This window comes from Wolffia australiana, chromosome 14 (genome assembly GCF_029677425.1).
Source record: "Wolffia australiana isolate 7733 chromosome 14, ASM2967742v1".
NCBI classification, from domain to species: domain Eukaryota; kingdom Viridiplantae; phylum Streptophyta; class Magnoliopsida; order Alismatales; family Araceae; genus Wolffia; species Wolffia australiana.
In genome coordinates this window covers 5,404,597-5,548,775 of record NC_135848.1, presented here as the reverse complement: position 1 = coordinate 5,548,775, position 144,179 = coordinate 5,404,597, and the positions used below count along the sequence as shown (strand labels likewise).

At 43.6% G+C, this 144,179-nt stretch overlaps 4 protein-coding genes, 1 long non-coding RNA gene and 2 pseudogenes across 10 annotated transcripts; 1 reads left to right on the top strand and 6 right to left on the bottom strand.

The window, feature by feature from the left end:
- Nucleotides 1-42,664: 42,664 nt before the first annotated feature.
- Nucleotides 42,665-44,332, bottom strand: LOC144712401 (uncharacterized; annotated as a pseudogene).
- Nucleotides 44,333-51,224: 6,892 nt separating this feature from the next.
- On the bottom strand, nucleotides 51,225-54,069 carry LOC144712076 (NADH-ubiquinone oxidoreductase chain 2-like; annotated as a pseudogene).
- A 15,538-nt stretch (nucleotides 54,070-69,607) lies between these two features.
- NUP1 (nuclear pore complex protein) lies at nucleotides 69,608-83,829 on the bottom strand. The gene is made up of 9 exons (XM_078586578.1): nucleotides 83,438-83,829; nucleotides 81,616-81,662; nucleotides 80,271-80,374; nucleotides 79,969-80,170; nucleotides 78,827-79,141; nucleotides 78,656-78,730; nucleotides 72,191-72,853; nucleotides 71,693-72,108; nucleotides 69,608-71,597 (listed from the first exon to the last, which is right to left on the bottom strand). The coding sequence occupies exons 1-9, from the start codon at nucleotides 83,727-83,729 to the stop codon at nucleotides 69,860-69,862; spliced, it is 3,852 nt and encodes a 1,283-aa protein (XP_078442704.1). The 5' UTR covers nucleotides 83,730-83,829; the 3' UTR covers nucleotides 69,608-69,859.
- Nucleotides 83,830-88,272: 4,443 nt separating this feature from the next.
- On the bottom strand, nucleotides 88,273-94,019 carry LOC144712249 (putative serine/threonine-protein kinase PBL23). Of its 2 annotated transcripts, XM_078586474.1 has the most exons (6): nucleotides 93,750-94,019; nucleotides 93,429-93,598; nucleotides 92,330-92,511; nucleotides 91,526-91,715; nucleotides 91,009-91,400; nucleotides 88,273-88,959 (listed from the first exon to the last, which is right to left on the bottom strand). In XM_078586474.1, exons 1-6 carry the CDS (start codon nucleotides 93,773-93,775, stop codon nucleotides 88,591-88,593), a joined length of 1,329 nt encoding a protein of 442 aa, XP_078442600.1. In that variant the 5' UTR covers nucleotides 93,776-94,019; the 3' UTR covers nucleotides 88,273-88,590. The 2 variants fall into 2 exon arrangements, with proteins under 2 accessions (XP_078442600.1, XP_078442599.1); XM_078586473.1 differs by lacking the exon at nucleotides 93,750-94,019 and having other exon boundaries at nucleotides 93,429-93,700.
- On the top strand, nucleotides 91,004-92,547 carry LOC144712250 (uncharacterized). The gene is made up of 3 exons (XR_013583753.1): nucleotides 91,004-91,117; nucleotides 92,118-92,198; nucleotides 92,348-92,547. It is a non-coding gene; the product is annotated as an uncharacterized LOC144712250 (long non-coding RNA).
- A 15,898-nt stretch (nucleotides 94,020-109,917) lies between the features above and the next one.
- Nucleotides 109,918-114,273, bottom strand: LOC144711739 (protein FAR1-RELATED SEQUENCE 9-like). 5 transcript variants are annotated; one of them, XR_013583647.1, is made up of 5 exons: nucleotides 114,086-114,273; nucleotides 113,240-113,693; nucleotides 111,168-112,799; nucleotides 110,765-111,107; nucleotides 109,918-110,473 (listed from the first exon to the last, which is right to left on the bottom strand). XR_013583647.1 is itself a non-coding variant. In XM_078585759.1 (4 exons), exons 2-4 carry the CDS (start codon nucleotides 113,672-113,674, stop codon nucleotides 111,057-111,059), a joined length of 2,118 nt encoding a protein of 705 aa, XP_078441885.1. In that variant the 5' UTR covers nucleotides 113,675-113,693; nucleotides 114,086-114,273; the 3' UTR covers nucleotides 110,533-111,056. The 5 variants fall into 5 exon arrangements, 1 of the variants encoding a protein (XP_078441885.1); XR_013583648.1 differs by having other exon boundaries at nucleotides 109,918-110,363; XR_013583649.1 differs by having other exon boundaries at nucleotides 110,780-111,107.
- An 8,188-nt stretch (nucleotides 114,274-122,461) lies between these two features.
- LOC144711656 (Ribosomal protein S5/Elongation factor G/III/V family protein) lies at nucleotides 122,462-126,818 on the bottom strand. Its single transcript, XM_078585655.1, has 3 exons — nucleotides 126,694-126,818; nucleotides 123,088-125,996; nucleotides 122,462-123,006 (listed from the first exon to the last, which is right to left on the bottom strand). The coding sequence occupies exon 2, from the start codon at nucleotides 125,981-125,983 to the stop codon at nucleotides 123,140-123,142; it is 2,844 nt and encodes a 947-aa protein (XP_078441781.1). The 5' UTR covers nucleotides 125,984-125,996; nucleotides 126,694-126,818; the 3' UTR covers nucleotides 122,462-123,006; nucleotides 123,088-123,139.
- Between the last annotated feature and the right edge of the window lie 17,361 nt (nucleotides 126,819-144,179).

The window sequence follows — 144,179 nt, the reverse complement described above, 5'->3', positions numbered from 1 at the left end:
CTCCCCTCTATAAACTCCAGTATTATTATCTTCGACAGTCTCATCTTCCCCTATCGCGTCCGCTACCGTGATATTCTCGAACATCATCGGATAGGACTAGCCACCTTGTCGAGCATAGGGATTCTTGTGGTAGACGGACTGTCATCCGACTTGGACGCCGAACGCTCCAGGGCTGTTAGATGCCCCTCACTTAGTAGACGTCTAGTAGGTCCAGCGGGTCATTGGGAGTTTGATCTTAGGTTCACTCGTCTCTCATTGATCGGTACGGCCGACGTCGCTATCCGTCAAGTCCTTATCTGCTCATTCGTATTTTCTCATCATTCGGCTTACATCCCATACATTCGCATCATAACCCTGTGACGTGAAACGCGCCGATCGATCCCGGCCGTCGTTGTTTCACATCACACCGAGATGGCTAGACACCGATGGAGGGGAGCCAGAGGCGTAGTAGATGACCACGGGTGCGCAGGTGCAGGTGCTTGGGTGCGGGGCGCGCGGATGCAGAGGCACGGGGCTTGGGCGCACTAGCGCGCGCAGGTGCAGGGTGCAGGGCCCCGCGTGCGTGGGACTTGGACGGTGGGTCTGCGGGTGCTCGGGGAGCTGGCGCGCTGGCACAGGGCCAAGGCGCTGGCGCAGACGTGCGGCGCGCATGCCGGTTTAGACACGTGGGGCCGCGGGTGCTCGTGCACAAGCGCGATGGCACAGGGCTTGCGCGCGCGGGCGCATGGGACGCGGGGCACGGAGCTGGGGCACGCCGGGGTGCAGGCCGCGAGGGGTGCGGGTGTGCGGGGCCGCGGGTGCGTTGGGGGAGTGGCGCGAGTGCAGGCGTACTGGTTGCCGGAGTGCAAGGGCGTAAGTGTGGGCATCGGCGTTGGCAGTGCGACGGTGGCGACGGTGTAGGCATCGACAAGAAACAGGGCTTCTTGGACAATAACCGCTCAAGAACTCCAAGAAGGATGGCGGTTTCTTGATTCTTGGGTGATCTTGTTGGTACGAATTGCTGGCTTCTAGTGATGGTATAGCAGAGGGCAGCGATGAACATCAACAAGTCCTCAGAGTGGTCTCGATGAGGAAATAGTGGTAACAGCAGTACCTAAGGATTGTAAATCTTGATTCTTCAAGAAACGTCCCAGAATGATCTGGACGAGGACGCTTGGTGAAGACTCACGAAGTGATCTCGATGTGAGGACGTGTGGCGGCGGCTCACGGAGTGATCTCAATGTGAGGATGGGAGCAACCACGTTCCCACTACTCTCTCTAACTTCTATCTAAATCACTCTAACGCTAAGGTAGAAAGAAAATAACACAGATTTCAATTCATCTAAAAGCCTTCTTTCACTTGGGCATGCTATCACCTTATATAGGTAGGATAGGTGCCAAGTGACGCCGTTAGAGGAGGAATCGGTGCGAGACATGGTTCGCCCTCTATTCAACGATTACAAGAGAAAATGAAAAACAACATGGACAAGGCCCAAACAGCGGCCTAGTCCGTAAGGTCCACAAACAAAAATACAACCAAACAAATAAAACACGAAATGAGATAGTACTTATGCGGGGTACTTGAAACCCGGATGGTGAGCGTCGGCGCGAACAGCCCGGTGTGGTTGGACTCGTCCCATCCTGGCATTGTCTGGATGGTCTCCCATCACTCCCGCTCCTAAGTGCGTCACGCATAAGCTGATGATTATTATCACGTTTCTTTACTTGACCTTCGGATAACCAAAGGTTCCTGATGGCGCGTCACCACCGGACGTCATCGAGCCAGCAGCAGAGGAGCAGCAGGACTTCCCCGACCCAGCACCCGAGGAGCCGGCACTACCCAGCTCGCCACCGAGACGAGTCCAGCCACCACGGCGAGCCGCCGCAGCAACACGGGATTCCGCATTCCGTTACTCGGCATGACGCGGGCGCCACCACCGAGCACACCGACACCTTCGGTTACCTTATTCTATAGCTTTTCGGTTTTATCGTGTTGTTGTCGTAGCGGGAAGGCTCCATATGAGGAACTCTTTCACCCCCTCTTTATCTTGGGCCTGACCAGCCCGTTTTCATTATTTCCTTTCCTTGTTTGTTTTGTTGTTTTTGGACTTAAGGAAGGGCCTATCTTCACCCATATATAAGGGGAAGAGGTGGGCGCTTCCCCTTACTTGACCTAAATTTTGAAGAATGGTATTTTGAGAAGAAGGGTCAGGTCGTGGAGAAGAATAGAAGAAAGAAGAAGAGGAGGAGAAGGAAGAAGAAGAAGAGGGGAGGAAGAGGAGAAGGAGAGGAAAGAGGAGGGCAGCGCGCCGCCGCCGCGCGCCGCCAGCGCCGCCCGCCACGGCCGCCACGCGCCAGCGCCATGCCGACCGCGCCGGCGCCGACCGCGCCGCCGCTGGCGCCGCGCCGCGGCCGCCGCCCGCCGCCGCGCCGCCGCGCCGCCGCGCCCGTCGCCCAGCCGCTGCTGCGCGCGCGTCCACGCGCGCCGCGCGCCCGCCGCGCGCGCCCGCGCGCCGCGCCAGCGGCGCCGCCGCGCGCGCCGCGCGCCGCCGCGCGCGCCGCGCGCCGCCGCCAGCGCGCCGCGCCCGCATGCGCCTGCGCGCCGCGCCGCGCCGCCCGCCGCTGCGCCGCGCGCGCCGCTGCGCCGCGCTGCCGCCGCGCCACGCCGCGCCTGCCGCCAGCGCTGCGCCCGCCGCCCGCGCGCCCGCGCGCGCCCGCCAAGCGCTGCCGCGCCGCGCGCGCCGCCGCTTGCCGCCCGCGCGCGCGCCGCTTGCGCCGCCGCCGCCGCTGCCCAGCGCCGGCGGGCGCCGCGCGCTGGCGCCGCGCCAGCGCCACGCCCGCGCCGCCGACAGCCAACCGCCCGCGCGCCGCCGCCGCGCGTCGACCACGCCTCCGTATCGCTCCGCGCTGGCGCACAACCGCCCCTCCGCACCAGTCAACTTCCGCACCCGACAACTCCCTCCTCCGGAACCAGTTGGTGCAAAATCCCGTCGCCAGCGCGGCGAAGGTACTCTGCTTTCCCTAGCCTCTTTACGTCATTTATTTCCGTCAGTATTCTTTCGTATTGCCTCCACCGCGCTCGGGTTAGATAGGTGAGTGGGACAGATTGAGAGAACGCAGCGAAACAAAGACGGCGTCTTACCTGTCGATGCAGTCGGGGCGTCGGCAGCGTGTGAGCATTCGGTGGGAGTTACCCCATTCGGCGGCGTGCGCGCCCTCGACCCACCTCGGGCGACTTGGAGGCTGGACCGACCCAGCTTGGCGACCCGTCCCGCTCGGGTTGGCTCGTAGCTTGTCGGCGCATTACACGTACCGTTGTAGAACCATCGTCCTCGTCATCGTCATACATATATTTCTGTTCTCCGCATCCATCGGTTGGCGCCGTGGGCGTAACCCGATTAGTTAGCGATACGACACGAGTTCCTTCGCCGGTGGCGGTCGACGCCGTTGAGACGGCGTCCGGCATCAAATTGGTATCAGAGCCCGGCTGTGGTCGCCACAGCACGTCTCCGACCGCATCGCATCGCATCGCATCGCATCTAGTGCATCGCATCCATCGATTTTACGTGCATCCATATCGGTACCCAGGAATGGCCGTGAGGCGCGATCCGCCGCGGATGGCGCAACGCGGAGGTTCTACCTCCCGCGACGAGTCGAACCGTCGCGAGGCGAGAGGCAACGAGATTGACCTCTCGGGACCTCAACCGGCCTCGCGGTTGCGGAACCTACCTTACCCCATATCGAGGACACGCCGGTCCCACCCGGCGTCACGGGTGCTCAGGCGCATCGAAATCACCGGCATCGCCGGTGGTTCACGCCGATCCCAGCACTCCCCACGCGGCACACCGCGTCCTCGGCGACTCGATCGGTGACTACGAGGCCGGGATACCACGAGGCGGCGACCACGGGAAATCTCCGTCGTCGAGTACTCCCCTAGAGCGACCCCTGCGGGGTAGAGGGCGAGGACGACGGCGCCCTCGCCAGTACCCGCCAAGAAGAACTTCCGGAAGACCAAGGAGCTCAACGTCGCGCATCGGCAGCTAGGACGGAGCGCTTGGAGCGGATGCTCGCCGACACCCGAGTGTCCGAGCACGGAGTTGAGGCGGGACCGGTTGCACGAGGCCCCCCTCGCCCCCCTTACGGGGCTGGTAGACCCGAATACCGTGGTCACCCGACCCGGACCTTGCTGATGATTACGAGGTCCCTGATCGCCCGTTTTACGGCGTACCGCCACCGGTACGCCTAGCCAGGGAGCCCGTACGCGACCCACAGGATGTCCGCGCTTGGGACATGCATCGCCCGCGGGATGACTACACCCGTGGCTACGACGGGGTCCCTTATGCTCGACCTGATCTCCCTATACGTCAGTACGAGCGCGACCCGAGCCGTGACTATCCGGCCCGTCGGTTCGACCCCGTTCCTCCCCGTGGTTCGCGGTTCGGGGGGCCACCGCACGACGCGAGACTACCCGACGCCGCCCCGCCATATTACGGGGCTGGCGGTGCATGCCCACCACCACATCACCCGGTGCCTTGGGACCGAGCACGCTGGATGGTCGTCCCTACCACGGGACGACCGCGGACCGCGACCCATTCCGCCCGTCGCCCCATGGACCCGCGGCGAGAAACTACCCGTGCCCGGCGGCACTATGATGGCAGCGGCGTCGGCGAGGAGCATCGTGCACGCACCCAGAGGAGCGTGCGGCGCCCGGCGTACCGTCTCGAGGGCTCGAGGAAGCCCAAGGAGTTCATTGACTGGGAATCAAAAATAAACTCGTATTTCAGGTGGTACAGGATGGATGACGACCTTTGCGTCGAGTGCGCAGAACACGGCAGCGGACAAGCCAAGATCTTCTGGGAGAATGAGCAATTCTCGGCGAGCAGCGAGGACAGCCCATCATGTCGTGGGCAGAAATGGCGCGGAAGCTAAGGAACAAGTACGTTCCTCGTCAGTACCAGATGACACTCTTCCTCTCGTGGCTCGACCTTAAGCAAGGTCGACTCCCGGTGTCGGAGTACATCGAGGCTTTCGAGGAATGTCGGATGCGTTGCCGTTTCGTGGAGGACCCCCGCGTCATCATCGGCCTCTTTGCCCACGGCCTTCGGCCCGCCTTGCGCAGCAAGGTCCTTGACTGCCAACCGGCAGAGGTCGACGAGGCATACCACCTAGTGGAGCACATGGATCCGCCTGTCGAAGACACCCCGGCGCCCAACGCGCACACCACGCCGCGAGTTCCTACGGTTCGGCTTGCACCGCTCGTTCCACCCTACCGCGACCACTCGGGTCGCACGGTCACCGAGGGCCAGGCGACCCCAACCACCTCAGTGGGGTCTACCCGCAAGCCGGGCCTCGACGGCGATGCCCCGGGCCGTAGTGCTGCACCAAGTCAAGCACACATCACGTGCTACAAATGCCAAGGACGAGGGCACCGGGCACACCAATGCCCATCTACACTTTTGATTGATGTCGGGGAAACCGAACAGGATTATTGCGATGGAGCCGACGTACCCCAGGAGGACCACTATCACGGGAACGAGGAATGCGCCCTTGAGTACGAGGCCGATGGACAGATAGGATTCATCCAGATCATCGGCGCGAGGAGCCCCACCGTGACAGGCCGTGCGTCCGTCCGGCCGTTAGCCAACATCGCTGTCGACACCCCCGGCAGCAGTAGAGATAGGATATCACCGCGGGTTGACAACTCCGCTAGACTGCCACGGGCCGCTCAACAGCCGACACCGTTCGATGATGCGGCCATCCGTACGTCGATCTTCTACACGTACATCAAGATCAACGGCAAGGCATGTAAGGTGATCGTGGATAGCGGTAGTTGCATCAACGCGATCTCAGATACTATGGTCAGCGGCTTAGGGTTGACTTCGATAGAGCACCCCACGCGCGTCTGACGTTTCATGGATCGACGCTTCATCACTATCTGTGAAGCGTCGGTGCGCGTCCCCACGAAGGTGAACACATACGCCGAGGGCGTGCTCTGTGATGTACTACCCATGAAGGTGGGTAGCATCATCCTCGGTCGGCGTGGTTATATGATCACGACGCGTCACCTTAGCAGGCGCGTGAACACCTGCTCCTTTATGCACCAGGGCGAGTTACGTGGCACCGTACACCTGGCCGGCCAGCAAGCGGCGCGACCCGACCAGTAGGGTTAGTGATAGTCCGAGGACCCTTATTCACTCGCGATCTTGGCGCGAGGTGACGATACACCTATGTGTCTGGCGTCACCCTTGACGTCCTGCTGACAGTGCAGTGACCCCTCGCACCCAGAGGTTGAGGCTCTCATATCGGAGTTCGGAGATGTCTTCCGGAAGAGCTACTGCGGATTACCCCGATGAGGAACATACAGCATGCCATCGACTTGGTGCCCGCGCGTCGCTTCGAACCTACGCATTACCGCATGGAGCCGCGAGCACGAGGAGTTGCTACGGCAAGTGAGGAGCTTTTGGGAAGGGCCTCATCCAGGAGAGCATGAGCCCCTGCGCGCACTCCGCTCTCCTAGCGCGAAGAAGGATGGCACGTGGCGCATGTGTTGCGATAGCCGTGCCATCAACAAGATAACGGTCAAGTACCGTTTTCCCATTCGCGTGTGCAGGATCTATTCGACATGATGGCGGGATCCACTATCTTCTCCAAGATAGACTTGAGGAGTGGGTACCATCAAATGCGGATCCGTCCGGCGGCGAATGGAAGACCGCCTTTAAGATAAAGGGCGGTTTATATGAGTGGAGGTTATGCCTTCGGCCTCTCCAATGCGCCAAGTACCTTCCAACGTCTCATGAACGAGGTACTGCGGCGCCTTCATAGGAAGTTCGTGGTCGTCTACGCCCGGCGACATCCTCGTCTACAGCAGATCCAGAGCGAGCATGCAGACCACCTTCGGCAGGTCTGCACCATCCTCTGGCAGGAGCAGCTCTCGCCCACCCCAAGAAGTGTAGCTTCCTGGCGTCGAGGTTGCCTTCTTAGGGTTCATCGTGTCCGCCCGGGCGTAGCCGCCGACCGGAGAAGGTCCGGGCCATCACGTCGTGGCCGACCCGGCAAACATGCACGCGGCGTTAGGAGTTTCATAGGACTGAGACTTTCTATAGGCGATTCATACGGAACTTCAGTTCCGTTCGGCCCCATCACCGACTGCCTCAAGGAGGAGTCGTCGCTGGACACCGGCAGCGAGAGAGCTTTCCAGCATATAAAGCTCCACGATGACTCAGGCGCGGTACTCTGGCTTCCGACTTTGGGAAAGTGTTCGAGGTTACATGCGATGCCTCGGTATCGGCATCGGGCGTCCTCGGCCAGGAGGGCCACCGTGGAGTTCTTCAGCGAAGCTGAACGATGCCAGGCCGATACTCCACGTCGACAAGGAGTTCTATGCGGTCATCCAAGCCTTACGGCATTGGAGACACTACCTCCTATCATCGGAGTTCGTGCTCTTCTCGGATCACGAGGCGCTCAAGTACCTGCACTCGCAGCAGAAACTGGCGATCGGCACGCCAGGTGGGTCGAGTACCTGCAGGACTACACCTTCGTCATCAAGCACAAGAAGGGCAAGGACAACGTCGTGGCCGGCGCCCTCACCGGAGAACTCACGTGCTCAACGTCATGAAGGTGACAGTCTTGGGGTTCGAGACCATCCGAGATGGGTACGATAACTGCCCTGATTTCGGCCCCATCAACGCGAAGTCCGGCGAGGACCATCCCACGATTACAAGGACTATGTCCTGCTGACGGGTACCTGTTCTTTAAGAACAGATTGTGCGTACCTCGCACATCACTACGTGACTTCCTCACTTGGGAATGTCACGGAGGCCTTAGCGGTCATTTTGGCGCGACAAGGCGATCGCCGCCATGGAAGGCCAATTCTACTGGCCTTCCCTAAAGCGCGATGTTGGCAACATAGTTGCCCGATGCGTGTATGTGCCTTGGCCAAGCAGGTCAAGAAGAGCGCGGACTTTATACCCCATTGCCGACGCCGAGGCGCCCACAGGACGACGTGAGCATGGACTTCGTCTTGGGACTGCCCGCACCGCGAGGCACCACGACTCCGTCATGGTAGTCGTGGATAGGTTTTCGAAGATGGCCCGCCGTGCCCTGCGCGAAGGCGTCGACGCCGTGAAGGTCGCCAGATCTTCTTCCGAGAGATCGTGCGCCTCCATGGCCTGCCATCCTCGATCGTGTCCGATCGTGACGTGCGCTTCACGAGTTACTTGGAGGACCCTGTGGAGCCTCTTGGGCACAGCTCAAGTTCTCGATTGCCTACCATCCATGAACCGGCGGTGGTCAGGCGGAGGTGGTCAATCGTAGCTTGGGCAACCTACTACGTTCCTCGTAGGCGAGCACCTCGCATCTTGGGATCTTGTCATACCACGCGCTGAGTTCGCATACAACTCCTCGGTGAACAGAACCACCGGGTTGAGCCTCTTTGAGATCGCCTACGGCCAGGCACCCCGTCGACCCCTAGACCTAGCTCCCATAGATCCTCATGTTAGGGTTTCCGAGGGCGCACTTGCATTTGCCCAGCATGTCTCTGCATTACATCATCGCATTCATGATAGGATCACGCGGCAAAATGCATTGTACAAGCAAGCCGCCGACTTGCATCGCCGACCGAGCATTTGGCGTGGGAGACCTAGTGATGGTCAGACTCAGGCGGAGAGATACTCTCGGGGCGGCAACGGCTGCATGCTCGCAGCGCCGGCCCGTCCGGATCCTCCGTGAGTGGGCAACAACGCGTCGTCGTCGAAATTCCTCCTACGTGGGAATAGGCTCTACATTCAATGTGGCGGACCTAGCTCGATCGGGCCCCTTCTTCCTCCCCACCCCAACCTCTCTAGACCCCTTCAGCGTGAGTGAGTTTGCGACACCACTCCCCAATTGTTTCACCCGATAGGCACGAGGCAATCGATTGTGTACTGCAGGAGGTAATTGACCATGCAGGTGGGGAAGCATCGAGAGATTCCTAGTGCGTTGGGCGGGCCACACCTGCGCGGACGACACGTGGGTTACAGAACAGGAGCTCCGGCGCCTCCGTCCCGACCTCCTTCCACCGTCGCGATCCTCCACCTGACTCGCCGGTCGAGTCCTTCCCACCGGGAGGGTTGATGGCGCGTCACCACGGGCGTCATCGAGCCAGCAGCAGAGAGCAGCAGGACTTCCCGACCCAGCACCGAGGAGCGGCACTACCCAGCTCGCCACCGAGCGAGTCCAGCCACCACGGCGAGCCGCAGCAACACGGGATTCCGCATTCCGTTACTCGGCATGACGCGGACGCCGACCACCGGAGCACACCGACACCTTCGGTTACCTTATTCTATAGCTTTTCGGTTTTATCGTGTTGTCGTGTAGCGGGGAAGGCTCCATATGAGGAACTCTTTCACCCCCCCCCTCTTTATGTTGGGCCTGACAAGCCCGTTTTCATTATTTCCTTTCCTTTCCTTGTTTGTTTTGTTGTTTTTGGACTTAAGGAAGGGCCTATCTTCACCCATATATAAGGGGAAGAGGTGGGCGCTTCCCCTTACTTGACCTAAATTTTGAAGAATGGTATTTTGAGAAGAAGGGTCAGGTCGTGGAGAAGAATAGAAGAAAGAAGAAGAAGAGGAGAAGGAAGAAGAAGAGGGGAGGAAGAGGAGAAGGGGAGAGGAAAGAGGGAGGGCAGCCGCCGCCACCGCCGCCGCCGCGCACCCGCCGCCGCACGCCCGCCGCAGCACGCCGCCGCGCCATCTGCGGCCGGTCCCGCGCCCGCCGCGCGCCGTCGCGCGCCGTCCTCGCGAGCCCGCCGCTGCGCCACCGCCCGCGCGTCCGCCGCGCGCCGCGCCACGCCCGGTCGCGTGCCAGCTCGCGTGCCGCCGCGCGCTGCCACCGCCCGCGCGCCCGCCGCCCGCGCCGCTGCCGCGCCGCGCGCCCGCCGCCCGCCCGCCGCCGCTGCCAAGGCTGCCGCGCGCCGCCGCCAAGGCGCCGCCGCCGCGCCGCCGCCCAGCGCCGCCGCGCCGCGCCGCCGCGCCAAGCGCCGCCGCGCCGCCCGCGCGCCGCTGCGCCACGCCCGCGCGCCCGCGCGCCGCGCCGCCGCGCGCGCCGCCGCCGCGCCACCGCTGGCGCGCCGCGCGCTGCCCGCCGCGCCGCCGCGCGCTGCCGCAGCGCCGCGCCGCGCCGCGCTGCCGCCGCGCGCCGCCAGCGCCCGCCGCGCGCCGCGCCCGCGCTGCCGCCACCGCTGACGCGCACCGCGCGCCGCCGCAAACTTCCGGCGCACCCGACAACTCCCTCCTCGGAACCAGTTGGTGCAAAAATCCCGTCGCCAGCCGGCGAAGGTACTCTGCTTTCCCTAGCCTCTTTACGTCATTTATTTCCGTCAGTATTCTTTCGTATTGCCTCCACGCTCGGGTTAGATAGGTGAGTGGGACAGATTGAAGGCAGCGAAACAAAGACGGCGTCTTACCTGTCGGTGCAGTCGGGGCGTCGGCAGCGTGTGAGCATTCCAGTGGAGTTACCCCATTCGGCGGCGTGCGCGCCCTCGACCCACCTCGGGCGACTTGGAGGCTGGACCGACCCAGCTTGGCGACCGTCCCGCTCGGGTTGGCTCGTAGCTTGTCGGCGCATTACACGTACCGTTGTAGAACCATCGTCCTCGTCATCGTCATACATATATTTCTGTTCTCCGCACATCCATCGGTTGACGTCGTGGACGTAACCCGATTAGTTAGCGATACGACACCGAGTTCCTTCCTTCGGTGACGGTCGGACGCCGTTGAGACGACGTCCGGCATCAGTTCCGCTCGTAAACTCGCCCCTCAGAATGTTATTAAATAAATAAATAAAGTCAAGTAAAAAGAAAGAAGATAAAGAACAAGAAAAACCAAAGTAAATCATTTGAATAGTGGTAGCTTCCGCGCCATAAAAAAGGCCTCCTTACCGGCCCAGAAGATCGCTTCTAGGGACTAGCTTCTACCGCTTCAATCAATAAATAGCTAAAGCTACCCTGTTAATGAATGAATGATTTGGAACCTCCATGCGAGGACAGGTTGGTTCGAGGCGCAAGTGAGCGGGTGCAAAACGGGGAGCGAGGAGGTCCAGATTCCAGGGCGGAGCCGCATGACATGAGAGTGTCACATACGGTTCCTTTGAGAAGGGTCTGATACCACCACCTATCAGGCCCGACGAGCAGTCCCCTGAGCTGCATCCCTACGCACCTGGTCCATGCACATCGCTCTCTCTAGGAGGTTGGCCGCCTATCCTAGATCTTCCCATTTCCAAGAAGATCCCGAGCTCGATCCGGTTTAGTATCAAGGTGATTCACTTTATGTTCCTATATATATGGGTCCATGCAGCATTTCCACGATATCGTTATGATCAATTAATGGGACCTAGCCGAAAAGTGTTCTTGCCTCTATCATTAGCTCCAGTACTCCCTGTTTCTGGTGTTTCAATCACCTTTCAATGGCTCCCTTAATGTATGTGCCAGAAAGTTTCTGAAGAAGCGGGCTACTCCCTGAAAATGCCCCACCTGTAGGTTTGTTTGTCATTGGGGTGGATTCATTTCTCATTCTGTGGTTATCAGTAACATGGCCAACCTAATTTATCGAAGTTGTCTGCGTGCAGGAGGTGCGAGTTTACGAGCAGGCAACACCCTCTCTTCTGGTGAACCTGCGATCGCCGTCTCTAATTGAATGCTCAACTGAGGTGGTGCACAACAACCTTCACCACACAAGCCTGAGCTGGGCCTACCTCCATCCCTAGAGGAACTGTATGAGGTGGAAGCTCCACGTACAATTTTGAAGCTGAGCCTTTCTAGCAATGTGGCTTAGGGACCGATATGATGATTGGTTTAGGTAGAGCGGCCGACTTACTATGGGCACTTGTAGGGATTAGTGCATAAGACCGCGATCCACAAAAGCATGGGACTCACCCTGGAACGGAGAAGGGAAACATGGCATGTCACAAGAGCAAGGGGGAAGGAGATTCCGTATTGCGAGAGGGACGCCTCGCGAGCCAGGCTTTGCGAGATGAGGCCTTTTGGCGAAGCCAACTAAATTTCAGGCCATCAAACCCTGTGATGAGAATAGGCGAGTGGGGGGGAGAAGTCACACTCCCTGCCTTCCAAAGGTGCCTAGAGGATGGGCCAGACGCTGTAGAGCGACGACCCAGGAGCGGATTCCCCACAAGGGGACAGGAGACGGCCATCTCGAGGTTCTGAAAGAACGACCTACAGGTAACACCAGCGAGACCCAAGAAGGCAACTTGATTGGGAGTCAGAGGATCCATAGTACCTACAGCCTCCCAGATTTAATATTCATAATTTTTGAAAGCGGGGTTAAGGGATCTCTTTTCTGCAGCAGAAAAAACACGGAGCAGATTTGACTCGGCACAACCTAACGATACATCCAATACCAATGATCTATGCCTATAATGCGTTGCTAGATTTCTGCTCTAACATTCTTCATTCGCATATTGTTCATTGACTTCGTAACCTGAGGGGCGAGTGAGCGGACTACGAAGTCAATTCATCTTCATCTTCATGTTACGAAGTCATTCCAGATTAAGGCGTGAGGAGCGTGAAGATGAAGATGAAGACGAGCGTGAAGATTTAGGCACTGAAGGAGTTCGTATATTAAGATCAAGGCGCGATAGAGCGTGAAGATGAAGGCGCTTAGGAGCATTCATGATGGCGAGGATGCCAACACATCACTGTCGAACGCGTCGCCACGGTCAACCAGAGTCAACACGCCTGCTATGGACCCAATGGTGAAGTCAACCGAAGTCAACCCGCCACGGTCAACTGAAGTCAACACCAAAGTCAACACGTCGCAACCGTCGACAAGCACGTCTCCACCCATGCACGTCCCTACGCGCGTCATGACATGACGCCAGAGGTAGATCCACAACTGCCCTTTGGCATGACACGGCGCACGTCTTTACTTTCTCGTCTCTAATTTCTCGTCATTTTCTCTTTCCTCCAAGGCCTATATATAGGCCATTGTTTTCAAGAAACATTAGGCAGTCATAATTTCAAGAATTGAGTTTCAGTTAAACTCTTCTTGGAGGACTGCCCAGCCTCCCTCTACCTTCAAACCCTAGCCGTTGCTGCCGCCACCGCCGCCGCCGTCATGTCGCCGGCCACCACTTCTTCCCATCCATCTTCTTCTCTTCCGCCTCTCCCCATCCATCTTCTTCTCTTCCACCATTCTCCCATCCTCTCTCTCTTTCTCTCTCTCGTCTGCCTCAGGCGCCCTTCCAAGGCCGCTCGAGGCAGCCTCCTAGGACGCCCAGGGCTACCGCCCAAGGCTGCCGCCTCAGGTCGCCCCGGGCTGCCCAGGCCGCCATAGTCAGGCCGCCCAGGCTCCGCCCAAGGCTGCACCTGCCAGGGCCGCCCAAGGCTGCCCCGGCCGCCCCAGTCAGACCGCCCAAGCCACGCCTAAGGCCGCCCCTTGCCAAGGCCGCCCAAGGCTGCCCAGGCCGCCCCAACCAGGCCACCCAGGCCATGCCCAAGGCCGCCCCAGCCAGGACCGCCCAAGGCTGCCCAGGCCACCCCAGTCAGGCTGCCCAGGCCACGCCTAAGGCCGCCCCTTGCCAGGGCCGCCCAAGGCTGCCCAGACCGCCCCAGCCAGGCCGCCCAGGCCCGCCTAGGGCCGCCCCTGCCAGGGACGCCCAAGGCCGCCCAGGCTGCCCAGGCCACCCCAGCCAGGCCACCCAAGCCACGTCCTAGGCCGCCGCCCAAAGCGCCCCAGGCCGCCGGTCATCGTCGACGCCGTTTGACACTTCGAGCAATGCGCGCTTCGCGCGCATGGGTAGTCGCCTACACCTGACTCTACGACAACGACATCTACTCACTACCAGGGCCGTCCAATGCCCGGAACGCCCAGAATCTTCCTCGTCAAGTGGGCCACTCAACGCCTGGAATCACCCAGCCTCATCACGATCTGAATTCCACGCAACCTCATCACGCACTACGGTGTCAAGGTACACCTGAACTCTTTGGTGTTGAAAGTGTTCTCCGTTCAGTAATTTCTCGAGAACTTTCCACCGCCATCAGAATTAGATTTGGTTTGGATTTCCCACTTCCTCTCTCTCTTTCGAGTGTTTCTTCGTGACGCGAATTCGGATATTGATTTCGGTGCTTAGGCATCGTCACGGTGGGTGAAGATAGTACTCCCACCCTCGACGAGGGTCAGAGCTGCACCACCAGTTTTTCATCGGTTTTAAGTCTGAATCTGACCGCATGTATTTCTGTGGCTGTTTTATCCCTCCTTACAAACCCGTCTATTACCCTTTACCCATCATCATCCATCTGTCCATCCCCTTAGTCACCTTTTCCTTAGTCGTCCTACGTCAGTTCAGATTCAGATGAGCGTGAATATATTAAGATGAAGGCGCGAGTGAGCATTTAGGAGTGGGAGCAGATAAAGAAGGCGTGAAAGCAGTGAATATTAAGATGAAGACGCGATGGAGCGGAGTAAAGATGAAGGCGCGACGAGCAAAACGCGTGGAAGCAGTAAAGATGAAGAAGCGATGGAGCGATGAAGATTAAGATGAAGGTTATATAACGGATAAAGAAGATGCATCTGAATGTTACAAAGTCATTGAAGATGCATCTGAATTAACTTCGTAACATGAATCTTAATCTGAATAGACTTCTTTTGCTCGTCGCGCCGTCGAACGAACCTTTCTTCATTCATGAACTTATCTTTCAGTTCTTGAAGAAAGAACCAAAGGCGCGAGTTTACGAGCGGTCATGACTGCATTGATATTAAACACCTGCGAAAGACTAAATACAATAATCATATATTCAAATATAAATAAATATTGACTTGACTTCGTAACCTTTAGCTATTCTTAGCTAAGGTTCCGAAGGAAGGGCGGATGTAGCCAAGTGGATCAAGGCACTACATTGTGAATCCACCATGCGTGGGTTCAATTCCTGTCGTTCGCCCATTACATTATTTCACATTTTAAAAATGCTATTTTCAATATGCTTTGGGCGACAAAAAATAAAACTATCACTATATATTTAATTGTTTCAGAACCTACTTCCTCTTCCAAGCGTATTGAAAATACGGTTGCGATTGTGGGTTTTTTTCTACCAATTGATGCTTTCCCTTCACCGTCCCCCCCATGGGGATAGTCTACAGGTAGTAAAAGTACTTTGAATACTACAGGACGCTTACCAAGTTTAGATCCGCCCAAAATTTTTTTGTCCCCCCCCCCGTTCCGTCGCACCTCACTACTTGATTTAGATGCTGAACCTTTAACACTTAACTTTATCCGCCGTGCGCTCACTCACGCCTGAAGTCGCTTGTTCTCTTCTATGAGTTCCTAGCTGAGATGTGAGATGAGCAGGTTATGTTTACATAAGTTCTTCAAGGCGCGAGTGAGCGGGCACGAGGAGCGAAGAAATGAAGATGAAGAAGAAAACAGATTTCGTGCAAAGGTTCCGAAGGTGCTTAGGAGCAGAAGGGGCACATCGTGCTTGGGTTGCAATCTCCTTGGTAGTTACGTTAGGCGCGAGTTTACAAGCGGGGATTTTTTCTTCATTCTGATATGGGCTCTACCACAAGCTCCATATCCAGTAGTTACTCCATTGGCTGACGGGCTAGGCCACCCTAAAGATCAATGCAGAACCCTCAAGCCCCACCTAAGTTAGCCAAGACCTTATCAAAGGACGGAAAAAAACCCACCCAAGCAGACTAAAGATGTTTTAGCCATCCCTGGTTATTATCTAAAGATAACGTTGATTCATCCTTATTTACTTCGTAATGTCACATCAAAAAAACCTTTCATTCTTGGCGCTCCATTGTGTCTTCATCTCAATATTCACCGCTTCCACGCCTCAGAACTTCTGATTAGAATAAGAACTGTTCTGATAAATCAGGTTCTGATTTATTGCTCCTAAAGTCGCACCATCGCTTCTTCACTCCGCGCCTGCTCACTCGCGCCTTGCTAAGTTATTAGTCGATTTATTATTAATTGACTACCTTAGGCGAGGATAAGGGACGAGTCCTTCCTGACATCTTAATTGGGCAGGAGTTGCTACCTGCTCGTTCCGGCGGCCACTCTAACTGTTTCGCTTCGCCCCTTCTGCTCTCGCTCACTCGTCTTCATGTTAATATTCAGCACTTCTGTGCCTTCTAACACTTTACTTATTATATTATTAAAATAAATCAGAAAGAAGTAAAGTACACTCTACGGGATGGTCTTGAAGATTTGGCTACTTTATAGACCTTTCGGTGATAACTATAAAGAAAAGGGGTCTTGGAAAGCAGAAAGATATTATGAGTATGGGTCATTATTCCAGTAATAAAGTTGAACAACGCGGGAGAAAGCCAGGTACAGGGGCCTTGGAGCGGTGAGCAAGTAACACATTCGGGATGACTTAATATGGTGTTTACAGAGAGCAAGGTTCTGAAGGCGCGAGTGAGGGGACGCGCTACTTTAGGAGCGAAGAAGCGACGGTGCTTAGCGCTTAGGAGCAAAGTAACGAAAAGAAATGTTCTGCAAGAAACGATGAATGATGCTAATCAGTAAGGAAGTTAATAAGGTTGTCATGGGCTTCTTGTTCTGAGAGCAACTGACATCAATCAGCAAGAAGCAGACACCAGAAACACACAAATATAGTGATTGATGACTTAGATGGTCAGGCTCATCTATTACTATCTTAGGTCCTCGAAACCTATGGTCCCTTACACTAGTAGCTCGAAAGGGTTGTCCTATGGATGTCATTTTCCTAGGTGGATAAATGTTTCAGATTGCCAGCCTACTCTTGTCCTGTAACTGATGTATTGTAACCAAGAAGGAATTCTGAGTTCTGGAACGGGCCTAAGAAAAATAAGACAAACCCATTACGAAATACTAGAACATCAGCACAATAGAAAAAGGGTAATTGATGGGAGTCAGTTAGATGGCGCGCCTACTTCCTTCCAAGTAGGTAGGTCTGAGACTGCTTTGGTCGCCACTTACTACGAAACCTCCTGCGGTGGGGCGTGGCATCCTATAGCTTTCTGGAGCATAAGCCCTTTTGACTAGCAGATATAGATAGATATATGCTATACTGAGGCGACGGTTGCTCCATATGGGGGAAATTGTCGGGTACTTAGGCAACAACTATCAAAGGAAGTGGGTGGGACGGAGCATTTAGGAGTGTCAAAGAACGTTACGAAGTCAAAGAATGTTCTGCAAGAACAAGGCGCGAATTTATGAGCGGCGCGACGAAGCGGAGTAAAGATTCAGATGAAGAAGGAATGACTCGACTCTTTTTGCTTTTGTTCTTCATGGAATGAAGACCGAGACAGTATCAGAGCAAGAGATCCTTAGCTCTGAGAAACCCTAGCATTGGCATGTGGATCATGGAGCATATGCATCACACGTAAGATCCACCTTCTCCCGCTCACTCACCCCTCAACGATTTTCGCTATGACCATTGCCCCACCTAGCTGAATAGGCCAAAGCTACCTGAAAATGGTTCTGAAGGTGAGAGGAGCGTGAAGATGAAGATGAAGATGCGACGGAGCGAAGAAGCGACGAGCAAAATAATTCAATCACGTTACGAAGTAAATGCAAGGCACGGAAGCGGTTCATATATGAGGCACGAGGAGCGTTCAGATTAAAATGAAGATGAGTGTCGATGAATCACGTTCTGAAAGAAACGAAGTCAAAGGCACTCAAGAGGAGAAGTGACAAAGGCGTGAGTGAGCGGGAGCAGGAACGAATGAGCGGGAGCGATTCAGATGAAGATGAATGTTACAAAAGTTAGATAGATTCTTTAGAAAGATTCTCTGGATAAACTAATCTAATATTTAGAATAAAAGTAAAGGCGCGAGTGAGCGGGAGCATGAAGATGAAGATGAGCGTGAAGATGAAGATGAGCGAGTGGCGGGAAAGGGGCCCCACTAATTCATTTAGGGGGGGACTAGCCTCATGACTTCACACTGGGCGAGAGGTGCACCTAACCCACCTACCCACTCATCAATCACGGTGTTCAGCTGACTTGCAATGATAGACCCCTATTGTATAGGAATTCGGCGCCCATCTGTTGACTGTTGTCAACTAATCTCTTCAATTTTTGGTTCTACTCTATGTTAGAACATTTCTGTGAATGCTATTCCGATCTAAGTTGTCCTACTCCGTGTCCCGTGCTAGGAAGCATTACTCCTCTTTTCATTCAAAATTCAAGAATACGACCGATACGATTGATTGGTCTTTGCGCCTCTCTTATTACTTTTTTCTATCCCCTTGTTCCACGGATACAATTCAATCCTTCTACGGCCAAATCTCAATTTGTGGAAAGCCTTCGATGGCTTCCTTATGAAAACATCCATTTGTTCCTTATGAAAATACACTTAATAGAGATCAAATAGATAAGGAATATTTATGAGACAGATATTAAGTGTGTTCTATACCCAGGTACCCCCACCTATCATAGGAAGCTCAGTGCAGTTCTGTAAGAACAAAACACCCCATAGAATCAGGATTTTAGACATAGTGATAACGACTGTCTAAAATCATCAATTTTAGTATAAAATGGAGTATAGGAGTTAGAGTAGCAGGCAATAAGTTTAAATATATTATACTGTATAATTTTAAATTATAAATGAGAGAGGAAGGATTGGCAGTGAGGCTTCGCCGAATGAGAAATCCTGAGCTCAGTACTTGGAGGCTTCGCCTATTGAGAACTCCTCAGCTCAGTCCTAGGAGGCTTCGTCGATTGAGAACACCTCAGCCAAAAGGCAATGGAGGCTTCATCGATTGAGAACACCTCCGGCTTTAGAGGCTTCACCGATTGAGAACACCTCGTGGTTAAGCAATAAGAAACTAAGAAGCATGCAATAATGGATCTATGAATTCAACAAGATCTGTTCGGATCAGACCAGGATGAATGGGATTGGTCTGACATCTCGCTCAGATGGTTGACTCCTGCCGCAGACAGATTATACATGCCACGTTTTGTGAACAACTCCGAGAATGAATTGTGATATAGCGCCGCACTGAATAAGTAACTTACAGTCGGAGAGGAAATGGGGGCCCTACACCATATATCCATTCCTTTGGAACTTCAGGGTACGAAGTAAACGTTACATCAACGCAGCATTTAGGAAACCTAGTAGCATGGGTTTGGCGCCAGTACAAAAAGAGCGGTTTGATTGGTATGCCGGAATCACTTCGTGCTATTGCTATTAGAGTGGGGAGAGAGATGGAAAAGGTGCGTTAGCATTCTCTTTACTTAAAAAAATAAAGCATAAAGAACTTTAGCTTCTTTATTTCATAACTGCCGGCTATTCTTGTGTTCCGTCACTTCGCTCCTGCTTTTGCTTGGAACCTTGCCCGAAAGCTACAAGCGGAAAGCAAAAGCTAAAGAAAGAAGACAACAAGGTGCAAAAGCGGTGAAGATGAAGATTCAAACGCGACTGACGGAGTGGAGCACTGAGGGATGAAACGAAGATGATTTTCATCACTCATAAACTCACGCCTTCATCTTCACGCTCGTCGCGCCTGAATCTTAATATATTCATACTCGTCTTCATCTGAACGCTCCTAAGGGCCTTCATCTTCATGCTCGTTTGAATCTTCATGCTCCTCGCGCCTTCATCTGTGACTTTGTAACCTTCGGATAACCTTAGTGATTAGCATCACCTAGTGGATTTTGGTATGTTGGTCTCGCTCGTATTATCATAAATAGAAGGCGCTTGTGGCTTTCTTTGATTTCTGATTCTGATTTTATTCTGATTAATTTTATTTACTTCTGGTGAATTTACTTGACTTCGTAACCTTTGGTTTACAAAAGTAAATGAAAGAACCGCTCCATCAGTCGCGTCTGAATCTTAATCTTCACGCTCGTCACACCTTTTGCTCGTCGCTTCACTCCCACCCCCCCCTCACTAGCGCCTTTACTTCGCTCTTGCTCCATCGCTTCTTCACTCCATCGCGTCTTCATCTTAATCTGAACGCTCATCTTCATCCTCATATATTCATCGCGTCCGCGCCTTTTCCAAAAACTTAATTTATTATTTCATTTCAAGTTTTAACTTAATTTAACACTTCATATAGGCGGTTTTTTTTAAGTAAAGCAAAATTATTTCAGAACCTTAACCCTATCCCCTTTTTTAGGGCTTTCTTAAGACTATAAACATATGGAATTGTCTCCCACGGAACTTACTACTCTATTAGAAAGAAGAAAAACTAACTTTTACACTCATTTTCAAGTGGATGAGATCGGTCGAGTGGTCTCAGTTGGAGAAGGGATTGCACGTGTTTATGGATTGAACGAGATTCAAGATGGGAAAATGGTGGAATTAGCCAGTGAAAGGAATAGTGTTAAATCTTGAGAATGAGAATGTAGGTATTGTTATCTTTGGTAGTGATACCGCTATTTAAGAAGGAGATCTTGTCAAGCGCACTGGATCTATTGTGGATGTCCCTGCGGGAAAGGCCATGTTAGGCCATGTGGTCGACACGTTGGGAGTACTTATTGATGGAAGAGGGGCTCTAAGCGATCACAAACGAAGACGTGTCAAAGTGAAAGCCCCAAGGATTATTGAACATAAATCTGTGCACAAACCTATGCAAAGAGGTGTAAAAGCAGTAGATAGGCTGCTTCCTATAGGCCATGGTCAACAAGAACTTATAATAGGGGACATACAAACTGGAAAAACAGCTATTTCTATCTATACTATATTAAACCAAAAGCAAATGAACTTCAGCTCTGAGAGTGACACATTGTATTGTGTTTATGTAGCGATTGGACAGAAACGCTCGACTGTGGCACAATTAGTGCAAATTCTGTCTGAAGCAAATGGTTTAAAATATTCCATTCTTGTAGCAGCCACCACTTTGGATCCAGCTCCTTTGCAATTTCTGGCCCCATATTCTGGGTGAGCCATGGGGAAATATTTCCGCGATAATGGAATGCACGCATTAATAATATATGATGATCTTAGTAAATAGGCGGTAGCATATCGACAAATGTCATTATTGTTATGTCGACCACCAGGCTGTGAGGCTTTCCCAAGGGATGTTTTCTATTTACATTCCAGTCTCTTAGAAAGGGCCTCTAAACGCTCGGACCAGACAGGTGCAGGTAGCTTGACCGCTTTACCCGTCATTGAAACACAAGCTGGAGACGTATCGGCTTATATCCCCACCAATGTGATCTCCATAATAGATGGACAAATCTGTTTGGAAATAGAGCTCTTTTATAGTGGAATTAGACCAGCTATTAACGTTGGTTATCTGTCAATTGCGTCGGGTCTGCCGCTCAGTTGAAAGCCATGAAACAAGCCTACGAAAGTTCAAAACTGGAATTGGCACAATATCGCGAAGTAACCGCCTTCGCTCAATTTGGGTCAGACCTTGATGCTGTTACTCAGGCATTACTAAATAGAGGTGCAAGGCTTACAAAAGTGCCCAAACAACCACATTATTCACCACTTCCAATTGAAAAACAAATTATAGTTATTTATGCTGCTGTCAAAAGCTTCTATGATCGAATGCCACTAGAAAGAATTTCTCAATATGAGAGAGCCACTACAAGTAGTATAGATCCCGAATTACTTAAATCCTTTTTAGAAAAAGGGGGGTTAACTAACGAAAGAAAGATGGAACCAGATGCTTCTTTAATAGAAAGCGCTTTGCCTTACCTATAATACAATACCCCAGGGGTTCTTTTCACTCTTCTCGCGGGTCAATTCTTGAAGAACTTTCCTTTTTTATGTTAAAACATAAAACCTCTTTATTATTGCAGAGGATAGTAGAGGTCTCACGTTCAGCAGCATGTTGGTTTACCGACCAAGGGGAAACGATATCACATCTACTCTTTGCCAATGATAAAATAGTATTTTAAATAGGCAACTTGGAGTCTGTTCACTCATGGATTTCCAGGAAGTTCTTGTAGAACCTGGTCAAAGAATCAATAAAAGCAAGAGTGGCTTCCTTCTTAGTCGTGGAGCTTCTCAAGGGATAATATCATGCTAATGCACTAGGTCTAAACAGCATGAAAGAAGGCACTTTTTATGGACTCTTGCTATTTCAAAATTAATATTTGGTTCGAGGATTGATAGTTGGAGTGCCAAGCTCTTAAGTAAGGTTACGAAGTAATCTTATATAGAGTGTTCTCCTCTCCGCGATCGCTCGCTCATCTTCATCTTCATGCTCGTCCTCATCTTAATCTGAATGCTCGTCTTCATCCTCATATATGAACCGCTTTCGCGCCTCTATACTCTTCAGAACCACCTAATTTAAACATAGTTCTTTCTTGCAGGTTTTGATTTATCAGAATCGGAATTTTGAACCACCAAGGTGATGTTAATCAACGGTCGCTCCTCCGGAGGAACTGGTATTACAGATTCCCGACCCAAATGAGGACCTTTTTCCTTGGTCTGTATCAAATTCCGGATGTGGATGTGGACGCCCTTATCGAAGCTGCCCATGATAACATACATTTTGAAATTGAACAAATACATTTATTTGTTCTTGCAGAACCTTTGGAACGTTTATTTCATAAGTTATCTTGGAGATAACTTATTCAGCAGCTCTTACCTAAACTTAAATATCTCAATGAGGTATTCTATGATCTATTATTTGGTTAACACTTAGAGTTCTTCAATTTCTGGACAGTAAACTAAATGGATTTTTGAAAAACTAAATAGGTCACGAAGAAATTGGTTTAGCGGCTGTTGGTCTCTTTTGTTCTTCTGAGTCTTTTTTTACCATGAGCTGATCCCATTGCGTAGTTGAACCTTCGATGGGAGGAGGCTCTGAATTCAGACTGGAGGGGCCCCCAGTTTGGAATGTAGGTGTCGAAGAATGGAACCGAGGTTATGGGAGTAAGTGGAGTTGGGCAGGCTACTCTCTAGAGCTTCATCGATAGATAGATAGATAGAATGGCAAAAGACACAAAGAAAGTGTCTTCTTCATAACCGAATTCATTCTGAACTTCATTGCCTCCGTTTAAAATTGGAAAGGATTTGAATCCTGTGGCTTGAGCGTGTGGTGGCGACGATGTCAACACATTGACACCGGACGCGCCACCAACATCATCGGACACGTCAGGCATGCAGACTCATCATCGACATCAACCAAATAACCACCAGACTTCAGACGTGCCACCACCACCTCCCGAGACGTCCAACATCATGACACGTCGTCAACGACAGATCCAGAACTGCCCTTTGACGTGACATGATTACACTTCTCCCACATTTTATTTTTTACGCAATTCCCATATTTTCTCTTTCCTCCAAGGCCTATATGAATGCCAATGTTGTAAGAAACACGTGGCAAAGATTATTTCAAGAATTCAGTTTTCTTCTTGGAAAAGCTTGCCCTAACCCTAGCCTTGCTGGACATTCACCACCGATACCACTATCGCCGCCGCCGTCGACGAAGAAGTCCTCACCCTTCTCCAGAATCACCCCCACTCCTGGCCGCCCGTGCTCTCTAGTCACCCTGCCTCCGGAACCGCCGCATGCACAGACGCCCCCACACGCAGTGCGTCGACCACCAGTGCCCACCAGCCTCGCCCACTAGCCCTGCGTGTGCGCAGCCTGGCCGCCCCCGCACGCCTCACGCCTGGCCACCCGCTCACGCCACGCGCCCAGCTGCTCGCGCACGCCGCGCACCCAGTCTCTTGGGCTTCCAGACGCCCTCAAAGCTACTTGCCGCGGCCCTCAGTTGGATCTGCGACATCCTGTCGAAGAGCACATCAATCGTCCTACCAACGATGCGTCGTGAATTTCCCGCATCCTCGTCACGCACCCCTGGTGCAGAGACACCCCACCGCCAGGGCCACGCAATGTCCAAATTGTTGAGCCTCATTACGACCAGAATTCCCCGCAGCCTCAACACGCACTCCGGTGCCGAGGTACGCCTGAACTCTTTGGTGTCGTGTGTTCTTCATCCATTATTCTTTGAGAATTCGTCCACCGTCGTTGGATTTTCTTTAAGCTTCTTTGAATTTCCACGAATAGTGGATTAGGCCTTTCGTGAGTTTCCCGGCGAACGCAAATTTGAAGTATTAGATTTGGTGCTTAGGCATCGTCACGGTGGTTGAAGACAGTACTCCCGCCCTCGACAAGGAAAGGGGCTGCACCACCATTATTTCATCGGATTTAAGTTTACGAAACCGATCGTGTGGATTTGTGGTCTGGTTTATCCCTCCGATCCTACACCCTATTAGCATCCAAAACCTGTCGTCCTCACTTCCCATCTCCTCGGTCATTTTGCATCCATCATCTAGCTATCCTACATCAGCGTGCCCTAGACAAATTGGGTGAGCGACGAGGTTACGAAGTTATTAGCATCACCTTCCCTTCTGTTACAAGCATTTTGACAGGCGGATGAAGATGTGAACCTGGCTCTAATACCAAGACGTTGTAAAGGATCAAAGACCAGCATTTTTGGTTATAAGCCATGGTCCGTGAAGTTCCTTTCAGAAGACCCTCTCTGTTCATGATCCTAGAAAGGATCGATTTCGCATTGAACTCTATAAACCCTTCTCCCGAGAACAACTTTTGTTCATTTCTTTACTTCTGATAAATGATTTACTTTACTTTTCATCGTTGATTTCTTTTTTGTTTCTTTTCTTTGACTTCTTTGTTGGATAACGTTGATTAACACTACACGCCTTATCCGTGTTCTTGCAGAACCTTTCTTTTATTTCTTTAATCCTATCGTCTTCTGAATCTTCATCTTCATTATCCGCTACGCGCTGCGCGCCTTCATTTACTTTGCTCCGCCGCTTCTGCTCCCTCGCGCCTTCTGCATTTTAATCTAGCTTCGTAACATGAATCTGAATTGACTTTGTAACATGAAGATGAAGATGAATTGACTCCGTAACCCGCTCGTAAGCCCCTTCGGATAACCTCAGAATTTGAAAAGTGCAAAAAGATTCAAGGTTTCAAAAGTTCCGACGGAGGAATGCGATCTCAGGTAAGAATGGAGGAGGGCTTTAGGCATTGACATGGCCTCGAGAGGGCCAATGCGCCTTTGTCCCCCCATAGGGACACGATCTCACAACTGGCACGGTAGCGGGGTTTGGACTTTTCCTTGTCTAGAATGCGGGCCACTAGTCCCTACAGGGGACACGCTTTTACCCCATCTAAAAGAAGGGTTTTTCCAGTACCGACTTGGGATAGCAATCTTTTTTTGCCCCGGCCTCCTGACCCGAAGGTTATCTGAAAGATAAGTATTCCCAAGGTGCTGAACTATGCTTCCAGAAAGGTTTAAGTCTCCTAATCGATGGTTTGAAAGGCTCCTTCATTTATGTGAAAAATAACATAACCTTACTAACAACTTACACTTTTGTTCTTCAAGAATCACTATTCTTTCTATGCAAAGATTGGTTCATTCTGTGACTGTTCTTGACCAACCATGGTAACTAATGGATTATCATGCGGGTTTCAAAAGTCAATTCGGGATTTTGGTTCCGAAGTTCTTGGAAAACCTGCAAGAACAAAAGCAAAGTGGTCAATCAAATTTCAAATGTAGATGAAAACGGGCTAAGCATAGCCAAAGCTCGGGTTGGAACTTCTTCAGGAATGGGTGCAGCAGTTTTTAGCTCGAAGTACCAAGCATCAGGATGCATCCGGACGACTTGATGATGGAAGCTTGTCGTGGTGTTCTATCATGCTCTAAAGTGCAGGTTCTGCAAGAACCGGGCTATGCCCACTTTCCCACTATCCGAACCTCCTAGAGTATGTCTCAAATTAGAGGTTTTGTTAATAAGGTCACTCTTCACTTATGTAAACATAACCTCCAAGGGCGCATGGCACATATGGAATAAGGCGTTTTTTACGAATGATCGTCGGACTTCGATGATTGCATTTTTTGAGCGTTGATGGAAGCGAATGCTGTCTAGGAGAAGACTCTAAATCCTGGAGGGAACAGGAAACCCCACGGGTGGATGGTCTATGGCCAGATACTGACTGAGACTGATTCGGCCACGATCTACAAGGAGATGGTTCTGAAAGAACTTCGATCCGCCGGGTTTCTTCTCCAGTGGAATGGCAAGATGGGAGTCATTGTTTGGGGATTAAATACAAGGAAGAAGCTTTCTATTACCGTACAAATAAAACAATAGTCACCCAAGCAGCCGAAGCTATAGGTGACTGGAAGTTAATCCAGCGTGATCCGGCTGCCCTTTTCCTTCACCCATTTTTATCTTTCATCCGTTCAGAGCTTTTCATTTATCTCTTTTTATTGACTTCTTTTCTTCTTTTGCTCTGTCGCTTCTTTGCTCCTAAAGTCCGCTTGCTCGTCTTCATCGTCACTCTCCTCGCACCTAAGTCGCTTCTTCGCTCTGCTCCCGCGCATAAACTTCGTGCCTTCGGAACCTTTTTTTTAATGATCAAAGTGCTTTCCCCCAACCGACAACTCGGTTGTTCAGTACTGTTAACTATTATAGGAGCATGCCGTCCCCCTGGTATGGGACTACCAGTAGCTTTGTTCGGTTGTTGAATATCTTGCAAGTTTGGTTGTGGTTGTATTGTCTGCAAGCGGAACTATGGTGATGTAGGTGTGTGTTTGTTGACCATGCACTTGTCGTGTAATTAAGTAATACTGATAGAGGTGATGATTGATCTCAATGCTGATGGAACAAGGCTTTGGGACTTCACTAATAGCTGAACTAACCATATGGGCCGCCCAAAACCTGGAGCTTTCAATCGGAAATCAACGTCGGATCCCTGTTATCTGAGCGTATTGAAGGATAGGATCACGAAACAAGGTATTGAAAATACGCTTGCATGAAGGCTCGATGGAGCGATTAAGATGAAGATGAAGGAAGGTACGCAGCGAATCAATCCGAATGGAGACAAGGCGTGGAAGCGGTTCATATATTAGTCACGAGGAGTGTGAAGATGAATATGAAGACGAGCGGAGATGAAACGAATAATGAAAGAACATTTCATTTTATTAATTTAATCAGAAGATGGCGCGAGGAGCGTGAAGATTAAGATGAAGACGCGACGGAGTGAAGAAGCGACGGAGCGGCAAGAAACGCAGAAAAGAAGAATAACCGAACCGAAAGATTCGAGCGCGTTGCACTGCCGCATAAACAATTAATCCACGGATTTACCTTTTATTGAAAGGAATAGTGAAAAGCCATGTAACTTGGAACAGAATAGAAAGCTTACCCTTTTTAGTAAGACCACTTTACTTTGGTAATAAAAATTATATTATAATATAGGCATGGTTCCGAAATAGAAGGTTTCTTTTGTTCTGCAAGAAAAAAGCCAACTTTTCATCGTTTCTTTGACTTTGCAAGATTCATCTTCACTCCTAAGCGCTAAGCACAGTCGCGCATTTCTTTGACTTTGTAACGTTTCTTGCATAACTTGAATCGTTGATGAATCTTCTTCTTCATCTTCATCGCTCCTGCTCGTAAACGCTCCTAACTAAGCGCCTAAAGGCACCCCCGCTTGTAAACTCATGCCTTTGGTTATCATAATGCGCGAGGAGCGTGAAGATTAAGATGAAGACGAGCGAGCAGAAAAGTTACGAAAAAGGGAAGCGAGTTTACGAGCGGGAGCATAAGGGAGCATTTATGAGCAGAAGCGACAGAGTGATAAATTAAATAAATGTTATGTTTACATAAAGTCAAAGTAAAGTATATCATTATGAAGAATGACGAACGTTGTCCCCCCCTCTCTGCTCTGGGAACCCGCCGCCAGTCATATAGAGCTCTTTGCCCGCCACCGCATATGTAGACAAAGAGGGAGTGGGTAAGGATGCCATTTGACTTTGGCACATGAGTGATTGGTTTGGCTAGGTAACATAATGGAAATGTATGGGACTGCAAATCCTGGAATGACGGTTCGACCCAGTCCTTGGCCTCGGGGAGTGGCGAGCAGCACTCCACTTTGCTCTTCTAAAGAAATAAAAAGATCTTCAAAGGAGCTGAAAAACTCCCCTATCTCTTAGGTAGTGTACTTTACTAGTGACCCGGCCCCGGGTTGTAGATTCTGGACTGGAACAACAAACCATGTTAAATGGAGTTCTTGCAGAACCTTCCTCGCATGGTACTTAAACGGAGACGGTTCGAGCTTACCCAGGTCAGCGCTTCTCTATGGAAGCCATTATGTAAACATAATCTAACATTCTAACAAATGCCTCTTATTTGTTTCTCGCCGTTTGATTACATAATTAAGCTTTTCATTCTTAGCAGTTTCGCTGTTCAGGTTACGAAGTAACTGCAAGAACTTGCGGAGTGGGGGACTTTATACACTGAAAGATTCATTCATTCTGAACTGGTCATTTCTGCTTTTCAACTTTGTTTGATTTTAAACTAGTTCACTCGACTTAGCAGCCATCTTACTAACAGTTAGTTGTTTAAAATGAACAACAAATTCAGCGGCGTTACTTATGGCTCCGTTTACTGCAGGATGGCATTTTGTAAAGTTTAATCTTCTTCTGAATCTTCATTGACTTCGTAACATGAAGATGAATTAACTTCCTAACATTAAGATGAATCTTGACTCTGCTCTCGCTCACTCGTGCCTTTATTTACTACGTAACCCACTCGTTCGCCCCTTCTGCTCGTCGCGCCTTCATTGACTTCGTAAAATGAAGATGAATTGACTTCGTAACATGAAGATGAATTTCTTGCTCCCGCTCATAAATTCACGCCTTCGTTATCAACTGGATAACGTTGATTAGTGCTATGCGCCTTTGCTCCGTCGCTTCTTCTCCCTCGCGCCTTATCTTCAAGATAAGTTTCTTTCATTTGTCTGCTCTCACTCGTCTTCATCTGAACGCTCATCTTCATCTTAATTTGAATGCTCGTCTTCATCCTCGGCTTCCGCACCTTTACTTCGTTCTTCAAGAATTGGATAACCTCAAAACCTGTGCAAAAACTCAATTATTTTCGCTCATTCAGCTTAAGCTGATTGCTTATGTAGCTTAATCATGACTCTGGAACCAACTAGCAGTTGATTTATTGGAAGTGGCTAAATCGGACCAGTGGCATGGCAACAGGGAGGCTTCACCCGATCTAGTGGATCACTATAAAGGACTCTAGAAGCAAGCTACCTTCTGGTTGTGCAATCTTATCCCGATTCCTTCACGCTTAGTAAGCTAGCTTGGTAAGCTAAACAAGCCTGGTTCTTTGGGCATTATGGTAGGACGTGGATCGATCATGACGAGAATGAACTTCTCTATAATGTAATGGTTTAGTCTGGGTCTCGACCAACCAGACGAAGGAGATATTCATTCCATGAAGGTTCCGAAGGCGCGACTCTAGGAGCAAAGTCACGGCTTTCTTTCAGAACGTGTGTTCTCTCTCTTGGTTGGGTCGGAGGCGAAGGCTGGCAAAGTGAATCATTCAGCGTTAGTTCGTAGAAAGGAAGGCATCGCCCAATGGCGTTGATGGACTTGGATGCTGGGGAGATCCATAGATTTGGATAGAGTCTCACTCATAGAAGAAGACTACGTGCGCTAGCTTCAATACAGGTTACAAAGTAACTGCCAGAACTCCAGCTTTTCTGTACGCACGGAGGCTTTTCAGCGCACGCGGAGGCTTCTGCAGTGAATCGGATCAGTTCGGGTCCCTGTCCCTACCAAGGCCGATCAACAACTTGGAGGTATGGCTGAGTGGCTTAAGGCATTGGTTTGCTAAATCGGTATACGAGAAGATTGTATCATGGGTTCAAATCCCATTTCCTTTGGCATACAAAACGGGTGGGCAAAACAAAATGACGTGAGATAAAACTTGGAACCCGAAGGATTACTTGACTTAGTGATTGAGCGTCTATTTTTTTCCAATAGACCATCTTTTTATTGTAGAACGTCTACTTTTTTTCCAATTACGAAGTGACTTTACTCGCTATGCACCTTTGTTGATTACCTTCTGAGAAACCAGAACCTGGCCTGGCAGGCTCTCGGTTCTTGAGCAAGCTCCTCGCGGGTAGGGCGCTATTTTTTGTATGAAGAAAATATACTTTAGGAAAGTGGTTCAGGTAGCTCAGCTGGTTAGAGCAAAGGACTGAAAATTTGTGTGTTGGTGGTTCGAATCCACTTCTAAGCAGGAAACATAGCCCAGAGCGAGCCTAGTTGTTTTTAAATGAAAGTGAATGGAGGGGCGACGGAGAGGAGAGGAGCAGGTCACGAAGAAGAAAACATAAGGATCACTTCTCACGTCCCAGCTTCATATTGAGCGCCTCGTGCGCTCTAACATTTCAGCCTCCGTAGTGTGAGAGGAGGTGTAGCGTAGTCTGGTCAGCGCATCTGTTTTGGGTACAGAGGGCCATAGGTTTGAATCATGTCACCTTGATGTTCAGTCAGCTATTCAAAAACAAATTACGACTAAGTAAACTTACTAGCCAGAAAACTCTTTTATCATTATTGTTATTAATCTTATTCTAAAATTCTTAACCAGGGTAACGCGAAGTGTTAGGTAAAGAACGATAAATCATGTTTAGCTAATGAAACTCTTTCAAGAAATGAAATACTTTTAGGGATGAGGAGCGAGGAGCGTGAAGATTAAGATGAAGACAAGCATTCAGATTAAGATGAAGATGCGAGTGAGCGAGTGCGGAGTTGTCTTAATCCAGCTAGGAGTTTACTATTTACAATACCTTGCCTTTGGGACTGCTGCCTGCCCTGCTTCCCAGGCATCTACTTATCATGCACTAAGGAGAGAAAACCAGAAATTTGATAATGTTATATCAATGAATGATAAGCATCAGCAAATTAAATTAAAATGAGGTGCGAGAGAGCAGGTTCGACGGTGCGACTTTAGGAGCCGCATATCTCTATAAAATTTCTGCATGAAAAAGATCATGAGTTAACAAGACACAGTTCTTGCAGTTCTTTCAGAATCAAAAATCTTGTTCTTCAATCATTCTAGGCAGCTTAGTTAATCTGTAAATATCTTAGAAATTCTCTTACAAACAAAGAGACGTGATGCTAATCACTGAGGTTATCAAGTGGATAAACGAAGGTGATGCTAATCACTGATTTATCAGAAGAACAGTTCTTAATTTTAATTAGAAGAATAGATCCAGAAAACCATGGAGAAAGAAAGAGAGTATCGCATCTATATTAGATATAGAGACAGTCTCCAAACAGAGAACAAGATGCAAGTAAATCCATCTGGTCCCGGGACGCTATCCGCCGACAAGGTCACAAAGTGAATTCATCAGATAGAGTGGAAAGCAACATGTTGTTATCCTCCTCAGTCATCCGTGATAGAATATAAGCCATTCAGTTATTTCTTCATTCGCATATTGTGAATTGACTCTGTTTCTTATCCCTTTAACTCGCCCCTCAGAATCTGCTAGAAAAGAGTTGAATTGTAAGAAGAGCATGTCTAGATCAGTCACTTTGCTGTGCGCCTTGCTCATCATTAATCTTTACTTTGTAGCCTTCGTAACCTTTGGAACCTCTTTCTATTATGCACGTTGTCGCCAGAAATTTTCTTTCTTTAAGATGTCTATGTGTTTTCTTGCCAAGGGAAGGGTACAGTTCATGATTGTTCTGGCACTTGCACTTGAGGACTTCATCCTCACCTCAGCTTCATATATCTTTTTTTTTAACTCCATTATTTAATTTCTTCACTCGTAAACTCACCCTCGCTTGCTCGTCTTCATCTTAATCTTCACGCTCGTCAGAATCTTAATCTTCACGCACGTCTGAATCTTCATCTTCCCGCTTGTCGCACCTTTATTTCTTTTTATTTCTTTTTTTTATTTGTTTCATTCCCGCTCCTTCGTGTCTTCATCTTCAAGCTCGTCTTCATCTTAATATATGAACCGCTTCCACGCCTTCGGTTATGAAATAAGGAACAGAAGAAGAAATTGAATCAGAAGAAGAAAGAAGATTAAAATGAATGAAAGAAAATAATAAAACATAAAAGAGAGGCTAAGCACCGGCCGAGCATGGACCGGAATAGATCAGCTATTATCAATCAGGATGTTGAGTCCACATCTCCTGAAACGGGAAAGGTCGAGGTTCTGAGGTTATCCAGCTGATAAAGAGCAGCTGAGAGGCGAGTGAGCGGGTTACGAAGTGAAGATTCATCTTAATGTTACGAAGTCAATTCAGATGAATGTTACAAAGTCATCTTCAGATTCAGAAGGCGTGCAGTGACTCAAGTGCTCAACTTTGGTAATAGGGAAGAAATGAAGCCCATTAGTGGGGTAGAGGACGCGATCCAGTCTTGCCCATTTACATGATCCTCCTTTGCTCCGTCGTGTCTTCATCTTAATCTTCACGCTCCTCGTGCCTGGTATATTCGCTACGCAACCTTGATATCCCGCATCAAAGCAATTAATTGTTTATTAAAAAAAGAAATGTGAGGTATCAAGTCTTTCTCATAGAAGAGCACTAAGTTGAAGTCTCCACCGCAGGTTAAGAATGAATGATGTACAAAAAGAATATAAACCACAGAGAGCGTCAAAGCAAGTAATCGCACTTGACCTATAAAAATGTAAGGTATACATCTGGAAAACCTTTGGTTACCTAGTGAACATGTAAGAAACGCTTCGCCCCTTTTGCTCGTCGCTTCGCCTCCCACTCCATCGCGCCGTCATGCAAAATGCAACTTCTGAACCATTAGTGATGTCATTTTGTATCCCCATATTTCAGAGGAGTCAATCATCGGCTCTTGAATAGCAACAATAGAAATGGAATGGGATTGGATAAGCTACCTCCACTAGAGACCTTTGGTCCCCTTTTGTTCCAGATCAGGTTCTGCAATCACGAAGTTAAGTAAGTTTGGCAGTGGAAGTTTCACTTCGGGCATTTACTTTACCTAACACTTCTCGTTACCCTAGGACGGCTGTTTTGTTGATGCTTTCCTTGAATGAAGAAGAACAGAGATAGCAGGAGGTCACGTAGATCTTCTATTTCGCCGCTTTGATTACTCGTGACTTCATGGTCTTGGAGAGTTTGCTTCTACACAGAAACCAAGATCTTCGAAAACATTAGACAGGGAAGAAAGGGGAGAAAGTCAAGTCTAAGAGCCATATGGCACGAAAAGGAAATCCTATTTCGGTAAGACTTGATCTGAATCGTAGTTCAGATCCAAGTCGGTTTAGTGAGGGCGACCGGGAAAGTCACCGAATGGGTCCGTCTTTTCCTGTCCTTACTAAATAAAGTGGGAATCCAGGACGAACACGACTTCTTCTAATGCTAGAAGACCACAGGAAGACACCCAGGACAAGAGCATGTCGTGAAAGAAGCACACTGGTTTGCTTTGACCGTGTCTCCAGGGCACAGTTGAATGTAGATATCATGAACGAATAGGATACGAGGCCGAGAAACCCAGGCAACCACTCCCCTAATGTGCCGATCACTAGCGCCACTGGAGAGGCCATCACTGATCTGGGTTTTTTCTTCTATGGTAGACTGACTTATTTTGCGAACGCCTAGCCCCAGGTTACGAAGTCAAGAATTAATCAGGAGCGAGTGAGCAGGCACAAGTTTACGAGCGGACTTTAGGCACGAGTGAGCGGGAGCAAAAAAAGGATAAGAATAACATAAAAAAAGTGCTAAGTTCAGATCAGTGAATAAACCGAAAGAAGAGATATTTCTCGCTCGACGCCGCACTATGCTCTGGTTATAAAAATGATTCGGTGGAACCGGTGAACAGATTTCCTAGCAGCGAGGGAATCTGGTACAGAGGGCTCGTAGTACCCGCTAGGGCAGCTATTTAGTGGAAGGGAAGAAGCCTAAACCCTTATTTTTTTTAAGAAACAAAAGCAGTACAACTCGGATGAGACTAAGCAGCTACCGTTCCAACTCGCCCTTGATGATTAAGACCGAACTCTAAAATGGAGCCTAGTTGAATTGAAGTTGTCATTGAAATCATAGAATGGAAAAAAAGAAAATGGGTGGGATATGGATGCAAATATGGATGGGGAGTCTCGCTCAATAAAGAGACTTTAAGGTTTTGATTTCTCATAATGCATTTACTCTATTTTTCTCTAAAGATAACAACCCACTCACGCGCCCCTCAGCTGTCCATTTCTTATTCATTCAGGGCACCCGGACTTGGCAGTGCTCCTTTCTCAAACCAGAAAAACTCTGAACGTTAGGCACTTAAGAGCGGGAGCGGGAGCGAAGCAATGTGAAACTCTAGGTGCATAGGAGCAGAAGCGAGTGAGTGGGAGCGGATAAAAACGTGATAGGCTTAAGCTAAGCCTATCACAAGCAGCGTCGCCGCTTGATCAGTGGGGAGGAGCATCTCTATGGGGCAAGGTTGTTTTCAAGCGCTTTTACTTTGTAACCATAGGGTTTGCGAGCCGTGTGATAGGTAATTATCCTGCACGGTTCGGAGAGCACTTGTATGTAGTTTGCGCAGGTGAATGGAAGCCCCCACAAGAAAGAAGTGGCTCTTCCCACGTTCCATTGACTCTATTTATTATTATGGTAAAATGATGTATCAAGATGTCAATCTAAGATCTTATTTCGGTTCAATACGTCCACCTACGATAAGTTCCTTTGGCTTTCATCTCGGCAGGTGTATTATTCTACATTTTCTCAAAAGGACATTCATTCATTTCTTTCTTCCCCGTCGACGACTACGACTAAAATGACGCAACAAATCAAGACCCAGAAAGGATAAGGGCCAGTGGTGGGCATTTGGGAAAGTCGAGCCAATCGGGTATCTTCAAAAAAGCGGGGTTCTGAGGTACGACTTTAGGAACAGGAGCGAAGTGAGAGGTTCCGAAGGAACTGTAATAAAGTCAATCAGGCTCAACGACCGGGAGAAGTAAAAAAAAATCCGGATTTGGCCGAAAAAGATGCAATGCTATGGATACCATGACCGAACACCGTCGATAAAGAAGAATCTTTCTAAATCATTTCGGGTCAACGGGGTCAATTAAGTCAAAAATGTTGGAATCTCATGGGTAAGGATAAGGCGCTTGCAGAATTGATAGAAAAATTCATAGACCTAGGTGGGATAGGAGAATTGAACAAGGGAATAGAGATGATGATAGACATCATACTTAGAAATAGAAGAATTCTGTACGGGTACAATTCTTATTTGAACGAAGTGCGAAAAATGCGATCTTTTTGTCTAATAGAACACAGACCGCAAACGCCTTAATTGAGTCGGTAAAGATAAAATCTGTTTATCAAAGTGCTTCTCTGATTGCTCAAGACACCTCTTTTCAACTGAGGAACAATTCATTTCGTTCCATTTTTAGTAACATAGTGAAGGATATTCCATTAATAATGCCAAGAGGGGTGGAGGGGATATGTATTTTTTGTTTAGGTGCAAAAATAGCTAGAACGGAATGCGAAAAGTATGGAAAAACATATTGTTATGTATTTGACCCAAAAATTGATTATGCTCCTGCGGAAGTATCTACTCGTTACGGAATCTCAGGTGTCAAAGTGCGGATCTCATATAGTCAAAAAAAGAAGGGGCGTGCTATATCTGAAACGTACGAAATTTTGTAAATATCATAAAGGCAGATGTAGTAGGCGTGTTTTTACGGATGGTACACAACTTGGTTTTGGAAGATATCACACCAAAAGTTGTAGAGCTGGTCGTCTTTCATATCGCGCCATTGAAGCAGAGCGTCAGGCTATAATCTGACAATTCCATCGTGCTATGAGCAGAAAATCACAAAGAAATGGTAAGATATGGGTAAGATTTCTCGCAGATCTTCCTATTACGGGGAAACCTACATAAGTGAGAATGGGAAGAGGAAAAGGAAATCCTACGGGTTGGATTGCTCATGTGTCCATGGGACAAATCCCATTTGAAATGGATGGTGTGAGTTTATCAAATGCTCGACACCGCTACATTAGCAGTGCATAAACCAAGTATGTTTGATGGTCGTAATTGGTTAGTGGGAAAAAAGTGGGCCGGGACTTCAAATTATTTTGCGAATTCTTCATTCGCATATTATGAATTGACTTCATGACGTGACCTCAGAACCTGAACAATGGAAGTGGAAAGAAAGGTTCTGTAATAAAAAGATTTTTAATCGCCGAAATTGTACGAAATCTTGTTCCAGCCGTATGACTCAGAGACGTCACGGTTTACATCTTCTACCCCAGTAAAGTAACAGTAGAAGAATAATAAAGAGAAGAGCTAAGATTTAGGAAAGGAAGTTTGTTCCATTTAAAAAATTGAAGATTCTTTTTTTGTTTTCTAATTCTTCATTCATCTTCATTTGAATTGACTTCGTAACCAGAACATTTGGTTCTAAAATCATTGCTCTTTGTGAACATACCAATAGAGTGAATGTACATAACGATGACTTTTGTAAGTAGTGGAAACCAGGACTATAAACAGGCCCCTGCTGTGTAAGCCGAGAGTACTACACCCTCTGCAAGGATAGAGGTTGTTCCTCTCGGACCTTGCTTGACCAATCCAAAAGACAAAAGCATTTGCGTACTAGGGAGAGTTTCATTCTTTCTTTTACTTCTAAACTTTTCTTTTTTTTTACTTTATAATCATTGACTTATTTGACTTCGTAACGTTTCATCGTTTCATTTATGTGAAAAATAACATAACCTTCACTTTGTCGCTTCTTCGCTCTGCTCCCGCCGCTCGCTCGTCTTCATCTTAACGCTCATCGCGCCTCAATTTTTCATTCGCTTCGCCCCTTCGGAACCTTCAAACTTTGTATCAGGCATCACCTTCGGTGATTAGCATCACCTTCGTTCTTCTTTGCCAAACCAAACTGTTCAGCATTCATTGAGTTATAAGTTCAGATTGAGCTGGGAAATAAGAAAGACCAAAGCATATCCATTAGCAGATCGAGATCGGGAAACGGAACCAAGCTCAGATAAAGGTGCCAGCTGCTAAGGTAAGGAAAGCCTCTTCTTACAGAAAGAATACGAGTGTTTATTAATAGCTATATACAGATGCAACAAGAGCAGGCCAACATCGGAATAGATAGTAACAGAGGCAGGGGCGGTCCGGCTTATTCGGCGCAATCAGTTTAGCATCACCAGCATTCATGTCAGATCAATACCGACAAAAGCAAGACGTGTTATAGATAAGGCACAAGTGAGCGGGAGCGAACAAAAAAATGATTTAAGAACCAAATGGATTCGCATGGATTTTGCGGAACTAGATAAAGATGCAGCCTCTAGAGATGAGATTCCATTCAATCTGAAGCTCTATCTATCGATGGCATAGAAGATCAGATCAACGAGTTATGTTATGGTGTAAGCCCTGACTTCGTCACTTAATCCAAGCAATACAAGGCACTTGCGTACCGCCATTCCCTCCTGGCTTCGGACGCCAGTTCAATTTGAGATAAGGTTTCCCGGTTGCATTGGTTAGTACCGCATCATCGTTTATGAGGAACCTTCATATTTCACTTTTTTTTAATCACACACTTAGAAGATTCAGGCGCGATGAGCGTGAATATTAATCTGAAGGTGCGACGAGCGTGAAGATGAAGGCGCGACGAAGCATTCAGATTCAGACAGAGCTTAAATATATTAAGATTCAGGCGCGAAAGCGGTTCATATTAAGATGAAGGCGCAAGTGAGCGAGCGCGACATTAGGAGCATTTACGAGTGGGCGCTTAGGAGCGTGCGATAAGCAGAAGCGATGGAGTGAAGTAAAGAATATGTTCTTGAAGAACGTTCTGAAAGAAAGAAAAGTCAAAATAAAAGTAAAGATTAAAAAAAAGAATTAACCATTTTTTCTCGATTATTATATGATTCTTTCTTAACTTTAATATATATTCTTTCTTAACTTTCATATATAGACCATAAATTACTTGTCAATGAAACCAAAGATTATGTTTACATAATGGAATTGGGATATAGATTTCATATAATGAAATAGAGCCGTTCACGTGGAACCTTATAAGCATGGAACAGAGCCACTACGAAGAAGTTTGGGAGTTACAAAGGTTACGAAGTCAATGAATTCGGACTCTGTTCTTGGGTTGAGAACGGGAGTTGTACTTTATGAGATCAAATCACCCGTAGTTCCTCAGTAGCTCAGTGGTAGAGCGGTTGGCTTTTAACTGACTGTAGGTTTGGGGAGATTTTATGTTTTCTGAATGAAAGTTGCGAAGTCAATTATTTCAGAACCTAGCGACCCCTGTCCTTCTTTTGACTTACTTTCTAAACTAGCAGAATCGTCGGGACATAAAAAGTCAGTGGGAAGTTGATTGTTGGAAATGTCTTCTTCACTCTCGTATAGGTTACTTGGTTCCCTTAATTCTTAGGGATAAGAGCTAGGAATGAATGGGAAGACTTAAGCAGTATCTCTTGACTTCGTAACCTAAAGTCGAACCACTAGCGTAATTCAAAGAACGAACAAGAAAAGGGTAACTGTTTAGTTAGCATGTGGTCCAATGGCTAAAGCTCTGCCAGCTTCTTGTAGACTGGCATTCTTTCAGAACCTAATTTGACCTTTTTGGCCCTGCGTCGTCATAGACTTTTTCTTCGCCACTCCATTAGTCATGTCTGAATCTGAAGATTCCCCGCTTTCGTGCCTAAAGTCGCTAGTAGTAAATAAGCAAGGTTATTATATTTCTTTTTTTAATAAATGCATCTCCACTCATTCTGTGTCTGCGGTGAGGCGCGAGTTTACGAGCGGGAAATTTTACCTGGGTGGGGAGAAAGATATTTGTATTGAATGCTAAGCTTCTAGTGGAGACCAAATGGGTTGGGCGGGAAAAATGGGGTTCAAACCCGTGACTTCTGGCGTGATAGACCAGCACTCTAAGCAACTGAGCTGTTTCCCCCTTTCGTAACTACTGTCGATTCAAAAGTAACCCACCCTAACTAGAAGAAAGTTTTTGTTCTGAGAAATCAGAACCTTTGGTACTATGAGTACAAGAGTAGAAACTAATGGCTTTGCTCGCTTAGACTCGGGGCTCTATCAGCTATCAATTGGCACTACGCGACTTCAGTTGAAAAAAGCTAACAACATAGCGCGAGTACTCGCTGAGTTCTTTCTAGTGTTCGCTTAAACTAATGACCTGCCGGTGTAGGTTACTAAATCATAACTAGTGGTGAAAAAGTACCAAAACCACTGAAGCCTACATCCCACTACAGAAGGGTTCTAAGTTTCCGAACTTGAGTCAGACAAGCCTTGAGTCAATCAATAGGTAGGGTCAACTACACCAAAGAGTAAGGGTCACTATCTAAGTTATTAGTGGGCTTGTTTTTTCTATTGAAATACTGAATCGAGGCTGTCTTGCATAACAATACTTTAGGTCGCCAACGCTTCTGGTAAATCAGAACCTGTCGATCACTCTAAAACTCACTACTTGTGTAACTTAGCTTCTTTAGTAGATTATGTTTACATAAGGGGCTTGCCAAATAACCCCGGAGGGGGCTCTGGGTAACATTCTGTTGTACTACTATACCAGTACTAAATCAATCAGTAGTGCATTCATTTTATGTGAAAATATAACATAACGTTATCCAGCGGATAATTATCTAAAGATAACGTTTTATGTTTAAAAAAAACCTTATTTTATTGACTTTAACTTTATAACATTTAATAAGGCGTGGGAGTGGTTCATATATGAGGATGAAGACAAACGTGAAGATTAAGATGAAGGCGCGAGTGAGCGGGAGCGATGAAGATTCAGATTCATGTTACGAAAGTTATTCAGATGAATCTGAATGTTACGAAAAAGTCAATGAAGATTCATGTTACGAAGTCAATGAAGATGCATCTTAATGTTACGAAGTCAATGAAGATTCATGTTACGAAGTCAATGAAACTGAAGTCATACAAAGTCAGAAAGGTTTTATGTTTTAACAAAGTTATCAAAGAAAGAAAATAAATCGCTCGTAAACTCGCACCTAAGTAGCGCGTGGCGCCTCAGAACCTAACGACATTGCAATTTAGAGAGCCCCGCCCTGAGTCTAAGCGAGTCGGAAATAAAGCGTAAAAGAATGCGTACCGGCTGTTTTAGTCACGAAAGGGCCAGGTCGCTTCGCTTGTCAGGTTCTTTTCGTCACTTCTTTCATAACCTTGCCCCGGTTGAGGAAGAAGCAGATAGAGCAAAGCTTTGGCCAGTCCGCTCTTCTTGAAATGAATGAATCGCATGTAGAGATAAGTAGGGCCTTATAGTTTAATTGGTTGAAACGTACCACTCATAACGGTGATATTGTAGGTTCGAGCCCTACTAAGCCTACCATACCTACTATGACAGTCGAAGTCCCACCAACCAAACAAAGAGAAGATAAGGGTGGCTGGGCTTACTTGCTATATCCCTATGTCCTTGCACCGCTCGTTGCTACTATCGATTACCGACGGTTCCCCATTTCAGTTTCCGCAACCAAAACCGACAATGATTTAATCCATAAACCCGTTCTTTCTTATTTATTTCATGATACACTAAAAAACGGAGGAGAAGGGGCGAGTGAGCATCAAACAAAAACAAACAAAATCGTCAAATTTTGTATAGAAACAAAGTGAACCACTTCTATTCGCGTCTCGGAGCTGAGGCGCGAGTGAGCAAGAGCAAGAATGTTTTTTTGTCCCCTTCGTCCAGTGGTTAGGACATCGTCTTTTCATGTCGAAGACATGGGTTCGATTCCCGTAAGGGATAGATACTTCTTCCCGGCCGGTGGTATCATTGCTGAGTGATCGCTCACTATCTGGCTGAGAAAAAGGTGGTCCAAAAGCTTCCTCTCTCCCAGCAAGCAAGACGAGATGAGATCACCACTTCTCATTGACTTTTTTCTTTGACTTCTACATTTTTCTTGACTTTGACTTTCTTTAAAATGTTCCATCGCATCTTCATCTTAATCTTCATGCTCCTCGCGCCTCATTTACTTCTCTCCATCGCTTTTGCTCATAAATCGCTCCTAAAGTCGCTTGGAACCTTTAATAGATTATCAAACCTCCGACAAATCAATGCATGTGTTCTTTTATGTTAAAATATAGCATAACTTCAGCCACACATCTCTTTTGCCCCCCCCTTTTTCTCTATGTCACTGTTTTCTCAATGAGCGTAGATTGATGAAGAAGGCTTTTGTGCCGGTCTCTATTCTTCTGGCATAGTTTTGTTGGATCAAAGATCGGTAGGTGATCTGTCCTTTCTCCTCTGACGTGGTTCATTACTTCGTACCTTCCATAGAATTGACGTTCCAAAGATATGTTTACATTACCTCGTAACCCGTTCACTCACCCCTTCGGAGAATTTCTCTTCAAGATAAGTTATCTTGAAGATAACCTTCGCTCCTGAGCGCCTTCAGATAACGTTACCTTCTTGGTCGAAGCACCACTACACCAACCTGATGTTAATAAAGAAAGTGTATCATTCGCAGCGACAAGCGCCTGCCTACCTCTTCGCTTCCACACACGCCTTGCATTCTATTCTGAAAAGTTGCCCTTCCATCTCCCCCCCTCTTTAAGGAGGGTGAACTCTGCTCTCGCTTAGATAGAACAAGAGCTACTTTAGGTGCGGAAGCAGGGAATCTTCAGATTCAGACGCGATGGAGCACAGGTATTTTATCTTCAAGATTAAAAAAAAAGTCGAGGGGGGCTTTGATCACTTATACAAGACAGACCTTGACTGCCGCAAAATAAAGTGTTATATGCCAAGCCTTATAGAGAGCACCTTGGTCGTCTATAGGAAGGAAGAGAGGTTCTGAAAGAAGGTCTTCATCGGCGCTTGTGGTCCATTGTTATTTAGCGTGGGGCGCCTGCATTACAAGAGCAGGTAATGAAGTGGGACCAACACTTATTTTTATCGCTAGCCACTTCATTCAATCAATCATACGTTCTATTCGCATTCATTACTTTTTTTATTTTGGGATGCTTCTTTCAACCGGTTGCTTGGTGCCAAGCAACCCATTGGCAAAGAATAATAAGCAAAATGCAAATAAGCCTTAGATTTGCTTTAGCTACTGCTTTTTTTTTTCAACACAGAGCCGGGAGGCCAGGCCGGAAGTCTCTTGCACGCAAGGAGATGCTGCTTAGGATGTCATGGTTTCGGGGCGCCATGATCCTTCTCTCTGGAACAATCGAGGGCACTGACTTACTTCATAAATCATCGCTCAGTGAGCTCTTAACACCAATAGTGCTTCGCTTGTATGCAAGGGGCGAGTTTACGAGCGGAGGCAAGGAGATGCATTTTTAGTACTGGTTGGTGGTACTGGACAAGCTCCAGGAGAATAATCTCTTTCTTAACAGAACCTTTCCTTTCCATGATGACTAGGAACAGGCAAATAAAAATTTTCACTTCGAATTCCAGACCTCAACATCCTGCTGCTCATGGTGTTTCACGATCAGTATTGGAAATGAACGGAGAAGTGGTGGAACGTGTGAAATCACATATTGGATTACTCCAGTGTGGCACGAAGCCGCTGACATCGAGTAGGCTCCTATGCCGCTAGCTATGCCCAGCTCGGTCCCCCGGCACAGTGGAGGTTCCATAGCGCGTCATGAGCACAGGGCAAGAAAGAGGCGGGGCGATTGAGCAACTCAAGTGAACCGAACTTACTTTTTGCGATAGAAGGGAGAAGGTTGTGAAGGTGGACTCGTTATCCACACATCCGGTCGGCAGGGGTGATTATATCACCACCCGGATTTTCACGAGCGTTTGCGGGTGCTGGAGTGCCCGTCAAGGGCACTAGCACATACCCCAGGGTGATCATCACCACATGCACCTCATATCTCGGCACAGTGGAACGTGTAACCCGCCTGCTGTCCAAGTCAACCACTCAATTTCTTGTCACCATAACGCCTAACATAATGTGGCAGCAAGGGACAACCCACCCATACGACAGTCAGTGGGGAGGATGGCACTACAAGCAAAGACTGTTTGGCGAAAACATCGTACGCGCGAATCGTGGTAGGCCTGCGCCGGGGGAGCAACGCATAGGTTCCGAAGGAAAGGGAGCCCGGAAGGTGGAAGAGTCACGGGAGGCCGGGTCATCTGATGAAAATGGAAGGCTCAGCATGAACGGCTCATTCATTCTTGAAGATGTTCCGAAGAGTTTACGAACGGGTTCGACGGTGCTTAGTTCGGAGCATTTACGCGCAGGAGCGGCGAAGTCGAGTAGTCTCAATTTTACTATAGGTACGAATTAAGGGCTAGGCCACCTCGAAGGGTGTGAGCCGCATGCGGGGAGAACCGCACGTACAATTTTCAGGGGGATATGGCCGAAAGACTGGTCGGCGCCCACCCGACTAGAGGAACTGAGAAATTAATAGGAGTACAAAACTTATTTTCAAGCTTTACCTTATTCTGATCGTTTAGAGGGCGATCGCGGAGTCAATGAATGGAGTCCTCCTTTTATTTCGGAGGTTCAGCATCTGAACGAGGCAGATATGACTAAGTGACATATGGAATATGGCGACGACAACAGCATGTCATAGAAGGAGATAACTGGTGGAGCCAACGACCCACTTAGACTCATGTATCTACAACTACATCCCCGAGCGGCAGTAAAATGGGGGCGTGAATGCGAGATGCCAGCGGAATGATCGGCCATACAGAGGCTAGGACTGCTTCCCACCGCATCCTTCCTTGTGTGTCAGAGATGCAAAGCAAGTGCACCGGAAAAGAATGGGAACTGGGTCGTCCATGGCGAAGCATCCGAAGCATAACTGTACACTCACACGATCTTTGCCAAGAGATAGGAGCATTCGGTGGAACCGGTGAACTAAACTTGCTTCTGGATAGATGTGTGGGACAGAGGGCTCGTGGTACCTGCTGCCCACCCTTCCTCCACTTTGATAACCGTGTGAATGGAGAGTGGGCAGAGCAGATGGGAAGGAGGTCGTCATAGCGAGTCGCACACTTGAGCTGTACGAGAGACTGGAGAATGGGTAGAGTAAACTACCCTGGGGCCGATAAAACACGAACAATTTTTGGTATTGTCTTAGTGATTGAAAAGGTTACGAAGTAACGAAGTAACGAAGTCAAAGGCACAACGAGCAGAAGGTTTTGGTTCTGCAAGAAAGAACGAAGGCGCGAGGGAGCGGAGCCAAGAAGCGACGAGCAAAAGGGGCGAAGCAGAGGCACTTAGGAGCAGAAGGGGTGAAGCGTAAAGAAAGCCCTCTGATCCATTCATTTCTGCAAGCAGGTGGGATCCATAATAAAGCCCCCCTCCTATTCGAGCGAGGCCCGGTGGCCTCCGTTTTCCTTCTTCTTATTTTCTTGCTCCGTCGCACCTGCTCATAAATTTGCACGTCGCCCCCGGTCCTTGCTTGGTTATCCGAAGTAACAGAAGAACTGCAAGAAAACAATCCCAACTCATATTAAAAAGGTGCTACTTCAATTCAAGCACTTGAAAACAACCTTGACTATAAGAAGCAGAGTACCCAACGGGAACGATCATTTCCGGGTTTCTTTTTTCTTCATTCGTTATGACTTCTTATGTTCAAAATAACAGAACTTTATTATGATGCATCTGAATCTTCATTATCCGTGACTCCGCTCCCGCTCACTCGCGCCTTCATTGACTTCTTTGCAGATTCATCTTCATTTACTTCGTAACATTCATCTTCACTTCGTAACCCGCTCATTCGCCCCTTACGTTCTGAAATAATTGGATAACGTTTACTTTGCTCCTAGATGCTCGCTCACTCGCGTCTTCATCTTAATCTGAACGCTCCTCGTGCCTCATTCATTGTAACCGCTACACGCCTTGTCGGAACGGCTGTCGCTTTCCTCCCCCCCCCCCCCCGAAGTTTCAAGCAAGCTTTCTTCGTTCTGATTATAATCAGGAGGTTCCCTCCCTCAACCCAGCTTTCAATACTAATAAAATGTCATGCTGCCATTTCATTTTTCCAATATCATGGAATAGCATGGCCTGGGGCTAAGGTAACTCAAGTGGAAGAGCCGTGTTATGGGTGACCTTATTGCACGGTTCAGAGAGCACTTCTATATGTGATGCAAGTGAACGTGTACGAAAAAGCTGTCGTCAAGTTTTGTTGTTCGTTCCGTCGTCGACCCTATCTATGTTTCTACGATGGCCCAAGAAAACACTCATTCTTCAGCCATAGAGACACTTTTGAATTGTGAGGTACCATTACGAGCTCAATATATACGAGTGTTATTCTGTGAAATAACTCGAATTCCAAATCGTTCACTTGCTTCAGCTACTCATGCTATGGATGTGGGAGCATCAACTCCGTTCCTTTGGGCTTTTGAGGAGTGGGAGAAATTGTTAGAATTCTATGAAAGAGTCCCAGGAGCCAGGATGCATGCCAGTTTCATACGACCTGGTGGAGTGGCACAAGATCTGCCTCTTGGCTCATGTCGAGATATTGATTCCTCCACACAACAATTTGCTTCTCGTATTGACGAATTAGAAGAGATGTCAACCGGCAACCGTATCTGGAAACAACGATTAGTGGATATTGGTATTGTAACTGCACAGCAAGCAAAGGATTGGGGATTCAGTGGTGTAATGTTAAGAGGTCGTGCAACATGAAGACATTGATAGCAATATGGGGGAAGTTCCCATCAGGCAACGGTTTTGCCTGACCCTACTCAAGCATGCATATGTTGTCAGTAAAGATTTTGTGTGAAGCCTTGGAAACTTCGGGGCTAGGGTAAGTTGACGGGGGACAGCTTAAGTGAGCGAATGTGTGTAAGCCCAGTCAAACATGACTATTCATGGCAGGACGGGTTCCTTCAAATAGTGTTGGTCCTACAGACCTTGTCTTCAAATTTGTTGCTGCGGGCAAATAGATATGTGGGTAGAGGAAGCCTCCAAAAGCAAAGGCCGAGCTATAGATCACGTGACCTGCACCGAAGCTGACTAGGCTTTCTCCTGGATCAAAGCAGATCAGCTCGCCTCATAGGTCGGCTCCTAAAGTCACTTTTGCTCCTCGCGCCTAACTTAATTTATTTCATAACTGAATCTTCATCTTCACCTCTTCCGCGCCTTCATCAAATCCAAAGAAAGGCACGAAAGTGGTGAATATATGAGGCGCGAGGAGTGTTCAGATTAAGATGAAGACGAGCGAGCGGGAGCAAAAGGATACAAATTATTGCAGAACATTATGTTTACATAAAGTCAAAGTAAAGAAAGAAGAAGTTTGGAAAAAAGGATTAGCATCATCTTCGGAACCAGGTTCAGAATGAATTTTGTTTAGGAGCAGGATCTGCCCAAACCTGTGGTGGTACGGAAGGCACGGACTCCGCAACTTCCGTACCTCAGAGAAAGAATGCAGTCCAGCATCACAAACAATATGTATGTTAAATAAATAAAAGGCACGAAAGCGGTGAATATTAAGATTCAGACGCGACTGATGGAGCGTGAAGATGAAGACACAACGGAGTGTTTAGGAGCAGAAGACGAGCAGGTTCTTACTTATTTTTAAGAAGTGCAAAGCACGAAAGCGGTTCATATTAATATGAAGACAAGCGGAGCAGAAGACAAGCAAAAGGCGCGGAAGCGGTGAAGATGAGGATGCGATGGACAGATAAAAGAAAGAAGTAAATGACGTTACGAAGAAGTGAACCTGCTCAGCCAGTGCTCATTTGCGTGCGCATGAACCAACGGGGAATTTAAAAAGGAAAGGATGCCTCTCGGGGCATCTGAGAATGATTCGAGCCGTATGACGGGAAACTCCCACCTACAATTTTTTTTTGGGGGGGGGGGGGGGGGGGGGGAAGGAGCCCGACAGGGTCCCCCCACTGACTTGGCCCAGGCCTAACTAAAAGTTAAGTGGTGGGCCTTCCCATCCCAACCAGGGGTATGCTGGGATTCGCGAAGAGCAGCACCTTACGATGTTCATGACTAATTGGATCCTGACGTACCTGTAGGTACCAGACGAGATCACTATGATCATTAATGTATCCGTATCGAAGAGATGCGACAAAGTGTTCGGATCATTGTGCAATGTCCTAATAAAATGCCTAGTGGCATGATCAAAGCCGATGATCATAAGCTATGTCCTCCATCACGAGGTCGAATGAAACTATCCATGGAATCGTGAGCCGTGTGAAACGTAGATCATCGCCGTTCTTAACCGAGACTCAGGTTAAGCTCCGTCTCGGAACTGTCGTGGGATTAGGAGTAAAGCATCGCGAGGTTGTTTCATTGGGCATGGAGAAGCATTGGGAACCCTAATATCTTTTTTCGGAGCAATTCCTTTTCCCCCCCCCCCCCCCCCGGGCATAGCGCTTTGCTTCCGGTTTTTCGTTGATTAGCATCACCTTCTTCATTGATCTGGGGCCTTCTTCATTGATTTGGGGGAAAAGGAACTGTCTACAAGGGAAGCTAGACACGCCGGAGTTGGCTGCTGGCACAACTGGGTGGTGCCTTAACGCACCGCAGGCATACGCATGGTAGCGTTCGTGGTGGTGCTTCAGGATTCCAATGTACTGCATCCAAGATCAGAACGAGTTTGAAGGCGGACCACTGCCGTCCCATTCTTGAGTGAGCTGTAGTGCAGGTAGTATGTCACATAACACGGATTCCTTGTATGTGCTAATCTTAAGCGGGACGTAGCACTATGTCTTGACTGGAGGAGTGGAAGCGTCGATCCACGTCACACTATTTGGCGTGGGATGGGGCTCAAGGTTGAGGCCTAGTGAGGCCGCGGTGTCCTCAGAAACGGCGTTGATACAGCTCCCGCTGTCGACAATCAGCTTGCACGTCTGCCCGCCAATCTGGGTGTATAGGTAGAAAATGGCAGTACGCCAAAGGATGTCTGGGGTAGGCGTGCTGAGGGTAGCGGGGCGTGGGGTGGGGTTGTCTCCCGGCCCGACGTTTGTGGGACTAGAGCAGTCGGCTGAACCTGTACGTTGACTAATGGTAAGTGTGGGACAATGAGACTCACCCCCGGAACGAGCGGGGTGATCTGAATATATCCCACGAGCCCTTCTCACTCGTCCTCATCGGGACTCTCTCCCTGATATAAGTCAACCTCCGGGTCCTCATCACTAGGTGATGGGTCGACTGGGTTCCCACAGATATCCACGTGGAGTAGCGAGGGACACTCGGCCCTCCGATGCCCATATCTTTGACACTTGAAGCACTTCATCGTCTCCGTCGCGGTAGGGGGTGCTCGAGCCGTCGTGATGGTGGACGTCGCTTGGGGCGATGCGGAGGTCATGCTGGAATGCGCCGCCATAGGCGGGCCGCCCTTTGGCACTTGAGTGGGCCTCCTTGTCCATCCTACAGGCGCGGTTGTCAGGGTGGCGGCTGTAGTGGGGTTCGGGGCCCTAGCGGCCGCCGGGGTCGACGTCGCGGTGGAGCCTTCCAACGCATCCTAGTTGTTCTCCACCAACCTGTAGGCCTGGTCGACCGTTGTTGGGTTCATCTCTAAAACCCTGGCAGCGAGCTCGGGCCTACGCCCATGGATGACGAAGGCGATGTGGAGGTGCGGTCCCCCATGGTGTCACAGCGCATGCGACACTCCTCAAATTCCCGAATATACTCTCGTACCTTTCGGCGTCCTTGCTTCAGGTCGATCCACTTCAGGAGGAGGTGGGTCATATGGTGCGCGGGAACATACTTGTTCCGCAGTGATTGACTCATGTCGTCCCACGTCATGGGGGGGTCCCACCGTCGACGGGTGGCGACAACCTCGTTTAGCCAGAAAATTTTGGCTTCCTTGTCTAGTCGGGTATCCGCGTAGGCGACGCACAAATCATCGACCATGTCATACCACCTGAAGTAGCTGCTCAGCTCCTTCTCTCAATCCTCAAAGTCCTTGGGGTCTCGACTGCCCTCGAAAACTGGTACGTCCAGGCGGACACTCTTCTGGATTTGGCGTCGATGGGCTTCTCGTTGTCATTCTCGATCGTCATCACCGTTGTGACGTTGGGGCGGAGGTCGGTGTCAAGGAGGATCTGGATATCCCTCGTGGTCAAAGCGAGCGTCTTGCCGTCCATATTGATCCTGTTTTCTGGGCATTGGCACGACGTACTCGCCATAGGCTGGCTGGGGTCGGTGATAGTCAGCCGGGGGCCCTTGTGGATGATGGGTTGGGACTATCACAGGATCTGGAGGAGCGCCCCGTAGCGGACCGGGGCTACCTGTGCCGTGTGGGGTATCAGGGCGGCCATAGGAACCCCCCGTGGCGTACGGGGTGCATCCAGAGTGACTCAGAGTGACTCAGAGTCGGGTCTGCTGACCATAGGCGACAGGCATCACATAAGTCGGGACCTGTCCCGATGGTGCTCCGGTGGGCGGGCGGATCTCCGGATCCACCCGGGGGTGCTGACCACCAGGAACAGATGTGTAACCCGGCGCGTAGGTTGCATACGGGTACTAGGCCTGATCAGGGTAAGGTATGGGGTGATCGTGGAGTAGGCCCCGTGCATCGGGGTACGGTCATCCGGTCGGGTATCTAGTCCGTGCGGGGATACCCTCTTGGGGAGGGTGTCCCGGCACTTGTTGACGCGGAGGAAAGTCCTGCCTATTGTGATGATCGTATCGTTCATCTCTTTAGTGGGATCGTTCATCCGAGGGCTGGTGCTGAGCATCCGGCTGTCGGTGCGGGCGCCTCGGGGCCTCCCACGAATCCGATCGCGAGGGTGGTTGCCGCAGCGGTGGCCGCTGTTGGGACTACCGTTGCCATGGTGGTTGATACGGCGGTGGTGGGGAGGGTCGACATTCCTGCGCTCCAGGTAAAGCTGATGGCAGCGGCATCTCGTCAGGAGCGTGGGTACCTATCGACGAGGGTGATATGCAATGCAAATGAATCATGCTATGAATTTCGAGATATGCGCTATGAAAACGTGAAAACATGCAAGAACCTGGCTCTGATACCACTATGATGCAACACGCCCACGGCCGGGATCGATCGGCGCGCGTTGCAACATAGTAATTTGGCTAACTATTTTCCATGAACGGATGACGACAATAAGAATGCACTCGATGCAGGAAAACACGAAAAACACTGAGCCATCGCGACGTGGAAATTGGCTCTTCTAGTTCGTCAGGACAGGCCAGTAAGGGACAGGTGTCCCGAATGCCGGCGAGTGACGGGAGGCCTACGGATGGGTGCCCTGGTCGGGGTTGAAGCCTTCCCCTAGAGGTTAGTCATGGATGGCTAGTTCTCTACCGGAGTGTTCCCGTTCCCCAAGGGCCTCCTGTCAACTACCCCACCCGTCTAATGATGTAGGGAAGGAAAGGGCACAACAGTGAGGGAAGTGAAAGAAATAGGCATGAGTTATCGGAAGAGACGATGCACACGCAGTCGGAATGGGAGAGAAGTAAATAACACCAAGTTAGGGTAAAGAGTGGGCGTGCTGACCTGAATGGATTATGCTCCTGAGGACACGGTTGTCGCACGACCCGGTCGGTGGAGAGTCAACCAGTAAGCTCCTTTGCTAGCTGTAGCACGGTCATCGTCCACCGTGACCGAATATTGTCGGCGGTCATGAAGCTCTGAGGAAAGGTGGCTGGTTGACCAATGGTGGTAGCCAGAGGTTCTTAAGGGCTTCTCCCTCCTCAGGGCCAGGACCCGGGGTAATTGAACGGCTGTGCCCTGAGATTGCGCAGACGGTGGGTCAACCCGCCAAAAGGTGCCCCCGACTGGGCGGACGGGTCAACCAGCGTAGAAACCGGGGAAAGAAGCACCGCAGAACGGCGGGATCCGTCGGCGGGAAAGTTGAGAGCAGGGGGGAGGAGGGGAAGAATGAGAAGAGGGGGACTGAGCGAGGTATCGAGGAGTCCAGTGGCCTTTTTGGCGTGTTAATTCTTTCGACGGGGCGGCCTGCTTTGTTTGGTAGATCTGGTCAAGGTGGCTTTCGTTTACCAGCACGTAGGTGTTCTAAGTTGTTATGACCGAGTCTTTTTGGCCCCTGTGAACATCTTTTCTTCATGTATTAAAGAGGGCCTCTCTAACCGTCAGTGGTAGGTGTCCACTAATGGCCATTCTTGGCTCGGCTCCAATAACGCAATTCCGGTAGGAGTCAGTAGTTGGGCACTAGATCCCTTCGGATCTAGAGAACGTGTGACGCTGGGTCGGGGTTTGGTGAACCAACTGGTCGCTCCTCTAGTTGAAGTTTCGGGCCCCTCTTTCGTTGCCTAGGTTACTCCTTTGGCATATCCCAGACGGGGATTTCGCTATACTCCCCCAATCTTCACTTTACGCCACGTCGACTCTCCGTCGTCGAATTCGACCAAGGTTCATTTTTTTTAACATAAATAAGGACCTCGTTCCCCTTATCTTTCACATGTAGGAGATCGAAACACAGCCCCAGGTTATGAAGTAAAGTAGATCGATCACCCTAGATAGACAACTACATAGAGGTTCCAAAGGCGTGGAAGCAAGGAATCTTCAGATTCAGACACGACTGATGGAGCAATTTATAAGCAGAAGCGACGGAGCAAGAAATTAAGATGAACCTGCTAAAGGGTCAATGAAGGCGCAACGAGTAGAGGGCGCAACTTTAGGAGCGATAAATGAAGGTGCGAGTGAGCGGGAGCGGAGTCAAGATTAAGATTCATGTTACAAAGTCAATGAAGATAAAGAAGAAGAAGTAAATCATTCTCATTATTTATTGGTAGTTGTCCTGTCGTACCCAAACAATAATATTCCAGAGGGAAATGCACCTAAGATCAAATATTTTGAGCCAGCTTCCGTGCAAAATTCAGACTTTCTTTTTGATGCAGCGATCACATAAAAACATAAACTTTGAAGCTCAACAGCTAAATACATGGCAATTGAATCATGAGCCGGGATCATAAAGAGCATAATGCGAGTAGGAAGTGGAATTAATATAATGAATTCAGAAGCATCAAACCTCTCCTGTTCAAAAGAATTGAAACACATCGAAATGGTACCAGCCGTACTTAATAACGGAAGGATTTGGCAGAAATATGTAGAATGGTCCCTCCTAAAAAAATTATTCTAGAATAAATGGGCAATAGTTACGAGAGGTGCGCCAGCGGCGAGCAGAAGCAAGGTTATTAGATACCAAAAGTTCTAAACGGCCAGAACCACACGTGCAAGTTTCCCTGCATGTGGCTCTTCCGTGATAACTTCTTCGTAACCTTTCATTGTTGATTCATCTTCGCTATGCTTCGGCTCCTCGCACCCGCTCATAAACTCGCTTTTGCTAACACGCCCGCTCACTCGCGCCTTTTGCTCGTCTTCTGCTCCCACTCACTCGCTTCTGCTCCCTAGTGCCTGGAGTCACTCGCTCCGTCGCACCTTGTCTTGGGGTTTGGTTTTCTTTACGAAACCCCTGAACAAAGAAAGTGTTTCTCTTCCCGTTCCGCGTGTGAGGCAGAGGCGCCTCCACAAAAGAGGAAATTGCAATGCATCTTGCTCAGCAAGCGTAGCTTGGAGTGGGAGTGTTGCAGGTTCTGATTTATCAGAACAGTTCTTATTTTAATCACAAACAATTCTTTCAGAACCTATTGAGCGCAACTAAGCTAATATGTGTCAGAGAAAGCCAAGTGTCGGAGGAATCTTCGGTCTGGAGCATTGATTCCCCACTAGCTCTATCTCTCAATTGCCTATTCTGTGCTCGAAAAAAGGTCCCGCTCGCTCGTCTTCATCCTCATATATTCACTGCTTCCACGCCTTGAGTTTAGTTGTTTTAGTAGGTACCATGGCACCTTTCACTTATCCATTCCGTCCGCCCGTCCAGATGCTAGCTCTTTATCATTATCATCTACCGCCCTTTTCCTTCGTTATTTCATAACCTTCACACATCACATGAAGATCTTCGTATCTATGCTCGACTTCACTTCTGTTGGAGGTGCAATAGGTAGGAGTACATTATGGCAGGATCTGTCACCCGGGCAATCCAACCCCCCTCCAAGAAGAATGGTGCTATGCCCCCTCAATATCCCTATGGAGCGAAAGAGCTGCCTGGTGATCCCTAGGTTGCGGCACGTCCACTCTTAAAATTGCACCTCGCGTCATAGTCGTCGTTTTTAGGACCAACCGACGCCTCACCTGCATAGGTACCTACGTTGTGTAGTATGAGTCCCACATTCAACATAGCGTTCGGACTCATGTGACTTCCAGAACCAGGGGAGTTCCCTTGCTCCTGTTGCGTACGATTAGACGGCCCTGCAGCGGCAAAAGGATTAGGACGTCCCCCATGCTACGGTTCCCCGTGGTCCAGCCACATTAGGTTAGGGAGCTGGGCGATAAAAGCTCTTCCATATCCCAAAGCGTGCTGCACTCCTCGGCGCACAAGACTAAGTAATCCAAGCCAACCCACATTACTGACTAACGGTGGATAATCATCTTTCTTAGAGGTACTAAATACAACTCTATGAATGAGCAAAATGAAGGTTGCGTTAATGATAAAGATCTCTGGGGAAACCGCTAAAAAAAGATTCAACATGTAGGAGGGAGGTTCTGATTTTAATCAGAAGAATTCTGCTTTCATTTCTTTCAGAACTAGGCAATGAGTCACTTACGGTTCTTCACCCTTAAAAGAACTGAAAGATACCAATTCTGAGAAATCAGAACTTTTCATTTCTTGCAGAACTTATTTTGAAGATAACTTCTTCGCTCCGCGCCTGATTCATCTTCATCTTTATTGACTTCGTAACATTTATCTTCATCTTCTTTATCCGTGACTCCACTCCCGTTCGTAAACTCTTCTGCTCCCTTGCCCTTCAATAATTCATTTACTTCGCAACCATTTACTTCGTATACCATATCGACCAAAAATCCTATTAAGCTTAGCTTAGTTCTCATCGGTAAACTCTCTATGATGGAGCATTTTTGCTTGTAACGACAAAAGTATGGACTTATTTTTGTAATCTTTCCAGAGATATAGCATCGCCATATTGTATTCTCCCGATGGGGATTTTCAAGTGTCTGAGCTCCCAATTCCAGCCAATTGATCGTTAGGTCAAGGCGCGAGTGAGCGTTTACGAGCGGAACTTCGAAGAGATCTTCTGCTTCCATACCAGCTATCAGATAGTTTATGGGTGTAGGTTACAAAGTAAATAACATAATCATTTGGTTATGTTTACATAATATCGAGTTCATGCTGAACCTTCATCGGGTTTATAAGAATGGGGTGCAAGAGGATTAGATCGCTTAACTTCGTTACCTGGAGGCACGGTCCCTGGAACAGGTTGATTAACAGATGTGCTTGTGTCTTCAATTTCTGAAACATAACACGACAAGTCCTGAATCCACGAGGGAACTCTTTTAAGTTCATGCTGAGCCTCTTCTTTCATAAAAAGAACGGGGGCATCGGTAGCGAATAGGGATCCCACAGCCAAAACTATGGCCCAGGCCAGACCGCCAGCCCAACCCATTACATTGAGCTAAGGATGAGGCTCGAACTCCTAGAGATAAAGCAATCCTTTCAACTGAAGTCCAAAGATGATAAAAAAAAGTGAGTGGATAATTAAGGCGCAGAAGCGGTTCATATATTAAGATGAAGACGAGCGTGAAGATGAAGATGAGCATGAAGATTAAGATGAAGACGCGAGTGAGCAAGCGTTTAGGCGCGTAGCGAGAATGCAGATTTAAGTATCTAACGGTATTCTACTTCTTGGGGATATTTATTTTGTAACCTCTGACAGAAATCTAACTTAAAATAAAGAATTATTTACTTCGTAACCATCTCTTTCTCAACTGACCCATTTTAATCATTAGTGGTTAGGATACTAAGTAATGACATAATATCCCAAGTTCGAGTACTTTATTTTTTTATGAAGAATAGTCTCATAAAAAAAAACTATGGAGTTTCCCTATTAATAATAAATTATTTCTTATATAGCTAGAACGATCGCAGCAGATACTAATTTGTTAAGAATCAGTCAGATTCAAGAGATAGCATCATCGTTAGTTGGAATCGAATATCTGCGAGATTTGTTGTATCTATTAAACAAATCGTCAGAATCCCCAAAATGACACATTCTCGAAGAGCCATATATTCTTCTTGCTGATCAACAATAATTACAATATCACTTCGCCCCTGTCTTTGATTCCACCTTATATATATATATATATGTGTGTGTGTGTGTGTGTGTGTGTGTGTGTGTGTGTGTGTGTGTGTGTTTGCAGGGTGGATAATTGTCTCTTCAACATTGCTGCTGGGAGACTCTTGAGTTTTCCTATCCTTTGTTCCCACTCTCGCCCGTAAACTTATATTGCCTTATTTTGAAACATGGTTTTAATTTGTGTAAGAGTTTTATTGCCTTATTCTGGGTTCATCGTCATTCCATCACTAACCCATACCCTTTGCATATCCCTTCTCATTCTATCGGAATCACTATCTAGAGATAGTTAAAACCCTAAGATATGTTCCATGTGGAGTTAACCCGTATTCATATGCTTGTCAGCCCTTCGCATGTGTCGCACACTGTCAAAGGAGAGGACGCAGGAGTGGCAGACTGCATGGCGCGTTGGCGGTGAGAGAGCTCACCCTCTCGCCTAATCGTCCAACATGTCGCACACCTCAACGCTGACATCTATGGACGGCAGATTAGATGGCGTATACCCCAGGCATCGCATCTTCTATGCCGGCTCCCCACTCTCCATGCTAGCACGCATGAACATCTCCCGAAGATTGGCTCCCGTGATAAGCATCGTGCATGAAGTACGGGCAACGGCAGCGCTTGCTCCACACACTCCATGCATCATCGTAGTCGGGGGGATCCCAGAGAGACGCCTTCACGAGCGACCTTCTCCAAACACCTACCAGGGATCACTCATGTATCTTTTCTTTTTCCTACACATGGGCGTGGATGAGTGAGATCCGAGTGTAATTGGGATATTTATGCTCACTCCATGCCTATAAACGTTGATAAACAATACACTTTATCTATAAAATCCCCCTCAGTAGCGACCAGGGCACAGCTGGATCGGTCTACGGGGACAACCGCAGGGTTGTACGTACCCGGCACCGTGTTTTTTGCCAATAAAAATAAAATAAAAATTAAAAAACCCGTATTCATACACCACATAAAATTATTATGTGAGTACTAGTCTATATATTGATTCATTCAACTCAAATCAAGGACGACACAATTTTAACCCTAAATTTGAGTGTATCAATGGTGCAGGCCTTCATGGAACAAATCAGGTATGGGGTCAATCCAACTGGCTCATTTGGATAAACCTGACCTTATCAGGGCCCATGGGTCAGATCGGATATAACATGCTCAATGGCATGTCGACGTATTGACCAACCCAACCTCATTAGGTTGGAAAGACTGATCCACCCAACTGATCCATTCGGATTGGATCCAATCAGATACATCAGATTAGATGGGACGGAAAATGTATTGTTTTACAATTTTCCTGAAGGGTTCTCAGTTTCTGTCAATAACCCCTCATTTAATGAAATCACTGCTTGTACCTAGTCACACTTCATGAATATTAATATGTTATTTCTTTAAAGAATTTTAAAGTCCTCTTTGCTTTATTTTATAAAAGAATAAACAGATTTTTTCTAATGTAGTAAATAAATAATATTTTTCAAAAATGGGAAAAATCTACAATAATTTATTGACATGAATACATTTAATTGAAAAGTACTTGATTTCAAAACACATTATAAACTTATATTTTTCATTTGAGATTATTTAAATGATTATTACTATGTTTTTTCAAGCATGACTTTGAGTGTTTTATGACAAATATAATGTGACAAATATTTTGCTTTACTTGAAATGGGTTATTGAATTTAAAATTTATAAACACTTCATGTGGAATGATTGGTGGTATATCAAATATAATATAAATTACAAGCTCAGATGGGATCCTCCTTCATCGTAGACGTAGGACCTGAGTTCCTTTAAGTTGGGTTGGTGGATCAAACTCTAGAATCGCTTATTCTGGAGGGACTAAGAATAAGTGTGTGACACAAGGTTGGGGTAGAGGAATCATGTAGTTTGGAGGAGCAATCTCCAGGGCTGCATGTGAATTTATTCATGTCAAGTAACAAAGATATTACTCAGAACAAAATCAGTTGTTGGCGAAGCAAACTACTCTAATATACTGCATGTAAATCAAAGTACTGTGAGATGGGTGTCTTGGAAGAGTTCAAAACAGAGTGCCACAACAGACTTGATGACAGAAGATGAGTAAAGTGTGATAGCTGATGTCAACTAGGAGGTATCATGGTTTAATAAATTCATTAATAAACTGGGCATTGTTTATTAAATCTCAGAACCTATTCATTTGGTGTGTGACAACAATGGTGTGATAACAAACTTGAAAGAGCCACATTCTGATTAGAAGTCATAACACATGTTGAGGTGCTTTCACCTGAATACGCAGGGCATTGCTAGAGGAGATAAAATGTTGGAATGGGTTCTATCAACCAATAACACAGTGAATCCCCTAAAAAATCCCTTCACCCATCATATCTATGAGGACCACTACAAAACTATGGGTTTACTGCACAGAGGTGATTAGCTTTAGTCCAAGTGGGAGATTTATGGATATTATGTAGCTTCCAAGACAAAAACACTGACACATATCATTTATGTTCATTGAATTAAATTGTGTTTCATGATTATTTTGTGATGTTTATAAAGAAGTCCTTGAATACATGCAATAACTAACTGAATTATAATGAGATAATAATGCACACATCACCATACTTTAAACATGTGTTCTTAATATTTTCATTCAAAGAATACACAGTATCAACATCAAAATATCCAGACAGAATCCCACTTATATGATGAGTATGGTGTATCTCATACCCATTATTGTTGAGACATTAATGATAGATACTGGGTGCTCTTTAGAAAAAAACTTAACTGAATTGATCTATATGAATCCTTGGATGGTATTACACCCCAATGAATTCATGGCATGGTTCTATAAGTGGTCCTTACACCTGATACGCTGAAGGTATCTTATGGATGGACAAATGTACTTTGAATCTAACCTACGAGTTCTTGTTCTCAGAAATCCAAATTGTCTTATCTCAAGTGCAGCAAGAATTTCACGTCGCCAAAATGGGATCATCTGAACTTTCAATTAGAGGATACAGCTCAAGGAAGAAGGTGAGATAAGTTCATTTTCCAATGCAATGGAATATCAGAGAAATAGTGAAAATTTCAATTAACAAGGCTTATTGTGGTGGGATTAGTAGATCACAAACCAAATTGGGGCAGATATCCCACAAAAACATAGGTTACACCATATGGAATGGACCGTCCACCATGAGCACTAATAGAAATGAGTTGGATTCAGAAGTTTATTAAGAAAGTTATGACGTTTTATTGGGAAGTGGATAAAACTTAAGTAAGAGCGAAGAAATCAGCCTCATCCATCTCTGATCATATAACAAGGAAAATACTTCCCAATCAAATATACTCTAATAAATCTTGATTAAATGAAGTTGTCTTCTTTTAAAGGATATTTTTATAATTTAGAATTTTATGATTGAATTATTTGCAAAAAATACACCTATTGATATAAAAATCAAAATAATTTTTTTCTGAAGGGCTTGTAACATTTTTAGAAAATCAGATGAACCCCAAAATATAGAATAAATTGAAATATTCCATCGAAATCTAGGCTATCCTAATATTTCTTCTCTTTTACTTCCATATTTATGCTATCATTTTTGAACTAATAGGTGATAAATCAAATAAACTCAAAATAGTTTTTGCAACATCTTCTTTGTTAATTTAATTTTTAGATTACTTTACATTTATTTATTTTCCTTTTAACACATGTTAATTTTTTATCATGTCCCAACCATGAAAATGATAACTAGGTAAAATTATTTTTTATAAATGATGGATGTAATTTGGTCTCCAAGCCAATCACACTACCATTTCTCCATTATATTAATTAAAATAGACATTATTCATTTTTATTCTCTTGTCATGTTGATAGTGAAGTTATTGAATACATCCAATGATTAAGTGAATTATTTTTCTTGATATGATCATATTATTAACAAGTGGTCTAAATACTCCTATTCTAAGGATACTCGAGAAGGACTCAAAATATTCTGATAGAATAGCACTATTTAGTCTCACACATGGGACGAGTAAGGCCAATCTTGAAGCCATTAGTGTAGAGACACTGCGGATAAATTGTGGATACTCTTTAGATGAAAGATTTCATTGATTTGGCCCATATGAATCCATGAATGGTATTATATCATACTATCAGTTGATTCATGTCATAGTTGTATTAATGGTCCTTATGATTGAGAAACTGAATATGTCTTGTGGACAGCCTTAATTTGACTATCATGTAACTCAAAATTATATTACCTTTGTTGCAGCAAGCAAAAAAAATGCTTGAATGGTCAGGATGAATTCTCCAGCCTCACTATAAGAGGAGACAGCGCAAGATGGTATGATGAACTCCTATGCCAAGGTAGTGGAATACCTAAGATGTATTTATGTGATAATTTCCCTAATACATTTATTACTACCTGAGATGACCCATTAGGCTTTGATAATTTATCAATCCTTCAATCATCTTAGGAGCTTCAATTTACAAGGGATTATATATGTTAGTTCTGTGCTATGGTTTAACCATGGAAATATGGTTTCCATGATGCAGAGGCATATGAGTTGATTCTCAATAGATCAGTAAAACAATACATGAAATATGGGAACTTCCCCCCCTTACTTTCCCACTCTGAGATCATTCTGAAGCCATTCTTGTGTTTGGCATCTAGAAGTATCCGCGCAATCATTTTGGTTGGATATCCACCTCTTCCACTTCAACTCTTCTTGAAAATCTTGAAGGTCTTCTCACCAAAAAACACTCTCTTTGGTTGAGTGGAGAAAAGAGTAGAGTGAAGAAAGGGGAGGCTTTGAATTCTGGTTGGCTTTGGTCCTTGAAATGAGTGGCCTTTCCCTATTGAAATAAGTTTTCTCAAAAACCCCGTAGAGTAAAATATATCCACCAATACCCCTATTATCTTATGTATGACATCCTCTAGGCCCATGTATTATTCTAGATAATAACTTGAGTGGCCCAATAATAACTATCGACCAACCTTATTAATTAACAATATCAACATATAAATTAATTAACTAAGAATTGATTTAACCAAATCAATAGGTTAAGTTTCCAGCCCATGGGGTGCCAAGCTACACCTCATGCTCTAGAGGATACCGCGTAGAGTTTGAACTCTCTCATGGAACCTTTACCGTCAATGGTTACCTTATATACATAATCTATCATCCGCCCGAGACTCTCGAATAACTTAGGGTATGGTTGATCGTCAAACCATGATTGATCATTCGATTAATACTGATGTGTAGCAAGAATCATTGGAGAACGCCTTCTCCCATATCCTCACTACCTTGGCGAGAGATTTGTTGCATTGTCTTCCTTGAGTCAGTCTCCTTTTATACCGAGGATGGATGATCCCATCTTCACCACTTAATCATCTCTATGACCCTCTTACCACATCCGAGCTATGACTTGTTTGAATCCCATGATTAGAGGCTCATAAATCATTGTCAAAATGTAGTTGTCCATCCATGAGATGTCCTTGGTGTCTCAAGTCAATGGATCACTTATACCGCCATGAAATTAATCAACCAAATTGATGTTTAGGTATAATACCATTCAGGAATTTGTACGGATCAATTCAGTGAACTTTTTCTCCAAAGATCACCCAATATATGTCCTTAGTGTTTTCACACTAATAGCCACAAGATCAGCTATACTCATCGTATAAGTAGGATCAGTTAGTGATACTCTATCCTAATAATTCAAGGTATATCTCGACTATACATCAAATAGAAATATTTAGAATACATGTTTAAAGACTAGTTATCATTGTATTATGATCTCATCATATTTCACTATGTTATTGCAAGTATTCATGGACTTCATTTTAAACATCACTCTAGAATAATAATGAACATAATATTATAGTAAATAAACTTAAATAAAACATGGTGGTGTGATTTGGCTTTACGGCTGCATAATATCCATCAGTATTAGCTAATGGCATAAATTTTATATGAGAGAGTTGTTAAACCCTAATTGATCATCTCAATTAATACTATTGCATGTGGGTAATATTTGGATATTCATCTTATTTGGCATAATACTTCATCGCATTGTCTATTTTGAGTTTTCACTTCTTATATAGAGGGTGCATGATCTCATCTTGACTACTCAATCATCTTTTTGAACTTATTGCTGCATTGGAGCTTAAAATTTTTGTAACTCCATGAATAGTGGCTCAAAGGTCAAAGTAAAAAAAAAACAGTCCATCCATAAAGTATATTTGATGTCTCATCCAAAGGACATTTACATTACCATGTCACGAATCGATCTGATTGATAGTTTGATAATATAAGCTTCAGGGGTTCCTCTAGATATTTAATGGATATTTTCCATTAAAGTGCATTCAATATCTGTCATTAGTATCTTTGCACTATTGGTGAAATGATTGGAAATACACAACATATGAGTAGGAGTAGATAGTGTTATGATATCTGGAAAATTGAATGAGCCTCTCAATTATATTTAGAATAGTAATATTTAGAAAACATGCTTAAAGACTAAATATCTTTGTATTATGATCTCATCATAGTTCTCTATAATGCATCACCTTACTGATAAACCAGAATTTGGATTAAAAAAGTCATTTAAAGGTTCTGATTTAAACAATAATGCTGAACAAGCTCCGTCTCGCTGGACCAGTATAAGGGGACTTGGCCCACTCTCTCTCTCTCTCTCTCTCTCTCTCTCTCTCTCTCTCTCTCTCTCTCTCTCTCTCTCTCTCTCTCTCTCTCTCTCTCTCTCTCTCTCTCTCTCTCTCTCTCTCTCTCTCTCTCTCTCTCTCTCTCTCTCTCTCTCTCTCTCTCTCTCTCTCTCTCTCTCTCTCTCTCTCTCTCTCTCTCTCTCTCTCTCTCTCTCTCATCTCTTCTTTTTCCTTGTTTTCTTTTTGTTCTCTATATAAGGGGATGTAGTCACATCAAGCCCTAAGGGCGCCATTCTTTTTCTTGATTCTCTTAACCATGTATTCGAGCAAATAATATTTATACACTTTTTCTTACTTAAAATGAAGGCTCGAATCCACAAGGAGCAGGTAACGAGAGAGAAAATTACATTTAACATATATAAATTAAAATAATTCTTTTAAGTGATTTTATATTTTTCTGGCTTTATAGTATTTTCCTAATTTTGAAATCAATGAAATAAGTGAAAATTAGTCAAAACTAGTTTAAATAATGAAATACATATTTATTTTGTTTTAGATAAGTTCTAATAATAAAATGTGATTGTTGAAGGAATTTTTAGATAATTTTTAGGGCATGAAATTAGATTTAATGTTGACGAAAACCTTCGACCGCAATTAGTGGGTGGCGGCACTCCACTGGGTAGGTAGTAGACTGAAAACATTGTAACTTTTGTAACATGAAGATTTTTCAGCGTAGCTTAACGAGCTGAAAAAATTGAAGTCTAGGCTATAGACTGGAATGTTTACCTAGGGACAGTTAAGTCAAACATTCTGTAGATCACATGAGCCTTGTCACTTCCCCCAAGTGCCAAGTGGTGTTAATCCTTCAAGAATCTTGATCACCCCTGAACTCTCTCTCCTACACTCTTGTAGAACTATAATGGATCATAGAAATATGATTCACTAGGCCTCCAACAATAAGTTGCGAGCAGAAATACAAGATGAGATACAAAGAGAGGAGGGAAGAGAACAATTGAAGTGCCCTAACTTTGCAAACCATTGGATTTAATTCCAAGGGTTCCAAGGGATAGGATCTGTTGATCATCAACCAGGACCCACGTTGCTGACTTTTCAAATTTAAAAACTGGCCCTTCAAATTTAAATTGTGTTAATTCCACTATTCTTGCCTCTTGTTGACCCAGTTTTTAAGGAGGTTTGAATGGGCTTCTAGAGTGGGCTTCTCGTGTATTCGGCCTCTTCTTATTCTCACTTTAAAATTTTAAAAATAAAACTCCAAGAAGATGTGAGAAATCCACTTGACTCCATAAAGTCGAGTGGGGCTAGGCTCAAAAAATCATTGTATGAAAAGAGAGCTTAATAAAATAAATCATAAATTTCTCATTTTATCCTTAAATGGTGAATATTTCTAGTGCAAATCTAAAAATATGTGGTAAAAATAATTATAAAAGTAAAATTTTATTTGTCAAATTTGATGTTGTCTTTACACATATCACAAATTCTATAATAAAAATATTTATGAATGAGTATTGAATGAGATATAAATATGAGATTGGCTTGCTAGCCCTATATATTTTCATCATGGCACCCCATGGGTCAGTCACATAACCAGTCAGTTAGGTTCAATTAGTATATTTTTGATTAATCTATGGGTTGTTCAATTTAAGTAATAAGGTCGAGCAATAAAATAAATATCTTTAAAGTCATAAAATAGACTGACACATGAGTCTAGGGGGTCATACGCGTACTTTTTTGGGCATGAGTAGACATACCTTAAGTTTAGAAATGATATTAAGGTATTTGATGAAATATTTGAGGGACAAAAACTTTTATAAAATTTTCTCATGGAATTTATTTTGAGATTTTTTTAGTGAAGGGGCGCTTCATCATTTTATAGACATGGGAGTCTTCTTTTTGTTCTCTGCCCTCCTTCTTCATTGTTTTTTCGACCTAGAAAAGATCACAAGAAAATATGCTAGGATTTTTTAACCTCAGTTTGAAGAAACACAGACAAGAACCAGTAATCTAAAGATCATGTGGATACATCTAGTTGCAAGGCATATGAATGGCTTGAAGAAACTCATTATAAGAACTGAGTGATCATGGAAGTTGTTCAATGAAGGGTGATATAACAATTATTTGTTGTTGGTATGAAGATCTATTTAAATTTTTATTTCAACTTCACAATAAATTCACATTTCAATTAAAGCCACAAAACGAAACAATAGATCATAAAAATTTCCATCGCCAAGTGGATGCATCATTCTCTCTAAGCTTTACTGTAATCTCTGATGTTGATTTTTCAATCAGGTTTCTAAATACTTTTATTACAATGAATTAATTAAATATAAATTCTGCCCATTCATATAGAATGAAAAACTCAAGATTGAATTTCTTAGATGTTTCTCTCAAATTTCATTGGTTATTTCAATTCATCTAATAATACAGCTGTTTCGTACAAAATTATCATTATTGCTATAGTTTACTTGAGTCACATCCACATAATGATTTAAAGAAAAAATAAGGATTTACTATGAACAGATATGCTGAATCAATAACTTGATTTATCTTTTTTCATAAGAACATTTCTTTCATTTTTTTTCCGACCTTGATAAGGGTGGACTCTGCATACTCTAATATCTTAATCCACAGGATCACTCTTGATCATCAAGTCTATCACTAGGTTCTCAGAACATCAAAACTTATGATCTTCCCTTTCTGAAATTTTCCATTTAATGGCATGTTTTGTATTTTTTTACTAACACCTATTATTTGATAAAACATTCATTTTCAGAGCACCAGATATGTTTCACATCTTGAACACTACTAATAAATTTTCCTTCCATTACCTAAAACATTACATTGTGATGCAGGACGACAAGGGGGACGGGTATGACAATGGTGGTGGAATGCTGGACAGGTTTGGGTAGAAGGATAAAAACAGACCACAAAATTCACACGATTGAATTCGAAAACATAAAACCGATGAAATGATGGTGGTGCAGCCCCGTTCCTCGTCGAGGGCGGCAGTACTGTCTTCAAACACCGCGACGATGCCAAGGCACCAAATCCAATACTCGAATTCACGTTCGCAGGAAATCTCACGAAAGGAGGAATTTTGAGGAAAGAAAGAGATATTCAAAATCAAATCTGACGGCGGTGGAAGAATCCTCGTGGAACACTGGACGAACAACACTCGACACCAAAGAGTTCAGGCTTACCTCGGCACCAGGGTGCATGATGAGGCTGCGGGAAATTCAGCTCGTGAAGTGACTGGGCAATCCGGCGTTGTAAGGCCCACTGGACAAAATATCTGGACGTTCCGGGCGTGGAGCGGCCCTAGCAATGAGACGGCCAGACTAAGCCTGGTTGCTCAGTGGCCAGAGTGCTTGGGCGTGGGGTGTCGTTGGCGGGACGATTGATGTGCGCTTCGACAGGGTGTTGCGGAGCCAATTGAGTGGTCAGTTGGCAGGGGGTCAAGGGGGGAGTCGCCCCTTGCGGGGTTCGGGGCGCGCCCCGAAACCTAAACAGTATGCGTCGCGGCAAGTAGCTTCGAGGGCATTTGGAAGCGCAACACGTTGCTTCGAGGGCGTTCGGAAGTGCGGCAAGTTGCTTCGAGGGCGTTCGGAGGCGCGGGCGGCCGGGCGCGCGGCGTGCGCGGGAGCTTGCGTGCGTGGGCGCCGGCTGGCACTGGCGTGCGCAGGCGCTAGGCGCGGCAGCCCTGAGGAGGGCCGCCGGTGCTGGACGTTGGACGCTGGGCGCAGGCGACCCTGAGAGGGGCGGTGATGCAACACGTACGGCCGGGATCGACGGCGCGCGTTGCAACACAGGGGGGGAAATGGACAACGAGTATGGTTCGATGTTTTGCGTAATGATGCAACGTTTGTGAGAAAACAACGAGAAGTACAACGGAGCAGCTGAGATACGATGAGCGCCCTGGAAGAGTTCCCGTACGTGTCACGTACGATCCGACTCCCAATGACCCGATAAATCAATTGAAGGGCGCCGCAGGAACGGGTATCCTCGATCCAACTATCTATTCCGAAAGCAAGGTGAAGGGTAGGATAACGGGGGGAAATAACTACCCACAACCCAATGTATGAGAATGGCGAAGGGCAAGGTCTAAAGGGAGAGCACGTGAGAGAATATAGCAAGAAATTATAATACACAAAAAAGGGGTAGCATCGTGACCTGCGGACTGAGTCCGGTAGTCGCGGTGGTCGAAGCCGTGTCTTAATTGGCGTAGCGGTCCGATGCGGCGAGCGGCGTCGACGACGGCGAGCAGCGTTGGCAGCGGCGAGGTGCGACGGCGACAGCAGCGGGAGACAGTGCACGGCGCTGGAGGCGGCGAGCGGCGCGGTGGTGGTGAGCGGCACGGCGGCAGGGGCCAGCACGGTGGCGGCGTCGAGGTCGAGCGGTGCAGTGGCGATGGTGGCAAGCGGCGCGACAGCGGCGCTGGCGAGCGGCGTGACCGCGGCGGCGACTCGTGGGAGAGCGGCGCCGGGGCGAGTGGCGCGGGGGCGAGCGGCATGACAGCGTCGCTGGCGAGCGGCGTGACCACGGCGGCGGCGCGCGGCTGGGCGGCAGCAGCGGTGACTCGTTGGAGAACGGCACGGTGGCTGCGGTGGGCAAGTGGCGCGACAACGGCGCTGGCGAGCGGCGTGACCGCGGCGGTGGCATACGGTTGGGCGGCGACGGCGGCAATTCGTTGGAGGGCCCTAAGTTGTCTCAGACCACGAAGGACGAAATTACCCCTCCCATGGTAAAAAATTACCGAGGGGCGCCCTTTCTTAAATCCGGGTTGACTCAGTGTCAACTCAGTCAGGATGACCGAGTCGTGACTCGGTCGCGACTCGGATCGAACCGGGTTGGTTCGGCGCACCGAGTCGAGTCGGTCGTGACTCGTCGCCTTCCACCCCGGCGAAGACGTCCGACAGCGGCGTCCTGGCTGCTCTGGCATTTTCCAGGCGATGGTCGGCGTCAGACTGCCCGTGGGCCGCGGTCTAGCGGCAGGCCGACCCCGAAGACATCGTAGGGCAAGCTGGGGCATGGGGCGACCAAGCCCAAGGACGTGGGTTGTCGGGTCGTCAGGCAGCGACGTGGGCGCCGGAGCTGTAGGTGGTAAGCAGAAGGTGGCGCCCTGACGAGAGGGAGGAGGGACTCTTCGAGCGGCGTCAGGCAACACTGATCATCGACGGCGGCGACGTCCTCGATGGCGGCAGCGGCAGTCTCCTATTCTCTCTCCCTATCACACTCCTTCTCATGGGGACGTCGCATCGATCACTCCTTTTCTTCAAAAAAAACATCTTCTCCTTCTATTCGATAGTCTCTTCTCCTTATATAGGAGAGAGAAAGGGGAGGGTTACCCTAAAGACAACCCTGTAATTTTAGGGGATGTTGTGGCCCAAAGAAAAGGCCAATCCCCCCCCCTAGTGGACCCCCAAAACAGGTCTGAGAAATACCAGGAGGGGCCCAAAAGCGACGGGGGCCCTCCCAAAACACACACACACACAAGTCTAGGGGAAATTAAAATGCATAAAAGAAAGAACTCGTCGGGAGGACCGCGTCCGGCTGTATACTTGAATGCAGGGTCCTTCTCATCGGTTCAGGCTTCGCGGCGTGGTTGCTGACGTGTCGCCGCGGGTTGACCTTGTGATTCGGCTTGCGGATGGTCCCCCATCAGGCGGCCGGCGCAGGGCGATTGGCGCTGGCAGCCCTGAGTGGGGCGGTCGGCTTGAGAGGGGTGGTTGACGCTGGGCATCTTGGTGTTGGCGGGAGAGAGAGAAGGAATGAAAGAGAGAGGAAAAGGAGAGAGAAAGGAAGGAAGATAGAAAGAAAGGAAGAGAGAAAGAAAGGAAGAGAGAAAGGAGGGTGGGTGGTAACCGGCGGCGGCGACGAGGGCGGCGACGGCGGCGGCAATCTGAGGAGAAGGGGAGGCTAGGCCAAGTCCTCCAAGAAGAGTTAACAAAAATTCAATTCTTGAATTATGACTTGCCTAACTGTTTCTTGGAACATTGGCCTATACATATAGGCCTTGGAGGAAAGAGAAAATACAGTTCATAAAAATAAAAAATAAAGACGAGTGACGTGACGAGCGACGTGGTTTTGTGTCACGTCAGGGGGCAGTTCTGGATCTGCCTTTGGTGACATGTAAGGATGCGTGAAGGGGCGTGCGTGGGTGGAGACGTGCCTGATCCTGGTGTGTGGACTTGGTTCGGTGACGATGGTGGCGTGTCCTTGGCAGTGGCATTGACTTCGGATGACGGTGGCGCCGCTTTTGGTGTCGATGCATTGGCGCTATCGCCACCACATTGTCTGCTAATTTTCTGATTACTTTATCACTTGATGGCTCTATCTGGTTTTGTACATCTCATCCGACTCCTAGATGGCGGCAGATCATGATTGAATCTATATGATATCAGTATTAAGAGAACCATGTGTAGCACAACATGAACTTAAATTTGAAATAACATCAGCTCCATAGTCATTATAATGTTAAATCAAAAAAAAAATTAGGAATCGCTAAAACAAAACTATTGGTCTGTATAACTGCAAAATTGGATCAAATTGTATAAAATTTATTTAAACTTAATAAGAAAACAAAGCGTTTAAAATTATTTCTTCAAAATATAGTGCTCAGAATCAGATAATTTTACGTGTAAACATTTATTGAAGTTTTCAAGTTATACTCATATGTTTAAACAGTCCTGTTAGTGATGATTTAATTGGTTGACATTCTTAGAACAAGTATCTAAAGGTCACTTCAAATAATTTGGCTCTTTTAGATGTTTTATCAACGGTTTCACCCTTTAAAAATTAGCAGGAATATATGAATGCTATGACATGTTTCCAGGATTCCATAAACTCATAACTTTGAAACAATCTCATACTCACCAATTTACTGTAACTGCTCAAAATGTGAAGACCTTAAAAATCTAATATTACAGTTGACGTCAAAGAAGTATAAAAACGCATAAACTATTATATTCTCCACTCTGAAGAGATTCATTTGGTATTTTAACTATTTTAGAAATTGAATGGATCCTGATTCAGTTGTCCTTTTTAAAAGCTGAACCTAGAATACAAGTTTTGACTTAAAAAGTTATTTAACAATCATAGTTAATTGGATGTTCATATAGCATATCAACGTTTCAATGAGAAAATGAGGCATCAGAGGAAAGAATTTGGCCATTAACCTTAAGGTCAATGATTGATCAAATGAATCGGTGCAAAGATAATTAATTGATTTATTCTTCGTTAATTTATGTATAAATTACTAAAAACGTATTTTTTACTCAGAATAAAGTATTATAACTGTAACTAGAACAGATTATATTTTTAAAATGTAAGAATTTTTTAACTCTTGAACAGGATTGGGTCATTAAATCTTTGATGTATTTAAATACTAGTTAATTAATAATAATAAAATCAGTTGAAATATTGAATCTTATTGTCACAATAAACATTAATCTAAAGGCTCAAACAACAGTTATGAAAGAAATAATTATTATGTGATACAAATCAATTGAAAGTTTTATAAACCATAGAGATCATAACATGTTTTATTAGACTTGTATGCTCAAAATTATATGAACCCATGAAGCAATTCGGATAAATAATAATCACAATCATCATACGGACCATTGGACAATGGTTCCCTTCACTGGATCAATAATCAATAGAACTTAGCCCGTATGGCAGTTGTCTTAACTTATCTTAAACATTGAAGTATTACGTCCTTGTAGACAATAGCTGTTAATTTCACTTTATTATAGGAAATGGATTTATTTAGGGTATTTTCAGTATTTTACCAGTCAATGTTTTCAAAGCATTTTGTATCTCTGAAAGAGATCAAAATCATAATGATAAAATTAAGTATGATGCATCCTAAATTACAACTCAAAGTTTCTAGATTCATTTTCATCTGCCTAAAACCAGAATATCTTATAACTTATGTTTACCCACAGCTGTAATTACTTCACAGAAATAAACAAAACCTTGATAGGGTTCACCATACCAAAAAAACATTTAATCCAAAAGCCTCAACTTTTAGGCATCAACCAAATACTCATTTCATTAATCTTTTATGAAGCAACTAGTTATCATGTGATACTAATAATTAGATACTTATATACCCTCCATCTCTCTTCACTAACATGAAGACAAATGGGGGACACCCAACATAGGACACTGAAAGATGGAGGAAAACCAGTGCATAAAAAGAAAACAATACATTCAATAAGCATTTTTCCATTTTGGGGGAAACATTCACGCCTTCACCCAGCCCAGATAACCCACAGCACCATCTAGACGCCCGCCCCAACAATACGGCCACGACTATATGCCAAAATTGCAAGGGGCAGAGCGAGCACATATGAGAGAGAAACCAACCCACTTGCTGGAATTCCTGGCCATCACACATCTTGAATCAAGCCCGGCTAAAGACTGTCCTACTTCTTGCGGTGCTTATCTCTCTTCGCCTTGATGAACCGCCGACCAGTCTTATCGCCGCCGCCGCCACCACTGCCCATGGAGAAATTCCCATGGAACTCAGCTCCGGTACCCGGCTGAAAGGATGGCTGCCCCGGCATGAATGAACCAGGCTGGGGGCTCGCAAATTGAAATGCCGCCGGAGCCGCCCCGAATAGAGGAGTGCTCGGCGCAGAGCCCGCCGGCGACGCGGCCGCCACTGTGTCATCAGTCATGCTGTCCTCGTTCATCTGGTCGTTCCCCGGAGAGGCAGAAGCAGTCTTGAATCCTCCCATCGGAGACCCAAAGGCCGCGGCCGCCGGAGACGAGAATCCAAAGACTGAGGGAGATGGTGTAGCTGAGCCAGCGGCGGCGGCAGCTTGGGTGAATGAAAAGATGGGGGCAGACGAGGAGGCTGAACCAAATGCAGGGGTTGAGGAGCCAAAGCCAGTGCCAAACAGTGAAGGTGCCGTCGACTGCAAGCCGCTGACCCTAAAAATACTAGCCGGTGCTGCTACCGCAGATGTTGATGCTAGAGAAGTTTCCGTGATGGCGCCGCTGGGTTTGAATAAAGAGGTGGAAGCAGAACCTGCCAAGTTGAACTGACTCGTGCTCTGTGCAAACAGAGAAGGCCCCCCAGTTCCAGTGCTGCTGGCACTGGGGGCGCTGAATCCAAACAATCCGCTACCCATGCTTGAGAACGGAGCAGCGGTCGTAGCGGAGGGCCTGGATAGGCCAAAAATTGATTCCATGGCTGGTTTTGGAGCAGACTCTGCAGATGCTGAAGGCAATGTTGTTGCTGGAGATGTAGCCGGACCAAAAATTGATTCCTTGACTGGTATTGGAGCAGAATCAATAGTTCCAGGCATAGTCACTGTCGTGGAGGAAGAGGGCTGCCCAAAAATTGATTCTTTGGCTGGTTTTGGCACAGAGTCTACAGGCGTAAGCGCAGACGTAGGTGTTGTTGCTGAAGAAGCAGGCAGGCCAAAAATCGATTCCTTGACTGTTGCTGGAGCTGAAACTGTAGATGAAGCAGGCAGGCCGAAGATTGATTCCTTGACAGGTGCTGGAGCTGAAACTGTGGATGAAGTGGGCGCGCCCAAAATTGACTCCTTGACTGGTGTTGGAGCTGAAAATGTGGATGAAGTGGGTACGCCGAAAATTGACTCCTTGACTGGTGTTGGAGCTGAAACTGTAGATGAAGTGGGCACACCGAAAATTGATTCCTTGACTGGTGCTGGAGCTGAAACTGTGGATGAAATTGGCACGCCAAAAATTGATTCCTTGGCAGGCTTCGTGGCTGAGTCTATACCAGCTGGGGAAGCAAATAGAGCTGTCGAGGAACCCTTGGCAAACTGAAACAGTGGTGCTGAAGGTGTGGAGAAGGGGCCCAACGGCTCCGTCTTAGAGGTGGTTGCAGAGGTGGAGAACAGCGTAGTAGCAGAGGTAGAGGCGCTGGCAGATATAACCTGGCTGGTGGAGGAGACAGAAGTGGAGGCAGATGATCCAAAGAATGAAGTTGCCGCTGATAATGTGCCATTGCTTTGTGTGGTAGAGACAGATTGAGCCGCAAACTGGGAGGCACTCGCAGAGGTTGACATTGAAAAGGCAAATGATGGTAGGCCAGTGGAAGAAGATTTGAATAGGAAACCGGGCTGTTGCTTCTGTTCTAATTTCTCAACCTCTGCTTCTGTGACAAGCGTAGAACCTGACGGACGGCTGCGGAAAAAAAGATAAACTGTATCATGTCAACCAAATTCCGAGAATAGAGTGAATGTAAGAAAGCCAAAATTGAAGAAAAACAGCACGCCCACCTTCCAGGTAACAGCTCTTTTGCCGCGGAAGGTTCAGTCGAACTTGCCAGACTTGAAGAAAATGTCAAGGGGCTCGTTTTAGAACCAAAGTTGAAGATGGGTACAGCATCTTTTTCACCAGGTGAACCAGGTTTGCCGGCAACCTGCGAGGACAAAGGAATTGACGAAACTTGGAACGTGAATTCAGCATCCTTTCCAGAAACTATGCTTCCGTTGCTAGTCAACTTCCGTTCATGTTTAACTTCCGAGGCATGAGAAGCAACCGAAACGTCCCCTAAAAGGGCTGGTTTCTTAGAGAGGAAAGTGTCTGATACTGGAGCCTTTTGATCTTTCATGTCAATCTTCTTTGCACTTGATACTGACGGAACAGAAACTTCTCTCTCGTTATTCCCATCATTCTCATATTCCGATGGCTCCTGTCAGAACCACACACGGATCAGCTAGATTCATGGAATAGAAAGAGGGAAAAATAGATAAAGGAAATTCTAAACATCCTACCAGAGGCACTTGCATCTTGAACGCAGATTTTTTCTGCAGAGAATCACCAGCAAAGCTCAGAGGACCCTTGACCTGCGTTGTTTCTATTACACCGCCAGTCTGCTGTGGCTCAGGCGCCACTTTGTTCCCAAAAATTGATGTGGTCGAAGGAATCAGTCCAGTGTTTTCGGCGTAGGCATTACTCTTGGATGCCGGCTTGCCATTAGCCTCCACATTGAACAACTTTGAAAGATCTTTCTCTGTAACATTTTTCAATGCCTGTCCATGTAGCATGTCGACAGTCAACTTGGAAGGTGGCTCATCCCTGAAAATTGTTTTAGTTTCAGAACCCTTTTCTTTCGGGGAAGGGACTAACTTATCAAGCTGTTGCAGGATTTTTTTTGCCATTTCTCTGGATTGAGGAGGCACAGAAAAATAATCTGCCCGGTTGACTCTATCTTCCACTCCTTCCATGCTCTCTCCTACAATAGGCGGATGAACCTTCTGTGCGGAGGAAGATGGTTCAGCAGAGTCCAGAAAGTTTGTCGGTTGAGATACAAGGCTGGGCAATTCTTGCGTCAAACTTCTCAAGGGAGTAATCGAACTGGACTTCTGTCTAATTCTACGGATCGGGCCCACAGATCCAATATCATTTTCCAGGACAGAGCTCCTCCGCTTAAGAGCCTGTGTAGACAAAAAAAAATAGATTCAATCACATCAGAATGATTTAAGGTTTTAAACAAGTATTCAAATTTTTAAGTTGAGAACAAGGGCTGGACGTTAGCCAAAAAAAGGTTACTATTTTTTGTTAGATCATAAGGCCCAAATAACCCATGTATTACCGGGCCCATGTTTTATAAATGGGCCCGAGCAGAGAGGAATATGACCGTTGAGTCCAACGGTCATATACCTCCAACGGTCGATTGGCAGTCTCCAAAAAGGGGGGAACATTGTGTAGTATTTGTCGTTGTGAAAAATAATATACATATATTTTTCTTCTTTCCACAAAATTTACCCTCTTGATAGTGAAGAAATCTCATGGTATCAGAGCAGCGATCAAAGGTACACCAAAGACGACAAGTTTCTTCTTCGAAATAGTTTCTATTTTTCTTCTCGATTCGGCGACGAGCTCCTCTAGCATTTGTTGGTGGCATCGTCCTGCAACGACTCCTGATTCGGCGACGATTTCGGCGCCCTTCGCAACGATCTCGGCGGCATCTGTTTACAAATTCGGCGGAGTCTTCCAGCGACGATTTCTGCGACGACTCTTGCTTCGGCGACGATTTCGGCATTTTTCGGCGACGATTTCGGCGCCCTTCGGCGACGATCTCAGCGGCATCTGCTTGCAGCTTCGGGGACGTCATCTTGCAGTATTCGGCGACGATTTCTGCTTTGGCGACGTTTCTCGACATTCGACCAGAAATTGGCGATTTTTGACGATATCGGTGATTCCAGACATTGGGATTTCGCGATATCTTGATTTCGCGAGCTGTCACAATTTACTTCCGGAGTTTTTTTTTCTTGATTCGCGATCCACGCGTCTCAGAAAAAACTCTACGCTTGGGGCAAGCTACGACTGGTGCAGAAGAATCTGATTCCCATCTTTGAATCTGCACACGGCGACAGTATCTGATCAAAAGGTGTGTTCACTCTCCGGGGAAGCTCTTCTCCAGTGAAGACTTGCTCCGTCAAATTATCAGCTCCTGGTTAAGGAGTATTCTGTCTCTTGGTGCCCCGTCTACTTATCTTCAGATGGGAAAGTCCAGGATGGCTGAGAGGGATTCCGAGATCACCCCCTCAGCTATTGTCAAAACGGCTGAAACACCTGCTCAGCCAAGGTTATTTCTACCAGACCTGGATATCAAATATAATGGAATCAATGGGCAGAAGTGGATAACATTGGTCCAGAGATCCCTTAAGGCTATCTATCTGGGGAATCACCTAACAGAAGATGCTCCTTCGGAAGACACTCCCAAACTTGAAAAAGTAATTTGGGAATCTGAAGAAGCTTTTATCACCAATTGGATGATCAAAAATATGGAACCAGATCAGGCAGACGACTATCTACTTATTGATTGTGTACGAGACTTATGGCAAGAAATTCAGAAATCATGTGCGGAAACCCACAGCGATTACCGTGTCTATGACCTTCGAGAACAAGAGAAAGCATTGAAACAGGGAAATCTATCAATTTCTTCCTACTCTGCAAAATTAAAGGCCATATGGAGGGAGCTGGACCTTCTCTGGCCTACCGGCGACAAAAACTCACCATCTTATCTCAGAGAAACCAAGTTCAGAACCCTCACCTTTTTGATGGGATTGAATTCGGAATATGAGAATCTTAGAAGTCAGTTGCTACACAGAGAGAGGTTCCCCACCTTAGCAGAGGCTATCTCTGAATTGCAAGGGGCAGAGCGGCGGAAGAAGCTTAACTCTAAGGATGGAGAGGTGTCTACTCCTGTCTCAGTGGCCCACTTGGCCAAGAAAGGGGAACCAAGGCACAATATAAATAATGCAGCCACATCTTCTACTCAGCACCAGAAGTCCACTCCAGGAAGGTAATTCCTCAGAACTTACTTGTGGCTAATGCAGGAAACCAGGCCACCTAAAAAGGGACTGCAGAAAGTTAGCCTGGATGGAAGAGCAGATCAGGAAAGGGACGTGGAATCCAGGGCAGCATAAGAAAGCCTATGTAGCAAGTGAAGGAGAGGAATTATCTGCTGCAAAGAAAGGGGAAGACGGAGGTGAAATTCAGAAACTTATTCAGTCAGAAGTGAACAAGATTCTTCAGAAGTTTGGCTCTACTTCACTCGTACAGTCAGGTAAGAAATTTAGTTTCACTACAGTTACTAATAATACACCTACTACTGCCTCTTGGATATTGGATTCTGGGGCGACAGACCATATGTCACCCCACAAAATGCTATTTAAAAATTATGAACTAGAAACTAATAATCTCAGAGTTTTTACTGCTAATGGTGGAATATTAGAAGTGGCAGGAAGAGGATCAATTGAAATCAAAGGGAAATTACTAAAAGATGTTTTGCATGTACCTGAATTGAAAGCAAATTTATTGTCCTTAATTCAGTTAGTAAATGATACTGGATGGCGATTTATCTTAGACTCAGATTCTTGTTTCCTATGTCTTAAGGAAACCGGACAGAAGATTTCATCTGTTAAGAGGAGGGGAGGTCTTCTCCTGCTAGATGGATTGGAGGAGGAAGAAAAGCAGAAAGCCACTTATACTGCCCAGAGTGAAGAACGGATCAATCTTCTGCATAGGAGACTAGGACACCCCTCATTCCACATTTTGAAACATTCCCATCCCAATTTGTTTAAAGGGATTATTTTTGATAATTTGCATTGTGAAAGTTGTCAATTTGCGAAACACAAACGATCTTCTTTTCCAGTTTCAGATCACAGAACTCAATCGGCATTTGATTGTATCCATAGTGATGTGTGGGGACCTTGCTCCACATTGGGACTATCCCATCACAAATGGTTTATGTTATTTGTAGATGATTTCTCTAGGTATACATGGGTGTATCTACTGAAATCTAAGACTGAAGTTCCATCTGTTATCATCAAATTTTGTGAGATGATTAATACACAATTTGGAAAGAAAGTACGAATATTTAGATCAGATAATGCAACAGAATTATTTTGTGGAAAAGTAACTGATTACATGGAAGAAGAGGGGATAGTTCACCAATCCTCATGTGTGAATACCCCTCAGCAAAACGGACTTGCTGAAAGAAAAATTGGCCATATAATGTCTTCAGCCAGGGCTCTTTCATTTCAAGGGAATTGTCCCAAGAACTATTGGGCTGAAGCAGTCGCAACAGCTACTCATCTTATAAATAGGACAGCCTCAAAAACATTAAATTATCATGCTCCTATTGATCTTTTATCTGCTGAATTTCCACGTTTATCTTTAAGAACTAACCTCCCAGCCAAGGTGTTTGGCTGTGTTGTATATGTTCAAGTTCATCATGCAGGAAAGTTAGACCTCGAGCCCTAAGATGTGTGTTTCTGGGATATTCTTCAACACAGAAAGGTTATAAGTGCTATCATCCAAGCTCCAGGAAGATCTTCATTACTGCAGACGTGAAGTTCGACGAAATCCGAATGTTTCATGCTCCTGTAGAACGATCAGAAGAGTATTTAGAATCTTCAGAGCAAGAACAGGATAGTATGCAGCAAAGCCTCTCCTCGGCATCAGAAACCTATGATAAGGACATGGCTATAAGTACTCCTCCAAGTCCTCCTGAGGAGGAGGAGGAGCCTCATAGACCATGCGACGATTCAAGTACAACAATCATGCCGGCAGGAGGAGAAGACTCAGGAAACGATGGTTGGTCCATTGCCATAAGCAAGGGAATTCGTAACTGCACGAAGACTAAACGCTATCCAGTTAACAATTATCTATCTTACTCCCGGCTCTCTCCAGAGTATAATCAGGTGGTTCAAGCCCTCATGACAGTATCTATTCCGAAGAATGTGACAGAAGCAATGTCATCCGCAGAATGGAAGACAGCTATGGAAGAAGAAATGGCAGCACTAAAGAGAAACGGTACTTGGGAGATGGGCCCACTCCCACCCGGAAAGAAACTAGTGGGAAGTCGATGGGTATTCACTGTAAAATATCACTCAGATGGGTCAGTGGCCAGGCACAAAGCTCGCTTGGTGGCACGAGGATATACACAGTCCTACGGCATCGACTACAACGAAACATTTGCTCCAGTTGCAAAGCTAAACACAGTTCGGATTTTAATAGCGCTCGCCGCACTATCTAATTGGAAGCTCTATCAATATGATGTGAAAAATGCCTTCTTACATGGAGAATTGAAAGAAGAAGTGTATATGGCAACTCCCCCTGGATATTGTTTGAGTCAAAATTCGGGGGACGTATGTCACATCAAGAAGTCCTTATATGGCCTGAAACAATCGCCAAGAGCGTGGTTTGGAAGGTTTTCAACAGTAATGTTAGCAGTGGGGTTCTTCCAAAGTGAGGGAGATCACACATTGTTTATAAAGCATGGCAAGGATGGGAAGATTGCAATTTTAATTGTGTATGTGGACGACATCATCATCACTGGAGATGACCACACTGAAATTCAGAATCTGGAGAAACACCTTTCACTTTCCTTTGACATAAAGGCACTAGGTTTAATGACGTATTTCCTGGGAATTGAAGTGGCCTATTCTCGGGCAGGGATTGTACTTTCTCAGCACAAGTATATCCTTGATTTGTTAAAGGAAACCGGGAAGTTGGATTGTCGACCAGCAGCTACACCAGTGGATAATAATGTTAAGTTAAAAGCTGAACAGAATGAAAAAGACACACCAGTAAACAAGACTTCATTTCAACGTCTCATTGGTAAGCTACTTTATCTCAACCACACACGGCCGGATATTGCTTTCGCAGTCAACTCTCTCAGTCAATTCATGAATGATCCTCGGGAATCACATCAACATGCAGCAGATCGCATCCTAGCTTACCTGAAAGGGTCAATTGGACTTGGTCTACTTTTTAACAGAGGAAGTGAGGCAGTGTGGTCCTCTACACGGATTCTGACTACGCAGGATCATTTGAAGACAGCCGGTCTACATCTGGTTACTGCAGTTTCATAGGAGGGAATCTTGTCACATGGCGTAGTAAGAAGCAGAAGGAGGTCTCTTTATCAAGCGCAGAAGCTGAACTCCGAGCACTGAAGAAGGGAGTATGTGAAGGGATGTGGCTTAAGGGTGTCTTGCAGGATTTGAAGGTTTTTTCAGACAAAGGAATGACTCTGTACTCTGATAGCAAATCAGCAATTGCTATGGCAAAAAACCCAGTTCAACACGAAAGGATGAAGCATGCAAGGGTGGCACGACATTATATTAAACAAAGTATTGATGAGGGCTTCATTATACCCCATTACATTCCTTCTCTGGAGCAGGTTGCGGATATCTTCACCAAGGGGATCCCTGGCCCGCATTTCCAAGTCTTATTGTCCAAGTTGGGCATGATCAACATCTATACCCAACTTGAGGGGGGGTGTTAGATCATAAGGCCCAAATAACCCATGTATTACCGGGCCCATGTTTTATAAATGGGCCCGAGCAGAGAGGAATATGACCGTTGAGTCCAACGGTCATATACCTCCAACGGTCGATTGGCAGGCTCCAAAAAGGGGGGAACATTGTGTAGTATTTGTCGTTGTGAAAAATAATATACATATATTTTTCTTCTTTCCACAAAATTTACCCTCTTGATAGTGAAGAAATCTCACTTTTCCTTTTTCCTCGACAGGATATTTAAAATATGAAACAGAAATAATAACTAAACAAAGAAAAGATCCACACACTCATTAGCACATTGCCTATCCATGGTTCCTCCCTGGCACAAAATAAACCCAAAGAAAAAAGCAATTTTTTAGAAGAGGAGGACATTTCACAAGTGACAGTCTTCAATTCATAGCAACTGATGGGCCTCAACCATACCTGCGTCCCACTGAGAAGTCCATGTTTTTTGGCCGTCCAAGATCCGGCATCTTTATCCTCAACTTTTCCATCTTCCTAGAGAGGAATAAGAGAACCAAGATAAGAACTTCAACATGAAAAAGGAAACTAAAAAAATATCATGAGTTTATCCCTCGTAAGATGATGTCCTACCTTGTTTCTGATGGTCGACTGGGGTCTGAAATAAGGAGAACGAGACATTCTGTAAATTGCCGATCTGCCTCGAGACATCGGAGTCATAAAACTATTGTCGGGAGCAGCCCGACCACCAGGAAATCTGACAGCCAACTCTGAGCTATGCGTTGGTGTAGTTACTTTTTGTTGAATGCTAGCAAAACTTGGTGAGGTTGTTGCATCTCTAAAGATCTGACTTCGAAGGCTTAAGGAAGATGGCGAAACTTTGGACGGCCTGGAACCCATGTACGCTTTTGCAACTTCGGCAGGCGAGGCAAGCTCAACTCCCGATATCTGATACCGTCCATATTACCCATGACAATCAGTACACAATCAACAATCGTGATGAAGCAACACCCAGTTACAATTGATAAAACGAACCTTAATGGCTAAAAATAGCGAAAAAGAATTAGAAACCAGTATCTCGAACACATTCAATTATGTACTAAATTTAAGACCCGGGGCAGAAAAATAAAATACCAATTAATCATACACATAGCCAACAAACCATATGAACCCAACAAGAAGCATCTAGTTCTTGTATAAACTGAAAGAAACTTAAAAAATGAAGTAATACAGCTACCAGAGAAAAAACTCTTGCCAACTCAAGAGAAAGGCGGCGGCTTCATTTTCATAAGAGGCCATCGTTTTTAATCAGTTTCTCTGTCCACGTGTTCTTCAATTCATAGACTATGTGAATATAGCCCAATTGTGTACTTTTCTGACTAACATTAAAACACTAGTCAACGTCATTCAAATAATCAATCAGTCAACAAGTAAAAACCTTCACGGTAGCCACCAATTTATACCTAATTCTGGTTAAGATACAAATAAGAAATTAAACCATCTGCATCTTACCCTAATTATGGTTAAGAAATTGCAACGAATATCTCAATTTGACCCATCTGCACAATCATTCGATTCCCGCCAGCTCTCTAAGTTCAGAAAGAATGACGATGGGCCACTTATTGCACGTGGTTCATTGGGACGACAAGAAATACATAAATAAAGCATCAGATAGGAGCATGTCTAACAGTCTCCAGTCACCATACTATACTTGATTCAGTAGCACAAACATAAAGAGTAAGAAACAACAATAATGAAATCAGAAATTTGCTTACTTTCAAATTTGAGCTTGGACCAGAGGTGACTCCAACGGATCTTTCCAGTTTTCTTTCAAGAGCTGAAAATTTTTCTGCTTCCTGCACTGCAGCTTCCAGCGCAGGAACAGGCATGACAGACCCAACATTTTTATTATTTTTTTCATTCGACAAATCTACCGTTCGTGCGCGTAATAAGCCTGCCAAACGGTCATACTCATCTCTGCAGGACAAAAATATTACAAGTCATGCTTGAAGGCGAATTTTGTGGTGACACGTCAATTCACATTCGTATGCAAAAGTGCAGAGTCAGAAATACGTGCCTGGTAAACGTCTTCTGCTTCAATAATCTCTCGAGATCTGAAATACCATCCTCGTCACATTGACCTTCAACCTCCTGGGTTACTCCTGGTTCTGCCTCTGAATTCTGAGTTGAGGAAGCATTACTCATGAAAATGGAATAACTATAAGCTAGTGTGCATGTATTAAACAAAGGTGAATTCGATCACTAACATGGATAGACAAAATAGCAGATATTTGATCCCAGATCCAATTTTACATAAACAAACAAATCCTTGACACTACTTTCTCAAGGATAAATAATTTGCACGCACTCATGATGCTCGAAATCAAAAATATGAAAATACAGAAGGTCAATGCCTGACTGGTAAAGAAGGGAGAGAAACAGACAATGCCACATTTACCGTCAAAAAACAGACACAGATGTATCAGATGACGACATTATTAAAGGACGAAAAGTGCAGTTCTTAACTTGTAGATAATACATTGACTTATGAATCATCAATATAATAGCCAAACGCCATTTTCTTCAAAGAACAAATAGTCACACGTCATACCCATTTATGAATGTTCACTTACGACTGCTCATACCAGATAGTGCCCAACAGTCACTGATGAATTTTCGTTTTCAATTCACTTTATCGACTGCTAAGAGACATTCGTCACTGAGTTTTACTGCCTAACACGGTATACACTCCCATTGCAGCAATGTGAACTGTGCCCACGTCATTACCCTTTCAATTGGGTTTTCAGTCTTACTAAACAAAAGTGAAAGATATAGGTCCAGACATACATCCTACAGTAAATGATAACGACACAGATAAAGAGAGATGCCAAAAAGGATTATTGCCTAGATACATAAGGCAGAAATTAGCATAAATTATTTCTTTGAACAAACTTTCTGGTTAGAGTACACGAACAAATAAACAAAAGGTTTGGATTTGACTCCAGATACTTTTAAATCAAGACAGTGAAACAGGCAGAGGTCCAGATAAATTCGTTAATTGAAACAAATGAAAAAATATCATAAAAAGACAATAACAAGAAAAATAACATTTACTGACACTATTTTTCCCCTCAGATGGATTGAACAGTACGCATTGTATCGTTTCACAATGAAATCTGATGTAATTCCCATCACGTGAATTTTTTTCAAAAAAAAAAATTCCCACCACGTGAATAGGATTAAAGAAGTTATTTTGTGTTGACAATAAGATGTATGATTAAAAAATCAAATCAAAAGTACTGGATTATTATAATTTTCTCCACTGAGGAACAATTAAGATATTGGAAGATAAGGGAAGTCTCTATCTAATCTGAGCTTTCAAATCGTATGAATGGCAACACATTACGCTGAGGATAACTTACTGAAACAAATATATCTTCAACCACTTCTCCAGATTCCAAAGTTTGAACTGCGCCAAAAGGACGAAATAATCAACCTCCTCATAGGTTCCACATCCACAGAATAAACAAGAAGAAATATTTATAACAAAAAGATAAGAAATTCACCTTTAGAAAAAGATGGAAAACAACAAAGTGGTAAAGCATGCAAATTTCGGGCAGTTCTCATATAGGCAGATTTCAACCGATGAAATTTTGCTAAACACGAAAACATGAGGGGGCTGAAAACTGAGGGGAGAAGTAAAGACTAATATCATCGACATGTCACAATAAGAGGAAAAAACTAGGTTTGATTCTTACAGTTATAACTTAAGTTTTTACAATTTTTGAAATTTTCTGATGATACGGAAAAATATAGCTCAGAAAGCTGCCACCTCCTCGTCAAAGGCTTTCATTATGATCAGAAATGAAACCACACTACATCAAATTTTCGACCAATGTAAATAATAGCTTCTTCAGTGCTTCCTGGCTATGGCAGAAGTTGAAGTATAGCCTATTCAGTGCCATATCACTTATTTATAATGCAAGGCAAACCCTGAAAAAGCTCTAGACTCAGTATAACCCAACAAAAGCAAAAGTAGTGAACTGGGGCTAAATAATCGTCATACCACAGATGCTCTACTTCAACGCAAATAAGAACAATAAAGCGATTATAATAAGCTCCAAAAAAGGGGGGAAGTAAAATATAAAAAATCCTAATCTTTCATGAACTAGACATGTGAGGGTGCTCACAGACATTAAACCGAATCACGAACAAGAACTGCATAGAACACCTACTCAAAACACCAAGACTAGGTATAACCCACGAAAAACAAAAAGTACTCAACCGGGGCCAAAAAATCCCGCGACCAATAAATCGATCATCAATTCTCTACTTCGCAAGGCAAAGAAAAACACTTAAAATGGGCTTCAAAAAACGGATGGAGAGTAAATACAGAGAAACCCTTGCCATCCATGAACTAGATATGTAAAGGGAACACCAAATCACGCACAAAAACCGAGTAGAAAACCCACTCAAAAACATTAAACTTGTTATTACCCAACAAAACCCAAAATTACTCAACCATCAATCCCGTGAACTTCACAACTCAAAATAGAACGATTAAGATAAGCTCCAAAAAAGGGAGGAAAGGTGACCAAAAAGAAATCCTTATCATCCATGAACTACAAAACTGTACAGAAAACCCACTGAAAATCATCAAACGTGTCATAACCCAGCAAAACCCAAAAGTACTGAACTAGGGCCAAAGAATCCCAAGACCTATAAATCACCCACCAATTCTCTGATTTGCAAGTCAAATAACGATAAAAATAAGCTCATAAAAAGGATGGATAAGTAATAAAAAAAAAACCCTTATCATCCATGGACTAGAAAACTGTACATAAAACCCACTCAAAATCATCAATCTTGTCATAATCCAACAAAACCCAAAAGTACTGAACTAGGGCCAAAAATCCCAAGACCAATAAATCACCCACCAATTCTCTGCTTCACAACGCAAATAACAAAGATTAAAATAAATTCAAAAAGAAGGTACATAAGCAATTACAAAGAAACCCTTATCATACATTAACTACAAAACTATACAGAAAACCCGCTCAAAATCATCAAACTTGTCACAACCCAACAAAAAAAACCAAACCAGGGCCAAAGAATCCCAAGCCCTCCAATTCTCTCCTTCACAAGGCAAACAAGAACAACGACATAGAGAAAAAAAAAACCAAAGCACCACAAACAAATTCCAAGAAAACAAACACCAAAACACTAGATTTTCACAGCACGTACCAGTCGGATCAGCCAAAGGGGGGGCGCCGAGGCGCTTCCTGAAGACGGAGGAGAAGAGGCGATGGGCCCCCCTAGTGATCAAAGAAGAAGCGGGATCCACAATCTTCGAAATCCACCCACGACGCCGATTCCCATTCGCCAAAGGCCCAGGAATTTCTACGGGCAACCCTCGAACCGCCGCTCGATCGATTGGCGGCGGCCGGTCGTACGGCGTCGGAATCTTCCTCGGAATCTTCCTCTTCAGCTTGCCTCCGATTCCCCCTCCGCCGGCCTCCGCCGCCGCCGTCGCCATCGCCGCCGCCCTAGAGAGAGAAAGAGCGAGGTAGAGAGAGAAGCTCGAAGCTCTTCTGAGCGTCAAGAAAGCAACTTTCCGCTGAAATCTTCAGAAACCCTCGCCAGAGACGGGAGGGAGAAGACGGCCTCTTACGCTCACCGCCTCGTGCTGTTTACTGTTCGGTCATCGGTCCCTTATCCTCACCGCGGTGCAGCGCACTCTACTGTTGAATGGACCGCCAGGATGGACTGTTTTGGCGGGCCTGAGCATTTATATTAACGCTCATGTTAGGGGAGATAATTTAAACGTAATAAACGTATTTTTTTCTCCTAGTAAAGAGAGTGTCTTTTGTCTGCTCTCTGTCAGGTGGGGATTCTAGGAAGAGCAAGATCAGAAGAATGATCCAAGAGAAAGCATCTTTGCATCTATGGTGAATATAATGGTCAAAATAAGAAAATATATTTCATTGAATGAGGAGGATTGAGTTTAGCTTGATTCATTTAATAATGTTTTGATTTGTCCGGTATGAAGATTGTGTTTAGCTTGATTGATTTAGTAATGTTTAAAATCATGAAATGTATTTTGATTGATGCGGTATGAATATTGAGTTTAGTTTGATTGATCTAGTAATGTTCAAATCCAGGAAATGTACTTTTTAATTGAACCAGTAGGAGAATTGAGTTTAGCTTGATTGATTTACTAGTGTTCAAAATCAGGGAATGAATTTAATTGAATCAGGAGGAGGATTGAGTTTGGCTTGTTTGATTTACTGATGTTCAAAATCAGGAATGTATTTTGATTTGTCCAATATGAAGATTGAGTTTAGCTTGATTGATTCAGTAATGTTCAAATCAGCAACTGTACTTTTTTATTGAACCAGTAGGAGAATTGAGTTTACTTGATTGATTTATTAATGTTCAAAATCAGGAAATGAGTTTGATTGAACCAGTAGGAGGGTTGAGTTTAGCTTGATTGATTTACTGATTTTGAAAATCAGGAACGTATATGATTGATCCATTATGAAGATTGAGTTTAGCTTGATTGATCTAGTAATGTTCAAAATCAGGGAATGTACTTTTTTACTGAACCACTAGGATAATTGAGTTTGGCTTGATTGATTTATTAATGTTCAAAATCAGGAAATGAATTTTATTGAATCAGAAGGAGGATTGAAATTAGCTTAATTGATTTACTGATGTTCAAAATCAGGAATGTATTTTGATTTGTCCAATATGAAGATTGAGTTTAGCTTGATTGATTCAGTAATTTTCAAATCAGCGAGTGTACTTTTTTATTGAACCAGTAGAAGAATTTAGTGTAGCTTAATTGATTTATTAATGTTCAAAATCAAGAAATGAATTTGATTGAACCAGTAGGAATATTGAATATAGCATGATTGATTTTTTAAGCTTCAAAATCAGGAAATGTATTTGAGTGAACTAGTAGGAGGGTTGAATTTAGCTTGATTGGTTTTGTAATGTTCAAAATCTGGAGCTGTATTTGATTGAACCAGTAGGATAATTGAGTTTAGCTTGATTTATTGTAATTTTAAAAACCAGGAAATGTATTTTATTGATAGATCTAGTAATGTTCAAAATCAGGAAATGTATTTTTTATTGAACTAGTAAGAGAATTGAGTGCAGATTGATTGATCTAAGATTGGTAATCATGATTCTGTTTTGTTTTTGAAGAAAATGATTCTGTTATTGAGTTACTGAAACGAAATAAAAAGAGAATACTCCAGTTAATTTAGACGTGCATTTTTTTTAAGTACGTATAAATAACAAAATGAACATTTTTCCCTATAGGAATATATATTAAAATTCTACCCAAACAACTATAATAATATTTCAAATCCAATTTTAACTATGATAAAAGTGTCAGCTGAAAATAAGATACCAGGCAGCAATGCTAACCTAGTGCCCTTGTTTCAATGCAATTTTAATTAAACCGACTCAATTAAAATTCATCTTCCTCACTTTTCTACAAATCTTTAAAATCCCAATATTGATTTCATTAGTTCTCTCATCAATTATGTACGAGTTTCTATTAAAATTACAATAGTTTTAGTTCTGAACTTATTATAATATCTCTTTCTCAAAAAATTATCTCAAAATGGCTTTTCCTCAATTATTTTATTCATTTATCTCTCTCTCAATCCAGTGAATATCAAATTCTCTTTTAATATGTTTATCAATTTGAATACAAAAATATCTTCTATTTAATAAAAATTCATAAATTTATTTAATTGCATGTCTCATCGTGTATATATCTATCCTAATTTGTTTCTTGCCAAAATTCAACTACCACAAAAACTTATTTATCTCAACTACCCATAATTTTCTTCATATTAAATATAAATGTATTTTAATTTTTCAGATATTGATGCATTCAAATGTAATAATTAAAAATTTCAGATATAATATCTTTTTTAATTATTTATTTAAATATTTATCATTCACCGATCAATATTTTCAATTATATTCATATTATTTTCATATTCATCATCTATTTTCTGTCTCTATGTTTTATTTATATTATTAAATTTCACATATATAAATTTAGGTAAAATTGATTTATATAGATTTAGGAATTTTTACTCAGTATGAATTATTAAATTTTGATCTTGTACTTTCTTCTGTTTTAGTTGTGGATTCATTAACTAGACTAGTATATGGTCCAAGAGGCTAATATCCATAAGATTTATAGGACATCAGAATATATACTTAAAGTGAATAGGGTTTCATGAAAAATAATGTTATGTATAAATGTATTTCAAGCCCCAAATGATGAATACCCATGCAAATGGCAAGAAGATCCTTTCAGATCCATGGTAGCGTAGATTGATCAGAAGACAATGATATTAATATGGTAATGATCAAGAGGCGACACTAGTGTGGCCTGAGACAAGTCATTGAAGGAACAAAGCTGTAGCGGATTTGACTCCACGCACAGTGATGTGACAATCACAAAACACGGATGTGTCATTGGGATGCAGGCCATCCAATTCCATCACTACAAATCTATGATGAATCTCATTCATGCTCATAAAAATTATTGAAGTTTTTATAATGCTTACACTGAATTGATGAGAAAAATTTAACTGCTTATATCCATCCAAATTACAATCAAGAATGATCATGGTCATGTGATCATTTTCCCTATCCTGTTTTACTTAAAAATTTGATCATGATGTGCATCCCCTCTTGACACCAAACTCATAAAATGTTCGATGGAGTTATGACTGCACTTTATGCATGTATGTAAAAATATATTTTTGAGAAGAGCATAAATTTAATTATATGTACTGATGGAAATATATGTGGTCGGCAAACCAATCACACATTCGATCTCTTGTTCCATGTTCATTAATAGAACATATGGTTAGGAAATTGATGACATCAAAATGCAGTGATAAGTATGTGATTTCATGATTTATATTGCTATTTATATAAATAATGTGCAAAAAAAATATCACTTATTCATGATGAAAATGAAATTAACACTCAGTTTTGTAATTGGTTCTATCTAATGGGGTCAACAATGTATGAACTAACCCTATTTGATTCCTTTGAACCAAGTTGTTTATTTTTGTCATGATTTCCTTTGATCTTCATTTATAACACGACTTAGTTTATTGGAATATTAATGGTGGAGAAGGCAGGGACCTAAAAGGAGAGGCCTATTGTTGTTTCTTTCCTGAAAGGAGGCGTGAAATCGACTGGCAAAATATCCAAATCCTGGCCACACATTCTAGGTTTCTCACATTAAGAGTCTAGGATCCTTAACCCCTTTTCTTACACATTGTAACTATCCCTCAATTTATGTCCCAAACTCTGTTTTGGAAGCCTTGAGTGCAGCATTATTTCTTGGATCCGCTCTGTTTGAGATTTAGGTTAAGTGAAGAAGGGAATCACATCATCAGGTTTGGAGGAAACTGAAGAAGAATGCATCCTTGGTCCAAAAAAGGAGTGACACCTGAGTTTCGTGCAGTCTTGGAGGTTCCTGCCTTCCACGTTCAATTTTTCTGGCTTGTTTATTAGTGATAGCCAAGATCTAGGACTTTCCAACACCGCAAACAATGTTGAAAATCCGTCCTACAGCTCAAGTTATTGCATTTTTTCTGAATCAAAAAACCAGATATCCACCACATGGTTTTGAATACCGACGCGTCAGTTCCAGGGTGCTCGTGTGGGATACCCTGGCGCCCTCTGCCAAAACAAATATTGTACACTATTTTAAGCAGTTATTCTTTGATTTCTAAATATTACTAGATTAATAAGTTTATCGTTGATTTTTTCTCAATATTATTTAGGTTTCCCTTCATTGCATTTGCTTAAAAACAAGAAAACTTTTGCTTCTTTTAGAGTTAGTTTTTGTTTTTGTCTTAAAAACTATAAATATATAATCACGTGGAAAAATATTCTAATTGATTTCTGGCTATGTATGGTTTGACCCTTACTCAAATCTATACTTAGTAAGGTAACAATATAAATTTGTTGTTTAGTCCAAGAATTAACAACAAGTTATTTTCTTTTTCTAGGTTATCAGAATCAAATCAATGCCACCATAGTTTGAGGATAAACGAAGAAATCTAGCTCTTTGAAGGTCGTATAGATACAACTACATGTTAGATTCTATAATCAATTATGCAGTCGAGTTCAGATTCAGTCGAACAAAGCCATGATTCATAGCAGTATCGCCACCATGGAGGAGAAAATTTTAGAGATTTTTGTGTTGGTCTTTGGTGGCTCATTTGCTATTGTTCTCCACTGCCACAACTTGGGTTAACTGCACCTGCTTCACCAGTTATGCCCTCACTGCCTCAACAGCAAGATACACTTTTCCAGGTTCAAAAGACATAAGATACACTTTTTGGTCAGCAACTTGCATATATTGTTTTCCCAGTTCTCCTGGAACAGGTGGCTAGATTGTCTTCATCATGGCAGCATCTTCGGCCAACATCATCACCTTCTCCTCCATTTCTTTCTTCACAGTCATCTTTCCTGGGAAGAGAGGTCTCTCTGGGTGGAATGGAACTGTTCTTAGATATTTCAACCTTGGGAATAGCAAGGTATTCCAGGGCAGTGACCACATCGCTGATCATGGGCCTTGTGCTGGCTTCTTCTTGAAGGCACATTGCTGCCACAGCCAAGGCCTGGTAGAGACTCTTGAGAGGAAACCTCCCTTCTAGTAAAGGATCAGCCATGAGCACAAACTTTTTCTTGTCCTTGAACAGCGGTTCAGCCTGAAGAATCCAAATCAGGCCGTCAATCAAACGAAGAGGAGCTATTGTTTGTAAGCTTGATGATAAACTTCGGAGATTAGGGAGATAATAGATCGATCAGTTTATGGACTGACGTGTGAATAAATACTCAAGTAATAGATACATATAGCTAAACAGATTTAGATAATCAAGACACCTACACGAGTCAGAGAGAGAGAGAGAAAGAATGAACGAAATAGACAGACAATGAAAAAGAGAGAAAGATTGAACGAAATAGACAGACAATGAAAAAGAGAGAAAGGGAAACAAAGAAGGAAAGAAAAACAAAAATAAAGAAAGAATGAGAGAGAGAGGAAATGAAAGGGAGGGAAGAAAGAAATAACGAAGGAAAAAAAACAAAAACAAAAAAAGAAAGAATGCAAGAGAGAGAGGAGGAAATCATGAAAGAACGAAGGAAAGAAAAGCAAAAACAAAAAACAAAGAATGCAAGAATGAACGAAAGAATGAGAGAGAGAGAACGAAAGAAAGAGAGAGAATGAATGAACAAAAGAGAAATTAAATGAAAGAGAGAGAGGGAAAGAAAAACAAAAATAAAGAAAGAATGAAAGAAAGAGAGAGAGAGAGAGAGAGAGAGAGAGAGACAGAAGGAAAGAAAGATAGAGAGACAGAATGAAAGAATGAAAGAGAGAGAACAAAAGAAAAAAAACACTAAAGAACGAAGAAAGAAAGAAGAGAGAGAGAAATTAAGAATTAAGGAATAAAAAAAAAAGGAACAAAGGAGAGAGAGAGAAAAGAAAGGAAGAAAGCACGAGAGTGGGAGAGAGAAAGAAAGAAAGCAAGAGAGTGGGAGAGAGAAAGAAAGATAGCGAGAGAGTGGGAGAGAAAAAGAAAGATAGCGAGAGAGTGGGAGAGAAAAAGAAAGATAGCGAGAGAGTGGGAGAGAGAAAGAAAGATAGCAAGAGAGTGGGAGAGAGAAACAAAAATAGCAAGATATAGGGAGAGAGAAAGAAACCTAGCAAGAGAGAGAGAGAAAGAAAGATAGCAAATGAGACGGAGAGAGAGAGAGAGAAAGAAAGAAAGAAAGAAAGAAAGACAGAAAGGAAGACAGAAAGAAAGAAAGCAAGAGAGAGTGAGAGAGAAAGAAAGATAGCAAGTGAGACGGAGGAGAAAGAAAGATAGCAAGATAGAGGGAGAGAGAAAGAAAGATACCAAGAGAGAGTGAGAGATAAAGAAAGATAGCTAGTGAGACGGAAAGAGAAAGAAAGATAGCAAGTGAGACGGAGAGACAAAGAAAGATAGCAAGTGAGATGGAGAGACAAAGAAAGATAGCAAGTGAGATGGAGAGACAAAGAAAGATAGCAAGTGAGATGGAGAGACAAAGAAAGATAGCAAGAGAAGGAAAGAAAGAAAGATAGCAAGAGAAAGAAAGAAAGAAATAAATAAATAAATAAATAAAGAATGAAAGAAAGAAAGAAAGAAAGAAAGAAAGAATGAATGAAAGAAAGAATGAAAAAAAGAATGAAAGAAAGAATGAAATAAAGAATGAAAAAAAGAATGAAAGAAAGAATGAAAAAAGAATGAAAGAAAGAATGAAATAAAGAAAGAATGAAATAAAGAAAGAAAGAACGAATAAAATAAAGAATGAAATAAAGAAAGAAAGAATGAATGAATGAATGAAATAAAGAATGAAATAAAGAAAGAAAGAAAGAATGAATGAATGAATGAAATAAAGAAAGAAAGAATGAAAGAAAGAAAGAATGAAAGAAAGAAAGAATGAATGAAACAAAGAATGAAATAAAGAATGAAATAAAGAATGAAAGAAAGAAAGAAAGAAAGAATGAAAGAAAGAAAGAAAGAATGAATGAATGAATGAATGAATGAATGAAATAAAGAAAGAAAGAAATAATGAATGAATGAAAGAATGAGAGAAGGAAAGAAAGAAAGAAAGAAATGAACATGGATGGATGGATGGATGGGTACTTGGACGAATAATTGGATACTTGGATGGTTGGTTGAATTAATGGACGGAAGGATGGATACTTGGTCAGACAGAGATTCAGAGATGTCTACCCATTGGACGAGGTTCTGCTCGGACGTGGGTTTCGCCGTGTCAATAGCTCGCCGGCCGGTGATGATCTCCAAGAAGACAACACCGAAGCTGTACACATCGGACATCTTGGTGAGCTGCCCAGTCATGGCGTACTCCGGCGCGCAATACCCATAAGTGCCCATCACCCGCGTCGAAACGTGGCTCTTATCCCCCACCGGCCCCAGTTTAGCGAGCCCAAAATCTGACAACTTCGGCTTGAAATTCTCGTCTAGCAGTATGTTGGAAGCCTTGAAATCCCTGTAGATCACCGGCGGGCTCGCCGTCTCGTGCAAATACTCCAACCCCCTCGCCGCTCCTTCCGCAATCTTCATTCTTGTATTCCAGTCCAATGGCTCTCTCTCCGGCGGCAGATCTTCCTCCAAAAAACAGGAAATTCCCCATGTTTCGATCACAATTTAATACATGTTTCTGCGTCGCAGTTCGTCTAAGTTTTCATTTTTGCAGAGTATTTTATTGTGTACCGTGCTTTTCTCTTACCGAGGAGATGATCTTCCAGGGATCCCAAAGGCATGAACTCGTACACGAGAATCCTTTGCTCGCCGTCGGCGCAGTACCCAATAAGATTAACGAGATTAGGGTGATGCAGCAAGCTGAGCATTAGCACCTCCACCAGGAATTCTCTGTTTCCTTGCAACCCATTGCGATCTAGCTGCTTCACCGCGATACTCTGTAGAAAACACACGATTAGGAGCTGTATTATGTACACTGATCTCTTACTTACATTGCATAGACATTGTATTTTCAAAAGGATTAGAAGCACTCGAGTTAAAACTTAGGGTTTTATTTTTTTATTATAATAATTACTCTGGAAGGTAATCTTCACCTGCTTAGTATTTGGGTTTGGTTACTTTGTTTTGATTTGAAGTGTTTGTTATTGTATGTGCGAGTTAAACTTAGGTTTTGATTCTTATTAAAATTACAATTCTGGAAGGTAATCTTCACCTGCTCACTATTTGGGTTTGGTTTTGGTTTGTATTTAAGTATTTGTTACTGTATGTGTGCGATAAAACTTAGGGTTTTGATTTTTAATATGATTACAACTCTGGAAGGTAATCGTCACCTGCTTCAGTTTCAGGTGTGGGTACTTTATTTTGTATTTGCGAGTTAAAACTGAGGGTTTTGATTTTTATCATAATTTCAACTCTGGAAGGTAATCATCACCCGCTTACTAGTTTGGTTACTTTGGTTTGTATTGAAGTCTTTGTTATTGTATGTGTGAGTGAAAAATTAGGGCTATGATGTTTTTAACATACTTTCTACTTTGTAAGGCAATAATTTCACCTGATTTGTGTCTTCCAGATAACCCTTGTAAACCCTTCCGAAGCCTCCTTCTCCGAGTAGGCTCTCTGGGCGGAAGTTCTTAGTCGCTACCGCCAGCTCTCGAAACGTGAACACTCTGGCGGCGATGTTACCGTTTCCGATTCTGAGAATCTCCTCCGCTATGAACCTGTTCTTTGTTCCCTCTGCACCCAAACGAAGATAAATCACTTTTATTTTTCTGGTTCCGGTCTGTTGCCTGGTTTCTCATTGAGCTAGAAACTTAATTCAGAACGATTATAGATTGAGCAAAGGCTATAAAATCACGGTTATTATCGTTAAAGAATCTGTTCTTCGTCACCTCTTTACAGAAATAAAGACAAATCACTCTTATTTTTCTGGTTCCGGTCTGTCGCCCGGTTTCTCATTGAGCCAGAAACTTAATTCAGAACGATTATAGATTGATCAAAGGCTATAAAATCATGGTTATTATCGTTAAAGAATCTGTTCTTCGTCACCTCTTTACAGAAACAAAGATAAATCCCTTTTTTTCTAGTTGTGGTTTGTTGCCGGGTTTCTCCTTGAGCTAGAAACTTAAGAACGATAATCGATAAATCAAAGATTATAAAATTATGGGTATTACCATTAGAGCCAGTTCTTCTCCCTCTCTGTGCCGAAACAAAGATAAATCACTCGTTTTTATATAGTTGTGGTTTATTGCCCGGTTTCTCATGGTGCTAGAAACTTAATGAAGAACGATAATCAATTAATCAAATATTATAGACCACGAGATTATCGTTCAAGAAACTCTTTCTCGTCCCCTTCGTACCCAAACAAAGATAATTATCCCTTTTTTCAGGTTGTGATCCGTTGCCGGGTTTCTCAATGTGCCAAAAACATAATTCAAAACGATTATCGATTAGTTAAAGACTGCAAAATAATGGGTACAATCGTTCAAGAACCTGTTCTTTTTCCTCTCTGTACCCAAACGAAAATAAATCACTCGTTTTTTTTCAGGTTGCGGTCTGTTTCCCGGTTTCTCATTATGCTAGAAACTTAATTCAGAACGATTATCGATTAATCAAAGACTGTAAAATCATGGGTTTTATCGTTGAAGGGCTACCGGATCTGAAGGAGATGTTGTTGACAAGGAAAGCGAGAGGATTCTTATCCCTCCGATCGGAAGATCTGTGAGAACGGCGCCTCCTTCCACTGTTGCTTCCGCAGCAATAGAAACAGCCCACTCCACCTTTCTTCATTTTCTGAATCAGCAGCTCGCGTAGATTCTTAACCCTATAATCATCAAACATTAATGATTTTTCAATCATTGGTTGATGATCTTGATTTTCTGGACTTCATCACATAATCAAAGATAATGTAGAGAATAAATTTGATCGTCGTAGTGGTAAGACATCGTAAAAAGAAGAGATCGGCTTACACATACATCAAAGAAGATGTTCTCAGCCCCATCGTTCTTTTGAAATGCACGCAGGGACGTTCACATTTGTTTCAAAGAGTAAATGAGGGCTTTCAACACGTTGCATTGTCGTTATCATGGTTCATCTCTCTCTCCTTCCTCTCTCTCTCTTTCTCTCTCTATCTTTATCTCTCTCTCCTCTCTCTTTTCTCTCTCCCTTTCTCTCGTGTCCGCATGGTCTCCATAAAAAGAAATCCGGAATTCCGACGAAGATTCACGTTACGAAGTTGAGGGGGAGTTCGACAGGCGGCTATTGATAGCAAACGCCAACGATGGTACGTAAACAGACGCGGTATGGATGGGATTGGAGGTGAGAGAGAGAAGGATAAAGGTCTGATAGAGGTCTAGAGAGAAAAAAAAGGTAGAGAGAGAAGGAAAGCGAACTTAACTTTCCAGAAGCACCCGAGAAGATAGAAATGCTATGGGGTGGAAGATGAGAGAGAGAAGGATTATGGTCTAATAGAGGTGTAGAGAGAGAGAAAGAGATAGAGAGAGAAGGAAAGCGAACTTCACTTTGCTGAAGCACACGCGAAGAAAGAAATACTATGGGATGGAAGATGAGAGAGAGAAGGATAATGGTCTAATAAAGGTCTAGAGAGAGAGAGAGAAAGAAAGAGATCTTAACCTTGTAGAAGCACACGCGAAGAAAGAAATACTACGGATGATAGGAGATGAGAGAGAATAATGGTCGAATAGATGTGTCGAGAGAGAGAGCAAAAAAAAAAGATAGAGATAGAGATAGAGATAGAGAGAGATATATATAAAAGGAAGCTAAACCTTGTAGCACGCGCAGACAGAAATACTACTGAGGTTAGGGGTGTTCGGATTTAGACGGTTTTAATTTTTCTGGCTTGATGGACAGTACAGAATACTATTTGCCTTAATCCACAAAAACGTAATTTGGACGGAGTTTGGAGGGTGAAAATTCTCCCCCTTCCATCTACCTACTGCCGCTTACCTCTTTTGGTCCGCTCTCTCTCACTCTCTCTCTCTCCCTCTCTTTCCCTCTCACTTCCTCCCTCTCTCTCCCTCTCACTACCTCCCTCTCTCTCCCCCCTTTCTCCCTCTCTCTCTCTCTCTCTCTCTCTCTCTCCCCCTCTCTCCCTCTCTCTCTCTCTCTCTCTCTCTCTCTCTCTCTCTCTCTCTCTCTCTCTCTCTCTCTCTCTCTCTCTCTCCCTCTCACTCCCTCCTCTCTCCCCCTCTCTCCCTCCCTCTATCTCTCTCTCCCTCTCCCTCTGTCTCCCTCTCTCGCACTCCCTCCCTCTCTCTTTCTCCCTCTCTCCCTCCCTCTATCTATCTATCTCTCTCCCCCACTCTCTCTCTTCCTCTCTCTCACTCTCTCTCCATCTCACTCCCTCCCTCTCTCTCTCCCCTCTCTCCCTCCCTCTATCTCTCTCTCTTTCTCCCCCTCTCCCTCTCCCTCTCTCTTCCACTCTCCCTCTTCCTCTCTCTCCCTCTCTTTCCATCTCACTCCCTCCCTCTCTCTCCCTCCCTCTATCTATCTATCTCTCTCTTTCTCCCACTCTCCATCTCCCTCTCTCTCCCACTCTCCCTTTCTCTCCCTCTCTCTCTTCCTCTCTCCCTCACTATGTATCTATATATGTATCTATCTTTATATCTCTCTCTAATTTTCTGGTTTATGGTTCTGATACAGATTTATGAGGGGACATATTTGGATTATTATTGATAGGAAAACTTCCGATTAGGTAGAGGTCATAACTATGGTGCACAATCGTCCAGGACATGGACCAAGGACAGGACGGGATGACAATTGTCCCATCCCATTTTTAAGAGTTTCCGCATCGTCCTGTCCGAACTTCATCCTGTCCTGGAGATTTTTTTCCATGTCCCATCCTGTCTGGACATGATCCCATCTAGGGGAGTATCATCTCGTCCAACATCTAGGACGATAAATTATGTTTCTAGTTATGATGTAACAAAAGGTTGTTGATGTTAGGTTCTAGAGGCTTTGACATGGATGAACAAAACAAAATGATGTGCAGCGGAAGACTTTTGCGAATTGAATGGCATCGACAAAAACATTAAATGAAGTACCTTTGCACGAATCTGATTCATGATTTCTTCGATCCCGGAGCGAGACGAGTCGAGCTGCTCAAGTGTGTAGCCTTAGACGTATCCACGCGGTCCTCGCACGTCGGATCTACTCCTTCTCATTGATGAGCCCCGTTCTTTCTCCATCAACATCATTACATCGTCCCGATCACATCAGGGATGGAGAGGGGATGTGGGGAGAGTAGAGAAGAAGGGGAAAGGCCCCTGAACAATTCTGGCCTCGGTGAATTTTGTTCAGGGCCTTCCCCTATTTATACTAAGTGGGTATTTTTCATAAAACCCCCAAAACTTAAGTATATCTTCCAACGTCCAAAAGACCATTTGCGTGTGACCCTCTAGGCCCATGTATCAGTCTAGTTAACAACTCCAATGGCCCAATAACCTTTATTGGCCTTCCAAACTAATTAACTATATCATCATATAGATTAATTAACTTCGGATTGATTTAACTTAATCGATAGGTCGAGACTCACACGCAAGTGCCAAGCTACACCTCGTGTCCTAGAAGATACAAAGGATTGTGTATCGACTCGCCATAGAACCTGTTCATCATCGTTACCGTGTATGTATAATCCCTCATCCACTTGACGCTCCTTGGGCGACTTAGGTATGGTCAACTGTCAAACCCTAATTGGTCATTCGAGTTAGTATCGATGCATTCGGAAATCATCGAAGAACTCTTCTTCGATATTTCACTGCCTTGGCCAAGGACTTCGTTGCATCGTCTTCCTTGAGCTGTCACCTCTTATATCGAGGGTGGACGATCCCATCTTGACCATTCAATCGTCTTTGTGTACTTCTTGATGCACCCGAACTAAGACCGTTTAGAATCCCATGATTAGAGACTCGTTGGCCATAGCCAAAGTACAATCGTCCGTCCACAAGACGTCTTTGGTGTCTCAGGTCTAAGGACCACTTACACAACCATGACGTGAATCAACCTGATTGATAGTTCAGTATAATACCATCCAGGATTAAATGCGGATCAATTCAGTGAACTCTTTCCACTAAAGAGCGCCCACTATCTATCCTCAGTGTCGCCACACTAATGGCAACGGGACCGGCCATACTCATCATATGAGTGAGGCTAGATAGTGCTATTCTATCCGGATACTTCGATGTCCTTCTCGCGTATCCTTCGAATAGGAATGTTTAGAACACGTGCTTAAAGACTAGTGATCTCTGCATTACGATCTCATCATAATTCACTAAGTCCGATCATGTATTCATGGACTTCATTATATGCATCACACGTGCAGTATAATGAATATGTTATATTAATGAATATGGAACGAGATGTAGAATGTGTGATTGGCTTGCTGGCCACATATATTTCCATCAATTAAATCTTGCCCATACAAGCAGTTCTCGTTGCCCCTAGGTGCCTGGATGATCAACCTCTCTCTCAGAACGATTTTGCTCTAGGATGATCAACCTTTCTCTCTCTCAGCATTTGATTTGCTCTAATCTCTCGCCTAGGATCCTCTGCTCTCAGATTTAGGCTATCTATGTGTACTAGTTACCTCTTATTAGCATTGAGTTTTCACTACCATCTCATTTGTGATCAGATTCTATCACTCTTCATATTTTGCTCGTTGCGTGTATTTCAATCTTGTTAGCATATCTTGATCTTGTTAGCATATTTCGCTTATTGTGCATCAAGTGTGGATTCCATGGCGACATCTCTCTGTCTCCATCTCTCTTATTGCATATCTCTTTCAGATTATTCATCGCTCTGTCTCTCACTCTTATGGCATGTCTCTCTCGCTTTCTACAGTGCTCTTTTTCTGCACTATGTCGTCTCTCCCTACTTACCTCTCTCTACATCTCTCATCCTTTCCCAGCATATCTCTCTATTGTTGGGTTCTGTGCCTTAATTAAATTATGGAAAACAGGTTTTCCATGGCTGTGGAAGAGTTTATTCAATTCAAAATCGATCTATGAAAAACTAAATCACATGTACCTTATGGAGAACTTATTCCATCCATGACCTACTCACTTTGAGATCATTCTAAAGTTGTTCATGTGCTCAGCCTCGAGGACTATCTAATGGATCACGTTGCTCCTGGATTTCCACTTCTTATTCAACTCCCCTTAAAGGCATTCCTTCATTGAGTAAAGAAGAGAGCAGAGCAGAGAAAAGAGGGGGCTCTCAATTCTGGCTGGTCTGGGTGCTTGAAATGAGTGCCCCATCCCTATTTATATCTAATTTAAATTTTTTTCCCAAAAAATCTATTTAAGTAAAATATATTCACCAATGTCAAATGATCTTATGTGAATGACCCTCTAGGTCCACAAATCATTCTAGTTAATGGTCGTAGTGGCCTAATTGATGGAAATATATGTGGCCAGCAAGCCAATCACACATTCTACATCTCGTTCCATATTCATTAATATAACATATTCATTATACTGCACGTGTGATGCATATAATGAAGTCCATGAATACATGATCGGACTTAGTGAATTATGATGAGATCGTAATGCAGAGATCACTAGTCTTTAAGCACGTGTTCTAAACATTCCTATTCGAAGGATACGCGAGAAGGACATCGAAGTATCCGGATAGAATAGCACTATCTAGCCTCACTCATATGATGAGTATGGCCGGTCCCGTAGCCATTAGTGTGGCGACACTGAGGATAGATAGTGGGCGCTCTTTAGTGGAAAGAGTTCACTGAATTGATCCGTACGAATCCCTGGATGGTATTATACTGAACTATCAATCAGGTTGATTCACGTCATGGTTGTGTAAGTGGTCCTTAGACCTGAGACACCAAAGACGTCTTGTGGACGGACGATTGTACTTTGGCTATGGCCAACGAGTCTCTAATCATGGGATTCTAAACGGTCTTAGTTCGGGTGCATCAAGAAGTACACAAAGACGATTGAATGGTCAAGATGGGATCGTCCACCCTCGATATAAGAGGTGACAACTCAAGGAAGACGATGCAACGAAGTCCTTGGCCAAGGCAGTGAAATATCGAAGAAGAGTTCTTCGATGATTTCCGAATGCATCAGTACTAACTCGAATGACCAATTAGGGTTTGACAGTTGACCATACCCTAAGTCGTCCAAGGAGCGTCAAGTGGATGAGGGATTATACATACACGGTAACCGATGATGAACAGGTTCTATGAGCGAGTCGATACACAATCCTTTGTATCTTCTAGGACACGAGGTGTAGCTTGGCACCCCACGTGTCGGAGTCTCGACCTATCGATTGGGTTAAATCAATCCGAAGTTAATTAATCTATATGATGATATAGTTAATTAGTTTGGAAGGCCAATAAAGGTTATTGGGCCGTTGGAGTTGTTAACTAGACTGATACATGGGCCTAGAGGGTCACACGTGTTGAACTAAGAGGGGGTGCATTAGTTCTACTTCTTTTATTTATATAGATTTCTTGTTTAACTCTCTCTTACTTCACTCAAGGGACAATAAATTTTTACCCTTCTTCGGGGCACTAATGTGCCCTTACTGCAGCCGCGCCTCACCCGAGGAGTCGCCCTGACTCCACTAATCACTTTGGCAAATGCAAAGTGAGAAAAACTGTTCGCGATGTACAATCGCTCGCACTGATCTCAAGTAATCACACACTAAAAACACTTGCTCGGTGCCGATGTCTTCCTCGACCTCAATTGAGTGCCTTCTCAGCTTCCAGCAACGTTCTCAGCCTCTCCTCAGTCCACTCTGTGTTGACGAAGTCCTCACGTCTCAGGCCACCATCCCGTGTTCAAGTGAATGTGATCTTTCTCATGTTAGTGCACTTCCCTGAAAAGCAATATAATGACAATATCTTTGTTGACCTTAAGTCAACTTTTCTCCTAACCCTAGTTTTCTCCTAAATTCTGTTTTTCCACTTTCAAGTCACAAATCGTGTATCAAATGTCAACTGATGCCAACTACCAATGGATATGATCAAATGCAATCAAAATCTAAACTTATATCAACTGATAATAATTCTGCTCAATTGTAATAAGATAGTCCAATGAGATCAATTGATGTTTACTAATATCAGAAATATTCAAAGTAGACAATCAGATCAATCAATATTAAAGATCAATTGTCTTAACTCAAGTTAAATGTGATTTAACAAATATCAATTAAAATAAAATAGTTATATCAATTCTGATCCAATGTAGTTAGATGATATCAATTTAAATCAAACACTTATATCAATTCTGATCCAATGTAGTTAGATGATATCAATTTAAATCAAACACTTGTATCAAATCTGATCAGTTATAACAAAGATATATCAATTCAAATCCAATAGGTATATCAATTATGATCCAATATATATATATATGGGAGATATCAAATGTATTTGAATTTGCGAGTTAATGCATTCAAGAAATCGATTTAGATAGTTATTTAAATTTCATCCAATCTAAAATTCAAATTCTAGTTTACAAGATGAATGAATAATTTTCGAATTGAATTTCTTATATCTAAAGAAAACTGAATTTCAAGAATGTTACTTAAAAGCAATTAGAGTTAGGGCGCCTAAAATATTCCAATATTTTGAAATCGAATTCAAAACTAATTTGAATTAATCAAAGAATTCAAATAGATTTAAAGCTGTCAATATATTCAATAATCAAGAAGTCCAAGAAAGTTGGTTATATGATTTCAAATAATTGCAAACATCAAAATCGAATTGAATTTTATATCAATTAACAATGTAGTAAAAAGCGATTTAATCTTTAATCTTTATCAATCAAGATTTCAATTAGATTTTATGTTTGATTTCGCATAATCAAGAAACCGAAAACAACTTGTTATTTAGATTTCAGAAATCCAAGATCAAACTCAGTTTTTCAAATTATGAATGTTCATATTTCGATTTTAGATTCTAACTTACAAAAGTCAATGAATTTCAAGAGCCCTCAAATTAATTTCAACAGAAATCAAGAAATCCAAGATCAAAATCAGTTTTTTCAAATTATGAATGTTTAAATTTCGATTTTAGATTCTAACTTACGAAAGTCAATGAATTTCAAGAACCTTCAAATTAATTTCAACAGAAATCAAGAAATCGGTATCTTGATTTCAAGAAATCAAGAAATTGGTATCAAGAACCTTCAACAAGATATGGAACAATCTAACCAGGATTTTCTTGAAGAATCAGTAATCACAAACATGCAGATGATGACGTCCACCAGTCTTGAATTTCCTCACCACCAGCCAGAAGTTTCAAGAACTTTCAGTTGAGAGAGGGAGAGAGAGATCACGATTTTTCAAGAGAAGAGAGAGAATGAGCACCAAAGGAATACCTTAGAAGAAGGCTACATTGGATATTTATAGCCTCCAACTGTTATTGGGCCCAATTTTCCTTGTCTTATTGGGCTTCTACCTTAATTATAAACTTATTATCCCTAATATACTCCATCACATATTTATCTAATAAATGTCTATATATTACTACTATATTCAACTACTTAATTAATTTCATTTAATATCTATTATATTAAATCATCAAAATCCTTTTCCTAACAATCTCCCCCTTTTTGATGTATTCTAAAAATTAATTAAGTTGATAAGTTGGATACTCCAACACCCCCTTAATACCACAACTCCCCCTCAAGTTAGTGTGGTATTAGTCTTTTTCAAACTCATGTCCTCGTCTTTTTTCCTCAGTTATCATCGCCCATAGCTTGGATTTTTGCCATCAAACACTCCATATATAATTCTGCAACATGTCAGCATGTATCTACCCCTATCTCTACGGCCACCAGCAATGTTAAAATTTGCATAACTTGCCTCTCTCTACCCCTTGCTATCCTTTTTCCGCAACTATCTCCACTGCAATATGTAATGGTAAAATTATATTTCTCTCTATCCACTCACTCATATTCCTGCAGCCTAGTGCTACCTACCTACCAAACAAGGAGACACAATTAAATTTAATGAATATTTTTCATTAAGAAATTCCATAAAATTGTTAAAATTATTTACAAAGTATGAATAAATTAGGTTAATTTGGAAAATTCATTTATTATCATAAATATTTTTGAATTAGTTTTTTCTAGTATACATTATTTTTTAAAAATTAATATATTATATTTAATTATTTATTTATATGTCATTCAAAGTATTGTAAAATTAAAATTTCACTTACTCAGTATTTGCTCCATCTGGATTTAACCCTTACCTATTTTTTTACTCAAAAGAGAAACTATAAATATCGTTATATAAATCAAAACCTTAACCAACATAAACTAACCTTTGTTTATGGTTTATCAAGCATGACGAAGCAAAAATGGGGTGTTAAATTTTTTCGTTGTTATTATTTTCGCTTCAATCAAATAAAAAAAATTAATTTGTAAACTTACTCAGAGTTGTATAGTTGTGAATAAGGTCGTCTCCTCAAGGATTGGCTCTTCGATGTAGAATTAACTAATGAGTTAGGGAATATAGAGAGGGAATTTACTTTAATCATAATTCTAAGGAGTGTGTGTGTATATGTGTGTGTGTGTGAAAAAAATTATCCCTATATATTTTGTTTAGACTTATAATTACATATAGAGGTGTTAGAGGTTGATAAGTGGTTTTAGAAATTTCTTGTAGAATTTTTCGGAGTCAAATTATAGGAGAAACTGATAGTCAAATCATGCACATAAGTTGTTTGATAAAATGCCTCGAAGAAATGGGTTTATATATATTTTTCATAAAGAATGAAATTGATTTTCAGGTAAGCTTTTCTTGATCCTTCTCCCTCTTCCACTCTTCTCCCTCACTAATCTCCCTTCAGATCACGGCTCTGTCACTATCGTTGACCGAGAGACCCGAGAAAAATGAGAAGAAGATTGAGAATCAGGACTTCCTTGCCATCTTGGAGTCGATGTTGGCTTCAGACTCCGTTCTCGGTCGAAGTATACCCTCTTGGTAAATCTTATTAATTCTCTCTTCTTCTATCACTCTCTTCGCGTTCTCCCTTCAGGTTGCGTCACTGTCAGTGCCGTCGACTGAAAGTATCAAAATAAAGTGAAAAAGAAGGAAGATCTGTCCCTCCGTAATTTTATTCCAGAAGGCGTGTTTGAGTTTGGTGGCAAAAGATGCCATCTCCGGCGATTTACAACGTTTTTATAATCCAGGCATAGGTAAATTGATACAAGTTTAATTAATATATATGTTGATATAGATAATTAATTTGGAAGGCTAATAAAGGTTATTGGGCGACTAGAGTCATTAACTAGACTAATACATGGGCCAAGAGGGCCACATACAAATGGACTTTTGGATGTTGGAAGATATACTTAAGTTTTGGGGGTTTATGAAAAATACGCACCTAGTAAAAATAGGGGAAGGCCCTAAAAAAAATTAACCTGTGCCAGGATTGTTCAGGGGCCTTCCCCTTCTTCTCCCTTCTCCCCATGAATCCTATCCACTCCCGATGCAATCGAGATGGTATAACGACGGCGGTAGAAATTGAACGACACTTGTCAACGAGGAGTAGATACAATGTGCTAAGGACTGCATGGATACGTCTAGAGGCTGCACACTTGAGCAGCTCAACTCGTCTTGCTCTGGGATCCAAGAAATCACAGATGTGATTCCTGTAAATGTTCCTTGTTTCATGTTTTATCGATGCCATTACGATTCGGTTTAAGTCTTCCCCTATAGAATGTTTCGATTTTTTTATCTATGTCAAGGCCTTTAGAACCCAACAGGATGATCTCATCTTGATCACTCAATCATCTCCATGAGCTTCTTACTACATCGAAGCTATGACCTGTTAGAATCCCATGATTAGAGGCTCGTAACTCATAGTCAAAATGTAGTTGTCCATCTACGAGATCTTCTTGGTGTCTGATAACATGCATTTTCAGTAACTTCTATGATTTTATTTACATTTTTATCTGCATTAAATTACACATAAGTGCATGTTATCAAGCTCAAAATGATTAAATCTATTTTTAGAATGAAATTATAATTTTTGCATTTTTAAGGGATTTTTTAAACTATATATCCTAAAATAATATACTTTTTGAAACATAATATGTTTTTTTTAAAATTTTAGACATTAAATTTGGAAAGATATGCTTTTTTGAGTCAAAATATATATTTATATGTATTTTCTGGGCTTTATTTTAATTAATAAGCATTTTTAATATTTTATATTTATTTTAAGCCATTTTATTTTAAAATATTTATATTAAAATAACTAGAGGTTATTTTGATGATTGGCGACAGCCAATCCTTAACGGAGTTAATGATTGGCGTCAGCCAATCATTTCAGCACAGAATCATCGCCTCATGATTCGCGAAGCAACGATTGCAATCAATGCTAACAAAAAGGTTTTTTTTCTATGTTTTCTGCTCAAGGTGACGTGGATGAACCAAAAAAAGATGCCCTTTTTCATGGTAAATGCTGCAAAGACCGAGAAAGAAAAGGACAAAAAATGCTTTTTCCTCTCTCTCCTCTAACCCTAACGACGGCGACATGGCACACACGCATTCACACATATAAAAAAAAATTTAGCACACCTGACGTGGCGCGTGCTAACGCGCTGCCACGTCAGCTCGACCACTCTCTCTCTCTTATTTATCTTCCTTCTGTCCTTTTCTCTTCTTTCTAGGCGCACATGGCGTTGAAAATGATAGACGACACTCATGATATGAAAAGCGTGCACGGAAGATCAAGCGGTGAGGAATCCAAAGTGCATTGACTTCTCAGTGTGCACGAAAAATGACGACGATGATGAGGAGAGAGAAAATTTCAAGGGCTAGGATTTCTTGAACTTCAAACAACCATAACTTTTGATCTACAAATCTGATTGAACTGAAAATTTCAGTGTTGCTTCATCTTTCCCGCATCTTTTTATCCATACCCTCTAATCTATAAATAGAGGCATGGATCATTGTAAAATTGATCTTGAACTTGCTTCCTACTTGTGTGGGCTGATTGAAAGATAGTGAGTTTTGAGATCCATCAAGTGTGTTTCTGGTGTCTTGGGTATGTAGGAAGAAGCATAAGAGAAGAGGGGGAGCTTACCGGCACTCACAAATTACCATGATCCTAGCAGAACGTAAGGATCTAAGGTAAGTGTCTTTGCCTTACGTTCTTTCTCTCCCGACATCATCATTATCATAATTAGGATTTTTTATCAATTTTTCATTTATCATTTCACTTACGTCCCCATTGTCTCTTCTCCCCATCCCTGCCACCATACCACTCCAAATCTAATCACTATCGTTATTCATACCATCGTCCATCATCATGTTCGTCACGTGCACTTACTTTTTCTTTAAGTTAAATTAACTTATAACACTTTTATATCACTAGCTCACGTCCTCAAATCTTTTTTTCATCAATCCTCTCGTTAATCATCACTAGTATGAGAGAGTAGTTCCTTAATCATCGTTCCATGCGGAGACGATCCCTACTCATCACTAACTAAGTATTTTTAAGTACGGTTAATTATATTTATATTGAATAATTTCAATCACCAACAAAAAATTTTAACCCTAAAATTGAGATTATCAATGTCTCAGGTCAATGGACCACTTATATAACTGTGACATGAATCAACCTGATTGATGTTCAGGTATAATACCATTCAGGAATTCTTTGGATCTATTCAGCGAACGCGCTCTCCAAAAAGCATCCACTATTTGTCCTTAGTGTCGATAACTAATAGCCATAGGATCAACTAAAATTATCATAAAAGTAGGATCAATTAGCACTATTTTATTCAAATAATTTTTTATGTCCATCATGACTATCCATCGAATAGGAATATTTAGAATACATGTTTAAAAACTAGCAAGCATTGGATTAAGGATCTCATCATAATTCACTAGGTCGTTGCATGTATTCATTGCACGATCTCATCATGAACATCACACTAGAATAAAAATTTTATTCAATGAACTTAAACAAAATATGGTGGTGTGATTTGGCTTGAGGACCACATAATATCCATCAATGACATATTTCATATTGTTTAAATGTGGATGTCAAGTGGGCATCTGGCCAGTAGCACCAAAATCTAATATCCATGTTGTAGATAAGTAAGGCAATTTTTTGCGATGGAAAAACATAAAAAGATACCTGAGTGAACAAGTGATGTGGACCTGATAATTTCAGTGGCCTTTAGTTGATCCCTTAGGAGGTACAAATTGTCTAACAATATTGAGAGCTCAATTTTGTTGTCCACCTATTGCTTAGGGTCCATTTCTTTTGTAGTAATCATATTTCTACTTTTGCAATGAAATTTATCTGCCCATGCAGGGTGTTCATGGAGTTTCCCATAGGCGTCTTTCATATGGGAATGTCGTCAAGAATGGCTGCACCATAACTGGTCTTTGTCATCTCCACGTGGCCCCTTAGGTTGTATCTTCTTGGATCCTTTTGATATAGTTCGTGCACGGGATCTGATGGCCTGATAAATATGATGTGGTCAATTAACCATACAACCCAAAATTTGAAAGTATATAAATTTTAGGAGGGATCAGATGATTTACTTCTTTGTGAATCTGGTTTAATGTATCTTCGAAATTCAATTTATGCTCACATGTAAATAGTTGAGCTCTAGCGGCTTCGAATTCGAATAATAGTCCCTTTAGATACTGGTACACCAGATCACTTAAAACATATTGTCTATCCACAAATTGGCTGTAGGTGAATGATAAAAATCAATTTCCTTCCACAAGGCCCAAAGTTCATTTTTGTAATTGAATGTCGTGTGATTTTCTTGGAGCATAGTCATATATCGATCTATAAGGTCAGAAATCTAAAATTCATCTTTCAGCATTGAGAACCAGGCATGTGGAGGTAGTTGGTACTGCCTGGCAAACAACCAGGTATGAGATATGAGTAGGATTCCCTGGTAAGTTGGAGAATCTTCTGCCAAATAGTAGAGGATCTAGAACCAACATGCAGGATTCACTAGGTGACACGCGTAAGGATCAACCGTCTAGAAACGGCCAATGTTTTCCATCTTCTTGCAGAAGCACATTCTGGAGAAGGAGTTGCTTTTCTGTTGTTAATTGTGAATTCAAAATTGCTGTTACTTAGAAGCAAAAACTTCTGTAGCAGAACATAACTTTTATTTTCTCATGCAACAGAAAAGAAGGAGAACGACATAAAAATTTTTAGGGCTGGAATGGCAGACCGTTGGGAGCAAAACACCGCACCCAGGAAGATCACAAACCACCGCACACAATGACTTCAGTTGTTAGGGTTAAATCACCATGCAAAAAATCTTCCTTTTTCTATGATACAATGAGAGGGAAACTTGTGATTGGGAAGATGCAGTAACAGAGTGAAAAGAAAATAATAAAAGGTTTTGCTCATTTTTATATATCTTCTACACATAGTATATACACGATGGAGTACAACAGTCGCTTAACAATGACTAGAATAGCCTTAAAAAATATGCAGCACATTGGGCCTACGTGTTGTGTAGTAATGCTGTAACAATTATACATCAGTATCAAAAATGAAACAAATAGAGAAATAGTGGAGAAATTAGATGACTTTCTAAGCTAATTTACTGAAGAAGAAATTCGTCACCTCTTTAGAAATATTTTTAAAATGTAGCATGCATTTTTAGGGAATAGTTTTGTGCCAACATTTATATCCACTTTGATGTTTATTTTTTAAAAAAGAAATTTTGAAAGAATGAGAAAGGACAAGACACTTTATAAAAGACCAAAAAAATTCAAAAGCACAAAGAGATTGGCCAAGGTGAACCACATTAAAGAGGAATTCTCCCTCGGATTATTAAGGCTTTGAGGACTTCATATCCTTCTCTATGGAAATTTGGTAGGTTGATCAGAGTTTTTAGACCTTTTGTCAAACCTTGGCATTGGAAACCAAATAATTGTGTTTTTTTTCCCACTTCCAAAGCTAGTGGGCTAGAATTGTGAAACTATATGTAGGGAAAATGTAAGAGAGGCTTTTAGAAAAGGAATATCAAGGACAGGATTACAGGCAAGACAAAACCTGCAATAAACGTATAGTATTGCTTCCATTTATCCAACATATGGGCCCCAGCCACAACCTATGTGAATTTCGTAGCTTTCTAAGTAAGCATCATATGAGCTCCTCATGAGTAAGTGTTTGGTTATTTTTTTCATTTAAAAACTATGTTAGAGTAAAATTTTGCATCTATAAAAACAAGGAACTTTGGGCATTTTAAACTTTGATTTACGCAAAAATATGACACAAGAAGATCATAAAAAGGTGGGTGACATTTTCCAAAATATAGGATCAAATTGAAGTAGAGTTAATGATAAATTAAAACAACGAATATTTTGTTTCATATGAGCTAAAATTAAAAATATCCATACGTAAATTATAAATAAACAGTTAAAAAATAGTTGAGAGTAGTTTTCATCAAATCCGCTCAAAAAAAGGATGACAGAGATGCACTAGGACAATGTTCTGGGGTAAGCAACTAGGTTTGATTAATGACTTAGAGCCTCTGTGTGCTTAGTAGGACCCATTAAACAATTTACAAAAGTATGCTACTATTTAAGATATGAATTGTGGTGTTCATTGAGATGATAGTAATTTGTAGCATGTTCATATAGCTTTATCTCCGCACACATTGATTTTTGGAAATTCCTTCATTGAGTAGGTCCAAAGGACAACAAAAGTCCCTTTGTAGGATGCCTTGATTAAGGATATGATTGATCTATAGATAAAATGGTTTGGCTAATAAGATACTATCTCAACCACAACCTCAACAGTGAGACAATTGAAAGTTCTACGCATTAACCACCATGGTATCAAATAAAATAACTGGTGGACTCTAAAAAATAAGTCATACGTGGGTATATCATAAAATTCTAAAATTTCAACTGGATGCACTTGGGCCAAAAGGAATAAGACACAAATTTTATGAAATTAATGGTATGTGGAACATAATTTTGATAATTGAAATAGGTAGGTATATATTGTGCCATTGTATGTGACATAAAAATATACATTAAAATTATTGTGACATGGAGAAATAAAGTACCACAAAGAGAGATAAATCAGTTTGTAAACAAATCAATTAATATCAATATCGCCTTTACATATCCAACTAGATTGCAACCCTTTAGGCATATACATATGATATGGAGCCCCATGAGTTCGTGTCCTCCTGACTTGGAATTTTGGTTTTGAAAGAGTCGCAAATTCATATGTGATCCCAAGTCATGTTTTTTAAAATAGTTTGTGAGTTACGGTCAAATCCAAGTTTCCTTAAAAAGATCTGGGCGAATATTTATTTTTGAAGGGAAAAAAAGTAAGGAAATTATAATTTTCTCAAGAAATAAAAATGATAGTCAAAGTACAAGCTCTGGGACAACAGATTAATTATTTCATCATAAATAGCTTTAAAAATACTGCTTTGAGATACTGAGTTTAATGCCGAGACTTTGGCATTAACATTTGGATGATATAAAATTGGAAAAAAATAAAATGTTTTAATCAACTCACTTACTCTAAATTTTTTGCTTTCAGGAATCATCAATCTGTATCATACTAGGAATTGATGATTCAGTCAAAAATATAACCAATACATAAAAACTAATTTCTTTATAAACAACACATGTTATAGAGAAAGACAATATTAAAATAAACTAGATAAAAGACTGAGGTCAAAATTATGTAACTAAAAATATTAGAGGAGATTCAAAGGAAAATTATATTGAGAAAGACAATATTAAAATAAACTAGATATAAGACTGAGGACATAGTGAACAAGACCAGAGTCTAACTTGGTCAGGAACCAACAGATCTTGAACAATATGAACAGCCTACGTTCATACTTGTTCTTCTTTGTGAAACCAGACAAACATTGTTCAATCTAATTAAAATATATGAAAGAAAAACCCAAGTAATATCTTTCAACTTTGATCAACAAAATGGCACCTACAACCAGGTGGTTCTCAATTTTCGTTACTAGTTTTGAGTCTGAGTTGTTTCTAATTAAAATATTTCGAGAATGCTCCTCATCATTAAAGAATGTATGTTAGAGTTCGGACTCAAACAAATCATGTACAACTAGAAACTAATTAGATAGCTATTTTTTAAAATAAATTTTCAGTAGATAAATAAATACTAAATGAAAAAATTTATAACCATTTCAATAAATTGTGTTCCACTTATCATGTAAAGATAAAATTGCAGGAGGTGCACCTTTGATATCACAGTTTGACTCCTGGATCGACGTGAATGTCAGTCTGATACAGTCTCCTTGGTTACAAGTTATCTTACAGGACAACCCACACCTTCCAATCTCTTAAGGTTGACTTAAGAGCCTAAGGAAAACCTCCCCACTTCTTCTAGTGAGGATTCTTCCCTTCCATACATACATAAGTACACCTATTTATACTATCCTACTTTAAACAGTTATGTCTTCAGTTGTCTTCTTGGAACATATCCAAAGGTGGTGTCTGTTGGATGCCACCTCTGGATTCTTCATGAAAGGATGCCACTGTTGGTTGTGCTTCTTCAGATGCTTCAGTTAGGTTGTTATGCTGAATTCGTGCTCCAACAGATCCTAATGATGGAAGGCCATTATAACTGTCATAACTGCCACTTTTCAATACAGATTTATTTCTTCTTTTGTATACTTTAGGAAGGTTCATATCACAGTCACTATAAAGAGATCTGTACCATGGAAGAGGGAAAAAGTGAGCTCATTCAGAAAGAGAAAAATAGCTTAATAATTACTTTAATCAAACGACCAATCTTGCACTAGATATCCATTGTCTACAGTTGGGAAAACTCACATCCGATGCATGAGAAAACTGAGTTCCCCTGAGGGACTGAAATCAGATCCATGACTCAGATCAAAGAAAACATTATAGGTTGGACTGAGAAAACATTTCAAGATAACCATTATTACTCTCCTCAAAACTGCTCAATTGGACCACAAACAATGGAATCATCGGTGCTTACCAGTCAGTGAAATACCTCTCCGACCTGCCCGAGGAGAAAGACAGAGAAGATCAAGACGCATTCCAGCTGCAGAAGGGGTGTGGTCTTCACTTGTGCGCTATACAGATGTGGGTCCCACGTCGGCCAGCTCGCTGACATGTGTGCCATTAAGATCCGGGGCCCACGCTACGACAGCACAAGCCGGATGATGATTGTCAGGAAGAAGGGCCTGCTTGAAAACAGCATCATACTCTTCTTAGTCTTCCCTCGTCATCATTATCATCATCATCTTCTTCCTCTGCGAGAGGGCCGCTCACATTGGGGACCAGGTCGAGCCCAGGAGCTGGCCCAGTAGGTTGGTTACCTGGAAAGGCAATGCATCAATCATGGAGTCAAAGATGAACGAAGATGAGGAAGGCAGCACCTTTCGTTGGGGATCTGGCGGCTCCGCCTCATCATGGCCCGCAGCAACCTCCTCGTTGATGTTGATGGTGGCATCACGGCGAGCGGCAGCTGTAATCTCTGCCATGGCCCTGTCCAGCGCCGCCCTCACCAACCTGTGCAACTCCCCTGATGCTGCTCCCTTCTCTGCCACCCTCACCGCCTCCCGGCACAGATCATCGTACCTTGCCGCCACCGAGTCCTCCGCTATCCCCGCTGCCCTGCCCATCACTGCTGCGGCCACCTTGGCATTCCTTGTCCAACGTGTCAGAAAGCACTCTTCTGGCAGCTCCCTGACGTCTACCATCAGTAGGACGGCGAGAATGTGCCTGCACACCACACCGGCAAACTCAAACTTGCCACAGCTGCAGCTCGCCGTCCGCCGTCCTAGCTCAAGTGTCACCACGAAGCTGTCCCCTGAACCCTCTTCATCCCGCGCCACACTGTACTTGCCGCCGCTACCACCGTCCTTGTTAATCTTGTAAGCAGTGTAGCCCAGCGACTCCACAAACTCACTCTGGAAGTGGGCAAATACGGCGGCAGTGTAGACCTCTGCTGCCTGTTTCTCAATTGGGGATGCTGTCTTCAGTGGGGGTCGTCGCCGGGCCGTGTCAAGATCCGCTGCCGCCTCACGGTCGTGTCGCGCGGCCATGGCCAGGTCAAACTGCGCCAGCAGCACCCGGAGTGAGGTCTTGGCGTTGAAGTGGCGCTTGTAGAGGTCGTTGACTGTCTCAAGCTTCTGTGCAGGGGTGAGCTCACCGAAGAAGGTGTCACGTAGGTAGAGCGGGACCCAACGTTGACGGATGCTGAAAAGGGCCTGCAGCCAGGAGTTTTTGGTGAGGTCATAGCGGTGGAGGATGTCGAGCCAGGAGGACTCGAAGGCACGGACAGTCTCGGCACCGAGCACACAAGCTTCAAACTCTGCACGGAGGGCAGGGTGGGCGGCATAGGCATGGGCAAGCTTCTGCTTGGTGCGGCTGAGGATGGGCCACTTGCAGAAGCGGTGGCGGGTGGCAGGGAGGGCACGGGCAGCGGCGGCAGCAACAGCTCGGTTCTGGTCGGTGGTGAGGGAGCGGGGCGGAGGGCCACCCATGGCCTCGAGCCAGGTGTGGAAGAGCCATGCGAGGGAGAATTCGGTCTCGTCAATGAGGAGAGCACAGCCGAAGAGCACAGGCTGGAGGTGGTGGTTGACGCCAGAGAAGGTTACCAGTGGCGGCATGTACTTGTTCTTCTTGTATGAGGTGTCAAGGGAGACAGCATCACCAAAGACGGCGTAGGCGGCACGGGAACGGGAATCGGCCCAGAAGGCATTGGTGACACAGCTGCGATTGTCCACCTGGAGGGCGTAAAAGAAGCCGGGGTTCTGGGCCTGCCGCCGTCGGAAGTAGTCCAGCAGGTCCTGCGCGTCACCACCATCTCCAAAGGCTGTCTGACGGAGGAGGGTAGACGCATCCGAGGCCACAATGGTGGGCTTCTCCGCCGGCCCGGTGAACCCGCGTGCCCGGAGATACCCGGCCCGGGAACAGGTCCCCAGCACGTGCGTGTGTGCCATCTCCAACTTGGACACCACCCATCGCTCCTTATCTCTGATCACCTCCATGAAAGCCCGGCACCCCTGAAAACAATCGCCACCTCTATCCAGTTTGTTCATCACATGGATACATACATGTCCGTCTTCCATCCGCCCTTGTAATAAAAATAAAATATTTGCTCTGTTCATGTCTCGGCTAGACAAAAATCTTTTGGTAAAGTAGTCGAATCAATAGGTATATAAGTTGGCTTACTAAATATCTGTTTTAAGGTGTTGGATGTACAGATCAACAAGCAGTTCGAATATAAAATGATGCCTAGTAAACATGATGAAATGATGTTTGACAGGCTTTTAGATTGTTATTTCAAACAAATAGGGTCCAACAAGTCTAGAAAAATGGTGTTTTATCCGTCAGTTTTAGACCAAGAATCTGGGGAATGAACTAAATAAGTTCTAAAAGCTTCTTGAAAGCATGCATGCCTGCAGAACGTAGGAAGAAGATGAAGTGGAATCATCAAGCAAACCTCTCTCATGGAGATGCGCTCTCTCTTGCGGACCCCGTCGCCGGAGGGCTTCTTGCGGTATACGCCTTCCTTGGAGCAGACAAACCGCTTCATGATGAGGGTCTCGAGCACGCCTTTGGACCGGCGAGAGCGGCCGACGCGGAAGGGGAAGCCGAGGCGGCGGGCATAGTCGTTGTAGAAGTTCTTGGCAGCTTCGTCGGAGTCGAATTCCATGCCGACGAAGGGCTCCGGCTGCGGCGCCGACACTGGCATTGGGTCGAGCGGCTTGGCCGCCATGGCCGCCGCCTCGAGGTAGGCCATGGCGTCGTCGCCGCCGCGGCCATGGGCGTTGGCCTCCATGAGAATTCTCTCCACATAATCATTATCCATAAGATCATCTCCGTCACCCTTGCCCCCTTCCATCATCAACCTCAGAAACCCCGCCCCCGCCGACATCCAATTATTCAATAATTCTCTACGATACAAACCAAGAACACACATTTTTCCTTCAAGATGATGATCACAAAACAACCCACCAAAAGAATCTTAATTTTTCACAAATAAAAGTTCAAAAATCAAAACTTTTAAAATCGGGGGACTGTAATAATCCATAATTCGGCAAACGTGTTGAACCATGCAATCGATTGGAACATGCACACGAAAAATTAATCAGTAAAGGAGAATCATGGAGAAAATTCATCGCAATTGTTGCCTTAAATTCACAGAACCAACAGCAGGAGGATGGCCAAACGGAAATCAAACCGGCCGACTGATCTGAGAGTGTCATTGTCACCCTATCGATCATGATAAAGAAGAAAACATATGAAATTTGACAAAGAAGAAGACGGATAGGGATAGAGAGAGTACTTCGCCGGTCGGGGAAGCAGTGGCAGATGAAACCCTAGAAATCCTCGGCCGTGGGTGGCGGCGGAGGAGCGTTGGCGAGAACCCTAAGCTCACCAGAAGGTGATCCGACTTCGGAGAACAGTTAGACTGATCTGCTCACCTCCCTCCCCAATTTTACATAATGGGCTTGTCTAGAAAGCATGTAAATGGGTCTCAACCTCTAATCTTATCTATGTGGGAAACTAGGGTTTGTCAGTCCCCTTTTAGCAAGGATCTAAACCTTAGCTAAAGTTCGGTCTTATCTGGTCCCGGTTCGGCCCCAGTCCAATCGTGTCGACTAGTCAATGTAAAAGTCAAAGAAGAAAAGTGAAAAGATAACATGGAAGAAGAAGATAAGATGGTGCATGGAGTACTTTGTTAGCAAGGGAAAGAGCGGAAGATGAAACCCTAGAAACCCTCGGCTGTGGGTGGCGACGGAGAAGTGTTGGCGAGAACCTTGAAATGGATTAGAACTAGGGTTTGTCGGCCCCGTTTGTCCATAGTTTTTAGCAAGGACCTAAACCTTATCCAAAGTTTGGTCTTGTCCGGTCCCGGTCCGGCCCCGATCCAGTCATGTTGACTAGTCAATGTTAAAGTCAAAGAAGAAAAGTGAAAAAATAATATCGAATAAGAAGAAAAGATGGTGCATGGAGTACTTTGCCGGCAGGGTAAGGAGCCGCAGACGAAAGCCTTGAAATTCTCGGCTGTGGGTGGCCATACAGGAGCTTTGGCGAGAAACCTAGAGCAGATTAGTAATTGTCAACAGCCCTATTCGTACACATATCACAAAATCTATCTTATCTATGTGGGAAACTAGGGTTTGCCGCTCCCGTTCGACCGCGGTTCTTAGCAAGGATCTAAACCTTATCTAAAGTTCGGCCTTGTCTGGTCCCGGTTTGGCCCCAGTCCAGTCGTGTCGACTGGTCAATGTTAAAGTCAAAGAAGAAAAGTGAAAAAATAACATGGAAGAAGAAGAAAATATGGTGCATGGAGTACTTCGTCGGCAAGGGAAGGAGCGGCAGATGAAACCCTAGATATCCTCGGCTGTGGGTGGCGACGGAGGAGCATTGGCGAGAACATTGGACCAGATTAGAATTGGTTCACAACCCTATTTCTATACATATGAATGTAACCCCTTTTCTTTGTTCAGATACAGATGGCAAGAACCCCTTTTCCAGACCTTGTAGAAAATTTGTAATGAGTTAGAGATATGTTTATGATTTTCAAAAAGCAGAGATACAGAAAGGTCAACCGAGCTTTAGCATTAAAGATGGAGACATGAAAGTTTGAGCCCAGGGTTAAGTCACGAAGAGTAATTGTTTGAGGTCCGCATCAATCCTTCAGTTTTTTAGCACAATCTAAGTTATGTCTGAGTTTAGAACACACAACATCAATGTTTTATGATAAAATATATTAAATCTAGACTAGAATATTATATGTATCATTTCTTTCCTGTATTTACATTGTTCCAATATTTCAAGCTTTCTTACAATTCAAAAACCTCTAGCTGAAAGTTTTCTTCATTTTTTTGTTCTATATTCTTGTACACAAATCCATGCATTGACACATAAAACTTCCTAAAAAGAGGTTAATTTCTTAAAATTCATGTGGAACGACCTCACAATACATTTAAATTGAGGCATATTATCGTGAGGGAGTTCCAAGTTTCTATTCTTTGATTATCGTCCAAATTTGCCACTTATTTATCACTTTATTGGTGATGATTGGTTGTTCAAGTGAATATTTTCATTATTGAATCACAAATTCACTTCTCAAAGTTGAAATCAAGAAAGGCAATTTTTAATGAGGGATCAAATTAAAATATATAAATGTTTAGTTATAACCCCTCAATAAAACCATATAAAATTTTAATTCTGAAATCCGTTTTTCATAATAATACTTTTAGCATGAATGGTATTCATTTGTGTTTGATCCCTCGGATGTCTGCTACAATTATCCAAATCAAAGTGATACCTCATAATGATATTGTTATTAAATACCAATAAAAATAATGAATTAGTATGACATTGTTATCCTTTAATGCTACGACAATGATTATTTTGATTGATGTTCTATCAGAACGTACATTGTATCATTTATCTTATATGATAACCTCTTCATTCATATCATGATATTCTTATATCATACTAAGCAGTTGATTATTTACTAACGAATTAAGTCCCCAAAGTAGCCTTGACTGCTTCTCTTAATGACACAAAAACTGATTCTATTATTATTATTATAATTAAAATATCTCCACAACTTATTTGGAAAATTTTTAATTAATTTAATAGTTTACCTTATTTTGAAATCATAATTTAGAGTGTATTAAGCCCTTAATCACAGGGAAATTGGTATTATTAAAACCATTTTATTATTAAAGGTTATTATTAGGTATGTAACGCATCACATTCCCTGATTTTCTATCGGACATAACTGCTCATGCATTGTGTTGTTTTGATGGGAAATGTGTAAACACTTCCTTTCTCTCACTCTCTCTCTCTTCCGCTTTCTTTTTCTCTCTCCACACTCAGCCACTTTCTTTGATATTTCTCGTCTACCTATTTTCTGTCTTTTTTCTGTCCTCTCTCTCAACCACTCACCATTCTTGACTATCCTACCACTCTCTTTCTTCCTTTTTTCTTCTATATACCCACCATAATTGGATTTTCTTCAAAAACCTCACTCCTAACTTTCTTTCATAGTCTTCTTCAAGTACACCATTTCTCCTAGGTTTTCTCTCTTCCACTCTCCCTCATCGGTCCCCTACTCATTTCTAACTATGTTCTTTCTTTCCCTTTAAATTAGCCAGAAAATTTTCTTTAAGGAAACCCTTTTTCTTGAAATATATTGGAATTGTCATTTCTTTGCAAAAGAGTGATATTCTGGTGCAATGGCAATGCAGGTGACCATAGCGGCATCAACAACCATCTCATCTTCTACAACGGCAATTTTTTCCTCTTTGTTTCCTTTCTTATTTATTTCGATACATCATCATCTCAACATTTGACCCTTGATATCATCGACCTCACGTATATGTCTCACCCCTCATTCTCCATCTCGCCTCTCATTTGCTCCACTCTTGATGAAGGGAAATTCTTTAACCATAAACGTTTGTTAAATTAGGGATATCAGAGTCATTCCCTTTTATGTCACTACTAAGACCCCTGGCTGACAGATTCACACCCTTTATACATGATATAACCCATTTGAATCACCCTCACAGAAAATTTTAATTAATATTACTTCCTGTTTGGTAACATTTGCACGAATCTGCTTGCTTGTCCCATAACACCCTCCCACCTAAGGAATTTTATTATCAATCAAAAATATCAAAGAATTGAAAAACAAAAATGGTAATCTTCCTATATACAAATGAAAAATAAATCACCTCAGATAATTTCTTGGGTGGAATAAATACTAATTCGATAAATGTATCACTTATGAAGTATGTGTTCGTGTATCTCCTATAATTCTACCTGTTGTAGATTGGAGATCGGAAACAAATATTAAAATGAAACAATATAAACAGACTACTTCTTAAATTTGACGAGCTTGGTAACATCTCAGACTACTTCTTAAAATGATCATATATGCATTAAATGATCGTATATGCATGCTATCTAAATCAAAATGGTAAACTCTAGTTTTAGAGAGATATCACAGCTTTTCTCAACTTTATAGTATTTGTATGCAAATTTCTGACACCAAATACATAAAGAAATTAATTTCACGTGAAATAATATATTTTTTTAATGAATTATTTGATTTTTTAGGGAATAAAAATTGATGTGCTTTTTTGTCATTTATCATTGAGTTAATAAAAAAAAATTATACTTTGCCTCTAAAATAACAGTATTAGATTGTGACGAGAAAGGATAGTCTCTACAGGGAACAATTATTAGGTCCTCAATATATTTTAAAATAGTGATTAGTGCTTGATAAAATATGTATTATGAGATAATAAATATATAGAAATATGGTGAGATGAGGAGTGATAAATAATAATATTTTATCTATGACATGTGGGGAATATAGAGATAGTTGATTAATGATTGATTTCAAACTCTCTTTCTTTCACTGGCCTACAATCGTAAGAGCTAAGTCAAGTTGTTATTTACTTGGATTTGGGATCTATTTATAGACCTTAGATTATAGAGGAGACAGAGATGAAGCTTTCCTCAACATTAGAACCTGAAAATCATTTTAGATCATCAGTAATCATGTTTTGATGTTGGATCATTATGATTCTTTGATTTTTTATATCCTCATCTATTCATCTTTTGGATCCCCAAAATGGCAACAGAATCCTTGGATTCACTAAATATTCTTTCATGTTTTATGGTTTTAACAGCTGACCTGTTCTCGATTAACCTAAAACTATCATCATTTTCTGATATTGGACATTTCCATGTTGCTATGTGTACATGCATTTTAGGCCTTCAAATCTTCATTTAGTGCAATTGATATTCAAATTTTATGTTGTCGGCAGGTGTCCCACTTTTTCCTCCTATTTATGGAAATTTAAATCACGATTTTTGTAGTGCAGCAAAATGTTGGCTAAAATAATGATTGGTCAATATCGACATGTGGCAAAGGGTAAAAAATCCATTTAGAATAAATATAAATTTAATTAACTCCAAAAATATTATTCTGATTTTAAAATATAAATATTTCAATGTATTTGGGTCCAGGAAATTCTTTAAATTTTTCCAACTTAAATTTTTTTTATTTTCAAATGATGTCTTAACATTCCATAAAAATACCAAAAATTGAAAAACATACAAATATATTTCAAACGTAATTTTAATCATTTGAAGTTTGATAACTTAAATATCGTATCATTTTAATATCAATAAACGTACAAGTTTATAATATTAATCTAAAAATTAACAGCTTATCATTCATCCATCCAAATCCATTGTGTATTCCATCCACATCCAATCATCTCGTCACACTATCTATCATCCATCCATTGTGCCTCTAATCCAAAAACCAATTTCTATTTATTTGTATTACATACATATTTATATCCACTTATCCTTCTTATCATCCCTTAACCATTTTGACACTCCACTCCTCATTCCTTACAGTCTCTCCTAAATTCACAACTTTCTTTCTTTCAAACATTCATCGAAATAGTTTGACTTTTTATAAGTGTTGGGCTCTAGAGGCCTAGATTTGGATGAAGAATTCAAAATGATACAAAGAATCACAACGACATCAATAAAACATGAAACAAATAACTTGTGCACGGATCACATCCATGATTCCTTTAATCCTCAAATGAGTCACGTGGAGCTGCTCATGTGTGCAGCCTCAAGAAGTATCCATACGGTCCTCAACATGTCAAATCTCCTCCTTCATATTGACAACCCTGTTCAACCTTCCTCGTCATCGTTACGCCATCCAGATTGCATCGGGAATGAAGAAGAGCTGTGGGGATAAGGGAAAAGAAGAGGAAGGCAACTGAACAATTCTGTTCTGGGTAATTTTTTTTCAGGGCCTTCTCCAATTTATACAAAGTGAATATTTTTCATAAACCCCCCAAACTTAAGTATATCTTTCGATGTCCAAAGACCATTTGTGTGACCCTCTAGACCCGTGTATCAGTCTGGTTAATGACTCGAGAAGCCTAATAACCTTTATTGGCCTTCCAAATTAATTAACTATATTCTCATATAGAAATTAATTTTGGATCAATTTAACGCATTTAATAGGTTATTATCATATTATTCTCCAACACGTGGGCCAAGCTACACCTTATGATCTAGAAGATACGAAGGAGTGTATATCAACTCACTCATGGAGCCTGTTCGTCATCGATTATCGTGCACGTGTAGTCCCTCCACTTGATACTTTTTTGACGACTTAGGGCATGCTCAACTTTCAAACCCTAATTGGCCATCCGAGTTAGTATTGATGAGTTCGGAAATCATCGGAGAACTCTTCTTCAATATTTCACGGCCTTGGCCAAGGACTTCATCGCATCATCTTCCTTGAGCTATCACCTCTTATACCGAGGATGGACAATCTCATTTTTACCACTCAATCATCTTTGTGAACTTATTGATTCACCCAAATTAAGACTATTTAGGATCCCATAATTTGAGACTCATACATCATAGTCCAAGTACAATAGTCCATCCATAATACATCTCTGGTGTCTCAAATCTAATGACCACTTACACAACCATGATGTGAATCAACCTTATTGAAAATTTTATATAATACCATTGAAAGATTTGTACGGATCAATTCAGTGTACTCTTTTAATTAAAGAGCCCCTTGTATTTATCCTTAGTGTCTCCATACTAATGGCTACGGGACCGACCATACTCATCATGTGAGTGAGGTTAGATAGTGCTATTATATTTGGATACTTTGATGTCCTTCTCGAATATGCTTCAAATAGGAATACTTAGAACACATGCTTACATGCTAGTGATCTACGTATTACGATCTCATCATAATTCACTAAGTTCGATCATGTATTTATGGACTTCATTATAAGCATCACATGTGCACTGTAATGAATATGTTTTATTAATGAAGATGGAATGAGATATGGAATATGTGATTGGCTTGCCAGTCACATATACTTCCATCAATAAATTTTTATTACCACATTCTTGCCCCATCATTATTACTTTTATCTATATCCATCTCTATCTCTTATTCTTTTACATATATCTTCTCATCCATAATCACTAGTTATTTACAGCGTCAAAATCACTAGTTATCTTCTCATAACTATCTCCATTTATTTAGAGCGTCAATATTCTTCAAAATTATTATTTCATAAACTCAATTATCAAAAACTGAAACACCCTAAGAATTGAGTTTAACAATGTCCACCAGTTGACCACTTAGGGGGCAAATTTTCTTTGAACTTGACATATACTAATAAATCCATATGAATATTGTGTGAGCCTACCTCTGAACTTAGGTAGATTGTTTTTTGGAATTTGAATTTTCCGTGCAATAAAATTATAGATTTCCATAGCCACTCATATTACTGGTGTGCCTAAAGCTGATGAGGTACAACTCCATTTGACAAGGTCTATCTTCCCTCATAAATCTCATTATATTTTTGTATTCCAGTATACTTTAACATATCTTATTTTATTTCTTTTCACTTAGGATGCCTAGAATCGACTTTTCATTAAGTATCAAATTAGCCTATCAGAATGCCCCAGGGGTAACCCATCTCAGCTTTGTCCTAAATATTTTTCGTTACTTGGGAAAGTTTTCTCCAAAGGTTCTTATAAAATATTGGGAAGATCTCCATCTAAAAAACCCCAATATATCCATTCAATTAAGGGATAATTTCTAACTTTGGAACTTTTCTTGGTTAACAACTTAGCTTCCAGAAATTGGATGACCAGATGTAGGAAGTAAGCTTTGAATATAGTATAATCTATTCAGGGTCCTAGAATATTGACCTAGTAAAAGATAAATCAGTAATAATTAACAATTTTTAGTTTTAACACATATCTTCACTCTCTTGTCTCTCATCCAAATTCTATAATTTATGAATTTTGTATTTTATTGATTTTTAATCACTCTAGGGTAACATTTATCATCTGTGATTAAGTTGATTTTTTCAGGTCTTGATACATGAAAATTGCACTTAAAACTTTCAAACATTAAATTCTGCTAATGGAAATGATGGCTAATGGGGAAATCATCCAAAGAGAAAGTAATTAGACAAGGAATGGTTCCACAAATACTTGTCAGACCTCTTCAGGAGGAGAGGAAAAAAATAAAAATATAACTGCTTATATATTGCTAACATAAATCATCGAATAAAGTAATGCTCTTACCTCTACCTGGCCAAAGCATAAAGATTTGACGGTATTTGAATTTTATATATCATACATTTCACTAAATATTAGATTGTTTATAAATAGTTGATCTAGTTAGGACCATTGGTTCAGAGTAATGAATTGATCAAGTTTTCATTTCAAAAATATATACATACACAATAAAGATTTATTCAAAAATTCCAAGGGATTGGGAATGACTATTCCCTTGCAAGAAATTTAACTGATTGTATAAGGTCATGTTAGTTGACCATACATGCTTAGAGTGGGAGTGCCTTTGAGTGTATTAATTTTCAGAGGCTTGCTAAAGCCTTATGACATTGTCTGGTGATTCCACACAAGGTTATTCCCAGCTGATTGTTTGAGAAGTCAATATATCAAACCGACACTATAATCCAGAAGCGATCCTAGTTTGTAATGACTTTTTCTATACCACAAAGTATTATTTGTGTTAGGTGCATTATTATTACAACAAAATCCAGGAACTATGTCCATGACTTCAAATTTTACACAATTTGAGCAATAATAGATGAATCAGCAATAAAAAAATCATAACACATCTCAACATAGGAAATTTCTACACTTTGCACAGCTCAGTTCATGGGATCAACCATTCTCCTTACCCAGCTTTGGATTGGACTACATACCATCCCAGCATAAGATAAGATCATCACCAGCAACAGGCACCCAATTCTCTTTCTCAGCTACTATCCATGGAGCAGGCCATACTCCACAAACTAAACCACGGGTGTGGTTCGTCTCGTGCTCGTAGATGGCACACCTTCCTGATGCATGAATGGCCCTACCTAAACATTTTGGGCTGGTCCATTCTGCCAAAGAAGAACACCAGAATTCCCAAAGAGGGGTTTTTCAGCTCCTTAGACCACTCTGAGGAGCTCCTTAGAACCAACCAACTAGAGAACACAACCCCTGCTGACCCGCTCTGATACTCCGAGTCAAACCCATGAGTAAATGCCCAATGGCCATGGCAGTCTTCCACCCTAGGATTCTGTAAGAGAATAATTAAAACCATTTTCCTCAGCCATTCTGCTGTCACTGCTTTGATCATCGGTTCACCTGAAGCAAGATGCATGATCCCAATAGAGATGATTAGAAAATAAAGCGTTGAGGGAGAAAGATCAAGGTAAGATATCATACCTCTCACACTCTAACAGAAGACCCAGCGATGACCACCACTGAAGCGAGGCATTTAGACTTTGCGAGCCAGGGTGCGCTGCTTGGTGGCATGGCGGACAACCTTCTCCTCGACAGGGAGGCCCTTGCGGCGGCGGACAGCATCAACGAGCTTGCGGGCAGCATTTGGGGGCACACTAGCGCCATCCCCAAACTCCTCCACCTCCTCCTCCGTCTTGGGGGCAAAGAAGGGATCCTCCTTGAGAGCCTCCCAGTGGCTCAGCACCAGCAATGCACTTGCCGCGCCAGACGTCCACCGCCGGAGCTCATCCGCAAACCCAAAGCTCTCTGCCACGGGCACGTATGCCTGCACTGTGAACCTCGGTGACCCCTCCTGCATCTCCTCACTGAGCACCCTCGCCCGCCGCCTTGACAGCACTGCGTACATCGGCCCCAGGTACTCCATCGTTGTGCTCAGCTCACAGAAGTACATGGCCTCCACCAGCCTTGCCCCCGCCTTGAGCACGGCTGCCCGGCACGCCTCCTTCACTGCTGCCATGGTTTGCCCATGCAGCTGCTCCTGGCCCTGCTGCGCCGACGACCCCGGCAATAACAATACTTCCACCTCAAATCCCAATCCCCACATTGGCTCCTCACACAGTGGCCCTGCCGCTGCTGCCAATTGGAACCCTGACACAATGCTGCTCCTCAAGCTCTCCACCTCTGGGTTCTGCTGCTCCAACGCCAACCCTGCCACTGGCCCGGGTATCAGCAGCGCACCTTCTTCTATATCTTCTTCTTTGGTGCCAGCAATTTCAATGCCTTTCGAGGTCAGTGGAGGAGACAAAAGAATGTTGGTTCCAGCATGCGCTAACATTCGTTGGAGAAGCTCCGGTGCAGATTCTGCCCCGGTGAGGGCATCTTCCATCCTCTTCCTCAGGGCTGGATCGCCGACATTGTTGTCTCTGGAGTGGATGGAGGAACCTTCCTCAAGCAACTTGGTGAGCGCAGCGGGCAGCCGCATGACCCGGGCTCGGATGAGGCAGCGACTGTTGGGTGTCCTCCGCTCAGCCATGGCCACAGTAACAAGTGGAGGGGCCGCCTCATCAATGGTCTCCCTGAAAGAAACCAGCGGTGGGGAAACCTCAAGGCTCACCTTGGCGAACCGGTCCCTCAGGTCCTTGACACATCTTTCCAGATGGACCTCGCCGGCAGCTGAAAGCACATGCTCACCCCTGGCAGAGACAGCGACCTCCACAAACGGGTCAGCTCGGTTAAGCAGCCGGAGCCCCCGTGCCAGGGCAGCCATGTCTGAAGGGTCCGTCGCCTCAATGGCTACCTTCACTGTCGGCGCTACCTGAAACATCAAGCTCGAGAAGGGCCAGCAATTCGGGGTCGAACAAAGGGTGGCACTCTTCAGGATCTGCTTCCCAAGGCCGCGGATTGCAACCAGGCTGCCAGCACTCGCTTCCACAACTGGCTTCAGGCCCTGGCCCATCATCAGGTACAAAGAACGCACCTCCCCCTTCTGTACATGCTTGCTGCCATCCTCCTCCTCAGCGCTCTGAAACTTGCGGGGGTCATGCAGGGCGGAGAGGACAAAGATGTGCTGCCCCCGGCGGAGGACACCACTGAAAATTCTGGCAAAGGCGAGGAAGCATTCCTCCTCGTCATCAATAGGCTCGTCCTCCTCACAAGGGGGGAGCATCTTCAGGGGGACAGCAAACATCTTCGAGACAAAGGCGACAGTGGGGGAGGCATCGGAGGGGTCGCAGGCCTCGACGGCATGTCTCACCTCCTCTGCATCTGCCAAGGCAGGCTCCTCCGTGTCGTCTCTCCGGGGAATAAGCCTGGAGATACGGAGGGACTGGGCAGCAACTGGGTCAGGGAGGTTATCAACAACCATGGAAAGGACGGCCTCGGACAGAGGCAGCCACCGGCTCATCACAGCCTGGAGCACCAGCCTGGGGTCCTTGTTCTGCAGCTCCCGCACCGGCACAGAGAGGTTGAGGCCCTGGATCACCTTCTCGAGCTTCTCCCGGTCGCCAACAGCCTCGTAGACCTGCCAGAGGGGCCTGAGCACAAACTGCACGAACATGGGCTGAGGATCTCTGCCGCCACCATGGTCAAGCAACCCCTTCTTCCCCACAATCATCCTCTTCTTCATGTTGAAGTAACGTTGGCCCCAGAGGCCACGCAGCAGCGCCCCCGCGCTGGCTCCGAGCTTGGCGGCATACATGTCGGCAAATTGCCCAAGGCGGAAGCCCCACCCGTCGAGCGCGCAGGCAAAGACCACATTCCCCTTCTGTGGCTGGAATGCATCTTCTTCTTCTCCTCCTCTGTCTTCTTCTTCCTCAGGCAATTCTGACGAGCTCTGCGAGGCAAGGAGGGAGTCGACGTCGGATAGGTACTTCTCGGACTGGTACGCACTGATGATGCTGTTGACCTCGTGGATAATGCGCTGTAGCCTCGTGTAGGCCTCCATGGGGTTGAGCTTGAGCTCAGTGATGAGGCGGTCAATCTTGTTGAGGACAAGGCAAGGAGTGAGCTTTTCGGCCCAGGCCTGGCGGAGAACGGCGTGGGTCTGGATGTGGACTCCCTCGACAGCGTCGACAAGGACAACTGCACCGTCGCTCATCCGCACCGCAGTGGAGACTTCGCTGCAGAAATCCATGTGGCCAGGGGAATCGATGAGATTGATGGAATGGTCGCGGAATTGGAGAGCAATTGAGGAACTCTTCATTGTGATCGCTCGCCGCTGCTCCTCGTCCAGGTAATCCATGAATCGCAGCCGCCCGGCGAGCTTCGGATGGACCAGCCCGCCGCCGCAGGCGGCAATCAGGTGGTCTGCCAGCGTCGTCTTCCCATGGTCGACGTGCGCCAAGATACAGATATTTCTGATCTTTCGACGATCCGCCATCAACACAGCACCTCTGCAGCACCCAGATAATGATCCATATCGAATTTCAATTCAGGAACCACCAATTCAGAAGAACTAGAGCAAACGAGACAATGCCAACAGCTTCCAATTGAAATCAAATTGGGTTTCTTCCACAAGTTTGAAAATTTTCAACCTCGGCTTTGAACCATGAAGAAGCTCGGTCATGAAAATTTGTTTGTCATAATGAAGCATCCGAAATTTGATTCTTTCGTTCTAGTTCAAGCAGGGAGCGAAAAACACTGCGAGTCGGAATTCGGGAAACATGGTTTGAATCGAGGGATCGAATCTCAACTCAGGAACCACCAATCAGAAGAACTCGAGCAAGCAAAACAATGCCAACAGCTTCCGGTAGAAATCAAATTGGGCGCGAAGGAAGGGACGAGGAGGAACATGGGTTTCTTCCTAAATTTTGAAACTTTTTATCGTCAGCTTTGAACCATGAAGAAGCTCGTTCATGAAAACTTGTTCGTCATAAAGAATCATCAGAAATTTGATTCCTAGTTCAATCCGGGAGCAAAAGAGATTGCGACCCTGAATTCGGCAAACAAGATTTGAACCGAGGGTCATATTTCAAAAAATAAAAATAAAAATTGAACCGAGTGATCGACGGAAAGAGCAAAACCGAAACTTGCAAGATCAAACATCCGAGAATCAAACATGGACGCAATCAAGAGGAAGAAAAAGAGTACCTTTCGGCCGTGGAAGGAGAAGCGGAGGAAACCCTAGAAATCCTCGGCGGCAGGCTGGCGGCAGAAGGACCTCTCACCGGCGGAAGTCGCCTGCTGAGCGGCGAGGCAGAAGTGTGTTACCCTATAGTCCCATATATGGCCAGTGGACGGATGACGGATGACGGTTGGACTGAACGTGACCGAAGAGCATTTTTTATTGGTAAAAAACACGGTGTCCGCTACTACCGACTATCGTGTTGTGCTTAGGGAAGGTCACAGTCTGACCCAAATTCTGTCAGACCCAAGTTAAGGAACGGCACGTCCGGGGCGTGATGCCCGGACGTGACGGACGGATGGCCATCCATGACGGATGGTGACGTGACGAAAGTTTCATCACGTCACCGTCCCGTCACACATCCACAGATTTTGGGAAAATCCATCGCAACAGCTTCACGCGTCCCTCTTTGTGACTTCCCGTCACTATAGTTCCGTATCGTCCTGGATGTGGACGATGGACGGGGTGGGAGGAATTTCATCCCGTCTGACGTCCGGATTCAGCGCAGGGACAAAGGACGGGACAAATGTTCGTCTGACCATACGAAAACTGTCCCGTCCAGTCCTTCCGGAACAAATTTTCATCCCGTTCGGGGAAAAAATCGTCCCGTCCCTTGTCTCGGACGAAAAAAAACCCGTTTTATATTTTTAATATATTAATATAGATTTTTATATGTTTTTATGGAAATATAGAGGAGAGAGAATGCAAAGGGATGTATTTACAATTATTTCTGAGTGGCGTCAGTTGACACATGCATAAAAATAGTCCTAGGGACTTTGATGCAAATTGTCATAGCGGGGCCACGTGGCTACATCTCAACCGTCAGATGTGAATCCGGCTGTTTTTCGTCCAGATTCATCCGACCATCGTCCGAGACCTCCGGACGGATGGAAGAAGACTGTCCCACGGGACAAAAACCATCCCATCCGATAGTCCCCGGGACGAATTTTCATCCCGAATTTTGTCCAAACCCTTGGACGGGACAATTTTTTCGTCCCGATACGAAAAAATCGTCCTGTCTGTGCCCCTGCACTATACCTGTCACGTCCCCGTCACCGGGCGGCCTCACCGTCACGTGCGACGGGAAGAACAACCCTTCTTGCAGATATCCAAGACGCAGTCAGGGATTTCTTCGGCGTTTTCCTTCTCAGCATACAAGATTGCTTCTTTTGTGTGGTAGAGAGAGTACAATAGAGGCTGGTCGCTTGTGCAGTGGACTGAGAGAGAGGATAGTACTGCGTTATTCAGCGTTTCTTGGACTAGTCCTGATAGTTTGCTTGTTTGGTGAGAGGAAGGCGCCTTGAAGGTCTCCACAAAGGTTAGACAGCCCAAGACGAAGGTCTGCAAGAGCATGCCGAATTCCCCACTTCTGTATCGGGCGAACATTCCCGTCAGCGAAATGGCCAGCTCTTCGACCTGAGTCATCGATAAGAGTCCGGGGAAACTCGAAACGGAGAGCCAGACTAGCTTCATCGCTTGGCACTGAACCAGGTTGAGCAGTATATCTGCCAGACTTTTCTCGAGATATTCTCTCTCTGTTTCTCTCCATGCAAGGGACTGGAGCTCCATGCAAGAAGCCAAAGGTCGTATCTGTCTGATAAATCTGTCTTTCCGTTGCAATTGAACGAGAAGGAATAGAGCTGAAGAAGGGAACTAGATCACTGAATGAAGATTGCCTAACCAGGTTTTCTCTGCATCTTTCTCGGCTGTTGAAAATAATGAAGAACCATAGATATGTGTGAGTATATATGAGCAAAAGATCATGGCCAGATATGAAAAGGAATTTCATTATCTGTTTCAGTGTAGTCCACTCCATACATTTGAGTATATCACGATGTTATTAATCTTGCTTTAAAGTGTTCCATCTAATTATATTGTGATACACATATACATTCCACAAGTTTCTTCCAATGTAAAATTTCAAGTTTTTTTATTCAATTATTACATTTATTTATTAATGGCTTCTTCGCGATGAGATTGATTTTGTGATTTTGGAAACGTAAAGAGTATGCAAATGTGTAAGTTAGAGGGGAAGGTGTGGTCAAATATTAATTTTCTATCATCACTCCTATAGGTAATTGATCAATAGAGGTCACTCAGAATTATAGCTATAGAGACATGTTTGAAGGGTGAATGGTCTTAAATATTTTAATGATGTAGTTTGAGATCAATGACTAAAAAAGTTTATCTATTCATTGGGAACTTTTTGGTAAGTCCAGAATGTTGATTTCCAGGGTGACATGGTGACAAAGGAAAATTTATCCTCCTTAACAAGAAAAACTATGCATGCAGAGACCACTGAACGAAATACATAATTATTTAGCCTTCACCATTTCTCCTTAGAATATTTTATTTACTGGCTTCTCACTGTGCTGAGTCTAACTCATATAAAAATGACCAAAATACAACTGTTGAAAAATATGGCAACAAAGTTGAAAACCTGTTAAATATTTTGGTGATTAAACTTGTATTGCAGTAGATATAAAAAAATGTGGTCTAATTCGGAACCACTGATCAACTTCTTTTCTGTAGTACCAACCTTGTTCATTATAGTTGAATTTGGAAATATTTAGTATATTTTAAGACCTTGGTAAGCTCTATTTAAAAAAAAAAAGAAAACAAAACATTGGTGACTCTGGAAAATTCAATCGAGTATCTTTCTCTCACTTGTTCTAATACTTGCTATTTCCTAAGCACTCGCAATGAATGAGTGAATCAATCTTCATACTTATCTTTCTATATACCTGTGAATTTAGCTTTTATCTATCAGTAAATCTCTGTCAATCAATTTATCCATCTATCACAACTTATAATTTTTGATTGATCTTTCAAATGAAGAAGGGTTCATTTTCTATTACAATTCTTCGTATCAATCAATCTTCCCATCTCTCATTATCTCAGTGAATTTACATTCTATTTATCAGAAACTATATTTGCTTCTCATCCTTGTTGATTGATATTTGACAGAAATGATAAAAAGGAGCAGAAGAAGGCAGAGTTTGGCTAATCTCCATGGCTTTTCCTCTAAACTAGGAGAAATTTTCCTCTCCCAAAGGCTTGTCCTCTAAGCATAAGACTAATTTTGAAACCTTCAGATTACGTTGGAATGTTTGATATTTAAAAAACCACAATACCTGCTCTTTCACTATGACCTCCTCCTGATCTTATGTGTTTGGAGTGATAATTTTGGGTATCATCATGACGTGAAGTTCTCGATGGATTTTTGAATGTTTATTCTCTCGTATTGTTTCTTTAATGGAAACTTATTCAGTGTTCACTTTATGTTATGTATCATATGAATGTTTGAATTTAGGTAAATGAGGTTATTTATGAATTTAGCTAAATGTGGATTTTTTGAATTTAGCTAATGTTCAATGGCATTTCCACATGACAATGTGTGTTGACTCGGCTGGAGACTCATTGGGAGATAAGGTTTAGGAAACCCTCTGCCTTTGGTTGGGACATCTCATACTAAACACAAAGGGGAGGCATAAATATTGTGATATTTCTCGGAGGTTGGGTCAGGCATATGGGCATGCCTATTATGTCGCGACCCCAAAAAGTTGATCCATTACAGAATAGGATGAAGAGGCGCCGAGATGGGTCCACGAACATATTCTGGAGGCATTTGCAGTTCAGTCATTGTAGAATATATGTTAAGCTGAAGGGGATTCATTCTGATCAATGCTTGATAGCTGAGGCGTATGGACAGGGCGGTGCAATGATGAAGACACTAGAGAAGACGAAGGAGATCATTGAGCAATGTGTTTGTCTCACGGACTCCCCATGGGCCATCGTGGACAATGTTGGGTTCAAGATTATGTGGAAGTATGCTACTGAGATGACAGTTGACCCGCCAAGATCGAAGGTAATAAAGGCTACGGCACAGAAGCTATACGGGGTCTTGAAGGGGAGGCTAATAGAGTTATTAGCAAATGTCCCCAAGGTCTCGTTGACAGTGGATAAGTGGACTAATGAGAATTCATGTGGTCTTCTAGGCATCACAGTTCATTGGGTGAACAACTGGTGGGAACTATGTGATTGTGTGCTTGCAATACGCAAGCTAGTGGGGAAACATGATGGTGAGAACATGAGCACAATTGTGCTCCAAGAGTTGGATGACTTCGATTTAAGGACGAAGGTCGATGACAACCCATCAAGCTTCATTCTGTAGTATATTTCCTTATTGCATAACTCACCATTTTTCTATTTTAGATTGGCGTTATCACCATGGAAAATGCCTCAAGCAAAGGGCAGATGATATCACTACTCATGAAGGAGCTTAAGGCGGTGTACGATCGTTTCACAGTGGACCGACATGTTCCATGTGCTGCTCACGTGCTGAACGTCATTGTTCAAGCTGCCTTGAAGTCATTGCGTATAGCAGTGAATACACCTCCTTCTAGAATTGTGGACAACTGTTTAGTTGATGAAGTACATGCTACTACGCATAACGATGACATAGATGATTTGGGTGCCATGCACGAGGCCGGCGAGTCATGCAAACATGGTGATTCATGATACGGCCCTTCCCTTGGGGGATGCAGTCGTCTGACTGACAGCCTTAGTAAAAAGCATCTGAGCATCGACTCAATGATGTCAACAGTACGTGAAGACATGCAAAAGAATCACAACCAAATCCCATTAGACTGCCCGACACGGTAAAACAGTATGCATGACATGTTACATGCCACATTGGAGAAGCAAGAGGTTATCGATTTCATGGCTTTACAAATCTTGTTTGTAACGGAGAAGGACTTGAGAGTCTCCCGTGAAGAGTGGGAAATGTTGGCCGACTTTTGCGACATCGTAGGGCCATTTTACAAGACAACAAACTACGTTAGTGGCTCAAACACAGTGAGAATTGTGAAAGTCCTTTGTATTTTGAAGGCCTTGCTGAGACATATTGATAGTGTCCAACATAAGTTTGATATGTCTACAATCTTCACTTCGATAAGAAAGCTGACCACTAGTTTAATCGTAACTATCCAACAAACTTGTGAGAGCATGACGAGTAAGATATTGAAGTATGAGTCAATTATATCGAAGAACTGTGAGACCACAACAACGACCATTCTTGACCCTTTCAACAAGGGATCGTCACTCGATCCTAGCGTCAGTCACGATGTTATGGCATTTGTCTTTCGACTAATGCCCCTTCATGGGAACCAAGATCTACCTTGTAATGACCCTGAGGATGATGAATGGCTCACTGAACTCATCAATGGGTTAGCAACCCAAGAGAGAAGGAACATCGGGTACCCACTACAATGGAGGAATTGGAAACTTATTTCCAATCAACAGAGAGGAAGAACATAGAGACAGCACTAGGATCGTGGGATGCATAGGCGTATGGACTTACCCTCGACTATCTACCCTTGCACAAGAGTTTTTTTTAGTATGTGTGACTAGTGCCCGACCAAAGTTTTTATTCTCTACCGGACGTGCAGTTGTCACTTTCAAGAGGGTACGTCTTACTGCTGAAAGCATTGAGCTCCTAGTCACAGTAAAGTGTTGGTTAGGTGTCGAGAATGCTCAACTATGTGATGGAGATCTCACGGACTTTTCTGACAATGAATAGTATGAGGTATTAACCCTATTTTTTACCATTACTTGTGTTAATTTATTTGCATTCGCATATCCTTAATTTGATTGATGTCACCTTTCGTATTTCTCATTTGGTAACCTAATGAGAACTTGATCGATTGACTGGAATTCATATTTATATTCAGTTAGGTATTAATATTAGGTCAAGTGAATTATCTCTTGTTAAAGATTGATGGATCTTTTAGATTAAAGTTGTCTTCTGTTACATCATTGAAATATACTTAAGGACACAATCATTCGAAGTGTCGATATCATGTAGAATACTTTTGAAGCATGGAGATTGATTACTTGACTGAGGACACAGATTAAGTGATGGATTTGATCATACGCTTCGTGAATGCTCATCTTTATTATCATCATGGATTAACAACAGTGTTTTGATGATCATTTTGGAATACTATTTTGATTTGTGAACAGAGTGATTTAATATTTGCCACGGAAACATAGAAATATCTGAAAGAGATAAATTGAGCTACTTCAGATTTTACTTCTGTCTAGTCAATTGAGTTCATATATTTGATCTATTGATCTTCATCAGGAAGATTATTCGAACCATCTTATCTCATTCAGTGTTGTCATTATCTCAAAACAGGATGGAAGGGCAATGAGATTTTTATGAAGTTTGCACAAGGGAGTGGGGTGGACGCCAAGTACACCAAAGACACAGTGATGAGAGCCGCAAGATGCCAAAAAGCATGTTTAATTCTCTAAAACTCTCATTGTGATATTTGATTTATTTGATATTTCCAACACAAAAGAAATGCTGATGGATTTTTTAATTAAATTCTGTGCTTCAAGCCGTCATGATCACCGCTCTTCATCTAGGCATAACCACTAGCAGTTACTGCCGCCAACTCCCACCACCGTTGCTCTCTCTGCCCATCATCATTGCTGTCCACCAATATTCTAAATAGTTGAAATTTCATTCATAAATATCATGTATTCTCATAATTATTTTATATGTTCATTATATGCAAGCCTGTTGGGTCCATAGAGATGAAAGTAAAATTCAAGCATCAAACGATGATGTCTCATTCTATAATTTCTTGTAGATCATAATGGATATACATCGTTTCCACGGAAATATGGCCTATAATATCTTAATAGAAAACATCCTAGGGTCTTTCTCGTATTCCATTTTTTTAATCACGGAATATGTCACCAATAAATTTCTGAATGATGATTTCCACAACAACCTCTTCTTCCCATTTGAAGAGATGACAATTAAACTGTTGTTGCAGCCTTTCATTTGCATAGAAGAACTTTTCAAAACTGTTCTTCTGCTAGAATATATAACCCGGTGAGATGAATGATAACAACATAAATTCTGAGCTTAACCACAATTTTATGCATTCAAAGAAATAGGGTTGCTAACATATATTTACATGTTAATTAATATTCTAAATGAATTCTGAATTTACCCTAATTTTCTGATAATTAATCAATTTTATGGAATTTATTTAAGTTTGCAATAACTCTATTTAAATGGAAATGGAAGGTTTAAAATTAATTTAATGTTAATTAATGTGAGGATGAATTACATTTTAAAAAAAATTCTGAAATTTTATTGATTTTTTGGGGAATTTATTCGAGGAATAAATGACTTTTTAAATAGAAAAAGGATATAATTATCAGGAAAATAGGAGTTTAAAGTAATTTTAAAGTCGGAGGGACTATTGTTAAAATTTGGTTGCAAATATGCTCTTAAAACAGCTCTTGGTCGCCTGTTGCATGCGTAAAAATCCAATAAAAATATTTTCAGGGTCATATATAATTAATCTGGAATTTTATATTGTTTTTCTTACAGAAATATGGAGGAGAGAGAATCGGAGGGGCATATCTCAAATTATTGTTAGCGCGGCATCCGTTTGGGCGCACAAATTAATGCAGGGACTTTTCTGCAAAATGCCAAGAAATCAGGTTATCGACACCACGTGGCAAAATCTAGATCGTCAGAAAGCTTAAATTAACAGATTTTAAGATTTTTTGGCCATTTTTAAAGTTTTTAACAAATAATGTAGAAACTTATAAATTTAGGTAAGAAGCAACATAAAACAAACCATATTTTATGCCTGAATGTTCATTTTGATAACCTGCTACTAATTCAACCCGTCACGGCTGTCATCCATGATGGTCATCCCATCACGTCACCCGTCCGAGGCTCCCCGTCACTGTCGCATCACTGTCACGCCCAGCTCGTCATCCACCACTGTTACGGTCACTGTCACGGGCCCCTAATTTTGTCACCGTCACATCATCCGTCAGGTGGCGGTCACCATGACGTGTGGTGTGACCAATGACGGCTGCCGTTCGCTAGACCCGGACTGAGCCGGACCGCCACTCAGCCTTTTAAAAGGTGACCGAAAACTATAGTCCGGGTTCGGTTGGCACGTCAAGGCAAACGGAAGGCCATCATAATAAATAATAAATATATATTAAGACTCTCCATCTTTCCTGCACCCGCTCCCACTCCCCCTTTCCCTCTCCCTCTTGTTCTCTATTCCTCCTCTCTCTCCCTCGCCCTCTCTCCCGCTCTTCCTCTTTCCCTCTTGTTCTCTCTCCCTCTCTCTTTCTCTCCCTCCCCCTCTCTCTCACCCTCTCTCCCCCCCTTCTCTTTCACTCTTGTCCTCTCCCACCCTCACCTCTCTCTCTCCCTCCCCCTCTCTCTCCCCCCCCCCTCCCACTCTCACTCTCTCCCTCTCATTCTCCCTCTCTCTTTTTCTCTCTCTCACTCTCTCCCTCTATCTCTCTCTCTCGCCCTCTCTCCCTCTCTCCCTCTCTCCCGCTCTCCCTCTCTCTTTCTCTCTCTCACTCTCTCCCTCTCTCTCTCTCACCCTCTCTACCCCTCTCCCTCTCTCTCACTCTCTCCCTCTTGCCCCCTCTCCTGCTCTCCCTAGCTCTTTTTGTCGCTCACTCTCTCCCTCTCTCTCTCTCGCCCTCTCTCCCGCTCTCCCTCGTTCTTTATGTCTCTCACTCTCTCACTCTCTCACTCTCTCTCTCTCTTGCCCTCTCTCCCGACCTCCCTCTTTCCCTTTCTCTCTCTCTCTCTCTCACCATCTCACCCTCTTCCTCTCTCTCTCTCCGTATCTCCCGCTAGGGAACGGTATGTCTGGGACGTGATGGCTCTGATGTCATGGGACAGATGACGAATGGTGATGGACAGAAGTGTGACGGGAAGTTTGTCACATCTCTCGTCTGTCATGTGTCCCTGTCACCAGATCTTCATCACCCGTCACATCTTTGTCACCCGTCACCAAATCCATCGTCACATCCCCATCCCATCACCAGGTGGCCTTCTCGTCACAGGGTATGAAAGCACATGTCCTCTCTTGATCTTCCCCTCTCTCCCTCTCTCTCTCTCTCTCTCGTTCTCCCACTCTCCCTCCCTCTCCCTATCTTCCCCTCTCTCGACCTTCCACTCTCTCTCTCATTCTCCCACTCTCCCTCCCTCTATCAACGTTCCTCTCTCTCTCTCTCATTTCCCACTCTCCCTTCTCTCGATCTTCCTCTCTCTCTCTCCTTTTCTCCCACTCTTTTTCCCTTTCTAGATCTGCTTCTCTTTCTCTCTCAATCTCCCACTGTCCCTCCCTCTTCAATCATTCTCCCACTCTCCCTCCCTCTCTCTACGTTCCTCTCTCGACGTTCCTCTCTCTCGTTCTCCCACTGTCCCTCTCTCTTTCTATCTTCCTCTCTCTCTCTCTCTATCCTTCTCCCACTCTCCCTCCCTCTCTTGATCTTCCTATCTCTCTCAAGGCTTCCTGATGACGCACACCATCAAGGATCGCCGACGACATCGTCCGTACTGCCGACCACCGTCATCGGAAGCCGGGTGAAGAGATGCTTGATTATCTCATTTTGATTTTTGTTGTTTTTCTTAGTTCTGTCTCGTGTTTTCTTCACCATCGTCTTGTTTTCGTTGCACTGTGATGCGACCCGTGTCCGCGTTTTCATTGTCGAGGGAAGGGACCTTCCCCTTCCCCTTTTAATTCTTTTTATTTTATTTTCCCCTTCTATGTGTAATGGGGGGCCCATTATATAAGGGCCCCCTAATGGACCCGTCTCCCCTTTTTGTTGATCCATTTAGGGGGACCAAACCTCTCCCCTATATAAAGGAAGAGGGGGGTGCCCTAAAAAAGCAGACCAAGGAAGAGAAGAGTTGATTTTAGTCTATCTTTGGTCTCACCTTTAGAAAATACAAAAAAATGGAGAAAAGGAAGAAAAAAAGGAGAAGAGAGGAAAGAGAATGGGCGGAACGGAACAAGGTCGGGTTTGCGCCCATTCCATCCCACCCGTGCGCCCATTCTAGGGCTCTGTTCGGAGCCCTAGGCGGCCACCACCGCGGGCGCGCCGCCACTGCGCCACCTCGCAGCCACCACCGGGCTGTCCAAGACCAGCGAGCATTGCCAGAAGCGGTGCCTACGCCGCCAGAGGTGGGCAACACTGCCAGCTGCGGGTGCCACCACCCAAGCGGGTGCCGCCCCAGTCGCGGGCACCGCCGCAAGCTGCAGACGCCGCCGCAAGAGGCGGGCGTCCCGCCAGCAGCGGGCGCGGCCGCCCATCGGGTGCCGCGGCGACCAGCAGGCACCGCCCCTAGCCGCGGGCGCCACCATGACCAGCGGGCGCCGCCGCAGCCGTCGGACCGGCCGCAATCGCCGGAGCGGCCGTAGCCACCCAACTGACCACAGGCGCTGGGCGCCGCACAGCCACCGGAGCAGCCGAAGCTGCAGCCACTACGGCAGCTGCAACCACCAACGCTGGACGCTGCCACTGGGCTACGCCGTTGCCCCCTTCGCCGCCACCTCACTTGGTACTGCCACCGGACACCTCCACCGCGCCATGCGCCCCCGCCGATCATCGCCGACCTGCGACGCCTCAACGAACGATGCCCTAGGACGCCATTCCACACTGCCCCAAAGAGGTCGTCGCCCCCGAGCGCAGGACGCCCTCAACGAGTCTTCCGCCGACCTTTACGAATAGCTCCAGCGCTACTTCGCCTATCGAGCCGCCGTGATCTCTCCGACAACTCTCCGCCCACCCGCTCTGAATCGCGCTGACCATCGACGACACTGCACCACGAGCCACCGCCGACAAGGTACGCCGTCCACTCCCGTCACTCATTTATTTACCTCTTGCAGTATATCCTCGTCTTGACTCCACCGTGCTCGGGCTAGGTAGGTGAGAGAGGACGAATTGAGAGAACTAAGGTCAACTGAGTGTCTTACCGGTACGGACAAGTACGTCTATTACGTGCTAGCCCTGTGGATAGATTCCGTTTGGCCATAGACACCTTTGTCGCTCCAACGAGGTTCGAGAGGCCACCATCGTCGTCACCTGGCGACCTCGTCCAAGCTTGGAGCTCGGCGCCTCCCTAGAATCGGAGCCTACACGTACAACACATAAGACATTCATTTGAGCATCATAGTTACATCGACCCGTTAGGGTTCATCCGTCGGACGACGACAACGTCGACGTTCGATACAATCATCCCTTATCAGCACCGAACCATCATATTCGGTGTTGAGCGGATGACGTCCTAGATGACGTCCGACATCACTTCCTCTCTCGGTCTTCCCATTATCATGTCTCTCTCTCCTTCACCCACTCTCTCTCTCAATATTCATACACATTAGAATGGATTCATAAATATTATAATAATATTCAAGTTGTTTAATGTTTGCCATCACATCTCTCCTTTTATCAGAAATATAAATAAAATTTATTTTTCCTTTAATTTCCTTTTTCCATAATTTAAAATTTTAACAACTTATAAGCTCTTATACATATATACTTTCTATATCTTTTGGCATCATCTTATACTTAAATTGACCAATAGTATTATTTTTAAATAATGAAATAAACTTTTATAATAAATGTATTTAAAATTTTTAATGTTGTCCATGATATTTCGCCTTCTATTCTGAAAAAAATAGAATATTATCCACCTTTTCCCCTTCTTCATGCTTTAAAATTTCAGCCACCATCTTTTCCCCCTTCTTCATGCTTTAAAATTTCAGTCACCATCTTCAGCTGTGACAGATGTTCCGTCACATCACATGTTTGAGACCCTCTGTCACCATCACGCCATCCGTCATGGGTTTCTGGTCACCGTCACAGGGCTGAAAATTTTCATCCGTCACCATGATGAAGTGACGAATGACGTTTTTCATTCCATACTCCTGCTCTCGCTCTCCTTTGTCCCTCTCGGTCTCTCTCTCATCCTCTCTCCCTCTCTTCTCTCTTCCTCTCTCTCCCTCTCTCATTCTCTGCCCCTCTCTCGCACTCTCTCTCACCGTCTCTCTCCCTCTCTCCCCCTCTCTCACGCTCTCCCTCACACACTCACTCTTTCTCTCCCTTTCTCTCTCTCTCATTCTCTCTCTCTCTCTCATGCTCTCCATCACACATACACACCCTCTCTCTCTCTGCCATTCTCTCGTTCTCCCTCTTAAACTCTCTCCCTCTCTCTTTCTCAGTCTCCCTCTCATAGTCCCTCAATTTTTCACTCTCTCCCTCTCACTCTCTCACTTTCGCATGCTCTTTGTCTTGCGCGCTCACTATCTTCCACTTGTATTATCTTTGTCTTGCATTTTCTCAGTCTCACTCTATCTCTCTGTCTCTCTTTCTCCAACTCTTTCCTTTTTCACTCTCATTCTCTCCATGTTTCACTCTCTCCCCCTCTTCCTCTCCCTCTCTCCCTCTCACACACTTTCATGCTCTTACTATCTTACTCTTACCCTCTCTCCTTCTCACACTCTTTTACTCTCTAATTATATACCTATCACTCTTTCTCTCTCACACTTTCACTTTCTCATTATATGACACTACTTTGGCACCCCAAAGGTGACATTTCGATAGCTTCTACTTAGATAAAGTGAGCAGACCGAATCTACCTGATATTGACTTTCACATTAACCAGTCAACATGACCAACTGAGATCGGACCGTTCCTAAACAGTGTTGGGTTCTGTGCCTTGGTTCATCCATGAAAAACATGATTTCATGGATGTGAAAGTGTGTTAATCAATTCAAATCAGTCTTTGAAAACATACATCAAATGTACCTTGTGGGGGATCTTGTTCCACCCTTGAATTTGTCGCTTTGAGATCATTCTGAAGCCGTTAACGTGCCCGGCCTCTAGAAGTATCCACGCGATCACTTGGCACTTGGAGCTCCACGTCTTCTTCTTCAATTCTCCTTGAAAATCTTGAAGATATTCTCACCATGAAGACACTCTTCTTGGTTGAGTGGAGAAAAGATTGGAGAAAGGGGCGCTCTAAAATCTGGCTTGCATGCTTGAAATGAGTTCCCCTTCCCTATTTCTATTTTACTTAAGTTTTTTTCTCAAAAACCCTGCAAAGTAAAATATATCCACCAATGCCCTTATGACCTTATGCGTGTGCCCCTCTAGGCCCATTGATCATTCTAGTTAATAACTTTAGTGGCCCAATAATAATTATTAGCAAATCTTATTAACTATATCAAGATATTGATTAATTAACAAAAGATCAATTTAACCCAATCGATAGGCTAAGTTTCCAACCCGTGGGGTGCCAAGCTACACCTCATGCTCTAGAAGATACCAAGTAGTGTTTGAACTCTCTCATGGAACCTTTATCACCATCGATTACCGTATATGTATAATCCATCATTCGTGCAAGACTCCCAATGACTTAGTGTATTTATCCTCTTATATCGAGGGCGGATGATCCCGTCTTGACCACTCAAACATCTCCATGAGCTTCTTACTACATCTAAGCTATGACTTGTTTTAATCTCATGATTAGAGGCTCGTAAGTCGCAGTCAACATGTAGTCGTCCAGTAGTGTCGGCCCGTCCTAATACCGGTACTGGATGACGGTATCTGGACAGATGCAGTATCAGATACTGGAAAGAGAATTTCTGATATTCATTTTTTTTGATATCCAAATATCGGATATCAGTATCGGATATCGGTTGCTACAGTGCCGATATCCGATATCGATATCCATCTCAAGGTCGTCATCCACCTCCATCTCAGGGAGGAGGATGACAACATCGATTTTAGATGCTGGATATCGAATTCTGATATCCAACATCGAAAACCTCTCTTTCGTGTATTTCTTGTACTTTCGATTCAAAAATTGAATAAAAAATAAACGAAAGAGAGCACGAGACTCAGAGAGGGTTTGGCGCCTTGGTGGATGGTGGATGGCTGACAGTGGCATCGGCAAACGACGGCGAAGGCAGAATCTGTGAACGCGGGTAAGTTCTTCTTCGCCCTTCAAAATTTTTTTCTTCTTTTGTCGCTATTTGTCATATTTTGCTTGACTGCTTCATCCACCAATTCTCATTTCTCAATTCTCATCTGAGTCATTCTTCATCCGCCAATTCTAAATTATCATATGAGACCTTCTTCATCCACCAGTTCTCAATTCTCATTTGCCAATTCTCAATTCTTCTTCCACTATTTCTCATATCTCCTTCATGTTCATAAAATTGTTGGCATTTCCAATTTGGTTGCATGTATTCAAAGAATTTTATTTAAAATTGGAGTATTTGTACTCAGTAGCTTCAATTTAGTTTTATATTGCTCAGTTCTATTCTCTTTATGTCTCTTTTTTTCTCTCAATATCCCTCTCTCTCATTCTCACTCTCTCCGTGATTCTTTCTCTCTTTCTTTCTCTCTTTCTTTCTCTAATTCTCCCTCTCTACTCTCATTCTCTCTCACTCTCTGAATCTTTCTCTCTTTTTATCTCTAATACTCCCTCACTCACATTCTCTCTCACTCTATGATTCTTTCTCTCATTTCTCTCTCATTCACCCTCTCTCTCACTCTGTCACTCTCCCTTTCTCTCATTCCATTTCAGTGGCATTCTTTCTCATTCTCCCTCTCTTCTCTCATTCTCTCTCACTCTCTGATTATTTCTCTCTTTTTCTCTAATTCTCCTTCTCTCACATTCTCTCTCACTCTATGATTCTTTCACTATTCTTTCCGAATCCCTTATGCTCATTTATTCTAAGTTCCTCTATTCACTTCTCATCATTGCATAACCTTTCTTCTTGGACGTTAATCCAGAAAGTTGATTCGCTGTTGATGCTTTTTATAGATTGGTCAATTTATTTATAGTGTTCAGTTTCTTAATTGCGTTATCTTCATTATATCTCTTACTTTCTTTAGAGTTCTAAGCGTAGGTCAGCATCTTGCGTTGATGTATTAAACAATCATTGCTTATCAAATTATGCCTTCAAAACCATGAACCCACCGAGGTAGTGCCCCACCCCAAGACAGATATGGCTCAGGAGCTAACTGTCCTAAATGTATGAACACGGGAACATCTCGTGCAATACAGAGTCACCCTCGTTCGAACCGTTCAATCACCATTGACTACTTCGAACACATTGGTGATGGATACTATGCATGCTTACTGTGCGGGGAGAAGAACCCGCACAAGAGCACCAACGTATTTTGGAGACATTTCAAAGCTTGTCATCCTGCTCGTCATGCGGAGCTCAAGGGCGTGGTGTTGGAAGACCCTGATCAGTTGCGTATATCAGAGAAAATGCAAAGCAAACAACAGAGAAAGCCAAACCGATAAGGGCCGATTAGAGGGCATACGCAAGACGAGACGAAGAGTGTCATTGCATGTTTTATATGTATGACTGATTCACCGTGGAGCATTGTTCATAATGTCGCATTCAAGGAGCTGTGGCGCTACACGACACAACTCGACTTGGATTCCCTAGTGCGAAGGTCATGAAGCAGTGGACCATCCAAATGCATGGACGCATAAAACAAGATGTGAAGAAGCTATGGGAGAACGTGGACTGAGTGTCCCTCACTGTAGACGCGTGGATTGCGGAGAACGGTACTGGACTTCTAGGCATCACCGTTCATTGGGTGGATAATAAATGGGTGTACCGAGAGTGGGTACTTGCCATCTGAGAGATCGTCAACAAACACGATGTGGACAACATTGTGTCCATCATTCTCCAAGTCCTAGAAGAATTCTGTCTGCGACCAAATGTCATCATTCAGCATCAAACTTATCTTATTAATTAAACATGTGATTTTACACATGACCAGTATTTATGTAGGTTTACGTTGTGACTACTGACAATGCCTTGGCGAATAAAAAGATGTTGTCATTGATGACGAAAAAGATAAAGAGCGCCAACCCGACGTTTAGCGCCGAGAAGGCATGTCCCATGCGTTGCACACATTCTGAACATTCTCATGCAAGTGGCAATAAAAAACTTTGGCATTCCTTCGGCCCACGTTTTAGAGCCCGAAGAAGGCAACGTGACCAGGACAGCACACCAGTACGATAACGATGAGGACAACGATCTTGGAGATATATTCTCAGCATTTGATGACAATGACGGAGCACGCCAGCTGTTATGTTTGGGTGATGCAGTTGCAAAGGTGCAGACACTAGTGAAGTATGCAAAGCTCCACGTTTCAGAGCTCTACGCAACGGAGAGAGGAGTATGCAAAGGCATGTGAAGATGACCCCGAAGTCGAGGACTCTAACATGGTCGTTTTGGACTATACGGCCCGATGGAACAACACTTAAGCTATGTTATCCGCCGCCGTGAAGAAACATGATGTAATTGATGAAGTGTCGAAGACTTTTGGCCGGAAGGGGAAGGCGACAAATATGTCGAAGGACGAGTGGAAGTTGGCGAAAGAATTTTATCGCATCCTTGGACTGTTTGTGTATCCACCGATCATGTTTGCAAGATAGTGTCGCCAACCATATGTGATGTATTATTTTTCATATACAGCCTCAAAGAACGCATGGAGGAAGTGGACCAGCAAATCGAAGAGGGCACTTTCTTCACATGCGTACGACAGTTGCATGAAGGAGATTGTTCCAACCTGGCGCAAGCGTGTAAGGCGATGCAACGCAAGCTAGAACAATATGCAAAAATCTTGTGGGTGAATGAGGCAATCACTGGCGCGGCATTATGCGAAAAGTCCAACCGGCACGTGCGTCAACGAGGTCGGCGTGGGACGAGTTCAACCAATACCTAACAGAGGTTGTGCCTAATGAAGGAGTGTTCACCCCACTATCTTGGGGGCGAAACGCTTCCCCGTACTTGCTTCCATTACAAGGGAGTTGTTGTCCGTATGTGCAACAAGTGCTCTTGCTGAGCGCATGTTCTCAGTGGGCAACGCTATTGTCACGTACAACAGATCACGTTTGTCGCCAATAAGCATCGAAGCACTCGCCACTGTGAAGTGTTGGCTGCGTGCGGACAATAAGCAATGGTACATTGATGTGGAGTTGGATTCAGATGGCGAGGATGGACAAGATGGGTAGTCACATGTGCTTGAGCTACACATCACCTCCATTGACTACATTTTATGCATATTTTACGAAATCATCAGTTTTTATTTTTTATCTTTCGCTATGCAGGTGATGGCCAAGTAAGCACAAACCTTTGACAAAGTCGTGGGGAAATTCTCAGTCAAAGGGCGTATTTTGACGAGTACATATTACAGAAGGCATCTTTTGTTAAAAACTTTGCAACAATTTCCTATTTATTTCTTACATTTTGTTAAAAATTTACACTAAACCAAATTAGTAAATTACATATTTGAACTTTGCACTTCATTCACTAATATAAATATTAGGTATATAAACCATGTTAAAGCACCATAAAGTGGGGGTCAATTTTGTTAAAATTTTTGCAGTATTTTCATATAACTTTCTTCAAATTTCCAACATTATAACTTTACACTTACCCAATTAGTAAATTACATATTTCAACTTTGCACTAAATTCACTAATATAAATATTAGGTATAGAAACCATGTTAAAGAACCAAAAAATGGGGGTCAATTTTGTTAAAATTTTTGCAATATT

Excerpts from the sequence above, each read along its gene's own strand:
- NUP1 (XM_078586578.1), bottom strand. The coding sequence starts at position 83,729 with ATGGCGACGGCGGCGGCGGAGGCCGGCGGAGGGGGAATCGGAGGCAAG. Across the intron at positions 78,731-78,826 it reads AGTCGACCATCAGAAACAAG|GAAGATGGAAAAGTTGAGGA; the intron begins GTAGGACATCAT and ends ATTCCTCTCTAG. Across the intron at positions 72,109-72,190 it reads TCAAGATGCAAGTGCCTCTG|GAGCCATCGGAATATGAGAA; the intron begins GTAGGATGTTTA and ends TGGTTCTGACAG.
- LOC144712249 (XM_078586473.1), bottom strand. The coding sequence starts at position 93,633 with ATGATTGAAAAATCATTAATGTTTGATGATTATAGGGTTAAGAATCTA. Across the intron at positions 91,716-92,329 it reads ATCTGGAAGACACAAATCAG|AGTATCGCGGTGAAGCAGCT; the intron begins GTGAAATTATTG and ends TGTTTTCTACAG. Across the intron at positions 91,401-91,525 it reads CCTGGAAGATCATCTCCTCG|ATCTGCCGCCGGAGAGAGAG; the intron begins GTAAGAGAAAAG and ends TTTTGGAGGAAG.
- LOC144711739 (XM_078585759.1), bottom strand. The coding sequence starts at position 113,674 with ATGTCGGCGGGGGCGGGGTTTCTGAGGTTGATGATGGAAGGGGGCAAG. Across the intron at positions 112,800-113,239 it reads AGCGCATCTCCATGAGAGAG|GGGTGCCGGGCTTTCATGGA; the intron begins GTTTGCTTGATG and ends GATTGTTTTCAG. Across the intron at positions 111,108-111,167 it reads CGCCAGATCCCCAACGAAAG|GTAACCAACCTACTGGGCCA; the intron begins GTGCTGCCTTCC and ends TTGCCTTTCCAG.
- LOC144711656 (XM_078585655.1), bottom strand. The coding sequence starts at position 125,983 with ATGGCGGATCGTCGAAAGATCAGAAATATCTGTATCTTGGCGCACGTC.